Raw genomic sequence first — 141,249 nt, forward strand, 5'->3', positions numbered from 1 at the left:
TCTTCGGTGGATGTTTATTTATTCCTAAGGCATATTTCAGCAAATCTGGTTGAACGACGGTTCCTATGGCAACTAGGTCAATACCGGCATGTGGACAAGTCATTTTTAAGAAAAAATGCTGGTTTTCCCAACGAATTTGTTTGGCAAAAATACGTCAAGAAAGCAGTAAGGTTAATGTTTGACGATCACTTATCTTGGAACTCAAGCATAAATAGAATTTTATTTTAACACAGTTCAAACAATTCTTACTTGTTGGTAAAATCTAAGGTGGTTATCATTTTAATCGAATGCACCAATCACTTCAGGGGTATGAACTAGCTTGCAAAGCCATGGGATGTAAATCAACAGACTCTTACCTGTAGAGGGCACCAAGAACCTGGTTTTCGTAAGTCCCGACAGACCCCTCCCCTGTCGCCATTACCCGCGCAGCACTGGTCTTCAGCACAGTCACCGTCACTCCTACAGAAGTCCTTTATAGGTTTGCAAAATCCTTTGGCGCAATGGTTGCCAATCTTGCAGTCATAGTTATTGGAGCATTCTTTCTTCGTGCATTTTTCTACCAAAATAACAAAATGGAGAGTTTTGAGTACCAGCCGTGGTGGGATGAGGGGGTTATTATCGGAGTTCCAGTACGCCAAATTTTTTTGTCGAAAAGGGTGATTGCTATGTAGTGTCGCAAAACCAAAACTAAATCACAATGGCAGGTGTCACCTGCTACAAATTGCGCAGGCAGTCCTATGAGCCAATCAGAGAGCAAAGCATCTACATGCAGCCAGTGCCAGACTCGGCAAAATCATACAAGTTTACAAAAGGCTTTTATTAGTCTTATTTCTAATTGAACAAGTACACGTAGCTTTTGCCAAGAGCGCAAAAATATCTCAAAGGAGGACACCATCAGTTTAAATCTTACGCCTGTGATAAGAACCCGGACCATATCAGTGGGCTGCCAGTGCAACTGCGACGTCACACCCTTGCGCCGCAAATAAAAAGTAAAATTAGCCGCTTGAACAAAAAATACACCTACTGTTGAGGCAAGCATATCCGTATTTGCAGTAGTTGTTGTATCCCTCATAACAGTAACTCTCGTACTTCGTACAGATTCCCGATTCGCAAGAGTCGTTACCAGGGCAATCTTTGTGCATACGGCACTCCCGCTTTGAACACACCCCACCCTTGCAGACGTTTGCTGCCCCGCACTGTTGTTGGTGATAGCACCTTCGTACTCCCTTCCTACAGACTTGCAGGTAGGTATCGCAGAACTGATCTTTAAGGCAGTGTACGTGATGGGTGCAAGGCCGTCTTGGATAACAGGCGCCATTGTAGCAGTAGAAACCATCGTGACAGTAACGATTACCACATTTAATCTGAAGAAGTATATATTAAATTTTTTTTAAACCTTGGAATAAAGAATTTTAGTAACGAAAAAAACGCATTCAGCTCTTACCAACCTTTTCTTTTTCGAATGGCTTTCGATCTTTCCGCCAATTGGAAATGGCTAAAAATGAGAATTCATGCAATATTTTGCATATTTTCCTGTTAATTGGATGTAATTAAGCTTCTTTTTTTACACATATGCATAAATTTCGGATTTGATTTCGATCCTTTTTTCTTGCTCTCTTTTATTTTTGCTAGCTAGTTATAAATTTTTCGTTTACAGGAAATGAATTTCTTCGAGAACTTTATTAAACAACAACAACAGCAAAACTAACAATATTGCCCTGGGACTGGGCTCACTGTGGGCTGTGTACGTGACACCGCAGCCCCATTAATGAAGAGACATTTCTTACAGTGACATTATAAATCATCGCAACTAATACAATGATCAAACTTGAGATCTACAGCATCAAAACATAAAAGATCATAAAATAATTCTAACAATGAACTTTTCAATGAACTTTATGAATACTTACATATTCTCCGTAGACAGCAACGGACAAAGTTATAAGCACTGCAGCACCGACAAGAAACTGCATGTTGGGCAGCGTACTGGAGACCGCTACAGCAATTGTTTAGCTTCCTCTGTGCTGTAAAATAGTCAGCCACGCTCTTATATGGCAAAAACACAACACTTTCCTGTGTTTCCACGTGGAAACATTTATGCCCATTGTTAGCTTGCGACAGGTTGTACTCTGAACAAATATACGCAGGTTTAAGTTGTGAACTTGAATTTATAGTTTGAGCATTCTCTGTCAAAGGATCGCGTTAAGTTTACCTAGGTGCTAAAGGCTTTGAGTGCGGTACTTTTAAGAAAAAGAAGCACTGAATTTTTGGTTAAATAATTAGGTGAGAATGTTTTATCAGCTAGTTAGAGTCTTTGTGAGTTGAATTGACTTTTACTCATAAAGACGAAGAAGAGAATAGAATGGGCAAATGAAACGTTAGTAAAGGTCGAGTAAACTTCAAGAGCTGACCAAAAATTAAGACAGAGATGCAAACAAATTTCTAACTATGGTTAGCCAGTCTTTTGGCGGTGGTATGATCACTTTCTGTTCATTGCGCACCGGACCATGTCTGCAGGGTGCTACTGGTGACCGCTCGTTTCGCTAACGTCGCGTTCGCTAACGTCTTATGTCGCTTCCGCTAAGAAGTGAAACGAGCGCTGCGCATGTATAAGCTTCGCAGTTCTCTCAGCCATGATACAAAAAAGTGCGATAGGCATGTATATACTTCGTTCTTTCATTTACTGATCAGGCGAAAGCAGCTTGGGAACTGACCCAACACGTGACCGAAACGACAGGACGTTGGCGCCGAAACAACTCGTAGACGAAACGGCCGTGAACCGTCTGGAGTTTCCTGGGTACTGTACAACCAAAAATACTCTGCCTATCGTTTTCTGGAAGCATATGTAAATTATGTTTACTATTCGATTTTCCATTTTGTCAGACTTAAGACGCAAAAACGTTTTCTACAAGTTTAACAGTAAACTTTCGCAAAGCAAGTCGTATTTATAGATTATTGCTTTAAATGTTTGCTTTCATGATCGAAAGACTGAGCTAATGAAACATGAATCAGTGGTCAGGGGGCAGAGACAGGAGGTATTGAGAAATTGACTTGAATTATCATTTATTAAAAAAAATTACCGTTTCTGATTAGCATATGTCCCAGGCTAAAGTTGCTACCGTTGACCAAATTTGGAACATGTTTGCAGATATCAGTATAACTGACGTCAATTGAACTTATATTTGTTTGAGAAAAGGACAGGGGAAGGGGTGGCAGCTTAGTTGTTCTGGCGGAGAATAGACTACGATTTCACAAGTTCACGAAAAAAGAAAAACCCGAACTATCGACTAAAATGGCATAGAAAACATAGCAAAAATACCACTCATCAGATGGCAAATGCTACAACCTACTACCAAGAAACAGGCCATGAAGACCGGAACTTAACGACGCAGATCTAGGCGCACATGTTTTGTTGAAGGTGGAAATAATTTTATTACCTAATAACTGAAAAACTATTTCATTTGTTTGGCTTTCGTGTGATGTGAAGAATTATAAGAAGATCTCACAGGGTCACTTTTATCCTCCAAGGCCAGAACACCCTCCTCGATCTATTTAATTCTTCATTTCATACTCCGCCTCATCTCATAACTGTAATTTACCATGGGCAGAAGAAGCATCACATCACTCTTTTAACTATGATGAGTACGTCTGTTTGTTTTAATGTTTCTGAATCAAAATTATAACACCCATAGAATAACAAGCATCTGTAATTGTGATTGATTGATTTTTTATTTTAATTATTTATCTTCACAAGAGCAAAACTTCAAAAAACTCTGCCATTTTTTGGTAAAACACTTGTTGTTTTCAAGCCATGGAATAATTGTTTCCTTGCTGAAGACGTCACTCAGAAATCGTCAGATCCTGACCCGGACCCAGATCCCCCGTCCACGGCCTGGCATTTACCCCATACAACATTATTTGTAACGTTGCATACATAGCCGGAGACGCAAGGACAGGCTTGTAAATTTTGCTGGTGAAGAAACAAAAATATAATTTAGGCACATTAGTCGTAGTAAACATAATATTTGGCTTATCAAGTGAGATGATTACGTCAATTAGTCACGCTGAAAAGTTTCAAAAGACGTTTCAACCCTGTTCCCTCTCGAACTTTTGAATCTTTTTTTGCTGCGATCGTATTCGGCATTTATAGAAATGAGAAAATGTATTACACATACATAACTGCATATTGCACAATAAGCAATAATCATTATTATTTTAGTGAAGTGGTTTCAAGCTTAATTGAGGGAAAATCAAAAATTCAACCTCGTGTACATCTGAAGTGTCAGTAAACAATGCGACAAAATATTTCACTTATGGCATGGAAATCGTGAAAAATCCTCGCGTTTCATCTATCGAACAAGTGCACCCAAGAAGGTATACATCATATTTTGGATTAGTAAATGTTTGAGATGGTAGAACAAGCAGAGAATATTGTTAACAGTATTGTCTTGTGTCAGGGATTAAAAAAAGCAGGGAATTCCTTACCTTAAGTGGGCACCAGTCTCCCGGTTTGCGCAGACTCTTACAAACTCCTCCCCTCTCGCCGTTTCCTTTAATAACACAGCATTGATCCTTGGAACAGTCACCATCAGTCTTACAGAAGTCTTTCTGTGGTTTGCAAAACCCACCGACGCAATGATCGCCAATCTTGCACCCAAAATCACTACCGCATTCCATCTTTACGCATTTTCCTACGAGATCAACGTAACATGTATACAATTAACTCTTTTGTCTTTGGCGCTGTAAACTACACTGTATATAGGCCAAAATATCTGTTTCAGCTACGAATTAGGTCAGATGCTGTTTGTACGATTCACCGCCTCAATTTGAAGCTAGAGAGACTGGGCCTAGTTTACTTGCGCAAAGATTTGTGGGACTGTTTTAGTACTTCTGCAAAGCTGATCATAACAACGTGTATTCCTTTGTTATAACAACATCTGTAAACCTGAAGAAGGCTGGTATGGCCAGCCGAAATATTGTCATGAGAAAGCAATACACGTTGTTGTGATCAGCTTTGCAATAGTCTTTGAAATTCTCGTGTTTTGGTTCCTAATATTTTAGCTGATTAGATCTCTTTTCTAGACATCCAACGTTGACAACCAGTAGGATCCTCGTCCACGGTTATTGCAGTTAATTTCTTTATCACTTTCACTAGAGACAGACAAAAAAAATGGCCGATAGCTGACCGGTGTATCCCCAGTAACAATCCCAGTAACAACTGCGGGACGCATTCTGGTACCTGTCGGCTCTTCTCGTTTCTAAAGCGGCGAATAATAAAGTATGTCGATACCGCATCATGCACTATTAGATACATTTATACTACTACATGAGAAATTTCTGCAATTTGATTGGCTTAGAGAAGTGGTATTTCAGCTTAATTTGAAATACCTACATGTGAAAATTACCACCTTTTGCGGGTATGTGATATTTGGCATAAATACCACTCGTGATATTTCAAAATTGTCTCAAATTTCACTCGCCTAACGGCTCGTGAAATTACGTATAACAATTTTGAAATATCACGAGTGGTATTTATGCCAAATATCACTACTAATCATGCTATTACCTATACTAATAGCCTAATAAAGCAGAAGACAAAATTTTACGTACTGTTGACACAAACATATCCTCTCTTGCAGTAGTTGTATCCCTCATGACAGTAAGCTGTGTACGCCAGACAGATCCCTGGGGGGTAGTGACAGGCATCACTGTCAGGGCAGTCTCTGTGCCCGAAACACTCTCGCTCCTTACACTTCCCACCCTTGCAAATTTGTCTATATCCACACTGGTTATGGTACGAACACCTTCGGACACCCTTCCTACAGACTTGTTGATACTTGTCACAGTACTGATCCTTTAGACAGTGGCCGTGGTGGCCACAGCGTCTCTTTGGGTAGCAGTTTCCGTGCAGACAATAGAATCCATCTGTGCAGTAATGACCACCGCATTGAAACTAAAAAATCAAAGGATGTTAAAATTCTATCGATTTTTTTTCTCCGGAAACATAACGTTTATGTTCGTTTTTTGGGGTTGGGAGCATGAACCCACCGCGTGATTAGTCACGTGATTTATGGTGGTCACGTGACCTATCAGTAAAATTTTATCGAATAATAATGTTTTTCAAGAAAGTGTTTGTTTTCAGGGATGGGAGCCTGGACTTAATTATCGGAGGTTAAAATGGTCACGTGATTTCCGATCGTCACGTGACCGATAGTTGAATCGAGGATTCGACTGATGAAGATTCACTGATTCTGACAACGTCGAAATATCTCAGTCAAAGTGTTTTTGCTCTGAAAGAAAGTTGTCTTGACAAAATAATAAAATATTAGTCAACCTCTCTACTTAGATACTGCAAATTTCACGGGACGAGAAATTGGTTGGCAGCCTTAGGAGAGTCGTGCCTAATGAAAATGGCTTTTAAGCGGCAGTACAACGCTAGATGTACCTCTTGTTAGAGAGTAGATTACCCTTTTTTAAAGAGAGTCGGAAAATGAACACAAAATATTTTAAAATCTTAAACAAAAATCACTGTACCATAGTACCATGAAAACTGCAAACAGAACAGTTGATACTTGAATGTGTAGATTTGTGAAAGATATGTACACGAAACAATACCAACGACTTTAAAAAAAAACTTGAGAAAGGGTTTAATGAAACGTTGATATAGTTAGATTAGTTTATAGAATCAAGTTTCTTTGATTTAGATTTGGGAGTCTCAACTCCTTTAAAACAGAATAAAGTAAATAGTAATTCATAATAGAAACCAGTAAAAATTTCATCAGACTTTTTTTTCTCAAACTAAGTCGGAATACTTACATAGTCTCTTTGGGCCTGACCGTCACTCTCTCCTTGCTCCCCCCGAACAGCAACTGCTAAAGTGATAAGCGCTAAAGTAGCTACAAAAAACTGCATCCTTATGGCAAACGTTATAGCTCTACCGAAGCAAGTCTTTTTGCACTGAATAAAGACTGACATAGCTTCCAACTTGTACTCTTTGTCGATTATTTGCTGTCACACCTGTCGTGTATTACTCGCGCAATGTAAACTTACGATATCTCTAAGTTTTTAACATCTTTGTAGGTAGGTGTCTGGTTGGCAAATTTTGTCTCTAGTGGAGTTACGCTGACGTTTGCCTTGATGCTCAAGGCTTTGAAAGCGGTACTTTTCATCAACAAAAGCGTTTCATTTAGTGCTTGTATGGTTTTAGTAACCAAAGCTGAGTAAAGAAATCTTTAGAACATGAATGCGATAAATGTTTTGACAGCTTTTCAACTATGCTTTGCGGGTTTGTTCGTTCCCAAAGAGGACTATATCTGGTGTAACTTTTTTTCTTTACGTTAAAGTAATCTTACTATATTTTTCTGAATTATTTCTGGAAAGCAAAAGTTTTAAAAATTCCATAACTATGGAATGCTTATTACATACTGAAATTGAAAAGAAATCTTTGACAGTCTGTAAGAATGAAACTCTTGTTTGGTAGGCGAGGTATATATTCTTATTAGACTGATTATTGCCACATATCCACTGCAACTAATGTAATTTCAACAAAACTGAATGCAAGGCTGGCAATACGGCAAATGGCTGATTTACTTTAATTTTAGACTGATCCAGCAAGAAAGAACCTGTTAATGTTATTTCGTTGCTTATACCGCAATTCACACAGCACGCTTAAGTAAGGCTCAAGGGTGTTAAGGTGATTTAAATTGATTCAAACTGACAGCCAAACATTAATAACTTTGCTCGCTAACGATGAACTAGCACAGTTTGAATAATGTTTCGTCTGACATGAGCTAATTCCACTTGTACATAGACGTCGTCTGATCCCGAACGTTATTTTATAATAAGCTCTGATTGAAAAGCACTCTCTCAAGCGATTCTCTCCCCTTGAGAATATCGGGGGATCCTCGGCTAGTGCTGCTTTAATTTCCAAGGCCCGAGGGGGTATAAATACCCAACATTCTTTGGACATCATAGGGAGCTTAGGCAACAACAATGGCGACGGCTACATGAGCGTCACTTAAAAAGAGAATTTGCGCTGCTACAAGCTTTCTCGGGTTTATTCCATCTCGTTCAATTCGACAAATAATGCCAACAAACAGATTTCTCTTAAAATCCATTTCAAATTCGCATATTTCTCTTTCTTATTGATCTGGAATTGAAACGGCAAATACGTTAATACACCTTCGTAGTTCCCTATAACGGTGCAAAAACCATACCCTTTGGGGTGGCACATACCTATATGTCTTATATAAGGGAGTACCTCTTCTCCCGGGGAGTTGGACCCTTCATTTTATGCTAGACGTCCCAAGCAAGTTTGACGGATGACGTCACTTTCAAAATCCCCCAGAAGGACTGGGATCCAACAACACAGTACACACTGGTTGAATCGAAAGCAAAGCATCAAAATAAGATCGACTTGATCATCCCTAATTAACTCGTTTTATTTGAATCCCCCATCTCTAAGTCTGAATGAATATACATGATGTATCACGAATTTTATTTGTTCGTGTATCGCTGGCTCAATCATGCGGTTATTCTACTTCACCAAATCCCGAGCCAGGCTCCTCAGTCGGGGGTACAACCTTTGTACATTTCCCCCAATAGTTGCCAACATTAGCTGCGGTGCACTGGTATCCCTGGATACAACCACAGTGATAGATATCAGCCTGCGAAAAAAATTAACACACACAATTTTTTATCTCTGATCCAGTAGAAATCTAGCGGAAAAGGTTTTGCAGTTACTTCTCTAGTTAGTTGTATTGGTCCTAACCTTGCAAAAACAATAATAATGATTAAAAAAAAATACAGTTTCCTCTTTCCTCGCATAAAGACTGTTTCTGTGAATCCCTCGTTGTTCAAACGTTGGATAGCACTATCCACCGAATTCTGTCCAGTGGATAACGCAATTGTTTCCAGTAATACTTGTCCGCTGAATAGTGATTTTATCCGGTGGATAATAATAATAATAATGGAATTTATATAGCGCTTATACATCGCTTTTCTAAGCGCTATCCAATGTCTATCGCGGCCAGGGCGCGGTAGATCTTTTCGGGAATCACTCTAGCTCAGTAGCTTAAAATGGAATAGCCCATTTGCACGGTAACGTCATGTTACTACCACCAGAATCCTTGTATTTTTTTTATTTATTATTTATTTTTTTCTGCTTTCTTGTGCAAATTTAAGCTTTTGTTTTTATAATCCTGCCGCGATTACCAAATTAAAATATCAAAAAAAAAACGAACAAGAGTATTTCAGTCGTAGTAGTAAAGTTGACGTCATTGTGCAAATGGCCTACATTTTTTCACTGAGTTCTGTTTTGATCAAGACAAAAGTATTTCGATAAACTATAAGTTTTTACCCCTTTAAGAGGACAGTATTCTCCAGCCTTCCTCCGCGGCTTACACAAGCCACCCGAGCAACAATGTGTTTTGGCACAGCTTGAATCACCAGAACAAGCACATTTTCCCCAATAACGGTTTCCCCGGTATCTCCTGCATTCAAAACCACTTGTACAACCACAATGATACTTATCGGCCTGTAAAAAAATATAAATAAATAAATAAATTTAATGGCGATTTAATGTCATTGATCGGTTTTAGAAAGTCGAGAAGTTACCTGAGTGGCAGTAACATTGGCCTGACCATTAATAATAAGAGAAAAGTTTCAAAGACATTTTCGCCAGTACATAGTATAAGACAATTTTAAAAAGAAGGGATATAAATTGACAAATTTACGTCTTTGGTGATGTTCTTAAATTCAGTCGACTCTCTCTTAGCGGACACGTACATAAAATGGACACCTCTGTAAAACGGACACCTAGAGTTGGTCACTGCCTTTCGTTACTCCTTTTATTTGACTCTTTAAGACGGACATCTCTCTAAGAAGCCACTCAGTGCCAGCCCCAGAGTTAACTGCAATCATAGCTTGCGTAACAGGCGGATTTTCTCGTCAACCGCAATTCGTAAAGTAAAAGATATGACCGTGAAATAAGTTTCTTCCTTGCCTCTCTCCCTTTTCCCTTCCCCCTTGTTTTCTTGTTTAACCTTGGAGGCTACAAACGAATCCCCAAAAAGACACCAAAAAACGGCCCGCTACGCATGCTAACATAATCAGTAAGTTACTGATTTGTTCATGCGTTGTTTCTCGGTCTTTTCGTTTTTGGAACTTATTTGAAAGTTATTACAAACAAAAAAGCAAAACAAAATACATAGTTAGTACACGCATAGGAACATTTTTACCCCATTGGCAGGACAGTATTGGCCAGCCCTCTTTTTCAGTTTACACTGGCCACCGGAACAGCAGTGAGTTTTGTAACAGTTTGAATCGCTGGAGCACTGTGGCTTTACACACTTTCCCCAGTAATAGTTTCCCAAGTATCGTTGGCATTGGTAGCCACTTGTACAACCACAGTGATATCCGTCAGGCTAAAGAACAATATAATGGATAATCAATAGGTTAGAGGGTTATACATTATGTATATGTGAGCAATATACCGTAAGTCCTCTAATAAGCCCCCCGGGAGGCTTATTTATTTCAAACACCGGAGGTGGGGAAGGGGAGGGGCGGGGCTGCTTAATAGAGACGGTGGCTTATGTGAGAGCGGGCTTATTTGTTTTAGCAGAGACGATGGTTTCCATTCCCCAAAAAGAACCAAAGTAGACAGTGGAAAAGCTCAAGTACAAGAAGTTGGAGGTCATGTAGCCGAAGACTGATCAAAAGCAAATCATGCCGAACTTGTAGTTGTGAATAAACCATCCCGGATCAGTCCACATGAAGTTTTACAGTCGTGATTGATCAGTAATGCAGTCTATCATTTATTATTGAAGATTAATAAGGGGAAGGGGAAGGGGCTTAAAAGAGAGGGTGGCTTAGTATTTATTTTCTTCCCCCGAAAACGGGTGGCCCACTGGAGAGAGGGGGCTGAGAGGGGTGCTAAATAAAGGATTAAAAGTAAGTTAATAAATATTACTACTGATTATATTATTATTTAAGGGGAAGCAGCGAATTTGAATTCATGCGACCCTTGAATAGCCCAGAATAAGAAAAGAGCATTGTCTGCGTGCATTTATCTGACGCTATGCTCACACTATATATACTGAGCAGCTTTTGCGCCGGCACAAAAATGGTATAGGGCTTCCTTTGACAAAGTCATAAGAACGGTGATTTCAGCACGATTTCTGTAACGTAACGAAGCGGCGCCGCGCCGATTGGGAAAGTGGAGCGTCACGTATTGCCTAGGTTCTGTGTCACACTTTGGTACAGTGTAAACAGGTAATCAAGACCGTTAGTACCAGAAGTGAACAAATAGGCGTGAGGAATGCAATCCATACGTTTTTGGGAAACTGCCCACCTACCCCTCCCCTAAGCCAACATTTGCACTAAATGAGAAGTAAGTGTTCACGTTGGCTTAGGAGAGGGCTAGGTAAATATTTAGGAGTGAGGACTGGGATTTAGTTCATCAAACCCTTTTGATCCGTCGCTCCGGCCGGCGATGTTCGATACGTGTGTGGACGACTTGTTCCAGTTTGTGCCATTGCTGTTCATAATATGCCGGGTAGCTTTTCGTGTCGGCAAGAAAAACTATCCGGTATCTGAGTTTGAACATAGCCTGGAAGTGATATAATGATCCGCATCTAGTTTGTACCAAAGTTAAATTGGGAAAAAAGGAATGAAATGCTGAATGTTATTATCGACTAAGAATACCTTTAAAGGGCAAAACTCTCCCGGTTTCTTGAGATTCCTGCAGATGCCGTAAGCCTGCTGCGAGTTATGTTTTGAACAGCACTGATATGATTTACAGCCGCTCTGCGATCTGCAGTAGCCAGATGGGTAACTATACTGGCAGCACCGCCCGTAGTAACAGAATTGGCCTCTTTGACAGTGGCTGCTGTAGTAGCATCGTCTCTGTATGTTTCAAGAGCAAAGTAACATTTAAATAAGTTCTGAACTACTTGTAGGTTTAACCCTATTCAGACCCGGCTCTTTTGCTTCCTGCCACAGGGACAGAATCCAAGTACACTTAAGCAAAAATATACTTAAAGGGTAAGGCTGTTTCATAAAATCAAGAAGCTGGCTAACAATAAATAAGTTTTAACAATATCTGAAGTAATGTCATCATGACGTCATTTTATTACTAAAAAGGAACTGGAAGCATCCGCCATCTTGTGTGTTCCATTTTACTTAAAACCCGTATAAATCGAGGAATTTTTAAAGAAAACTTGATCTGAGAATAAAAGGATGCTTAGGAGGCAAAAAATCTGAGAAATATGCAGTTACGGGAGAAATGAACACTGTTAAAAATTAAAAAAGCGTCTGCTATTTGGTGATATTAACTCATTTCTTAAGCTAGTCACTAAAAAGCCTGGATTTCATCAACAGTGTCAATAACTTTGATAAAATAGCGCTAATTTAAGTGTTATATAAGTATTACAATAATTACATTCGTAAAAATAAAATTAAAACCTATTTTAGTGAGAAAAATGCAAATTTTGAGAAACGTGGTTGCCAAAACTCGGTTGCCATGGTAACGTCAATGTTGACGCACACGACACGACGACTTTAAAATTTTCTCAGATAATTGTTAGGAAAAGTCGCCAAGGCCCGGTTCAGACGCCGAACTTTTCATGAGCCGAACCTAATTCGAATTAAGGCCGAGCCAAACTTATTTATTTATTTAACTGGCTTTGCAAAATTATATAGATGATACAGATCCAGAATTAATAAGACAAAGGCAAATTTCAAAGTCGTCGTTTTAAAATTGTGCTTGTGTTTTTACTGTATTCTCAACTTTTCTCCTGATTTTTGACAACCGTCTGAGAAGTCTGCAGTATACAAACAATAATCTTTTTCTTGGCGTCTCTGATGTCTTAAACTTTCATCTGTCAAGTAGCAAAATAACATCCGTTTACAAAAACATGTAGCAAGAGACTCAATCATAGGTTTATTGTAAATATTTACCTAGTTTTGTAATATTTTCACTAAAAGTAAATACAGAGTTTTGTGGTTCCCATGATCAAAAAAATCATTGTTAGTTTTTTTTTATTTGGCATTTACTCGCAGCTCTTTGGATGACAGATTTTCCCATGCGAACTACTAAAAGGTTTTTTTCAGTGTCTTTTTGTGTGTAGTAAGAAGCTAAGCACATTTTGCAGAATTGGCCTATCCATACCTTATCTTTTGAATGAAGTTGAAGTCGATCTTTTATTCGCCTGATAACTCATTCGTTTTCTAGTTGTAAGCTACTAATGAAAGAAGCCAAAAAGGTCCGTCCTTTATACATCTTTTGCGAAAAGCACATTTACAGTATTATTCCACGATTTTACATTAAGGATCGGAAGGTTACTGTGTGAAAAAAACAAAACAAAACAAAACAAAAACAAAAACTGAAGACAGATGAAAGCCCTAGGTGTGGTCGCTTTCGGATTGACCGTAATAACACTTAGAAAATCTCTCAATTTGATCATCCCCTTCAAAGAATCCCTTCTTTTTTCATGTAGCTTTTTTCACGTAGCTGATCGTACTACATGAAAATCAACTTTGCAAGACATCAACACGACACTGAAAGAACACAAAACAGAGCGGGGTCGTAACGGCGTAGACAGCTGTTTCGCCATTCTTGTGGCTCATCAGTAAGCTACGGCGCAACAAACAGAGAAGCTCTGCTAAAAATTACCCGCTCACTCTGTTTTAGAGCCCTGACATTTAACTCCAACACTAATTAACCGAACCACGCCACATCACGTGTCTCCATGGGCAAAACCATGCAAAAATGAACAGCATATCGGATCTATAAAAGACCTACGGCCCCAAAATAAGCAATAAATTGACATTTAAACAGCAAAGGACCGCAAACGAATATGCCACAGAACGTAGGATCTGTAGAAAACCCGATCAGCTTTCATAATACATTGAATTCTGCAAAACTGATCGTGATCGAAAAAACTGTTTCGATTGTCCACTTGGTATCAGTAAGATAATCGAATGTAACCCTAGATCCGTTTGATGTGATTTAGATTCAGAATTAGGTTAAGAACATGTCCTTATCCACCAACACAGCAGAGCTGTATACTCCTGCTGATTCAAGTCAGTGATGCCCGGTGAGAGAGGAACTAGGGCACCGCAAGATTGTAATACGGTTTACTGGTTCTTTTAAAGCTTACCGTGTAACAATGATACCCGTGTCTCGCGTTCGAGTCATCAGACGTCTCCTCCATTAACGAATCTTGAAACCCAATGGTTGGCTTTAACTGATACCCGTGTCTCGCGTTCGCTTCATCAGAAGTTTCCTCTATTAACGAATCTTGAAACCCATCGGTTGGCTTTGACTGAAATTCGCTTGCAACGAAAGCGAGCCCCACAACAACTAAAACCAACGGGAACAGCTCCATTGCGAAACTGGGGAATATTCAGGCAACGTGAATTGCACAGTTTCTGTACAGATGCGAACGTTATAAATGTAAACGATGTTTACGTAATACTATTTAGAAAATGTCAAAGGGATAAAACACTTAACAACCATGTCAAATGTCTTTAGCTTGGCATTTTTGTGCTGTGTAAATTCATTAGAACTTCTAAAGTAAACTAGACCTTCAAACTAAAGTACAGAAACAGAACTTGTTCATACAATACGTCAGCTGATGACGCTAGTTCGGGTAGAAACTCAACAGATGGTAGTTCTTAGGCCGTTTTGGATCATCCCTGAACATAAATTCTTATGAAGCGATAGGGGGCTTGCATTGTTTAATTATCCCGACCTCACAAACGACTGACTAGCATGGGGCATTGCAATAAAGCAGCTTGAAAGAGAACTTTCTAGCTTAGATTAGCTAGCTTTTGCGTTCCTCTATCTCATTTTATTATTTACCTTTTTTTTTTCGCTTGTTTTCTTTCTTTTATTTCAAACGTGACAATAGATTGATGTTTACCTGCCAACGTTATTGTGAGGCTGTACATTCACGTGTATCAAACCGGCCACGGGCAGTTGTATACTCGCAGTTTCTCTAGGTGTAACCCTCTGCCAAGGAAAACTGATTTCCAAAGAGAGAAGATTGAAAAAATCAAATTGAAAATTTTGCCATAGTAATTATAAGTGGTTAATCTCGAGCAAAGAAGGCGTTCGACAACTTTATAATAAATGAAATAAAATCCTTATTTTTGGGGACATGTCATAATTAATTCTTTGCATTACTCCTTCGAGGAAAGCAAGTACAAATATTTTTATCGGCCACAGTTCAGATAGCCATTTCGTGTTTAAGGGAAAACATACTTCGTACTTCGCATGGAATAACTGTCTTATAGGAACATTGTAGTAAATATTCAGTAGCCTTAACAGAGAATCCGAAAGAGGAGTGTAACGTCAACTAGACTGTTCTAGAAAGTATCGCTGGGAAAGATTCCAACTTTTTCAAAAGTTCAGCAGCGCTGGGCAGGTTGCCATGTTCTTCATTATTTACTCCGAAGCATAAACGTAACAACTCCTTAGTTTCGTTTGATGCTGACAAAGGGATGTGATCTTCAGGCCTACATGAAGTCTGCCTTTGAGGGTGAACACTGCCTCCTTCCTAAAAAATAACAATAACTCACTTTTAATTTCACTGTAAAATTTTTTAATACATGTATGTACAAACACAGAACACTTGTCAATCAGCAATTAACATTCAAGACTTCCTCCTTATTCCTCAGCACAGAAAACTTCAAATTCTAACGTCTTTTGGAAGGTTATTAAAAAGAAACATTATTTAAAGAGTTAGTTCTTGGAGCAACCTGTTAGCTAGTATACAGCTATTTCGAGAAAGGTTGTCGGAAAAAGTGCACGCGACAATCCCGAAAGGTATTGTGGGTGGCTTTGAGGGCACTTTTCTTTAAAGAAATTTGAAAGAATAGTACGGGAGGCCACGGACATATGTTTGCGAGTAGTAAAGGAAAGAAACAAAAGTAGGTTCGACAGCTTGAACAGTGTATCCCATATTACCTTTCGGGATTATCGCGTGCGCATTTCTTCCGACAATCTTTCTCGAAACAGCTGTATACCATTCTTCTACCGAAGTGGAAGATTCGCGGTGTACCGTATACTCAAAATCATTAGTTGCTTCAGGTGAAAGATTTTTGTTTGTCTGAGTTTTGCTTTGCTTGTTTTTTCTCGAGAAAAAGTTGAATGGCTGGCTCCGTTGTTGTGGTTTCTTTTTTCAATTTGTTTAATAAACCTAGACCTTTGCCGATATCCAACCGCACTATCTTGGCGTCACATGTACACGTACAATGAGCTGCCTCACGTTTAGTTATGCGCATATATACCGATTGGCCTAAAACCTTGAAGCTGGCTGACCTCCTTTAAAGTTCTCTTAGTAGTAGCTAACCTTGTAAGCAGAACAGGGAAGTACGAATCACTTAAAGATAGTTATTGCCACTTACAGTAAGAGCCAAAAGACTGGAAGGTCTTTCTCCATTCCACATTTCCAGGAAAAAACAGCCAGTCTTCCAAATGTCAATAAAGGTACCCATATTCTTAAGGAAAAACGGGAGAAATTAACTAAAAGGTAAAAATTAATTTGGTAATTGTTTATTTCAGAAACCAGCAAAGTGAATGAAGATGAGCATTGGCCTGCGACAGAACTCATAATAGATCTCTTGCCTGCGACTACAACGGCCTTTAATCGCTTCTCGACGCACGCGCAGGGAAAACGAGGGAGTAGTTTCTCTCAAAACGTACTGAGTGACTAGGAGCGAGGCGAGGCGTACGTATTTCTAGGCTAAGGAAGCATTTGTTCGGCAACAGAGAAAGTAAAAACCTTGAAAAGAAGTAGACACAGTTAACTAAAGCCCATAAGTTGAGCAGTTTTACAAACCACAAACGAGTGTTGCTCTGCAAATATCTAATTGTCGTAACCAATCAATGGTATTTTACTGAGATGGTGATAGTTCAGTGATCTAAAACCGTCGTCAAAAGGTTATAAATGTGATCATGATGTGTTGCTTCACGCTTTATGATGAACCAGGCATTAGCTCATTGTCTTGTTTTCATATTTGCGCCCCATGTAAGCTAATCCAGATCCCAGATTCCAGAATCCGGGAACCCGTGTGATTGGGGAACCCGGAAGCTGGGGAATTTTTTCAGGTAGAATACGGATATCTTGGGCTTTGGAATCCGGAATCCCACTAACGATTGGAATCCGGAAACTAAGTTCCACTGACAAAGACTGAAACCCAGTACCTGAGATCCGGAATCCGCCACGGCGTGGAATCCAAAATCCAAGGCTGTGTTGGATTACCTTACATGGGGCGATGGTTGGCTATTTCATGAACGACTTTTTTACGTACTTTGCGATTTTCAGCTGATCCAAAGTCTGCTAGTTTGGCATTGCGGCGATCTTCGGGTAACAGTACATTTAACCCTAGATTAAACAATAACATTAAACAAGAACAGGTCATGATAACAATAAGCGTTGCCTTCCACAAAGCTTTGGCAACTTTTCCGGTTACGTAATGAGAGGTAAAAAACTGAGTAAAAAATTTGGTTGTTTATGCGGCCAAGAAATTTTGGGCAAAATCGTCCGTACGTACGTAACGTCCGCCCCCTAACATTCGTGGGTGTGAAATGCCTTCTTACTTAGTTTCTTTTTCAGTAAGTGCTCAATCTCTGTTTAACTTGATAGCGGATATCCAGAAAAACTTACGGTCAAATGACAGCTGTCAAAAAGGGTATCCGCTGACCAGTGTCACATGGCTGTATCGCAGGCTCAAGTGTACAAATCATTGAGGTGACGTGTTTTTTAAAGTTATCCCTAACCAGTTATCGGTTTAATTGATCACAGGCTTAGGTCTATTTTTTTAAGAAGAAATCCAATTTGCTTCTTACTTACGGCCAAATTTGAACCAGTTAAAAAGGACATTTCTTCAAAGATCCCAAGAGAACTTCTCTTTTTGCTTTGGCTAGCTAAATCTATATATTTTTCTTTATATATAGGGGGACAGACTTATTGGGATTAGGATAAAGGTAATCTCAAAGCTACTGCATAATAATACAAGTCTAATTGAAAAAACAACAAACAAAACAAAACCAACAATAAACGTAACAAAAAACATGAAATGACAGTAAGGTGATTCAAGTTTTACCCTCAAAGTATTTAACCTTGTTCACTGTTAAGAAGAGTTAGTCTCTGAACTTTCCAAAGGGTTTCAAATGACCTAACATTTAGGGGAGGGGTAGGTGGGCAGTTTTCCAAAAACGTATAATGATTGACTGCCTCCGTGCACTCGAGCCCAACTCTCTATAACTGATTGTTACCTTTGACATCCCTATGAACGATCCCTTTCTTGTGTAAGAAAACTAACGCCCTCAGAACATTTTCTAAGTACCAAAGACAGTATATCTCTGAAATTACTGGCGGCGAAGAAACAACACCAACAGCCTTGGCGCAGTTTTTCTTTTCGTCTTCGAAAAGCTCAGCTATGGTTCCACCTAAAAAAGGATTTCATGTTAGCGTACAGCGGAGACTATTGGAATCTTCGTAGAAAAATAATCCGGCAAAATCAAGTAAAAGAGAACGCGAAAAACTGTGCCAGAAACTAGGAAAACCTCTCCAGAAAACGTTTACGTATGGTTTTAAACCTGAGCCTTACTGGCTATGTATATATACCAGTTGATGCATATGCACGCCTATCGGCAGAGTGCTCAGTAGAAGGACTAGAGCGTAGTATAATCAAGGTTGTCTGCTATATATATATATATATATATATATATATATATATGTTTGTCAATTAAACATAAGGTTAACTTATAGCAGCTTATACTTCCAAATACTTCTCTCCTTCTATGAACTACTGAAAATGGAAGACTTTTATGATACTGTTATACAGAGACTATTAACTACTATTTACTTTGAATTTTAACTTTGAAACAGTTGTTAAAAAGTCTCTCACCTTTCATAAACTCCATAAAAATAGAAGCACTTTTGCCTTTTAATTTCGCACCATAAAACTGCACAATTTCTGCCACACTTTCCTTTCTTGCCAGTGTTAATACCAGTAACTCATTTATATCCTTCAGTTGGCACTTTTTTCAGACGAAGAACATCAGAAATATTTAATATAGAATCAACAAACCGTAAGTTATGCAAGTATTTCAATAACCTTTTTTTTTACCCACTGTGACTATAATTTGAGTGCACATTCATATTGGACGGGAGAAGAATTATTAATTGGCGCCGCAGGAGATAACGCCACTTTCAGTTTGAAACATTTAGATATCATCACATTTCCTCAACTTTGCTTACTCAAAACCCTCCCACTTGTACCCAGGGGGCAGCAACGCCCCTCGATCATTCCCCCTCTCTGTAATTTCACCTGCCATTATACCGGGGAATGTGGCCGAATATGACGCCGTTCACCATGTCCGGTTAGTTGACTACGGCATTTTTGGGAGTTACTGTACATCTCTGGATGTAAAACAAATCTTTTCCTTCCTCCCCTTCCCGTTCGCAACCGTTCTATACGGTTATCCGAAAAACAACGTCGAAGTGGAGTCAACTGATTAGGTCAAATTTACCTCCAGTTATAATTTGGAGGACTCAGTCCATAGCCTGTGAATATGCCAAATTATCTAAAGATAAACTAGAAATACGTTTTTGCAAAAATCTCGCGAAGCTAACAGGGTCAGCATTGAGAATAAACAGTAAAAAAGCCACAGCGAGCTATTTTCCCTCAAATGTATCTTTGAATTCATGATAAACACAACTCCGATCCATAAGGTTCAAACAGTGTGAATGGCAGAGAAAGATACTTCAAGAATTTTAATTTTCATTGTAGATGGTGTTGTGGTCGCGTGGCCGAGTGGTTAGAAGCCGCAATCTTTCCGCTGGACACAATAAGCGCTGAGTGCGAAACCAACAAAACCATACCTTTTTCACGCAGAACTCCCTCTCCTTATCATATGGAAGCTCGACAGCCATGAAGCATTCTCCGAAAGCACCCTCTCCTACACGCGTTATCAATACGTAGTCTTTACCTTCTTCGAATCCATTATGATCAGGGAATTCCTCCTGCATTAATGCAACCGAAAAAAACAAAAATAACTGTAGTAACAAAGTTCAGAGAATTAATTCATATATGTTCTCGCAGTTTCTAGAACATAGAATATTACGGAGAGTAAGCAACGACGACCAAGAGGGCCTGGCAAAGTAAATGGTGAGAAAGCAACAGGTTTAGATTGGCAAAACAACAAGGCACGTATCTTGCATTATGCATTCTTGTACATTTCTTTGCCGTCGCTACACGGCCACGACGTGAAACGTCCCTATTTGCCGTTTTGTGGAGGACGTGGACACCAGACAACAATTTTTTTGCTTTCCCTGAACTTCGATACGGTCCTTTGGAATTCATCTCCAGAAAAATTCGCTATTATTTGTCGAATTGAACGAGATGGATGCGATAAAGTTTAAAGCAGCGCGAATTCTCTTTTCAAGTGACGTTTTTGTAGCCGTCGCCGTCATTGCTGCCTAAGCTCCCTAATATACAGACTCAACCAGGGCTAAAAGCGAGGCTCTCGTTAATATACTTACAATTCACTGAAACATAGAAATAAAATCGTGTAATACCAAACGGCGACGGCAACGAGAACGGCAAAAAATCAAGAGGTCTAACTCAGCCCAAAAAAACAACAAAAACTTGGCACGTGAAGCACACTCTTTTTGTGCATTTCTTTTACGTTGTTTTGCACGTCTACTACGTGAACCTTCCTAATTACACATGCTTTTTCTTCTTATCTAACGCTTTAGCTCTTTCTCTGTTATCCAGGTCAGTAGAGACTTTCCTATTTGGTCGGATTTGACTTGCCTTCAGTTCCTTTACGGCGTTTTCCCAGTCCCTCTCGGTCAATTCACTTCAATGACGTATCCTAGGCGAACCGGCGGGAAACATTTTTACATTTTCGCTTGGACCACGTGACCCGAAACGCTTTGGCCGCGCGGAATAATGATGCCTAGGGACTAAGCAAGGACTTGTCTTAGTTGTTGTTTCTTCTCTCTAAAAAGGCCAGTTGGCCATGCGATTTCCCGCCAAGAAACCACGTGTTGCATTTGGGTTAACATACCTGTTGATTAAGTTATTTTACTGGTAACCAAATTTTCTTACCCACTGTATTTCGCGCGCGAGAGAGTTTCACAAGCAGCTTGTATTATTTTGAAGATATCGTGGCTTGACGCATCGAGGATTTATTTTAAAACGCATATTTTCTAACATAATCGAGGCACTCTTAACGGCAGTCTCGTGCGCGCAAGCCTGCCGATCTGGTTCGATCGACCTGATAAACAATCTTTCTTGGAAGTACCATATCGCTCACATCGCTTCAAAAACAAGTAAAACAATTAGCATCATTGCCAGCCTTAGACACTTTGTACCCCTGAATACTTTACGCCACATATACATATCTCTTATTCAGCCCTACTTATTGTATGGCATAGTCGCTAGGGGCCAAGCTGCTAAAACTTACAAAAACAAAATTCTTATTCTTCAAAAACGCGCCCTCCGCCTCATGTTCTTTGGTGACTACAATTCTCATGCAGTACCTTATTTTGTCTCCTCTAGCTTTCTTCCCTTAGATCTACTGTACTTTAAATCCGTTGCTATTCTAATGCATGATAGCTTAATGCATGACAGCCTAACACCTACTAACATATCTAACTTATTTGCTTCCCAATCTAATATTCATTCATATAGTACAAGATCATCTTCAAGAGGTGACTATTATGTTAAACACTCAAGGTTTGACAAACAAACTAAGTCTTTTTCAAGATATGGTGTAAAAATCTGGAATAGTTTACCGTGTGAAATGCGTCAAATGTCCAAAAATAACTTTAAAATCAATGTCCACGACACTTTACTCCGAATACTTTCAGAAGAAAATGATTATATTGATTTACCCGACTTAATAACAAAAATTTCCTGAAAACTCGGCTTCTTATATTTGCAATGTCCATGATTGTAAACTTAATTATATTGAATTTATTTTGTATTTATTTGTTTATTTATTTAACTACTCTTTTTCTCTAGTCTTTCTTGTGATCTATCTGTATATGTATTACATACGTGTAACCACTGCTCGCCTCGACTAGCTAACCTGCTAACTGCGGGCAGTGGATATTGCCAGCTGTATTGCTTTGTGTAAAATTTGTGATAATTAATAAACAGTTAAACGGTTAAACAGTTAAACAAGAAACTTGAGGATTTTGGAAAGGTTGGTGTGCTCTTCCTCTCTTGTGTTGATAATCCCATGAAAAACTATTTTAAAAAAACTATTCGTTGTGGCCACTTGCAGCTTCGACTGCATTAAAACACAATAATCGTTGTTTTTCTGTAAAATCACTCAACCCTGACGTCTGGCTCGATTGCAACCATTCAACTGAATTATCAAAATGAACATCACATTTATAAGCATTATGCTGTACGTATCATGTATTTAAAAAAGGCAAAATGAACTTGAATTACACGATTGCTAGTATATGTAATAAATGTCTCAATTCAATTTGAATTTCAAAAGCCTGTTTTTCAGAACAATCAAAAAAGCTAAGATTTCTAATTAGGAAACATACCTCCGCAGGCCAGAGAAGTCTTTCTACTCCGTCATTAAGAGCAAGCATTGAAGGTAGGTCTACGCTCCCTAAACTCCACATATAACTATCTCTCTCAGACAGGCTCGATGAGGCCGTATTAATATTTTCAGTAGTGCGATTAGTTTGATCGTCCGGTAAAGGTCCGTAACACGGACCCAGTGATCCGGCGGGTTGTTTAAAAATATTCGCTCGAAGCTGATCCTTAGACAATTCATTTCGAATTCTCGGCCTTTCCAAGACATCAGTTTGTTCTTGTCCATCATTTCCAGAATTCGAAGTTGATGGTGGGTGAGGCAGTCGACCATCTAGTTTATCGTGGGTAGATTTTGCCTGATCCGGACACTTGAATCGGTCGAGTCCGTTGTTCGTCGGGTTAGAATCTTTACTTGGTTCTGGAGACTCTGTCGGTGGAGAGGGCAATATGAAGTCGAGTTCGTCATCAGATTGCTCATGTTTATTATCGTCCGCTAAATCATTGTTTGAATTTCTATCGTCATTTGTTGCGCTATTCACAATATTCAAATATTCGTGTTCGAGTTCATCTCGCAGTGTTCCCACTTCACCGCAGCTTTGGGAAAACGCCGCATCTCGAGCAATTATGTGATCCTCTTCTGTTGTTGCTCTCTCGGTTAATTTTTGTTGGGCATTTCCAGTTTCCATTATCCAATATCAGAATGGAAAAAATGTCTCCCGACAAACCAAAGCACTCCTTTCTACCGCGAATTCGCTTCCCTTGTCTATGCCCGCGATCTGTCAAACCCGGAAATGTCATGGTTTTCACATTTGTTGTGATTCCATTCACGTAGGGTTTCTCGCCTCAAAATAAAAGCCAGAAGGCATGAAAATGTTTTCAGTAGCAACAAGTCTTCCACTACTGATCATAAATCGAACTATACCGTTTGTATTTAGATGCCGGGGTCACGTTTGTATGATTCTAGAATACGGCTGATTTCTTTCGAAAGGAATTGTGGGTGAAGGACACCTGTTCAAGGCGTTCGGAGCGAAATAGAGAGCCGAGAGAAAAAAAGGTAGAACCTCGCCAATTGCTGAAACAGGCTACTGATCGAGGCCCCGACCACACTGATGCATGCTCCGTTTTCATCAGACGCAGTGTTTTGGGGCTCATCATTGTGCACAGGGTCCGTCGTTTCTTTTAGTCACGTGATCGTGACGCTGTACTAGTAAAAATAAATCCGAGTAGCTCTGGGTCGAGCCCCTTAAAGAAAGCCGATATGGCGCCTGATATATAAATGCTTACTTATTCAGCATGACGTACTAATGTCTAGCACGTTACTGAGCTTGAGCTGAATATGCTTGCGTTGAGACAGGAGCTGGTTGTGATTAGTAAGTCAGCCTCGAACTTATCCATGCAGCTCCCAGCGGAGCGATGATAGCCGGGCCATGTAGCAGGACCTCTCGCAGGTTGGTTGTATCTGAGTAACCAAGGGTTTTACTTCAAAGTCAGACTAACGTACCCTATCTTTGCTTATTGCGTGATAAGATCTCTCCTACTAGCGCGCGCGCATGTCATTCTCGCGCAGCGCTAACATAACGTGCGCTCTTGTTTTCTGCAGACTCTGGTCTTCTATTCGAAGTTTTAATAGTCAAAACATTTTTGACACAGGAACACTCCTTTATTACCATGTGTACAGCATTTATTTATTGTTTGCATCCATAAGATCGTCTACTTACATTATGTACATGTTTTTTCGGTGGATAAGAGGCTTCTATCCTGGCTTTCTAATCCCTTTCACAGGAGCACCCAACGACTGCTTTCTGTAAAATATCTGTTCGGAGAAGCAGATTTGGTCTATAATTTTCTACCACTTGAGGATGGCTAAAAATTTCTAAATAACCGTTCCATTCATTTACAATTTTCGAAGCTTATCTGATAAACGTCCTACGATTTTCTTAAGTCTATTTTTTCAGACTTCACTCCACAGGTTAGGCTATTTTTCGTAGCAAAGGGAACGTAATATTTTCGCATTTAAAAATGTGATTGAGAGAGGAATGAGAAAAATTCTCACTTTCGTAAAATGGTAAATTGCATCTAAACTTTTCGGGATAAAAAACTGAAGCCCTTGCAATTTCGAAAAGACTCAAGTTCCCCTAGGATGACCGAGCAGATACAAATTTTATAGCGCCACATGCATTTCTAGAGATCTGTAAGTACTCTGGATAGCCTAAAAAGTGTTTCAATGTATTAAGGAGGAAACCGTCGTTGCATGCCCCTGCTTTCAGATCCACATGACCTTATAGGTCTGAGTCGATGACGGTAAACAGCCAGTCAAAGCTGCCAACGCCTCGGGTACGTGAAAACGATTCGACTTTCAACAACCCCAATATAATAATAATAATTTATTATTTGAAATCAGCCGAAGAAGGCCACTTGAGACCGGTAAATTATATCTATAATTATACTCTCTAAGTGGCCAAGATAAGAACAGATTAAAACAAAACCCCCCTTTTAACTGAGGACTTGAGTTTTTACCTGAGCATCAGGTCGTAGTTTTAAGAACGAGGGTTTCCTATGATTACACTGGCGTAATTGCTCATACGCCACTTGCACATTTCCCATAATGCATCTTATTTGCCCCCCACAATGTTGCATAAGCATTGTTTTCAATTTCTCTTGGGACCACTGTAATACCCAGGAGAAATGAAAAACAAAGGTTATGCAAAATTTTGTGAACATATAAGGTGCATTATGGGAGATGTGCAAGTGCTGAATTTTAAAATCTCAGTTCAATTTAGCACAAAGCACACAGCTAATATTCATAGTCACGTGGTACTAAGAGGTACGATTGTTTCTGATACAGTAAAACTCTTCGAACTGGGTACAGTCTGTGAGCGAAGAGCAGCCGGGGCTGTATTTGCAAAAGGGGTCGCGGAAGCGTAGCTTGGTCCTTGTTCCCGAATCGGCTGTCTGAGACCAACTCCAGGCTTTCCATGTAGCGCGTCATCTGGCTCATTCCAAGCAAGTAACGGAGCTGTTCGTCGCTGCGACGGAGGGGCCGAAGCCGCCCGAAGATGCCTTCGTCTAAGTTCGAGATTTGACCTCACATGAATCGGCTCACTTTCGTTGTAGCCACGCGACGACGTTCTAGAACTAGAAGGGAAATCCGAGCGATAAGTTGACGATGGATTGGGACATTCGTTACCTCGCCAAGTTATAATGTCTTGGGTGCCTCTGGTATGTTGAGTTTGTCCTGGTTGGAGGTATTTTCGCTTCCCCATTCCCTGAAATGCAATATTTTAGAGAGTGGGATTGAAAACGGTAAACTTTTAAATTAGCCTGAGAAAACACCCGTCATTTCGCGACACCACCACTGCGGTCTCTCATGACATCTGAGGAAGGAGCGCAGAAATTCCACACTGATGATGCCTCACTACCCATGTCTAGGTAGTGCTTGGTTTGATTGAACGAGGCAAGTTTTTACCGAATCGAAGTACTTCCCAAATCTGGGCAGTGACAAGTCATCAGTATGGAATTTCTTCGCTTGTTTCTCAGGGATGTTACTATTAAAGACGTAGCCAATCATGGCACGTACTCAAATCCTGGTAGACAAGTGTGGGCCCAGAACGAGGACAGGGTTTGTACAGGTCATGGAAAACCTGGAAAGTCATGGAATTTAATTGTCGGTCCTTGAAAGTCATGGAAAATGAAAGTTCTGTTAGGTAGAATAGATACTACAGATGACAAAGCATGCCAAGGACAACTTAAGATCAAGAGAAGTAGTTAAAGAGCGCGAACGGGACGTATTTTGGTGGACACCAGAGTTTGTGTCTTTTGAACTGTTTAAGGTCAAAAAATATGCTAAAACAAGAAAAATTTGAAAATTTTCGAAAGTGACAGCTAAACCGAAGGTTATGGAAAACTTTAAAAGGTCATGCCGGAAAGAGTCATGGAAAGTCATGGAATTTAAAGATCTGAAAAGCTAGAGTATAACCCTGAAGGATTTTGGTGCTGTTTCGTAGACATACTTAACCAGAAGTTAATTTCTATCTGTGGCAAAAGCTACTATAGCAGGGAATGGGGAGTGGGGAATGAGCACCGGGAATGGAAAATTGAAAAATGGGAACAAAAGCAGAGAAGTGGAAATAAAGTTACTGAGAGTTCTAGGGTTCAAGTTAGGTTTTGTTCCATTTTTCATTTTCCCGGTCCCTGTGCTCATTCCCCATTTTAGTAGCAGCTATTTCTATGAGTTTATTTTGCCTAGAAACCTGAGTTGTGGCGTTGCGAAATGTAAGCTGTTTTCTCAGAAACAAAAAACAAAACGAACAAAGAAACACCTCACATTTTCCTTATTGAGGTCAACCTAAGGCAGCAAATATGACAGGTGACTTACCATTCCAAAATATGTTTCAAGATCTCCCATATCACTGTGTGCATGTCTGTTGTCGTGTCTTGAGAAGAGATGCCTGTTAGACCTCTCCTGTTTAAACATGTTTAATTAAGTTAACTTTAAGGCTTAAATTGCTCACTGATCTCTAGTAGAATTTCAAAGATTGCATGGACAATTTGCTCAGGGGCAGATCCAGGATATTTTTTAGGAGGGGGGAAATGTTCTCTTGCTCTACTTCAACACCAATAAACCACATAGTTTTCTTTTTTTTTGCAGAATACCAGTTGTATTAGAAAACTGCAGGTCATCTCCGGGGGGGGGGGGGGGGGGGTGTGCACCCCCTGCACCCTCCCCCTAGATCCGTCCCTGTTACTCATATGCTGTAATTCGTATTGGTGAAGAAATCCTCATTAAGGAAGCTGAGTACCTTTTTCAAGGAGACTGGGTTTGACTCAATGTAAGCAAGCTGCTTTCTTTGAAATTAGGAGGCTGGCATAAGTAACTAACATGTTGTTGAACGTTTTGTTATGTCTATAAAAATAGTCAGTGTTTGTTTTCTAGCTGTTTTATAAGAAGTACTTCTTTGGGGTGAAAGTGAATATGCCCCAAAAAATGATACACTGGCACATGTACCCTGAAGGGAAAATTTCAGACAAGTCCAACAGTCATTTTCACAGGAGAATCACAAAGGTAGAGAGGTAAAGCATTCTTATTTTATAGAGTGTTTTTTACTCATGTGGCCAGCATCTACGCAAATTTATTGGAACAAAAGAAAGCCCTTGCGTAAGAAAAGAGTTCAACTCCCAGAGGATTGGTTTGGGACACCAACATGGCCACCCTTTCATTGTTTTGGGACACCAATATGGCCACTGTGATGTCATGTGAAAACACTCTATTTCCCATGTAGCTTGAAAAAGTCATCACCTTACTAAGAAACCTGAAGCTGATAGTATGCACATTTTACCCCTCTCTTTCCACCAATTTTACATGTTTTAAGCTACAAGGAAATGAAGTCAATAAAACAAGGACTTAAGGTCACGCATAGGAATCAGAATCAGGACCTCTTGCACAAAAAGCCGTGCACTAAGCAACTGTACTAATCCTTGCTTCTGTAACTAACAGACCAGGGAGAGGGTAAATAAAAAAAAATCTTGAATGGACTGAAGAGACTTTCTTAACTGGTGGGTAGCATTCATCAGAAACGTCATATCAAAAAAATATTGTTTCCCGGACGAGTATGCTCTGCTTTTCAGCAGACCTTTCTTAATACTAGTATTCTAACCAGGAGTTGCAATGGACCATCTGGGGGAGAAACTAGAGAAAAAGATGACTTTCTTCTGAATTTTTATTAATTAGGATAGTGGCTTATCATTGTAGATGTCAACCAGTCACAATAATATTTTAACATGTAGATTGATACATTCAAATGGTCGTTAATTATTTATCGCGTCCGTTCTTGGGCAAGATGAAGACAACTTCAATATTGTGATCAGTTCTTTACAAATTGATTGAATTTCAAAAGCTGTCAAAACTTGGTTTTTGCCTTTAGTAGTAAGTTTTCGCTTCCGTTTTAGAAAAGCAATCTATACCAGATCGTTGAGATTGATCAGAGCATATATTAATAGCCCCGTCTAGCTAAACAGCTGAGCTATACCATCAGCCGTGACAGCCATAGGCAGAACATATTTTGATAGTTGTGAAATGTAATAGAAACAAAAATATGTCTTCTTGAAAGAAAGTTTAAATATACGTAGCGCGCGTGGGGGAACGATAGGGACCTTCACTTCAAAGACGAAATACTCGCTGATCATGACAGATCAGAAGGTATTCCATCTTAAGTTGTACTTCATGGTGTCGCTTAAACTTTGTTTACCCTTCTTCATTACAGCTGTGATTACCAGCTGACATAAATCGCCATTATACACTTACCGTCGCGTAATTAAGAAATTTTCTTGGCGGACAAGGCTTCGCTCTTTGCCGATAAGGAATTGTAAACTCTGAACGTGATTTGCTGCGAAAGTGTCCGTGAAAACCTGTAGGAAACTAGATAATTCGAGATGTGATAGACAATTTTCAGTCGGCGGTCGGGCAATCAAGCTTTTGAAATAACAAAACACAGCCATTGAGGCCAATACTTACCCATGTTCCTCGAATATCATCCATATTTGTCATATTCGACCCATCTGATGTTTTAACAGCGTTAAACCTCTAATTTTTAAGTCTCAATTTTAAGAATCTCTCTACGCTTAGATGTAACACTGAACTTGTTGTGTTCGGTTACCACGGAACCCATTCAGCGTGACACAGCGCCTTTAATTAGTGATTAATTGACAGTCCCACGAGTAATCAACCAATTGAATTTGGTTTCGCTTCAGCGCGTCAGATGTCAATTTTAATGAAAACATCAATGTTTGCAGCAGTGAATTTTAGCAGCTTCCCCCTAAAAAATCCGCGAACCTAAAGGTAATATAAAAATGTTTTTAAAATTAGATTTCTTTGCTTTATTTTGTTTTTGTTTCTAAATATTCTCAACTCCGTAGACATAGTTTTCACTCGCGTGCGCGCGTGTCAAAGCGATTAAAAAACATAGGGAGCTCATGAGCTCCTGAAAAAATGCATATTGATCATGAAATACCGATATACGACTTACAGTCATTCCGTTTACAAACTTGTGGTAGAGGAGGCATATTTGCGCGTTCTTAGACTTGCCACAATACAAGTCGGCCTTTTCACTACACAAGCACTGTCTCTCCTCTCCCTTCCCTCCCACAGTACTGAACACGGGTGGAAAAAAAGGGCGGGAAACTTGGCGCGGCTGCCATCTTCATTGTTTCCTACGGGGATTTTGAAGGTTTTATTTTCAACAAACAATACCTATGGTTTAAGCTTAAGTTTGTCATTATTATTAATATTACTGAATATTTTGACAGTACTCAAAGTCTTCCAAGGAATTTCTTTTCATCAGAGGCGCTAGGGGAATCTGATCACCAAAGAAGCCAGGGAAGATGCAAAACGTTTTTCCTGCCCGTGAACTGTACAATTCAAATCCTTGGTAAGTAGAGCAAGCTTGTTAACGAGTTCATTAATCTCAGGGAACATCCGACACTTTCTAATATTCCTAAACTACGAATGTCAACTTAAGTTTAAAAACTGTAAAGTTAGGGCTTAGGGCTCATTGTCGGTGTTATAAGAACCAAAGAAAACAAAGAGGACACAACAGAGCCTAGAAAAACAAAAGTTGCAAACAGGTTCTTTTACTGGGATAATTAGAACGAACCCAAAGTAAGGCACTTTCAAGTAAATGATCTACAATTATTCAACACATTAAAAGTCTTTTGTGTAGCATTTTATTTTTTATTAAAGAATGCAAAATTAGCTTTCATCTTTGAAGCAATGACGATTAGTGTTTAGTATTGAGACGAGCTGAGTACTAAAATCCTTTTGTTGCCTTAATTTTAAGCTTATATACTTGCTATACATGCTACATATGCACAAACGTTGCTTTGAGATGCATGTACCTCGACTCGTGAAAAAGGGCTTTTTTTTCTGGCTGGGTGGAGAAAGCAAATCAATGTTTGTGCAACGAGTGTTGTTCCAAAAAAATAGAGGAAAAGGACAGGCTTCTAATTATTCAGTTTCCATTTTACCTTTTTACAGTCGAGATTTGTGGGACAGCGAACAGCTGAGTCAAATAGCCGGTTCTCAAGGCTCGCAAAACAGTTCTTCGGATATGTTTTCACAATCCAGAATGAGCCAGCTAAAGGGTCTTAGCTCCTTTGACGTTTGGTCGCAACCGTCGAATTCACAGCAATTAGTAGAGGTATTGTTTAGCTTGTTTGATGGGGTTTGATCATGAGGAAGTGATTTCAAATAGACTATCATACAGTTGGAGTCTTAGAACACTAGCTTCGTGCCACCCGATTTTGTAGTTTTTGTAATTTGGCACTGAGGGTCTTACCACAATTACCCCAAACCACACTGCAGTAGTCAAAACGAGGTTGAGTCAGTGAATTGTAGATGAACTGCAAGTTACCGGGAGGGGCATAAAATATAGCCTTAACCATGAAAGGTGTTATGTATAGAAAATCTTCTTGAACCTTGCTTTCACTTAAAGCTATTAATTGTGCTATTAAAAAGTTGTCTATCTCTCTCTCTTTTCATCATTTGTTCAGTGGCTCTGCCTTACTGGGGTTGAGTGAAAATGTAGTGGTAACTGGGTGTTAAAAAAATGCACTTTTTATTTGAGTGTCAATGTATTTAGCACGAAAGTGCTAACTGGGGACACTATTTTTACGTCTCCTAATAAAGACGGGACCGCCATTTTACGTGGTCATCCGAGCCACGCGAAGGTCTCGCCGCCTGCAGTGCAAAGGAAGTACCTTCATTTCTCAGTCATTTTAAGACCCTGAGTAATGGTCCGGCCCCGGGAATCGAACCCGTGACCTCCCGCTCTGCAGTCAAACGCTCTACCGACTGAGCTAATCCTGCCACGGCTATTAGCGGCTATTCTACAGGGATCACATGAGCGATTAAAGGTCTAGTATTTTTAGGCCCTTGGAAAGGCTCATGCTAAGTAGGAAAGAAATAAAAAAGCAAATGTGGGCTTTTAAGAAAAGCATCAAATGTCCATGTCCGCGACATAATGTGAACAGTACCTTGCATTTAGGACGAACCAGTGAAGTATTACATGAAGTACATGACAAAGCCACCGCTATTTCCTGAATCTGAACGCCAATCCCAGAAGATGCAGAAACCTCCGCAGACAGTAGCAGGTTATAAAGAAATGATAGAAATTCAGAAAAAAAAGACTGCAGAGAGAGATGACAGGTAAGCAAACATACATTTTGCGGGCGAAGTGATAGGTAAATTAATACTGTGAGGTCTGCATTAAACTTTAAATACACTTTTGTTTTAAGTTTTCTTTTTTAATTTCGCTACAGGGATGTTCTTGATAGTTTCATATCACTGCTTAAAGACTATACAAAAGAGGTAAGTTCCGGAAAGGGAGAATTAAAGCTTATTTCCTTACAAGTATAAACCCCTTATAAACCGACAAGTCGGTTGGCAAGAGTCGGGGGGCATCAGTGAACGCGTCGTGCCAGATGCTCCCTGCCGATCGCACTTAGCTTTCGTATCCAACGCAATTAAAAACAAATTCTAGGGAAACCATTCACCTCTGTTTCAGAGCTTTAACGATTCTTACTGACATGATATATATAGAGGGCATGCAAGAATTTCTGGATGTTGCTTTTCCCTCTACACTGTAAGCAGATTTTTTAAATTGTGGCTGAAGTTAAGAGAAACATAATGAGATATCTAAAAAAGAATACGTTTGTTTTCCATGCGTGAGACAATGCTGCGTAATCTTTCCCCATACCAGGGCGTTGTTATTGCTTAAAGGACCTGTCTTAAACCTGACTGATTGAACTCCAAAATGTTGAATAAATTTCAGGTGAAAACTACTATGGATTCTTTCAAGGACAGCATCGATTCTACACTGGCCTCCAAGGCAGAGCAAGTAGCTACAGCTGCAAGCCAGTCAGCTGATCTTATAAAAAAATGTAAGCAAATCTACAACTATTCATACTGCTGTTTTCTCGTTTTCTGCCTAATAATCTTAGTAGGAAATTGATAATGATATTGCGGGTTACTGAATTAATCTTAGTGAAAGATGACTTGCTGGAGAGTTTTGGATGTCTCAGGAAGGATCTTAAGGAAAACGAAGATCTGAAGGAAATTATAACCAAGGTAACGATCGATGGTAGTTAATAAGTACCAATATATATACGAATAAAAGAAGGAAAAAGTAACAGCATGAATGCCAGTCTTTGCGTGTACTTAATGGTGGGCTTGATTGAGCGTTGACAACCCTACCATAGATTCAGGTTAAATAAGACGATCTAGAATTCCAAACCCATTGTGAAATCTACACCCATTTTCAAAGTTAAAATCTAAGTTGAGAGACATTTACTGTCAGATTAGACGAAGGTGTAGGCTGAAAAACTAGAAGAAATTGCAGGTGAACGGACAGATTCAGTCGATTGCAGATGGTCGTAAAGTATTATCGTCGACAGCCCTGTTTTTTTTGCTAGTAATTCTGCCGGTTTATTCTCTCACTCAGCAAAATGAAAAGATCGCAGAACAAGATTCGCAAATCAAGATGCTTCAATCTCAGCTGAAAGATTGCCTCACAAGAGAAGAGAAATTAACCGAAAAACACGAGAAACACATGGAAAAAGAAGACAAGGTGCTGCAGAAACTAGAGGAGATCAGCAATAGACAAGCGTCCACGGAAAAAGGACTTCTTCTTCAACGATCTTCCACTGTGGGAAATACCATCCTTAATCAATCAAATAAGTGTGTAAAAGATGACATCATAGAGTATGTTTCTCAAAACCCGCCGAACAGAGCTTTTGGAAATCAGTTTGCCTGGAACAGTACTGAGGTAATGAACCATTGTTGAACCTACGCATTGAGCTAATGTTGTTAATACCAATATTGAACCTAGCTACCCTACTCCATTAGGAAGCACTTGAATAGCCTGCGTGAATTCCCTTCCCCTTCTCTCGCGCGAACGCTAGGGACCTTACGAAACCACGACGGCGACGGCAACGGGAATGCCAAAAAGGAGTAGGATAAAGAGGCAAAACAACAACTCTGCACGTGCATCACGCTTTTGTGTACATTTCTTAGCCGTCCCTGCACAACAACGATGAGAAATGACCAAAATTTAAACGTTTACCTGGGAACGGGAATGGTAAGGCGATAAATTCTACCGCGATCCCTTCTCTTTAGCTGCAACCCAAAATCCCTTCTTTTAATTAACTGGGCCCTTAGGGATAATCGCGAAAAAAAAGTGAAAAGATGCGAAGTCTATTTTTCAGTGACGTTTTCATGGACGTCGTCGTTGTCGGTTCGTAAGGTCCCTGCTTGCCCGCACAGGACGGCGCCCGTAAGTGCGTATTTAGACTTTTTATGAACTTAATCTCATTCCCCCTATATCCATGTATAAAGGTAATCCAACCGTCTTGGATTCTGAATTCCATGCTGTGGATTCCGGATTCCGGGTACTGGGATGGGTACCGGCTTTCTTGCCCGTGGAACTTGAAATATTGGATTTCGGATTCCAATCGTTAGCGGGATTCCGGATTCGTTGAGCTTTACGGATTCCACGCGCAATAATTCCCAGGATTCCGGAATTCGGATTTCCTTACATGGAGCGAAGCGCCTGTCCAGTTGGAATGAAAAAGAAAAAACGAGTTCGCAAACAAATCAAAAGAACTGCAATATAGTTAGGTTTTAGGGCCGAAAACTTCTACTTGATCTGATTATACAAATTGACAGGTACCCAACGTGAGATTGCATCACATGGCCCCAGAGACTCAACCAGTGCCTCAGCCATCAATCCAGAATATCGCAGCATCAATACCTTTCAATTATCAACTACAAGGCTCTAACAACAGACAAGTAATGCAGTCCCTACACTGTCAGTATCACCCACAACCATCACTACGTCATGCGTCTGAAGCGGACGCAGTTGTTCCTTGCGTGAACATCCAGTACCAAACAGGTATACCTTCAGGCACTCAACATCAGCCGAATGTTCACCCCACTGCGGCGATTGCTCCTATGCGTCCTGTTTCACACGATAATCAGCAGTCTTCTCATCTGCATCAGAGCACTAACATGGCGGAGGGTCACGCCTTGCAACAAGGTATGCGGAATGAAATTGGAGGGCCATAGGTTTGTCAGTATTCTACTGTGAAGCGCTACCCTCATTAAATGGAAAGGCATAAAGAGTATGAAATCAACTGTCGGAGTACGGTAAACATTGTAAAAGGCTTTAGGAGGGCTTATAAACAGGTGGGCTTGTCCGGGGGTCTGGGTGGGCTTATAACCGAGGTATTTTCTTCTTTAGGGTAGATGGATCTATAACTGGAGGGGGGCTTATAGGCGGAAGTTTATGGTATTACGGATTTATATTCAGGTGATCAGGCGGCGTTACCATCAGAGTTGGAAGCTGTCCCTGTGTCTGCGAAATACCCCGAGGAGACTGTAATCAGACCCTTCACCTCTCCAGGTGTTCGTGTACCTACCTTGACAAACGCTGCCTGGCCAAAGCAATCCCCCATAGCTGCTGTTCACCCCCAGATTCGCGTCAAGAGGGAACTTGAAACAGAAAAAATGAAAGGTACCAGCTCTTAGGGCTACGTTCACATGTCACATGATGAAAAATTTTCGACCTATTACAAGTTCGTGCGTTTGCGTTGACACGGAACCACCTTAACCGAAAGAAACTTTAGACGCCTAGCCACTCAAAATTCCGTGTAAACAGATCGAAAACATTCAGTAAACGGTCTCGTGTAAACAAAGTGTCCGGTTAAATTTTCGGGCGGTCGAGAATTCGTCCTGTACACTGAGTGTGAACGCAGGTTTTATTTTCTTCTTATTATACTTATGGCTTTATGACTCTACAGTCTCAAGTGATGTTCTCGGCTTACAAAACTAAAAACATTTACTGACAGTGGACTAGTTGTCAGAGATCATGATGATTCATGACTTATTGCAATGTGTCCTTGGAAGGACCCATTCAGTTTCACACTACTTTCTTTAATTGTTTTAAAGTGGTAGGGTACATCTATCATAACTAATATTTTTTTTCCTTACAGCAAGCAGACCTTACGCTAAGGGCCCTCGAAAGGAAGATCCTTTTGACATATTCCTCTTTGACTTAACCTCGTCTCCGGAGGATGAAATTTGTGAGATCCAGAAGTCCAAACCAGTATCCCTAAAGACAGCCTCTCAAAGCGTAGCAAACACTCACAGAACGAGGTCAAAGACCATCAAGTCCTTGAAGAATGCAATTGAAGACAAAACGACCGTGAGCATTGCAGATTCGAATGACGTTAAAAACCAAAAACGGAGCAAATCTAAAATCAATAGCTACTTACCTTCAGTCAAGAAACGTTCTTCCAGTCTGCATGGAAAGATAAGCCCCGCGTCAAAACATTACAAGGGGGCAAAGGATAACACTGATGGCTACAGTCTTGTCCCCACCACACCAAACCGTCCAGTCATAGCTGCAATAGAAAATGGCATCCCAAGATCTAAAATTGCAAAGAGTGTTTTCCAGGTAACCATTTGGTTGTATTTTTGATAATTCGCTATCCTCTTTTGTCGCAAATTTATACTTCGGTCTCCATGCAGTAGCCTCCGTTATTAGGCAATTCAATTTTCAGGGGAGGAGTAGGGACACGGAAGAAGAACGAGTAGTAGGGGCCAAATTAGTGGGCCCCATTCTCATCTCTACTGGGCGAAAATATGCCGAGACTTAAATTGCAATGTAATTTTCATGTCTGATATCTCAGGAACTAATGGTTATATGTGAAAAATAGATAGATGAATGAATAAAGTGAACAAGAAATCTACGTATATAGGTTAATGAATTAAAAAGAAAATAAATTTATTGAAATTTTAATAGAGAACGGGCTGAAGACTGTCAACAATACTGCAATGATAAGACTATCAGAGAGCAAAACAAAACCGTTTTCCAACCCCTTCTGAAAGAGATATTTTAACCAAAACTATAGAACACTTTTTTAACCTGGCGGATTTTTGTGCGTTTTTTAGGGTTCCAAGACTTCTTTCAAGCGGAACCGGCTGGCAGCAAAAAGAAAACTATCTTTTGATGCGTCCGAGCTCTTTGAAGGTGAGCGATGGGGAGAGAAGTGTGCATTAATTCTTTACTGACTTTTTTGGTTCGATTTTGAGTTAGTTCTTTCTTGAGGCCCAGTGAGAAGTCATATATAGATTTGGCCCGGGCCAAAAGCGAAGCTCTGGTTAATAATACTTATAAACAAAAAAAATTAAATCGTGTAATGCTATCCAGGGACGACAGTGAAAATGGCTTCAAGACTAATGGATCTAATTAGCAAAAACCAAATTGCACGTGCAGCACAATTTTTCTTCTAATTAGCGACAAACAAATTTGCACGTGCAGCACGCTTTTTTGTCTTTCCCTTGCCGTTGTTTTGCACGACTACAACGCTGTTTTGTACGACTAAAACGTCAAACTACCTAGTTACACATTATTTTTAGGGAAGAATTGTCGTATGAACTTACCCAATATTTTGTTTCCTGTGTTCATGTTCCCTCTTATTTTTCACTGCCGCTCATTTTCACCTTGCTGGCCGCTCCTTACTGGCGCTAGCATTTCTCATTTTCTCACCGCCGCTTTGAATTTCCATGTTTTTCTTCCAACGAAATTCGTCTCCTTTATTTTCAATGACTCGTTCTGGCTCTTTCTCTGTTAAAAAATAACGCCTAAAACGACACGACTTTGTTGTTGTTTTTTCTTTCTAAAAGTCCGGGCGCCCATGTGATTTCCTTCCAAATAAAACCTTGAGTTGCATTTGGGTTGCCGTACCTGTTGATTGAGTTACCGTAAAATTCCGAAAATAAGCCCCGGGGCTTATATTTTTCAAAGGCCCTTTTTGAGGGGCTTATTTTTGGAGGGGCTTATATTCGGAGGGGCTTATCTACGGAGGGAAATTTGCGTTTCAAAATCGAATGGGCTAGCCTTATATTTGGAAGTAAATTTACCGTTTTTGCTTTGTTTTACTTTGCATTTGAGTGTAATTTTCCAAGTACAAGCCGCCGGGGGTCTTATATTTGGAGGGGCGACTTAACGGAGGGTTTTTTGCGTTACCGGTTTGGGGGGCTTATATTTGGAGGGGCTTGTACATGGAGGGGCTTATTTTCGGAATTTTACGGTATTTTACATTGGCATGCCTGTGGTGCGTATACACGGTTGCTCGCTCGCTCGGTGTACGGTCACGTGATTACCAAATTTTCTAGTTCCGCTATAAAGTAAGCTGGCCGGTCAAAGGCTCACGATACCAGACACAGATTGGAATAAATCGTAAGCAAACTTTTTGTTTTGTTTTATTTTTTATTTTGTATTTCATTTGCCTTTTAGGTCTCGAAGATGATACAAATATACAGCAGATTACTGAGAGCATTCGCAAGCATTCGCAAAGAAAAAGGGTTGTCAAAGTACTATAATCACCGATATCATCTTTATTTAGACACTGAGCCGCACGATTTATAGCTCGTATTGTCTCTTTGAAAGATTGCCGCATACTGACTAGAAAATGGGAATAATGAAACCATGTGTTGGACACCTTGATTGAGCCTTAAAATCATTTTTGCACATTAAAAAGTTATTCAATTTTCCCATTATTTTATAATATAAATCTAAAACAGCTTGTAGCCTGTCATAAGAGCAAATTCGTTCCACAACTGTCTGCAGGAAATTAATGGAGGAGAGAAAACCCTTCTTATTTTCGAATGAATCAAGGAAACGCTAATGGGAGAGATTGAAGTACAAGCCTTCAACGTCTTTGTTACAGAATAAATTTTTGAACTGAAAAAATTTTTATTTCAATAAAGGAACTTAACACTTTTACAGTATCAAATATAGCTTTTGCATCTACCGGATAAATCACGTGAACAACTGGGGCGAGAACCGCAAACGACATTTAGAGACTGGGATCTAATTATCGAACGAGCCAATTAACGCACGCAATCAGGTGTTTTTGACTACGTCGAATAAATAAGTGAGTTGCTCACTGGCACTTGATACAAAAAATAAACAGCTGAAATAAATACTCATCTTGGAGATCGGAGAGCGATCACTGGATTTTTTGCTCCTGAAGAAAGCTTAAATTGATGCTGTCCTTAACTAGCCTTGGGCTTAAACTGAAAGCCAAAGATTCACTGCCAGTGAAAGCGGAAAGTGATGTTGTATGCGAAGCGTTGATGATGGAGCTTGAATCGCAAATCAAGGATGTTGAGAGGATCAATCGTGATGTTGAACGGGAAAAAAGGAGATTGTCAAACATAGCGGACTACTCTTGGCTCATTAGTACACCTTCAAAATCCTTTGAAATTCCACAAATCGAACGCCTTGCTTTAGAACAGTTAGCTTCGAAAGTACGACCCGAAGACAGCGGGAGCATAATTTCAGAGTTTCGGAACGCTGTGGAAGGAATACCGCGTGACACAAGCGAACTGCCGCAAGTAATGCGATGTATAATTGAGAAAAACCTTCTAGAACGCCCGAATAAAAGCGAAGAAACGGAATCAACCCTCCGATGGATGACAAGGAGTCTATCGCAGCTCAGAGCGATATCAAATCACACATCAGGAAGGGTTTATCCTGTTGAAGATATCGAACTTCAAAGTGTGCCCGAGCCAAGGCGAGTGAAAAGTATGTCTGACTTTCCGCGTTCAAGAAATTTTATGCCCGTATAGTTTTTATAGTTAAGAGCTAAAATATTAGATGCTTAGCTTGTAGATATTTTAATCCTTATTTTTACAACTTCAGTTTCTTCCCCACGCCCATACGACCATGTACCAATGCATGCATCGCCACGTTTTGATGTCGTTCTGTTAATTTTTCTTGTATCTCTTAAGAGGAAGTCTGCCGTAAACTAAAAATTATTGTTACATCAAGCTTAAAGAATGTTTTATTGACTGTTGCAGTCACATAATCGCCCTACCTGAATAACCTAGCCGCAAATGCGCGAAAACATTTCAAGTGATAGTTTATATTCTTATAGTATAAGCAACAAAACTAGGAGTAAACAGAGTAAAGACTTCAGTTCTATTTCAAGGCTGGTTTCTTCTATAATTGCTATGGTAGCTCAAACTACTGGAGTTGTTTCTGCACTTAAGTCATGGCGATCATATTTATTTGGGCCTCTTCACATGAGCACGGTTGAATGGGCTGGCCCGGTTACCAGGACCAATTTCGCCTTGGGTTCATATGAGAAATTTCAGCCCGGTTTCTGAGACGAAAAAATGCCAAAGATCCTGGGGATGAGTTGTAGTGCGAAATTTGAGAAACAAAGCAAACATGACAAAACACAAAGATTATAACTTTTGAGCCTAACATAGCTTAGGCAACCCGTAAAGCTGTATTGCTGCAGTTAAATGGGATGCTTATGATGTGGAAAACACATACAGCAAGCAATGCAAGACGATGCCATCCGGGCCACCAGAATTCATCCCGCTTTCATCCCAGTAACCAGGCTGAAGTGTTCATATGGCAAAATCTTCAGCCCGTTCACCAAGATTCCGGTCTGAAAACTGAGATCTCGGGAAACGAGCCGCCCCACCATCTCATATGAACACATTGAAAATTTAACAAAGGATTTAGAGGAAAGTCGCGATCTCTAAAACCAAGCCAGCCTGGTCAACCAGTCTCATGTGAAGAGGCCCTTTGAAACCAACCTTTAATTTAATAAAACATCCACACAGGAAAAGATAGTACTTAACTCTAGAAAGGCAAGTTGATAAAACTGTCAGCAATAATGTTATTTTTTAATGAGCTTTATTATTTTTACGTCTAGTTTTGCAACTTATTTTTGCCGATAATGTTTTGCTTGGTGATTTGAACTCCTTTCAAACTGTGCAAAAGTCTCAGAATTGATAAAATCAAGATTATGGTAAAGTAGGGGAAAGGTCAATGGTTTTCTTTTTTAAACGAAGAAGGCGATAAGAGCCAATAACTTTCATAACTATATTTAATATTCTCAGTCATCATTTGAAGTAGCCTGTGAAAGCAGATGCCTTTTTCAGCCTTTGCTTTGACGTGCAAATTTAAAGTCAAAAGAGGTGTCTTTTCTTGTGGGCTAACTTTAAGCAAATTTGAGCAGGAAAGTGCTGATATTCCAAGAGTATGGTAAGATTTCATAGACAAAATTTAGGTTATTATTATTTATTTATTTTTATTAAATACAGCTAATTCATAAATTATAATGTAAATATTAATTACTGTCATTAATTTTTATAGCATCAATGTTATTGGATATTATTAATAATATTATTAATTTATCAATATTATCGGAACCCAAGAGCACAGTGATAGGTGACACAGGAATAAAATATTATTACAGGTACTTTAGGCTGAATATATATGGTGGTGCAAAACATACTTGTTGTATACATATCTGCTTAAACTATATATTATTTATTGGGATCAGTATTTTAACACAGACAACAAAATAATAATATTTACGCACTGTACACTCCAGTGGCAAGTGAAATAAGTATTTAAGCGAGACAGATTAAAATACTAATCTTTGGTCACACTTTCTTACTGTGCTGTCCAGACTGCCAGACCTAAGTTTGAAAGTCAACCCTTTAAATAATTTCCCATAAATTTTAATGCATTAATATTCTCCTTTTAGACTATTACATGGTTTAATTAGCCTGTTTAGTTATTTAAGAACCCTGCGAGTGAGGGTTTCTCCCACTCCCAACAGAAAAAAGAACATTCACACCTCAATAATGGCCTGTACTGGGCGAGTAGCACCACTTCAGTTGTACCACTTGTGACATCACCAATGGGCGTAGACTACTTTGATGTCTAATGGTGTCTAACTAGTTAAATAGGAAGGGGGGAGGAGAGCTCTCCCAACCCTTGCCTTAACCCTAATAAATCAGCTAAACAAGCGATAGGAAAATGCAAAAAAAACATTTACCTATGATTATCTTGTTCCACTACCTATGAAAACTTCTTCGAAATATAACACATCAGGAGGCTGAAAAAGCCAGAGGGCTGAGCTACAGTGTCACTGTTTTGTCCAAACAGTCATTCCCATCGCGAAGCCTTGTTCCGAACTCAAAAAGCTTTTGGATTAATAATTGGCACCAGGAACAAAAAGTATGCAGCATCAATCTAATCTTGTCCCCAGGCGTTTCCCAGGGAATCTGGTAGGGAACCCCCTAGTTTTTAAGGGAGATGCTAGCGTAGATTATGATTTTACGGTAATTGGGAAGTTTTGCTTCTTTTTGGCGTGATACCGAACAGAAAACGGCTCTACCAGTTTCGAAGAGCGTTTCTTTGGCAAAATATCCAGGGGCGAATGAGTTAAGATACCGGGGGGCAGCAAAAAGGAAAATGAAAAAAACAAAACAAAACAAAAAACACGCGTCATGCTGAGCATGAAAAACTGGCACGGGAATTGGTTAGAGAGCGTACTTGACGTCCTCGACATGCTTCTTTTTGTATTATGACCCTCTGTGGTATACTTTTCTCTTTGCGTGCCACGAAATTTCACTCTCCGCTAGGTTGATACTTTCATATTCAAACATACGTGCTTCTTTGACAACGCTTTTGAAAAGGAGCAGTGAAGGGGAACGAACCATGCAATACGCCATTTTACCCTTTATCACGGAAAATCAGTGCAACTGAGATTGCTTTTCATTGAAACGAAGTCTATATAGATTGATTTACCAATCTAGTGTTATTAAATTGTCAAGTTTCAAACTCTTGGATATACTGGAGCCCGAAATTTCCAGATGAGAAAAATTGTATGCCAGATGGCTTACCCTCCCCCCCACTGCCTTCCTCGCATAAGTATACATTTCTTTGAAAACTAGTGAACCCTCATAAATCATAGATTTCACTGGCCTAGTTTTTCAAAACTTTGAAGTTCTATTAAAAGGCAATTTTGCATCAGTCTATCTGTGACAGTAAAAATTTCCATTGTATATTAAAACACGACTGGGGTAAAGGCTTGTTCTGTGTTTTCATTTCAGCAACCTTCAAGACGAAGACAGGATGGAAACTTTGATGGGAGTTAAATCTCTCAAATATATTCTCAAGGAACATGGCCACTCAAAGGGAAATGACCTATATGTAAATCAAATACATTTATCATATCGTGTACGGCTGAAATGTAGTAGAATATGTGCTATGGCTTTGGAGAAATTTCCGTCATAGGACGCAACGGAAACACTTGAAAACACCTTCATCACCTGTTTTAATTGATAAGTGTTTAGAGAAACATGACAAAGTATTTTCTGTTTGCCCACATAATGCAAAGTTTGCATGATGGCGTGACTTTCTTCTGAGATAACATCGAATGTTCGCGTGATCGCGTGACTTTAAAGAAGTGGCCAAGTGATAATCGTCATTAAGACAAAACATGACAGAGCATATTTTTCACGATGATCGGTTTTTTTTTTTGCGGAAGCCAGAGAAGAGACAAAAAAGATTGAAATTAAAACACCCTAAGTCAGAGTAAAATAAAGGTTTATTAATTCACATCATGTGGTTACGACGGCTGGAGTTTCAAAATTTTTTACGCTGTTCGCGCGCTCGCCGCAATGTGTTTGCGTGACTTGAATATTAAGTGAACTTGTACATGACGCAGCAAGACGTCATGACACAGCAGTTTCGTGATTGGTCACGTCGCATTAAGCACTTGAGAGCGGACAAACGTATAAAAACGCCTTCACTCGCAGTATCCTTATTAAAACTGAAAAACTTAAACCTTCAGTGCCCAAAATTCGTTGAAGATGGCAGGAAAAACGGAGTTCGTGAACCTTCAAGTGAGTGGAAACAAAGTGTGCGTGTTCTCCAAGTCCTACTGCCCTTATTGCAAGAAGGCTAAGGAGGCGCTTGCCGACGCTGGCTTGAAAGAATACGTTCTGTTGGAGTTAGATCAACGAGATGATGGCGATGCGATTCAAGATGCCTTGTTGAAGATTACAGGAGGCAGATCGGTATGAACCACGTTAGGGCTTCCGTTAAAATTTTTATTATTTTTATTTTCGAATTTAGACTATGATGTTCCAAATACTTTCTTTCTATAATTGCTTTTTTCCGAGTTAAAGCACGTGCGTTTTTAATATAATTATAACGATGGGCGATGAGAAGGCTTTAAGATTATCCGTTTCATTCGACGATCTCATGTTCAGGGGATCGGAAAGCCAAAAAGTGTCCTAAGTTTCAAAAAGATAAAATGAGTTGACTCTCTCTTAGTTTTCGGGGGAGGAGGGGTAGACTTCCTAATCAGTAATAGATCACACCACTGATACCCTCTTTTCACATCCGCTGCTTCGCCGCCAAAGAGTATTAAAATTACGTCGTTCATTGTCGCCCGTGGAATGCACCATACTGTCACGCGATGGTATGTGACTCTTTTCCCGCGATCGGCTTACACCCAGCTCTACTACCCACTGGACTGGTGAACAGGTGTTACTTAGCTTATGTATGTTATATTTGATTTCAAGGTTCCAAGGGTGTTCATTGGAGGCAAGTTTGTTGGAGGAGGAGATGATGTCAAGAAACTGCAAGACACTGGAAAGCTTAAACCATTGTTGCAGTCTGCGGGAGCTTTGTAAATCATGGACAAATATCTTAAACCTCAAGAAAATTTAATGACTTTATTTACTCATGTATCGCTATTTAGCCTTGTAAAATGATCAGTTAATACAGTGTTGTTTTCACGAGCTCTGTGTTGTGTACCTAATTCGTCATAGGAGGTAAGGGGCATTGCGTTTTGACGCGATATAACTAGGGAAAAGAAACGAACGAATCCGTGAGTGTTCGGGGAGCCCTATGCCCTTAAGATAGTGGGGAAGTGGCGCGATAACCGCGTGAGGATTGCCCCCTTTTTTCGCTCGTCTGCAGTGACCGAGAGCCTGGCACAGGCTACAGACATCCCCATTTTGTGGTAATGTTGACAGTAGCGGTTCATTCGTTTTTCTGTGTCTCCTTGCAGTGTCAGCCAGAAAATTGATAGGAAGAATGCGCCTTCAGTAAATAGGGTCTGGAAACAAAAAGAATTCACCATAAGCTTTGTATTTAGCTTGGCGCTGACTTCCTTCTTTCCCATTTATTTCTTCCTGTTTACTTCTTTCATTCTTTCATTATTTTATAATGGGGCCGCAGGCCGGTGAAACGCGGGCTCGTACACTAAAGACGTCTGTCGAGACGATCAAGACGGAGACTCGTAACCGGCAAAATGTCCAAAGTCAACGAAATCAACGTTAAAATCAAGGATAACAAGGTAGTAGTCTACTCTAAAACCTACTGTCCCTTTTGCACGATGGCCAAGGGTGCTCTGGATGATGCAGGATTGAAAGATTATCTTGTAATAGAGTTGGATGAGATCGAAAACGGAGATGCATATCAGGACGCCCTCAAAGAAATTACTGGGGGTAGAACGGTAGGCTGAAGTTTTTTTAACAGCTAGAGATAATGCGGTTCGCTTTTCGGTATTTATGTATTAACACTGTTTCTTGTACTCAAATAAGTAACCTTGCTTAATTTCGGTTTATTTTAACTGGTGCCTCTAAGCATTTTGGTGCATTTTGGTGCATTTGAAAATCTCTGTAATTAATAGACGTGTTCCACGTGCATACTATAAAATGTGTCCAGGGCTTTTTATTATTTTCGAGCTATTGTTTTCGAAGTATTTCCTGAAGCAAATGAAGCTTTTTTTATATAAATTACAAGCTCTATCACAATAATCACGCATATTTCTTTGGATATCGAAAATTAACTTTTTTGTGAAAGTGCCAGTGCAACCACGTGATAAGGAGGCTTGCGCAGTAAGGTAAAAATTCCAGCTATATAGTAAGGAAGATATTTTTTTTTTATCATGGAAACCCTAGCCTTCAGAAACATCCGTTTCTCCTCAATCTTCGCCGCTGGGGACGTTTCGCGCGTAGGAACGTCTGTGACTCAGCGGCATAAATTCCATACTGATGACGTAAAATCTGTCCGGAATCTGCTCAGGAGTGCTGATTGGTCGACGGAGTAGTTACATTGATTTAACTATAGTTTATGAATGACAGACAAAAGACAAAAGGCCTCAAAGGTCAAATGTATACGCGAAGAATCTCTAACAAAACAGTCAATATTCCTGGAATATAGTATTCTCTATAAGAAGCATTTGAGTTTTGCTGGAGCTCGTTGTCAGATGAACACAACACTTTACCAAAATAGACCAGGAGAAACGTAAAATTGAACAAATTCACATTAATTTTGGAACCCCATGACTACCGGATTTATTATGTAGACATTGATTTACGTCATCAGTATGGAATTTCTGCTGCTGAGATGCAGATGTTCCTCCGTGCGAAACGCCCCCAGCGGCAAAGAGCGAGGAGAAACAGATGTTTTCGCATGCTAGGAAACCCAGACGTTATATAAGTTTAACCTATGAAATCCCTGATTTAGTTCATAGTAAGTTTTGATGAATAATCAAAAAGGAAAATAAAATATAAATTGTAATAAAGGTAATAGGGCAAGGGTGGCGCAGTGGTGAGAGCATTCGCCTCCCACCAATATGGCCGGCTTCAAATCCTGGTGTTGATGCCACATGTGGGTTGAGTGTGTTGCTGGTTCTCTCCTTTGCTCTGAGAGTTTTTTCCCCGGGTACTCCTGTTTTCTCCTCTCCTCAAATAAAAACCAAACTTTCTCAAATTCCAATTTGACCATCACTCAGGTAAACAAAGAACCACTAAGTGGATTTATTATTTCTTTTATTTTTATGAACCATTTGTTGTAAGAAGTATCATGCCAAAGGCGAATGTAGCCTGCGAGTAAGCTCTCCATTTGGGAATATCGTAAAAAGTAGACGCGCAAGGGGCTCCTCTCACTCGTGCATTCTCGCACGGCTTGCTTCGCTCGCCCAAATAGGAGAGCGTGCTTGCAAGCTAACATGACTGATGACACTACATTTCTCAGGTTCCAAGGGTGTTCATCGGTGGCAAGTTTGTTGGAGGGGGAGATGCTGTCAAAGGTCTGCAAGACAGTGGAAAGCTTAAGCCAATGTTACAGGAGGCTGGAGCCTTGTAATTCATGGATTATGAAGTGGATTTTGGAAGCCTAGCACAACACACATTGAGTTACTCTATATAAGCATGAGTTTTGTCCTGAATGCACAACTAAAGAAAAATGGAAGATTATGGCTGTGAATTGCACCGATGTTGTCAATAAAAATTATTCACCATCTTTGGAGAATTGTGTTCTTGTTATTTTTTAATCCATCTGTGAGAAAACAAAACCCTCAGAAACTCCACATCTGATAAACTTGCTGTATCTTACTTTTGCCGATTGGGCTGTGTTCTTCTTACAGAGGTGTCTGTCAAGAAAGAATTGACCACACAGTGACCTAATGATAATTATTGGTAACCAGGAGACATTTATTGGATTTGAACTTCTTGTTTTTTTTTTTAGTACTTTGGCATCTCAAAGAAGTCTTAAAAATTCCCTTTCTTAGCTTTTCTCATGGTTTTTCTGTTGTCCAAGAAAGATCTTGAGAAGCTAACTTACTGACAATTTTTAACACAAGGAAATATTATGTTCAGTTATGTCTAAAATAATAATGATGTTATTTACAACACTTCCTCAAAGGAGTTCGAGTTCTAAAGGGTAAAATTATAAAAAAAATCCCTTGGGCCCAGTTGTTCAAAGGCCGATTAGCACTAACCTGGGGTTAAATCTTAATGCAGGTTTCTTTTACTTTCGTTCAAAAGCATTTTCTCACGAAATTTTCTCATTCTTTTTCGAGCACCCAATCATCAATTTTTTAGGACTAAAAGAATTAAACTGAATTTGCCTTCTTAAGATTTCAAATCTGAATTAAAATTTTGCACTAACCCAGGGTTTATATCTTAACACAGCTTTGAACAACTTGGCCCTGAAGGAAAGCAAATTCACAGTGGAACCCCTCTTTACACACGCTGCACACATCTCTATTACAGACATTTACTGTGGTCCCAAACACAACAAACTTTATGTAATCACTCACAATACCTCCTTGTTATGGGCACCTCTCTATACAGACAGTTTCCATGGAAACAAAGATGCCCACAAGCAACATACAATCAGCCTTTTTTTTACGACATGGACCCCTTGCTATTAATGGTAATGGGGATACTTTGGTCTCATCCTGTGTCTGAATCAAAGAAGTTTGAGCCCTGTTTGTCAGAGTTAGTGGGGGTTTGAATAACTGAGGGTCGAGTAACTGCCGCTGTAGAAGGAAATGCAGGGGAAATCAACAAGAAAGGTCAGCACAAGCTTTAAGTTCAGTACTGAAGTTTGAGTCACAGGGAGTTAACTAGAGGTGGTTCATGCTTAATACTGGAGCTCAGAAAAGTGGCCCACAGAGAAACTGCCCTGTCCAAAAAAGAGGCAAAAGATATAGCAACACCTTCACATTGAGATTTGTGTACTTTAATGACTATGAGTCACAAGTAAAAGCTTGGATTGATATGTACATGTATAACTGTTACGTTATTTTTTTTTGTTAAAAATGGAATTATAATTTTGGCAAAAAGTTTAGTTGAAAAATACAATAAATATTACTACTGACAAAGAATTTAGTTTATTTTATTTCCCTATTTCTACTATTTTTTGTATTCTTTTGCTTGTTTGGAATAGATGAAAGCTGATAGAAAGTAAATATTATGTATTAAAAACAGGTGCATTGTTATCAGAGTCTAAAATAGTCACCATTTAGGCTCAATTGGTTCAGACTCATCAGCATCAACTTCAATGTCACCCCACTCTAAATTGTGATCAACTTTTAAAAAGTCCGGGGTAGGAGGAATGTCACCAATATTTAATGATGGTGAATCCTCTGCATTGGTTTCTTTGAAATTTTCATTTTCTTCTGAGTCAAATGTCACTTTCTTTTCAACCTTAGTGTTAATTTTTGGCAGATGAGCCTTTTCAGCACCAGATTTGTGAGTTATAGTTCCATCAACTTTATCAGTTTTTTCTTTTTCTGTGGGAAGAACATTTGGTATAATTGTAGTACCATGATTTTTATCATCAAGCACGCTTCTTGGTACACTATCTCTGTTTTCAGCATCTACAGGATTTTTCTCTCCATTTCCTTCCCTGTCTTGGTGACTTAATTTCATTTCTGTGATTTCACTTGTTGAAGAAATTTCATCCCGATCACCGTGTTTAACATCAGCATGCTCATGTGTGACTGTGACTACCTCACTACGATCTTTTTTATCAAATAACATTCTGTCTTGTGTAAATTCTTTAACTGGACCAAGTTCTTTACTGTCTTTAACCTGATCACTGCCATCTGAATCAAGTGGTCTTCTTCTTTGTTTAACAAATTCTCGTTGTGGCTTAGGATCAACACCATGATGGGTGAGTCCCTTCATGGGTTTGTTAGATATTTCTTTACTTTCAGTTGTGCATAATTCCTCCCTCTGTTTCTCACCAAGACTTGGATTGCTGATTGTGGGTGATTCATGAGAGCTCATGACAGCTTCTTCTTCAGTTGTAGATCCAAGCGCCTTTGGTTCAGCCAGTGCCTCTTTAGTTATTTTATCACATTTTTCTTCTGTCAGCTGAATCCTCCCAGAATCTGTGTGCTTTATAACTTTATTTTCCTTTATTTGCCCGCATTCTTCTGTCACTGGCATTCCATTTGCCGGAGCTGTATGGTTAATGTTCTTTGTATTTTCAGTTGAGTCGTCACCCCAGTTTTCTTCAAAGGCCATCATTCCGCCAGAATTTGACTTTTCAACACTTTTATTTTCACCTGTATCACCCCAATCTTCTTCTTTCTCTGGCTTGCCTCCACTACTATCTATGTGAGCAACAACTTTCTTTTCACTTGTTTCACCCCACACCTGGCGATCATCATGCTGTGCAAATCTAGAATTACTCCTGGGACCTCTTCTTTCCCATTCTTGTCGTCCATAATCTCTCCTTCTGTTCCTGTTATCACTGCCCCAGTCATCAGCATCATCACTATCTCGCCGTCTTGTATTTCTAAAACTATCATCATTGTCGTTCTCATTCACCCACATTTTCTTTCTTGAGTCCCATGATTTGGTTTGATCCCAAGCACGACTCCAATTTCCTGTCTTTTTCTGACGTGCTTTCCTCTCCTCATCAATTCTTGACCTTTCCTCTTTCCACTGAGAATATTCTCGTCTCTCTTTACCTGACATAGTCAGCTCTATGTTACCTTTATTACGACCTGGCCGAAAGCCTTCCTTTTCTCTTTGCACTCGATTAATGACTTGATTAAAACTGGCTCCACCCCATGACCGCTCATTTCTTCCTGATGTCTTGGACATATCAACTCGATCGTTATCTACAAGAAACCTGGAGGTCGGACTAGAAGACTCTGCTTTCTTTTTCCTTTCTTCTTCTTCCTTCTGGATATTTTCCCTTCTTTTAGCCTCCCACTGTTTGGCTTTTAGAGTCTCCTTTCTCATTTCTCTCAACATTAACCCTCTTCCTCTACCTCTGCCCAATCCAGTGCCTGCAACTTCCTTGTTAACTCCTGAAGGAAAATTAGCTGGATTTTTCTTAACTGCCATTTCACTATACATGTCAGCATTTTTGCGATCTTCTTCAATCTCCTTTTGTCTTCTCATGAGTTCTTCATTTTTCTTCCTAATCATCCTCATTCTGGCCTCTACCAGTTCTTCTTTCTTTGCTTTTTCTTCATCGCCAGGAGCATGATCAGTTTCCGAATTGTTTTCCTTTTGGTTAGGTTTAGATGTCATCGTGGCTATTGACACTTTGATGCCTACAAGGAATAATTAAGTCTAAAACTTAAGGAAGATATTTATTCTCCACATTCTATCATTAAATAAAAGACTAGTTTGGTAAACAATTTACAGTAGTACAAGACGCCGCTCAGCTGATGCGCGTGACTTCTATGCTACGATCACGTGCCATTAAATCACGACACTAAAAAGATGATTCCTTAAAACAAATGTTACAAGACGCGATAAAAAGCTAAAACACCCAGCTGTTCGTTGTCGATTACAGTGAAAAAGCCTTTTTACCTTAAAGTCCCAGTGTTCGAAACAAAAGATAATCTAATTAAAGAAGTCAACATGAACTTTTTCACAGGTGGTAAGTAGCTGATAGTTAAACATTACTTTACAAGTAAAGGGCACTGAAATTCACCTTTGATCCTTTATGAGATGATGAGGAAAATCAACAAAAATGAAGTAAGTCTGAAGTAAGTTGTTCACATCTGTTTGCAACGACGCGGTTACGGATGGAACGAAATGGACGCCATTTACATTCTCAGCTCATTGTCAGCGGACTTTCGCGCATGCGTAAAACGCGAATTAAAGAAGTGAGGAAAAAAGCGGGAAACTTGGATTTAGATGCGTCTCTGTAAATCTGCAGAAATTCTTGTTAGTTGCTTTCTAAAAGCAGGAAATCTACTTGCACTGAGATGGGTTTGAAATGAGAGGTTAGGATATCATTCAAGTGGAGTTAATAATGGTGCGATCAAAGCGCAAAACTTCAAAACCCAACACTACCGAGCCTTCAGGTAAAGTTGACTCGAAAATATAAGATTTATAAAAGCTTATCATCTCTCTCAATATTGATTTATTTATTTAATTTAAGTACTTAAGCTATGCTAGTCACGTGTTGCATCTTGATTTCGGTTAAGCTGCAGAATACCAGGCTACATTTTCTTTTGCAAACCCTTGTCTTGTAAAGCGGTCCGACATGCATGTAAACATCCTGGAATATCATGTAAACGAGGTTGTATGGAGTGGCCAGCTGGTATAAATTGAACTGAGCCACTCCTTGATCTCATGTAGTGCAGCTCATCAGCTGTACGTGCATGTTTGTTTTAAGGACCTAAAGAAAGCAACTTTTTCTGGCCTGTGGACAGCCTTCCAAAATGTGAAATATCAACAGGTCCACAGCGACAAACCGTTGAGTATGGTGGTGCAGGATCCCCCAGTCAAGAAAATTTATTAATTTAAACAAATTTGCCCAGTATTTCAGTTTGAAAGACAAAACTTCTTTAGGGGCTAAAAGAAAAAAAAAATGGGGGGTGGGAAGGAGGGGGGGGGGGGGGGGTGGTGCTGGAGGTAGTTACAGATGTTAAATGCAATAGTACATTTTCCCATTTTCCCATTTTCCCATTTTTGCATACAAGTAACCTGGATATTGAATCAGACACTTCTGTAAATTTGATAACCAAGGAGAAGGTATTGTTTACAACTTGATATTTCTGATCTTTTATCAAAATAGCCAAACGCTCAAAACATGTACATGATAATCAGAAAAGAAATGGAGTACCTGAAGAGGAAGTTACTTTGTTTAGTAAGATGGTCCAGGAAGCAGGGCTTCATCTCAATGAAGGCCAGGCACCTGATGAATTAGGTAAGAATAATCCTGCCAATAAATACAGCCCTCTCTCCTCACTCTGTGCCGCAAGGGATGTTTTACTTGAGAGATGTCTGTGCCTAAACAGCAGAAATTCTATACTGATTAGTGATGGCATAAGATCTGCCTGAAATCTGGTCAGGAGCACTGAAAAAAATAAAAAATAAATACATATAAAAAATTAATGACAAGTAGCAACCAGTGACCCTTGGCGCCTTACTTTTACTCTCTGGAAACCAGGAAAATCATATTTCAAGCACCCAGATTTCGCAGACTCAGAGCACTTCCCTTTTGTTTTTCTTAGAGCCAAGCTTCAACAATTTATTTGTAGTGAAGTAGAAGTTGATAACAATTTGGATTGGCTTTTAGACACAGTATTTGTACCATGTATAGGCAGAACAGTTGTTTGTGAATGGTTTTCAACCTACTATTATTTTTATTTCTTTAGTTTGTAACAATAGGCAGGAGACAGCAATTCAGTCATCTGATTCTGGTTTTTTATATTTTTTTTTCAGAGGTTGATCGTTCACTATTCCAGAAGAAACTTAAAAGTTTGCTGAAAAGTCATCACAGTTATCCTGAGGTAATTAAAATGTCAGCTATATACCTAAACATATTAAGCTATAAATGGTTTTAAACAGTTGTTACACGTGGTTATTATCTTGGTATGCAGGTTATATATGACTTCCTTGAAGGACTACAGCAAAGGATAGAGAATTCTGAAAGGTAGAGAAACAATAATAAACAAAATTGAGAGGAACCCAGGTCATATTCTGGGAATTATATTTGATAGAAATTTTCCTATTGTTTTCAGGCCAAAATTGTTGGGACACTTTACTGTCTTCTGGCCCTCCCAATGTTGATGGACAAGATTTGGTGATATAACTGCAACAAAAAACATTGGGAGGGAGAGAAGAAAGGAAAGAAGGAAAGAAATAGAATTCAGTGGAAGTATCCCAACTACTTTTCTCTGAGACTGTAGATTTTTCTTTCTGTTGGTCTTGCCCATTACACGTATTATTGACAGAACAATGTAAGTTATACATTTTTTTCTTCTTTAAACTTCAACAGATTCCGTTTAAGTTTACTTCCAGTGTCCATGTCGGAAGACCATGAGGGGTGGGTATATTAAAAATTTTATTTCTTGTTATGGAAATCATCTCTTGTGTTCATCCATTTTACTAACACTTACTTTGTAAATAACATTTTAAAAAACGTACAAATGTATGTTATTCTCTTCCAAGATATGGAGGAATTCAGGAAAGTTTAATCAGAATACTTTTGGGCATTGATATTCTCCAGGTAAGCTATCTTGCTGCATGTTTTTTTTTTTCAGTCACTCCAACGTCTTGGAAAAAACTAAAATACAATAAATTATTTTTGGTAATTTTACTTTAAATTTAAAGAAAAAGATAATCTACAGTATCCAATGATAATGGAGATTAACACTGTGTAACTTCTAAACCCTTTGTTTCCAAGGCTGTGTTCTAGATAAAATTATGGGCTTTACTTTTGTGCAAAAACTAAAATTTGCCTGTTGACAGTTGCCTAAAGGCAAAATCAGTTAATATATTTATACATTTTATTAGGGCATGTTTTGCAGGTGTATAGATTAGCGCAGCTTTTCTCTGTTGCCGTAATAATTCATCTTTAATTATTAATGAGCATTTCTCCTATTGTCACCTTATGATAGCCTAAGATTGCAAACATGCTGCTGGAAAAACTCCCTGAGTTTATGGGTGATGAAGAAAGGTGTGTGAAAAATTTAAGAATTCTTTGGTATTGTTTTTGGAATGCATCGCACATTGTGTTTCATAAGTCCTCCCATTCAAATAAGCACCTGAGCCCAAATATTGAAATGCCCTGTACTTCCATGACCAAACTTACTACAAAGCAACCATCTTCTTAAATAAGGGCCTGTCTTGCTCCTCCCCTCTCCTTGCCCTCGTTAAGTGATTGATGATAAATGTATCAAAGGAAATCTTTATTTCTTCAAATTATGATTTTTACAACAACTGTACAGCTACATGTAGCATTACAATGATGGTGATATTATTTTGATTGATGTTTTCATTAGTGGTGCTGATGACTTCAATGTTCCTCGCTTGGTACTTAATCAGTTCCGATGGCTTGATTGTATTATACAGAGTAAGGTAATAAAGATTGTCGTCTTTAAAATCTTTAGAAGGAGACATGTACATGTATGTAATAAATTACTGGAAAATAGATAGAGGTAAAAACCATACACATACCCTCTTTATGATCAATAATTTATTTATCCAATTGACATTTACACATAATTTTTAAGTCTAGTAATAAAACAATGAAGAAAAAACCTTGGAAAAACAATCAGACAATCTACACTGTGCAAAAAACTTTTATTATTGTTGTTGTTGTTGTTGTTGTTATTATTATCATTATTTGGTGTTTAGGATTTGACAGAAAAGATGTTGGAAATGGTCAGCATAACATCACTGGAAGTGCAACGTGAAATCATCACATGTATTCCAGAAGTGCTAGATGATTCAGAACACACCGGAGTCGCTAGAGAACTGAGGTACAAGGAACATTATTCACTCTCTAATTCACAATAGTGCCAAACTAGGTTAAAATCATTTAAACAACCACAAGAGATGGACTACCACAAAAATGGAGTTTCATAAAACAGTCACACTATATATAGGATTTTGTCTACAGTGCCTTGAATTTGATTAGCGGGCTCAATAACTTTGGAAGTACATGCATGCAGCAATATCCATCAAAGTAGATGTATCATAATAAAAATTTACTGAAAAATCAGGATAGAGCAGGTTTTTTGTTTTGCTGTCAAGTTTGAATAGCTACAGACTAGTATTCAGAAGACATTGTTATAGGTCATTCCTTATTTTATTAAAAATACTTACAGATTTTTGTTTTTTCAGTGATCTTCTTTCCCAGAACTCTGGGCTTACTGTTGCTATTCTTGATGCTCTCTCTAATCTTTGCTTGCGACCAGATCTTTTGGCAGAGGTAAGACTAATTTACATCGTATTTTAGACACTGTATGATTAGGCATCAAAACAAAGTAGACAATGGAACTTGAGAATTGATTTTTATGTTGTTAATTGAAACTCTTATTTTTACATTTTAATTGTAATAGGTCCGAGTATCGGTCATAAAAATGCTGCCTTCTGCTGAAATGGATGACTTGCCTGTGGTTGTAAAATTTATTCTTCAATCCATTGGTGATAGTGATGCATTTGAGGTAAGAGTAAACATTGTCCTTAACCTTGCTGCATGGTTACTGCAATAAGAGTACCAAAATGACAAGTAAAATCTCAAAATGTATTTTATTATTTAATTAATTACTGCTAAAACCAATTAGTTCCATCAGGTGAAGAAGTTTCATTTGAAAGATCACGCGATTTCATTCAAAGATTCAAAAGCCAAGAGTTTGTATACAACTAAACTAAGCGTTCTAGCTTCGAGACGCGAGGATCGAGTCTCGAGTTTCGAGCTTTGAGTGTCAACTTACTTTTGAGCGGTACTGTAAATGGTCACTGTGTGGTTATAATGATCCAAAATTGCCAAAAAGCCATTTCCAGGTGACAGGACCAATTCGCGGACTTCTGTTCTTGATGCAAAATACAGGTACTAGCTTCAGAGGTTTAGACATGTGCAGAAAGCAAAATGTCTGTCAGTTTTTGCTGTTGATTTTCAGGTGGTAAGTGAACTGAGAACAAATCTGGACTTTGCTTCATCCACTCTACCTCCTGCAGCTTGCTCAACTCCAGCAGAACAAAGGCACTCTAATGAAGGGTATCTCATCTTAGTTTTTCCTGTTTCATGTCCATGTTAGACTATCATTTTTGTTATTTATTTTTTTTTGCTTGCATTGTAGTTTTTTGTCTTAGTTGAAGAGATGAGTTAAATAAGGCCCTGGGTGACTGTTGATGCATTGTTAAATTCTCCTTTTATTTCAATTCAGAAAGTGATTATCTTGATCAGTTGATTGAAGTTGATCAGAGTAGAAGACTTTTTCCATGCACTCTTGAAAAGTAATAATGAACAAACTTCAGCAATTACCAGGATGTTGAGAAATGTTCTCAAGTAACTTGAACAACAACAACAATAACAACAACATTAACAGCTCAGGAAGGAAAATTCTAAGAACCCCTAAAGGGAGTCCGATACGTGGATGCCGAACCACTAACATAGAGAGGGTCGTTTATTGAGTTTAGCTTCCAGTCCACATGTAGATAAGTGTATGACATATAACAAAATAGCATTGACAGATCAAGAAAAATTTTAGCCGAAAGAGAGATTAAAAATACTAACTTTGGTTATGTACCAAGTCAAGCCTCTTGTTGATATAAGAAAGGCCCTAGCTTTTAGAGCTTCTGGGTGTGCTTAAATTTTTTTATTAATTTTTCTCTGAAGGTCTGTTTTGAGCAAAACCAAGGATGGAGAGTTGTTGACACTGGACGCTATCCGTTCTGGAATACGTTTCCAAAGATCTGTAGCAGAAGGATGGATCAAGGTAAGTAAAGAACTAGTGTGCATACCAGCTCTATTATTAATTCTACATGACGTTATCATATATGATGTGGATGACCATTGCTATGGAAAAAAGTTAGTCAGACATTGTTCCATGACTAGCCTGTTTCAGGCTCTAAGATGGTACATGTAATGCGCAGAGATGTTGAAAACCGATGCAAAAAACGGACCTTGTTTGTGCAGCATCCCATATCACTGACTTATGGTATTTGCAGTTTTGCAAATAATAGTCAATAACAACAGCTAATATGGTTTGAATTCCTAGATACTGGAACCCTTAAGTTTACATCATATCAATCATGTTTGCTGTTTTTAAAGAACTCACAGTTTGATGGTTGTCTATTCAGGCAATTGAGTCTGTGAACGCTGCAGCAAAGCACAAAGTTGTGGACCTGTTTGTCTTGCTCATTCTTCACTCTACTGCAAATCGAAAGAAATCTGTCGAGACCCTGATCAGAAATAAAATAAAAAATGGCCACTTTACAGAAGAAATGTTGACTGCTGCTTTTAATTCACATTCACAGGTGAGAGAGTTCTTGAATGTTTTGTATAAATGGTCTTTATGGAAAGCGCTACTATCTGTAAAGGACATTTTTAATACCTGGAACTCCTTTTGATTGGACAAAATATTAATTTGTCAGTCGTGTCTGTAAACTCTGTACAAACTTTGTTAGGACAAGGTTTGTGAACAATACTTCAATAATATTGAATAACAATAATCTGTATCAGGGCTCTAGTCTGGGACGAGAACATTTTTATTGTTGCTGGGAAGCTTTTTTTACTTGCACAGTAGGCAAGAGTCCAGGCAGGTCATCTTCTAAGAAAATCTTTAACTAAGATGAGCAAGAAGTCGCCCTGGGCAATCATAGTGTGAGAGCTGCTTGCGCAAAGGACAAACTGGAATTCAACTTTTTTTTGAGCTCTACATACATTGTATTGCAAGACTAATTCTTAGGTATAAGAAGAGAGTATTACGTATATGGCAAACGGCAAATGTCAGATTCAATTTGAGAATTCTCAAAATAGAAAATGAGCAAATAAAAGCAGCTCAAAACAATTCTTCTGGATAAGAGATTGCACGAAACTAAGTTATTTATTTGTAGAAATAATGAAGGGTAAATGACAAGTAAATGGGAAACTTGGTCACTTGGTACAAATTTGCGTTTGCCGTTCGACGTAAATGTGATACTTAACCTCTCTAGTGTCTCTGATTAGTGGGTCTTTTTGATTTGCATAAAAAAAAAATTCTAGTCGCCCAAGAGCAAAAGCAAGAAGCCTGGGGCCACCAGGTGCTGTGAGAACACAGTTCCTGTAAAGGAATGAAGTTCAATGGCTTAACTATGATTCTGTTTGCAGATCCTGAGAGACTATTTCTCAGATTTGTTGTCATTGGCTGAGATTCTTCTCAGATCTCCAGATCCTTCCATCTGTTTCTATGCATGTGCGATGTACAAGTTATCATTTGTATCATTTGATCTCTACTGTCAGCAGGTAATGTTATGTATGCAGTAGTTGAGAAAGGATGTCACTTTGTTGTCACTTTGTAGTTTAGCCTAAGAAGACTGATGTGAAAGATCTGGCTGGCCAATAAATGCACCAGGTGGCTGTAAAATGAATTGAACATTCAAGTACTGTTCAAGCCATTGCATAGCCTAGTACATAATGTAAAATTTAAATTTGCCCTACAACCCACAAGTCAATTTATTTGCTGGTTAAGACAACTAAAACTCCAGCTATTCAATGCAGAGTTGTCAAAAAGATTTCAAGTAGCAGGAGAATAAGGGAAAGTAGCCTGCATGGGAGTTCCCCCTCCCAGGTGAGGGGTCAAGAGGCAGCACACCACTAGGGGTATGTGATCCCCTACCCTGGAACACATATTTCTAGTGATGTGTGTTCCCCAACCTGGAAAACACGTCATATCCAAAGTGAAATGTGTTTCCCCTAGTCAGGAACACATATCCCTAGTGACAAGTGTTCCCCTACCAGGAAACACATAATGCTAGTCATCTGTGTTCCCCTACCTGGGAAACCCATATCCTCAGTGATATGTGTTCCCCTACCAGGAAACACATAATGCTAGTCATATGTGTTCCCCTACCTAGGAAACACATATCCCTAGTGATATGTGTTCCCCTGCCTGGGAAACCCATGTCACTAGCAATATGTGTTCCTTTACCAGGAACACCCATATCGCTAGTGATATGTGTTCCCCTACCTGAGAGACACATATCCCTAGTGATATGTGTTCCCCTACCTGGGAAACCCAAATCACCAGTGATATGTGTTCTCCCACCTGGGAAACACATATCCCTAGTGATTTCTGTTCCCCTACCTGGGAAACCCATATCACTAGTGATATGTGTTCCCCCACCTGGTAAAACACATATCCCTAGTGATATGTGTTCCCCTACCTGGGAAACCCATATCACAAGTGATATGTGTTCCCCCACCTGGGAAACCCATATCAGTAGTGATATGTGTTCCCCTACCTGGGAGACACATATCCCTAGTGATATTTGTTCCCCTTCCTGGGAAACACATTTCCCTAGTGATATGTGTTCCCCTACCTGGGAAACCCATGTCACTAGTGATATGTGTTCCCCCACCTGGGACACCCATGTCACTAGTGATATGTGTTCCCCTACCTGGGAAACACATATCCCTAGTGATTTCTGTTCCCCTACCTGGGAAACCCATATCACTAGTGATATATGTTTCCCCACCTGGAAAACACATATCCCTAGTGATATATGTTCCCCTACATGGGAAACCCATATCACTAGTAATATGTGTTCCCCTACCTGGAAAACCCATATCACTAGTGATATGTGTTCCCCCACCTGGGAAACACATATCCCTAGTGATATGAGTTCCATTACCTGGGAAACCAATGTCACAAGTGATATATGTTCCCCTACCTGGGAAACCCATATCACTAGTGATATGTGTTCCCCCACCTGGGAAACCCATATCACTAGTGATTTGTGTTCCCCTACCTGGGAAACAAATATCCCTAGTGATATGTGTTCCCCTACCTGGGAAACACATATCCCTAGTAATATCTGTTCCCCTACCTAAGAAACCCATATCACAAGTGATATGTGTTCCCGCACCTGGGAAACCCATATCACTAGTGAGATGTGTTCCCCCACCTAGGAAACACATATCCCTAGTGATATGTGTTTCTCTACCTGGGAAACCCCTTTTACTATTGATATGTGTTCCCCCAGCTGGGAAACAGATATCCCTAGTGATATGTGTTCCCCTACCTCGGAAACCCATGTCACAAGTGATATGTGTTCCCCTACCTAGGAAACCCATATCACTAGTGATATGTGTTCCCCCACCTGGGAAACCAATATCACTATTGACATGTCTTCCCCTACCTGGGAAACCCATATTACTAGTGATATGTGTTCCCCCAGCTGGGAAACAAATATCCCTAGTGATATGTGTTCCCCTACCTCGGAAACCCATGTCACAAGTGATATGTTTTCCCCTACCTAGGAAACCCATGTCACTAGTAATATGTGTTACCCCACCTGGGAACATATCCCTAGTGATATTTGTTGGCCCAACTGGAAAACACATATCCCTAGTGATATGTGTTCCCCTACCTCCGAAACCCATATCACTAGTGATATGTGTTGCCCTACCTGGGAAACCCATGTCACTAGTGATATGTGTTCCCCCACCTGGGAAACACATATCCCTAGTGATATGTGTTCCCCTACCTGGGACACCCATATCACTAGTCATATGTGTTCCCCTATCTGGGAAACACATATCCCTAGTGATATTTGTTCCCCTTCCTGGGAAACACATTTCCCTAGTGATATGTGCTCCCCTACCTGGGAAACCCATGTCACTAGTGATATGTGTTCCCCAACCTGGGAAACCCATATCACTAGTGATATTTTTTCCCCCCACCTGTGAAACCCACATCACTAGTGATATGTGTTCCCCTACCTACATATCTCTAGTGATATTTGTTCCCCTACCTAGGAAACCCATATTCCTAGTGATCTGTGTTCCCCCACCTGGGAAACATATCCCTAGTGATACGTGTTCCCCCACCTGGGAAACACATATCCCTAGTGATATATGTTCCCCTACCCTGGAAACCCATATCACTAGTGATATGTGTTCCCCCACTTGGGAAACCCATATCACTAGTGATATGTGTTCCCCCACCTGGGAAACATATCCCTAGTTATATGTGTTTCCCCACCTGGAAAACACATATTCCTAGTGATATATGTTCCCCTACCTGGGAAACCCATATCACTAGTGATATGTGTTCCCTCACCTGGGAAACACATATCCTTAGTGATATGTGTTCCCCTATCTGGGAAACCCATATCACTAGTGATATGCGTTCCCCCACCTGGGAAACCCATATCACTAGTGAGATGTGTTCCCCCACCTAGGAAACACATATCCCTAGTGATATGTGTTTCCCTACCTGGGAAACCCATATTAGTAGTGATATCTGTTTCCCCAGCTGGGAAACAGATATCCCTAGTGATATGTGTTCCCCTACCTCGGAAACCCATGTCACAAGTGATATGTGTTCCCCTACCTAGGAAACCCATATCACTAGTGATATGTGTTCCCCCACCTGGGAAACCCATATCACTATTGACATGTCTTCCTCTACCTGGAAACCCATATTACTAGTGATATGTGTTCCCCCAGCTGGGAAACAGATATCCCTAGTGATATGTGTTCCCCTACCTAGGAAACCCATGTCACTAGTGATATGTGTTACCCCACCTGGGAAACATATCCCTAGTGATATGTGTTTCCCCAACTGGAAAATACATATCCCTAGTGATATGTGTTCCCCTACCTGGGAAACCCATATCACTAGTGATATGTGTTCCCCCACCTGGGAAACACATATCCCTAGTGATATGTGTTCCCCTACCTGGGAAACCCATATTACTAGTGATATGTGTTCCCCCTCCTGGGACACCCATATCACTAGTGATATGTGTTCCCCTACCTGGGAAACACATATCCCTAGTGATATTTGTTCCCCTTCCTGGGAAAGACATTTCCCTAGTGATATGTGTTCCCCTACCTGGGAAACCCATGTCACTAGTGATATGTGTTCCCCTACCTGGGAAACCCATATCACTAGTGATATGTGTTCCCCCACCTGGGAAACCCATATCACTAGTGATATGTGTTTCCCTACCTGGGAAACACATATCCCTAGTTTTATGTGTTCCCCTACCTGGGAAACAGATATCTCTAGTGATATGTGTTCCCCTACCTAGGAAACCCATATTCCTAGTGATTTGTGTTCCCCCACCTGGGAAACATATCCCTAGTGATATTTGTTCCCCCACCTGGGAAACACATATCCCTAGTGATATAAATTCCCCTACCCTGGAAACCCATATCACTAGTGATATGACTGTGTTCCCCCACCTGGGAAACCCATATCACTAGTGATATGTGTTCCCCCACCTGGGAAACACATATCCCTAGTGATATGTGTTCCCCTACCTGGGAAACCCATATCACTAGTGATATGTGTTCCCCCACCTGGGAAACACATATCCCTAGTGATATGTGTTCCCCTACCTGGGAAACCCATGTCACTAGTGATTTGTGTTTTCCCACCTGGGAAACATATCCCTTGTGATATGTATTTCCCTACCTGGGAAACCCATGTCAGTAGTGTCGATAGTGCGGGTTGCTGGCATATTTTTGACAAGCCTGCAACGTGTTTTAAAATTTGACTTGCCATATATTAAGTGGTTTGAATGACATTGTTATCTAGATGTTTATGTGCATGTTTTGGTGCATGCACTGTGTGTGGGATTTAAATGGTGTGGCATATGCTCAGTATTTGCTTGGAAACGTAGTCTTAATATTAATTTGCTAATTGGACACAGAGACGAATCATTCCTCCCACTTGATTTGACTGCAGGAGATAGTAGGTACCCTGGTGACTCACATAGGAAGTGGATATGCCGCGGAGACCGATTCTTCATTAGATGTGTTGTCTGATCTTGTTGAATCACACCCAGATGTCATGGCACCTTTTGCCATATTTATCAAAGTAGGTAAAACAACAGGAGATATTAGTGAAAGGAAACTGTAGTAAAGGTGGCTCAATAGGGGTTCTCAGTGTCAATACCTCCCAAGTTTGAGCATTAAGTTTGTTGTCATTTGCAAAGATTTGGAAAAATGACCATCATGGCTATATCAGATAAAGATAAAAATGTGCTATGATCAGGGTTACAATAACATCAGAGTTGTCACAGCAATGAAATGATGTCATCACCTATTTCCTTTACAGACATATTTCTTGGCTTTTGGAGCTTTTTTCGAAAATCGTTAATGGGAGGTTTTTTGCTCCAATAACTGCCACGATGTTTGTGAAGTTTGAGCGAAATCTATGAGAACATTACAGAGATATTTTGGGATGAATTTTTTTTGGTTGGAAATTCAGTGTAAAAGTGGACAATGTTAACGTTCGACCGTTATCTTTAGAAAACTAAGTGTTTTTGAAATACACTTTTGGAAACGTGTTTGAAGAGATCGTGGGGATAGCTGAAGCTAATTGCAAAAAAGAGGGATTTGATCAGTGTACATTGCGGTGCACTTGTTGGTGTTTTGTAAATATTTTGGTAACCTAACCCTAACAAAAGAGCAAATAATTTTGAAACCGCTAGATGAATGTTTTTGACGAGTTGAGATTCTTGAGATTGACTGTCGTTTTCTGTGACCTTTGAGTTTCAAGACCACTCTTTGCACAACATTAATCAGCATTCCTATCATTATGATCCCATTGTCCAATGAAAATGTCACATTAATTTATTTATTCACAATTTGTGAACAAAAAACAAAAGATTATGCACTGTCAGGGAGCTTCCAACTTAAACTGCATCACCGTTGGCTTATGTTAGATGTTAGCCGCTTTTCACGACCAGTTTCCTCTACTAACTATCCTCATCAAACTAAGGCTTGAGATGGAAATTAAAAAGTGCAAATTTTGCATACAGAAATTTTGGCATGCAGAATATTGAAATGTTAAGATTTGGAATGCAGAATATAGAAATTTTAATGTCTAGAAAGCTTTTCCTGTTGCCTTTGTTAATCAGAAATCTTTTCTTCTCGCAGGGCATTCTGGATTATTTAGACAACCTTACTGTAACACAAATTAGGAAGCTTTTCAGCATGCTTAGCACACTGGCTTTTACCAATCAACAAGATGGAGGACTTATCCAGGTAATTTATAATATGGTGCAAGAGGTTTAATGTATTTTATCCCGGGGGTGGGGGGGGGGGGATACTCACCGAAGTTTTATACAGGGAGGCTCTTCCCCGAGGTCCAACCCCTTACCCTTTTATATACGATCTTTGACAGAGAGGTTGCCCTTTCATAATTTATACCTTCTACTGACAGATAGTACTCCTTTCACAGACCTGGTTTAGAACAGTACTACATCGCTTTTTCTACTGGATGTTTACTCTGGCGCAAAATAGTGATAAAGAGAGCTGTATTATTATTTTGGTGAATAAACAAGCTATTCAAGTGATTTCTACCTTTCAGCAATCTTCCATATGAGCGTGCCAGTACTACTCAGGGGTTTCAATAAAAATTGAAGTAGCCAGCAGATTTGAATAGAGTAACCGACGATGTAACCGACTGTATCAACAGTCCACGTTTTTAAAGGGTGTCTGGGGGCATGCTCCCTCAGAAAATTTTAAAATTGCAAAGCGCTAATAAGCGATTTCCAGCGTTTAGGGGACTAAACTGAGTATAAAATAGGAAGGTTTCCATTCAAGGAGATTTGGGTGTTAGTCAACTTTTGGTTTATTAACCACACAATTAATTCCTGCAAGCAATGAACAAATGATAACTATACTAAGTTACATACATTTCCGCGTGATATTTGTTACATACATTTCCGCGTATATTTTTGTCCATGACATTATTCAAACTAGTTGCTTCTTCTTCGGAGGTACGTAGCCGACGCGTTTCGTCGGTCGTCGGTGCTTATTGAAACCCGTGACTACTATTCTTGCAAAGTAGTTGTCATTTTCTTTTTAGGATGATATGCATATCGTGATCAGGAAACAGCTTTCAAGCAACTCTGCCAAGTAAGCGACCATACAGTAAATAATGCACTAAACTGTCCTTGTCCAGATGCAAAGATTGTGTACTATGAGACTAGTATTCTCTTCACCTTTCTGCTTCGTGTAAGGCAACCCTTAAGGCGCCAACACCTGCTCTCTAATTTTGTCAGACACTACTTTGGTCACTCCTTCATTATTTATAAAATAACTGAGATACTATGCGCGCTCTGATTGGCCGAGAGGCGTGTTTGCCTGAGAGTGTGTAAACATGGTTGTGACGTCAAGATGTTTTACTTTTCGCGCGGTAATCACGCAAGCACGAATTTATTTACCCATTCCCTCGTCGGCTGAAACTTTACAAACAAATGCGAATTTAAATTTTGATATCATGGTTTAAAGGCTTAAGGGTGGTCCTTAATGTTGTCTTTGGCCTCCCGCAAGGTTCTTAATTATAATCACGTAGCAGCCACTCTCCAGTTCTCTCCTCCAGATGTTTCCAATAAATTGCTACCTTCCCTAGCCTGCTAGCAAGCTTTCCATTTATGGCGTGAGAAGCTAGTCGCTAGGGAACGCGCGAGCGAGCGGCGCACTCGCACCTCCTTTCGCGTGCTGCTTTCGCGTGATTTCTCGCGACTCCCCCAAATGGACAGCTTCCTCGCAGGCTACACCTTCTCCCACAGACAATACAGCTGTGTTTCACCAACCCCGCCTTTTGCAAGACTCTTTAATCCGTCCTCCTATTGCCAATAATTAAACTGAACGATTTACCTTCATACATTTCTTTGAGAGCTCTCAACGTTTATCCATTTTCCGCGCGTGCTCATTGATCTATACCTTTTCCAATGAGTATACAACACAATTTTATTTCGACGCAAGAGTAGAGGACTTCGACGTCGTAAAGAAAAAATTGTTGTATAAGAGATATATTTTATTAACTCATATCACAGGTACAAAAGAATTGGTATAATTGGAGCAATTATGGTAGTACGCAGCATGGCCAAGAAAAGGTTTGCTACACACGAATTTGCTTCACTTTTCTTTTGCATCTCACTAGAGTTCACCAAGACTGACAAGTTTCACAAGTTTCGGGGATAATTACGCTTCAAAGTTTTAAAACTACAACATAGTATTCATCTTCCCCAAAACAGGCTTTTCCCGTTGAGGCTGTATTAGAATGGACTTTACCAAAAAAAACGAGGTGAAAACTGTTAAGCTCGAAAATCACACTTGTCTGCGCACCTAACTCTCCACCTACCCCACCCCGAACCCAACCTTTCTTCTCAAGGGAAAGTTAAATGTTAATGTTGGGTTTATTGGGGAGGGGTAGGGAGGCAGTGTCCCAGTCTCTTACAGAGCGTTTTTACATGACGTCTCGTCCGCCATATCAGGCCGATTTAGCAACAGGACGGGAACGTCAGTTGACGACGGGAAAGCGCGCGGAAAGGACTAAACACGGCTTCCGGTGCTCAATTTACCGCTCTGTCATTGGTCAAGCCAGTTGTTTGATTTGCGCGCGCCGTCGTCAACTGACGTTCCCGTTCTGTTGCTAAATCAGCTTATTGAATCTCAAAACAATCGAAGGACGGCGATTTTAGTGTCCCAAACCGATCCTGCGGGATTTGAACCTGACTTTCTTTTGTTCCAATAAATTTGTAGCCTGTGAAAACAGCCAACATTTCCGCCTACGCCACCAGTGATTCTGAGAAACAAGGGCAAAAATTCCATACTGATGACGTGTCGTTTGCCAGATCTGGTGCTTCTGATTGGTTGTGCCGCGTGGGAAATTTGCTTCCACCAATCAGAAGCACTATCCAGATCTGGCTAGTGTGGAATTTCTGCGCTTGTTCCACAGAGGTCATTTCTTGCTGAAACCACTGGTGGTATCGCGAAATGGCTGTTTTCTCAGGCATAGCTGCTGGCCACGTGAAAGAAAACGCCCTATATGGATCCGTTATTGTAATTTGAATGTTTTAGTGTTTTTTTTTCTCATTTTCCTTGTTGTTAAGAACTGACGATGAAGGCTCTGAAGAAACAATGGATACAGAATCACAACAGAAATCCACTCTTTCAAATGATGTATACAAACAGGCAAGTCTTGACTTTTTTAAGTTTGGTTGTTTTTTTCCCATTCTACTTACAGAAAGCCTAGAGAGGATGCAATTGCAAATCATGTTATTTGATTAAAAAGTAAAACTTGCATATTTATGGCCTGCGTCACGTCGCTTGCCTTTCGGGTAAGCTGTAGCTAGCATGTTCTAGCCCAGAAGTCATTTCATCTAGCCCGAAAACGAACAGGAATTGATTACCGTAACTCTGTTCTTCTATAATTTGAATTCCCGTAAAAAAACTTTCTTTGCCCGTCTGGAAAGTTAACAAAATTCACTATCCCGATAGCTAAATCCACTAGCTCCAGGCTTTCGGACAGTACGTTCTTTGCATTGGCATGCTGCTAATACATTGCCCTGAGTTAAAATTAAACTATTTCTTTAAATTTCTTCTTTTTTTTTTTTTGCCTTTGTCAGATTGTCAGCATGTTGGATATGATAAGAAACAGCATCAAGGACACACCTGAAGCAGCTGCTCTGTTTTATGATGAGCTGGCACGAATTGTTCAGCTTGGAGGAATTGATCCTAAAATTGAGGTACACTCAAATTTTCTATGACAGAGTGTCCCATCAAACAATGGAAGTTGTAGCCTGAGAAACAGGCGACAATTCGCGACGCTATCACTGGTTTCCCCGCGAAATGACGTTTGAGAAACGAGCGCACAAATTTCATACTGATGACGCGTCACTACCCAGATCCGAATAGTACTTCTGATTGGTTGAAGCAAAATTTCAGCCAATCAGAAGCACTACCCAGACCCCGGTAGTGTCGCGTCATTTATAAAATTTCTGCGCTCGTTTCTCAGACGTCATTGCGTAGGGAAATCACCTTGGTGGCGTCGCAAAATGTGAGCTGTTTTCCCAGACTATTGAAATTTCTATTTGTCGTACAAACTGAATAAAGTTCAAAAGAAATAAGCGCACCAGCCTTACTCGAGCCGTACTTCACGCGTGTGATTTATCGACACTTTGTTCTGGGCCCAGTTGTTCGAAGGCCGATTAGCGCTTAACCCGGGGTTAAATTTAACCCGGGTTTCTTTTTCTGGTGTTCTAAAGCATTTTCTCGGATAATTTTCTCTGTTATTTTTAGAGCTTCCAATAATCAACTTGTACACAAAAAGAATTAAAACTGAAATGCTTTTGAAACTTTCAAATCTGAATTCAAATCTCGCACTAACCCTGGGTTATCTTAACCCAGCTTTGAACAACTCGGCCCAGGAGTTTAACTTTCACCCTTAGTAAAACGTCTCCTTAGTTGTAGAGGATTTGAATAGTGACGAGCAGTAGTAAAAGTGTAAAATATAGCCGAGCTGCCGTATTCGTTCTTAACGTGACTGTTGTATTTTTCAGTCGTGGATCAGTGAGACAGTTGTAGCTGATTTTCAGGATGACTTTTTGGTTGATAGAGAGGCGCCATTAACAAGGTACTGACGGAGTTGTTAACAACTCCTAAGTGTTCCGTTGGTAAACAAATTATACAATTAAGTAATGATCCAGGTAAGAAGGGAAGCAATTTGTTTTGTTGTGGCGCAATACGCTTTCCCCACATAGAAGTGTTTTCATTTTTACGCAGAGAATGCATAAATCTACAAAAAGGCAGTTTTATGAAAGAAAATGTATTTGAACTCCCCCTTTAAAGGGTGTATTTTTGTGTTAAAACATTTCGACCAATCACAAGAGTTGCAAACAATGGCCAAGAAATGTTCACAATTTTACACGATCCGCACATACGATTTCTATGTTACTTAGACTCAGACGAGATTTTGTTATAAGGAAGTTGGATAGAAAAAAGGGATTGATATACATGCTGCTTTGCGAAGATTTCGTAAAATTTGATGTTTAAACCAATCAGAATCATAGTAGAGACAATAGTAAAGTTAGCACCTTTTTGCATACCGACGTGTTCACTGCGTTTTGGTCCTTTCCTTCTTATCTGGACCATTACTTAATTAAACAGTAACCTACATGTAGTTTACACGTTCAGAGTTTTTCACGTAAGCAAAGTCAAGTGCCTTTTCTTTCCAGTGATACTGTCCCAGTGGAGTTGTCATATGCCTTGGATGAAGCTGAGGAAGGAAGTATTGCTGTTAATATCCTTCCATTGCTGCTAGCTTCAAGAAACAATGAAGTTAACAAAGAAAAATGTGATAAGTGAGTAACAGTATAGCATGTAAAATTGGAGATTATTCTTCCGAAAGGACGTGTCTTCAGTACTGTTTGATAGAGCGATTCTCGTCTGACCTTGAAAAATGGTCTCAGTAAGTGTTCGCTATCTGTTTTATCAGGCAATGGATGAAAAGATCAAAACTTGGACTCTTCGTTTTCCCGGCAAAGAAAACCCTAATATGGAGAAGGCATTGTTCGATTGGCCAATCGTGTTGCAGTATGACGTCAAAAGCGTAGTATCGATTGATTTCTAGAAAGTTCTCAGGCATGAAGTTTTTTCACCCAAGCGTCCGCTTAACCAACCAAAAGCCAAGCGCGTTTGTATCCGTTCGATAAACCAATCAAATCACTTTATTTCCGTTCGTCTGTTGTTTCTGTTTTGTTCGCGCGATTTCATTTCAAGGTGATACGAAAATCTCTCTAAACGATCAAAGCTTACTGTTATACAGGACTTGAACAAAGTCTCGTCCGGTAGCCTTGACAAGTAGAATTTCTTGCTGGGCAAGCTAAACCTTTTGAAGTTTACTTGCCCAATGGAAAAGGCTCCAAACAAGTCACCCTTTTATAAAAGCATTTAGCAAGAAGTGGTCCTGTGATCGTCTTTGTAGTCATACGAGATATGAGATATTATATGTTGTTGTTTTTTCAGTGTACCAGCGCCTTTAATATGCCTTGCACCTCACTTCCGCTTGTTACGAGTCTGCGAAGAAAGTCAGCACAAAGGAGACCTTGAAGGAATTGATGCTCTCTTGGGTAAATATCTTTTTGGTCGTTATAATCTTTCCAGTTTCGATTAAATGTACAAATTACGTACATATGAGGTGTGTTTAAAAGGTTGGAGCTGAAGAAGGTGTCGTGATTTTCCCGTATCTAGTTCTCTGTGTCTTGAAAAGTTACAGAAAAACTTCGTAATAAAGTAAGTGAAATTCAAGTCTTTTGAAAACAAAAAAGACCACTTATGAGCCTTCAAGGTTTTATTCACTTGTGGGTTCCTTGGTTTACCTAGCGAGACGTTTGCTGATTTAGAAGTTTCGTGCCTAATCTCGATGAGAAATCGCGTTTACGCGTTAGAGATAACACAGAGGAAAAGGGTATAGAGTCAGGGGGGTCCCGTAATCTTAGCTTTCTAAATATATGGCATTGTTTTAGGGTGCCCATTGGTTAGCTTTAAACAAGAAATGATCGAAGAGATTGACACGTTAGATCAAGCAGATCGAGAAGTTGTCTGCGGAACGCTGTTTCACACTGTGAATTGGTTCAGAGAGGTACGTTTTTTATTGACCGTTGTTTGCGTTGTACTTGTTATCCGACCCTACATTCCCAATGTCAAAGTGAATTTGACGCAGTTCTTAGGTCGCTGGACAAACTGTGAAACATTAGAGAGATTCAGAGTCACTCGTATGGCAAACGGTAAATGTCAGATACAAGTTGAATTTTTTTTTAAATAGCACTGGAAATAAGCAGATAAAAACACTCCAGAAAAGTTCTCATGGATTAAACTGGCGTGAAACCATAATTTTTTTTGGTAAAAGTAATTTTTTTATGCAATGGTGGGCACATAATGATTTTAGCTATTGCGCGCGCTCCTGCATCACGTGTCAGTGGCTGTAGCTGCTTTGCAAGGTATGAACACTCTCAATGAAAACCTGAAAATACTGATACTAATCCACTATAAATCATGACGAATATCTTGAATCGCTCACCATTCTCCTGCAACTGAACTTCTTTTAGTATCATATTTAATATGCTTGTAAAGAATGTGACTGAACTTAATTCACCCTTTTTCGTGTGCAATTAATTGTGCTCCATTGTCGTACTTAATTAAACTTCGTTTTTCCTCTTACAATTTTTTTTCTTTACATTTTATTTTACGAATCTATTTAATTATTTTAACACAACCCGCCTCGAATAGCCTTTTCTACTTGCGGGTTGTGTATGAATTTTTTTTTGGAACAAAGAGTTTGAAATAAAGTTGTTGTTGTTGTTGTTGTTGTTGTTGTTTCTTAAATCTACTTATACGGATCCAGATCCCTATATCGAACGTTTGATGAGCTTTTTTAATCGTGACGGCAGTGTGACCAAGTGTTAGAGCACTAGACTCACAATTCGGAGGCCCAGAGTTCAAGTCCCGCTCTGACCGCTAGCTGGATTAGTTCGCGGTAGTCCCGAGTTTAAATCCTCGGCCACGCTTGTAAATAGCCAGCTGGTTTGCTTCCAGCCGAGTTGGGATTCTTAACCCTGTTAAGTTCAATTTAAATTATTTGTTCCAGGCATTTGCTCAGCCCCACTAGCATAAGTGCTATAAATACTGCCGAGGGTAAATAAAGGAATTATTTACTTATTTATTTTTTGTTTGGCAGGTTTTGAATGCGTTTGCACCTCAAGAGGATCCTGAAATGAGGGGAAAAAGTATCACCAGACTACAGACAATCACAAACCTGTACAAAGTTCTAGAGAAATGTCTAGCAGGTTAGCTGATATTTACACAGTTTCAAGCGATAATTCTTCTAAGTTGTTGCCGCCCATTACCCTGCTAGCAGGGTGGCTTCGATCTTACCTAGGAGACTCTGTTCGCAGGGTAGAAAGTGTCTTATCTATTTATCTGTTTTTTTCTCAGTGACCCCATCATTCAAGCCTCCTTTAGCTACATTTGACTTTGAAGAATCCTTCGGCGCAACAGTTGGACCTATTGGGAATACAGCAAAGGCCAAGAAAGGAAAGAAAACGAAGAAAGGGTACGTTTTCTAAGGTAGAACGGTGAGTTAAAAGTGCTCTTGAGGACAATTCATTCTTTTTTGCCTATGCTGATTAATCTCGACGTTACGATGGTGTCCGATACTGCCGAGGCGGGTGCAAAGGATTCCATTAAGCGAAGCGACAGCTCCACACCAAGCTTGTGCCAGTGAAGTCTCGGCAATGTATATGGGTTTGCGCAAAAGGCACCTGAACACGGCTTTATGGCTGAAAATGGGCCTGATGGCTATGTCATGCTGATGAGCCCTAACAAGAGCAGCTGTTTAATGCTGTCACTGCCTCGGGTATATTGTTGTGTTCATGCGTCAGGTACTGGCACGCATTGCTGGGTTGTGTGGTTCGTTTTACTTTATCCGTCGTTGTCGACGGTGATGAAGAACACGACGAGTGGAGCGATTTAGTGCAGTGTGACCGGCTGTGGCTGATCAGTCCAATACAGACGTGGAAGGCGCTGCCGCATTCAGGACACTGGTGAATTTCCTGGTGAGGTGGCAAGAAGTTTACCTAAGACTTTGCACAGCTTGCGTTTCCTCTCAGTGAGCTTGACTTATTCTATTCTGCTCGAAGAGGACACTGCCTTTGTTGATTTTGTTCCACTAAAGGTTTGTGAGAGAAAGGAAATATTCACAAGATATAAAATGCGTTTATTGTCATCAAATTTACCATAATAAGGTTTTATTTCGGGTGGAAACCTTGGGCATCAATTGGGCCGAACGATACTTCCAGACCTTTTAAAGAAGAAAACATTATGACTCGTGTCTTTTCCCAGCTGGGCTTAAAACAACTTCACTTTACCTTTCTCTCCATTTTCAGGGGTGATAATGAAAAACCTGATGATTCATTAGAGAAGGTAACAACGAATTGTCTTCAGTTTTATGATATTATTTGTCGTAATGATCGTACACTATGATCTGAAAAGTTGCTCTGTTTTTTATTTAACTTGCTCTCTTCGCAGATAAAAGATATAGAAAAAGAACATGTAAATGATAACGAAAGTGATACTCAAAAAGACAAGACGAAAGAAGTGAAAGACAAAGAAAAAGACAAAGCAGCTTCGGTGTCCATGTCACAGTATCGAGCATGTCTCAGGTGAAATATCGAAAGACAAATAGTACCAATCCATGACACAGAAATTAGATTTTTTAATATGGTCACACCATAGGATTTCGTCCACCGACTCAAAAGCTAGAACTACATACTAAATAAATAGTAACCATGTGAAAGTACTGCTGAAGAGGTTTCATATTAATGGTTATGCCATAGGATTTCTCCCACAGGCTCAAAAGTTAGAACCACGTACTAAATAATTATATGGTACTATGTGAAAGTACTGCTGATGAGGTTTCATTTGAATGGTAACACCATAGGATTTCATCCACAGACTCAAACGTTAGAACTACATACTAAATAAATAGTACCATGTGAAAGTACCGCTGAAGAGGATTCATTTGAATGGTAACACCATAGGATTTCATCCACAGACTCAAACGTTAGAGCTACATACTAAATAAATAGTACCATGTGAAAGTACTGCTGAAGAGGATTCATTTGAATGGTAACACCATAGGATTTCACCCACAGACTCAAAAAGTTAGAACTACATACTAAATAAATAGTACCATGTGAAAGTACCGCTGAAGAGGTTTCATTTGAATGGTAACACCATAGGATTTCATCCACAGACTCAAACGTTAGAGCTACATACTAAATAAATAGTACCATGTGAAAGTACTGCTGAAGAGGATTCATTTGAATGGTCACACCATAGGATTTCATCCACAGACTCAAACGTTATAACTACACACTAAATAAATAGTAACCATGTGAAAGTACTGCTGAAGAGGTTTCATATTAATGGTTATGCCATAGGATTTCTCCCACAGGCTCAAAAGTTAGAACCACATACTAAATAATTATATGGTACTATGTGAAAGTACCGCTGAAGAGGTTTCATTTGAATGGTCACACCATAGGATTTCATCCACAGACTCAAAAGTTAGAACTACATACTAAATTAGTAGTATCATGTGAAAGTACTGTTAGGGAGGTTTCATTTAAATGGTAACACCATAGGATTTCTTCCACAGACTCAAAAGTTAGAACTGCATACTAAATAAATAGTACCATGTGAAAGTACTGCTGAAGAGGCGTTATTTGGACAGTAGCACCATAGGATTTCGTCCACCGACTCAAAGGTTAGAACTGTTCTAGGTAAACACGTCACTGATTTTGCAATGTTGTTCGCTCAGTGATCCCGGCAAATAATTTCACCCACATTGGAGTGATTAATAGGACATTTTTAACAAAGTGATTCTGAAGGAAAAATTAAGAGACATTAGGCAGGAGTCGTTATGTGACATCCATGCACGTGGCACTGCACGAGATTCGTCGCCTGTCGCTTTTAAACTATATTTACTGATGAGTTCCTGAACTTTTTTTCAGAGAGTTGGATTTAAAGGCATTTGGTATCTTAAAATGTGAGTTGGTGTCTCGCGCTGTTCTGGATTCTGAAATGAATACAGAGGTTTGTACTGAAATTTTGTTATCCGGGCCTTTGTCTATCGGCAGTTGCACAATCTGATCGGTTCGACCCCACAGTCTTAATTTGGCTTTTCCTTTCTTTTCTTACTTTGCACAGGAAACGACAATTCTTCAACTTCAAGCCCCTCAGCTTGAATTCCTCTTGGACGATCTCTCCAGGAAGCTGCAATACTCGCTGTCTGCTTCTGCATCATCGAGAAGGAGCTTCCTCAAAGTTAGTATTTCCATACTTAGTACAAGAGACTTGTGATGAAAGTCGGCAAACACTAACTTAAAATGCACTTAAATGCAATTTAAAGGAGTTAACAACTAAGAGCGCCTTAGTACCTGGGGTCAGCGGTCTTTGGCATGCGCATGCCCAGTAGCTGATTACATCGATCATGTGATTCATTGGCGCGTTCAGTTTTCCTTCGTTCTGGGTTCTGTCAGCCATATTCTCCCCCCTCCTCCCCCTAGGCTTTGTTATTTTTTTCTCCACTGATGTTTTCAGTGTGACGGGTGCCTGTTCCTTTCCCTTCGTGTGGGGGCTCATGGCTGGGTTGCGCTGTTGTGCCAGTCATGGGGGCATTATTTCAATCTAGGGGCTGGCTGCCAATAGTGGAAGCTACTGGATACTCCAGGCACCTCCATTTTAGCGTTGCAGTTGTTAAAGGGCGGATAGCGAGACTAGATTTTCCTCGGAATTTTCAAGTCTGGTCGCTTTGCAAATGCTGACATTCTGTAACTGTGAGTCATTTTTCGCCAATCTTTCTCATATTTACGTGGTTTAAGAGTTTTCTTTCAGCTGCACAAGTTTAGCATAAAAGTTCTCTTTTGAAGTAACTCTTCATGATGTCACAAGCAGTGTATAAATCGTTGTCCTACACAAACAGGCTAGGGCGTTTAAAATGGCACAGAGAATCAGGAACAATTTTTGTCGTTTGCAAGCGTAGAAATGCAGTGCCTAGACGGTCAAGAACGTATGTTCGTTATTTAACCAGCATCCTGGCTAGGCCTGGGCAGAAAACTGTATCTCAGCCACAAGCAACACATGCTCAATAATGAAGTTACTCGATTCTTGTAGAGTGTTACTCTAGTGCGCGAAAATCGAGTAAGTAAAAGAATGGCTCTGCATTGAAGGGCACCGTTCTATAAACAATTTGCAAGACAAGGCTAATAAAATGAGAATTTCTTTCAAAAGCGCTCTAATAATACATGTTGTTATTATTTGGTGGTAATTTGCAGGTTCGTCAGGATAAACTGGTGGGCTTCTCTAACTTATCAAGATACTCGTCAAAGGAAGTAGCTAAGTATGTGGTGGAACTGCTACCATCCCTCTGTGAACATTTGGAGGCTACGAGTGCTTTCTTTCAGGTACTACTGTAACGATCTGTAGTCAGCTCCTTATAATCCTGAACACCGGAACGTATGAAATCGAATCAACTTCGCTTTAGCAAGCTTAGTTTTCTACCTTGGCTTGGCTAACCAATTCCGTATCCTATGTCTCAAGCCATCGGGTTTGTGTTACTGGGATATGTAGTAGGAACGTGGACGGGTCAAAGAGTACAATCCTGTTTATTGGTGTACACATTTATGTTTTGATTTGCAGGCTTTAATGGCTGAAAACGATGGAGTGATAGATGGTCCCGGTCATAATACATTGGAAGCAAAGACCATGGCTTCATGTTTTCACCTGCTCTTCAACTGTCTCCAGACCCTTTTCGCTTGGTTTGTGTCATTTAGTTTCCCTACAACGCAATGTCTTTTCGGAGTTCAAAGTTGTGTTTAGCAAGTCCTTAAACTAATTAATGAAATAAATTGTTCCGTGAAGGGTTGAAAACGTTCCGTTTGAGTGTTCTAACCACAAGAATTCGTTCACAGACTTTTTAAAAGTTAGAGCTACGTACTAAATGAATAGTACCATGTGAAAGTACGGCTGAACAGGTTTCATTTGAATGGTCACACCGTAGGATTTAACCCACAGACTCAAAAGTTAGAACTAATTATTAAATGAATATTGCTTTGTGAGAGCACTGCTGAAGAGGTTTCATTTGAATGGTAATACCGACACTTCACCATAATTGCCCTTAGCAGCAATCGCAAACTGTAGTGAAAACAATTTCTAGCGTGAAATCATCTTTAATACATTTTCCTTTTAAGGAATGGTTTTGTTATTACTGAACATCAAGCACTTCTGAAGAAAGCATTATTTGTGTTGTCTTCCCGAATAAAATTGTCTAGCAAGTCCCAGCCAGGATTCCAAGAATTACTCAAGTAAGTATGATAAGAATTCCTCGCATATTTGTCCATAATAGTTTTTGCGATAACAAGACGTCTGACAAACGTGAGAAACTTCTTGTTGTAATAAGACACTATGGCCTAGCATACATATTTTAAGATGAAGGGCTGATTGAGTACGTGGCTCCTTTTTCACCTGGGATGGGTTTGCGGGGAGGAATTTGCGGGTAACATTGCTCTTTTATCAACTACGTCATCGATTTTTGCAATGATGTCAGCTCAGCGACTTTAGCGGGGACCATTTTTATTGATGTCATGTGACCCTGTTGGGGATTGATTTCCAGCTATGTCACAACAACAGATGTGTAACTGTGTATCACAGTCACTGTCACTGGCTGAAGAGAAGAGTACGCCTGACGATTGCACTGTGAATATGAAACACGTGCACTTGAGCTGGGCGGTCACGTCTGAAACAGCTCCGCGAAGTTTTGAATATTGTTATGATTTTGTAGCCCGTGAAGCAACGACTGAAGAGAAAACAAAGCAATTAAAAAAAGAACACCAATCTTTAATAAACAAAATTAGTGAACTAAATACTAAACTAAAAACTAACGGAGAAACTTGAAATTTTCCTTTTTCATTTAATATCGAAACATATTACTTATACGTTTCTCTCCTTTGCAAAACTGTTACTTTGTTAATCTCTTTTTCAAACTCTTTTCAAATACTGTAATGAGAACTTGTGAGACTGACCTGACTCTATTACCTTAGTTAACTGCGAGTCAGTAAACAGATTGTAATATATCAAAAAAAACTTTGAAGTATGTTGCTCGCGTGTGTAGTTTTCATAACAGGGATTGCAGTTGTGTTCTTTGGTTGTTCTCGCAGGCAGAGCTTTCATTATCTTGAGCAGTTCTCTAGCAGTATACCCAACATAACAACTGCAGTCAGTCTCACCAAGCTGCTGGCAGTGTTAAGTGAGAGACAACAGGGCGACAACAACAGCATGAGTACTGCACTGGGTAAGATAATTTACAATTGTTAACAATAGAAGTTCTTTTGTCATGGACCAGTCGTCGAAAAAAAAACGACATGGCAAGCACATGCTGAAAATTTAGCAAAGCCGTGGAGGGTCTTCCAACTTCTGACCTCCGACTAGTTGAAAGCTGGAAGTCGGAAATCGGAAGTTGAAAGTTGCAAGTCGGAAGTCGGAAGATCCTCCTCGGCTTTCGTGAAATGAGTAAGCAAGCCGAGTTGAGAATGATAAGTCAGAAACGAGGAAAGAAAAAATTTCCGCAAGCAAAAACAACTGTGTGTGCTGGCCCTTCCAGCATAGAAACGTCTGTTAAGTTTTAGTTGCGTCTTAGAGAAGGCGGATCCTTCGCTAGTTATTGTCTGCAGCTGTGGTTACAAAATTCCTAGGCAAGAAAGATTTATCCTAAGTAAAGACTAGCCCGCTTTCGAGCAGCGAGGACCTGACACAGAGTGATACGTTTATTTTTTTTTTTTCACAGCTGAGCTAACAGGGACGTTCCTAAAACGGGAGTGGCTGAGGTCAGATGGTGAAAGAGAAAGTGGAGCCAAACACAACGAATCGCTACAGTTCTTACTAAGGTATCGAAAGATGAGTTTCTCTGGCTACCTTTTTTTTTTGCCTGCTTGGCTTAGTGTATAGCATCTTGGACCAACAGCCCAAGCACGCTTTTTGTGCGGAAAGGACCATCTTTAATTGACTTTAGTCTTAAGTTCGACGAATAATCACCTTGCCAAACAGTTTGTGAGGGTCGACTAATTAGTAAAGGCGATATGTGCCCCTTCTGATGCTTACTTAGTACTAAAGTGTGGTGAGATTTTGTAAAGAAAACAAAAACGTCTATCTTCATAGTATTGACTGTCAGTTAAGGCAAAAACGAGGGTTTTCAATTTGTTGAGTTAATTTCATTATTTTTGTCTTGTAAAGGTTTCATTTGACCTTTGCTGAAGACACTTTAGCTACGATAGAAGAAATCGCAGGTGGAGCAGTCACAGAACTCATCGAAGATGAAGACAAAAATGCTAGCTCCACAACCTACCCAACTCTTACAAGGTATATGCGTACGTAGTAAGAGCCTTGGAATCAAAACGCGTTTAGTAGTGCAGTCGACTCTCTCTTAACGGACACCTCTATAAGACGGACACCTCTGTAAAACGGACACCTAGAGTTGGTCCCTGCCTTTCTTTACTCCCTTTATTTGAGTATCTAGAGGACAGACATCTGTCTTAGACGGACACTTAGTACCGGCCCCAAAGGTGTCCGACTTAGAAAGAGTTGACTGTATGTCCTGAAATTGTTAATCTGTCTCTGGCTTTCGAAGGGATGGTTTGCCATCAACTGAAGCATCATCAAAGGCAGAGACATGAATTCGCCACTATAGATACAACAAGGAGACTGGAGCCGAAATGCGGTCCGCAATTGTTTCTGGGATTGTAACTGACGAGGCGCCTGTCAGCTATTGGTCAGTTTTTTTTCCTTGTCCGTAGTAACAATCCCAGAAGTGTTTGCGAAAGTTAACCCGTCCCAGTTTCCTCTTTTCTACAGTGGCAAATACCTTACCATTACTCTCGGTAAGGAAGATTTGTTTTACACCAACTGTCAACGTTTCTCATGATGGTGATCCTGAGCACTCCTTACGTGCTTCTTTCCCAACAAACGTCTTCTTAACTAAGCCATCATGAGTTCGTTATTGTATATTACGTCATTAATTCTCTGAAGTTTTCTGATTGAGATGATGCTTGCGGTACCACGAGATAGCATATTACTCACAACGTTGTATATAATCAATATCCTCTAAAAAGGTGTCTTTCCTTTGCAATAAGAGATTTTAACAGCGTTCCTTTATTTTGATGAATTTTATTGGAAATGGAGGCATTCTCCTCAAGATGAAGATCGACACCGGCCGGGGCTTCGGTTGATTTTTATTTCACACGTATGACATGATAAGCATTTCATCTTTCTCATTTCATCATCGTCCCTTATAAACTATGTTTGTCCTTACACTGCCTAGATCATCCCTGGCGTGTTATTATCGAGCAATGATGGAAGAGTTGATCGCAAACGTCAAGCAAACACATTCTGAGCTACTCAAAAGGACCGACTCTCCAGAGGTAATGCTTGAACACTGTGTTACTTCATAAGAGTAGTGTAACTCCTTCGACCTATCAGTGCACCTGCATGTATGTACCTCCTCTCCTGGTGGCCATAGACTGCATCCTGCTTTATCTCCAGCCGTCTCACTTATGTCCTGCCGCTAGGCCTCTCTCATGACATGATACGGAGGCTGGCGACACTGCGCAACTCTCCCTCAAATTAATCCAATGTACGCGTAAGTAAAGACATCAACCGGTCGCGAGGTTTTAATGTATTAATAATTTTAAGCCTTTTATATCTTTTAGAGCCACAAAGAAAGGCTTGTCAGATTGAACATTTCTGTCAGAATCTTTCACATTATGATCAATTTGGTGAAGGTAGGCTAACAAGAGCTATTGTTTACATTTAAGGAAGTCTATCACTTGTAAGCATTTGACTTGGTGTGGTGCATTTTAAAGAGGGGCTATTGTTGACAAATGTTGACGTTCCTATCGATCATTTTGAGGTGATGGGAAGGTACATTTGACTGTTAGAATTTCCACAGCCCACCATTTTATGAATTTTATTCGATTAACAAGGGAAGTGGGCGTGCCTGTCAATTCGGAGCGCGAGGGGTTGGGTAGCTGACTTTTGCCCCCTCCCCTTCGTACTTCACGCACCCTCTCTTTTCTTACTCTTTACGGTCGAAGATTGCTCCCGGTAGTTAACACTTGAAAGACATCCTTTCCAGTTTTCGGCCTTTTTTTTTTCGGTTCTATTTTGAAATCGAATGTAGAAACCGTCTCCGAGCCAATGCGCATCCTTCAAAACGACCAAAAAAACACACAGACAAGAGTTAATCTTTTCTTTTTATTTTATTACTATCAGAAACCTATAAAGCTCATAAGTAGTTCTAAGGCCCTCTGGCTCTCTTTGTTATAGTTTCCGTCTCTGTAATGTTTGGACTCCTCTCCTTTCTGTGTAGCTTTAAATAGCTTTAAATACCCTCAAAATGGAGCATTGATTGAGAGAGAGAAGGGTAGAATGAGCGTACGGTATCTCAAGTCGAGATATCGACGTGAAATATAGTTGCTTTGCCTTTTTTTTTCATCTGGACCAGAAAGTCGATCTGAAAAGTTTGAAAAGTTGCTAACACATTTTTTTTCTTTCACAGGCATTTGATCAGAGGTCTATCATTGGAGCCTCGTTAAAGGTATACTAATTTCTTATACTAGGCCTTGTTATGTCTTTAACTGTCTTTAAAGTGTGTACGGAAACAACATTCACGACTGCTGAGAATCAAAACCTACTATCATAATATACCGTAAAATTCCGAAAATAAGCCCCGGGGAATATATTTTTCAAAGGCCCTATTTGAGGGGCTTATTTTTGGAGGTGCTTATATTCTGATGGTCTTATCTACGGACGCGGAGAGACGGAGAGCGTTACCGGTTTGAGGGGCTTATATTTGGAGGGGTTTATTTTCGGAATTTTACGGTAGGAGTGCTGCGGATCATTAGCATGATTACACCACAGGATTCCAGTTCACATACTAAAAATTGGACCTGCGAGTTTTGAGAAGTGACAGGTTGATTTTTGCGGCGTTTTGTGGAGTCAGACAGTGCTTACATTAAAGTACTTATTTATTATTATTATTATTGTTATTTATTTATTTTCATTTTATCCCGTATGGAGGTTTACATGTAACTGCTTTTTTACACAGTATGGACGTTTATATGTGGAGACATTCTTAAGGCTGGGAATGCCAGTACTAGATGTGATGTTGAGGACTCACAAGGTGAGTTTTCGTATCCATAGGTGTACCTTTCTCATCATTATCATCATCATCATCATCATCATCATCATCAACATCGTCCTCACCTTCATCATCAACATCGTCATCATCATCATCATCATCGTTATCGTTTTTGTCGTCATCATCCATCATCATCACCATTATCATCAGTATCATCATCATTATTCTTATCATCATCATCCTCATAATCATCATCGTCATCGTCATCGTCATCGTCATCGTTAACACCACCACCACCACCACCATTATAATCATCATCGTCAACACCACCACCACCACCACCATTATAATCATCATCGTCAACACCATCACCACCACCACCATTATAATCATCATCGTCAACACCACCACCACCACCACCATTATAATCATCATCGTCAACACCACCACCACCACCACCATTATAATCATCATCGTCAACACCATCACCACCACCACCATCATCATCGTCATCATCATCACCATCATCCTTATTATCATCAACGTCATCATCATCACTATCGTCGTCATCGTCATCAATCTCATTAGCGTCAACATCGTCATTAATGTAATAAAATTTGATGTCTCGTTGCCCTAATTACTCTCACTATCAACACCATGATCATGATCGTCATAACCTTTATTATCATTGCTGTTGCAATTATGGTGATTAATAAATTCTTTCCTCTTTCCATAAAAGGATGACGTTCATGGGTTACTAAAAAACCTGCAGCAGAGTACAAGATCCCTTCAACATTTTTGTGGTCACAGTAAGGTTGGTAGTTCATAATTAATCGCTTTTGGTTAAAATCCACCTCACTTCTATATTTTTTTCTTGATTTCTAGGTGACCAAAGATTTATCTTTAACTAACCATGTGCCTGCTGTCAAGAAATGTCTGGAGACTTTTGTCTTTAGAGTGAAGGTATGCAAAGTCACACGTGTATAGTTAACCCTTAAAACCCTTACCCTAAACGTAACTTAAAAGGCAAAGTTTATAGCAACTTTGGTGTTGACATTCTATGTTGCACACCACATGCCTTTTACTTTTACTGCAGCCCGCCCTCCTCAGTTACTCACTCGATAGCCTGCGAACGCAGGTTTATTTTCGGTCGTCGCTTCTCTCTAAGGACCGGAAATACGTCTGCATTCGCAGGTTACTCACTCGAAGGCTAGAAATGTTTTCCCAGAGTGCTGTAGAGCCACAAAATTTAATTGCAGAGCTGAGTAAGGCTTGGTGTGTCTTTCAGGCAATGCTTACGCTCAACAAGTGTCATGAAGCGTTTTGGCTTGGAAATCTGAAAAACAGGGATTTACATGGGCAGGAAATATCCTCACAGCAGGCAGCAGCAGAAGAACCTGCAGAAGAAGGGGATGAAGATGAAGAAGAGCAAGAAATGGAGGAGGATGACGAGGATGAGGAGGAGGTATAAAGAATTTTTCATTAAGGTTATGTTCACTCTTAGTGATAGAACACTAGTGCCTAAGTTGCGGCACAAAACGGTGTTGTGTTCACACACTTGGGAGACAATACGGACCTTAAGCAAGGACGACGACGACAGCAGTGAAAACGTCGGTAACAAAATGAATTAGCGTTCTTTCAAACTTAATCGCTTCTATTTGGACCCCCTCAATATGTCAAATGCAGGCGACTTTTCCTGGAGTTGAATTCTTAAGGAAAATTGGTCGTCGTATGTGCACGTCCTCCATGAAACGGCAAATTAGGAGGTTTCACGTCGTAGTCGTGCAGTGGACGTCAAAGAAATGTACTAAAAAGCGTGATGCACGGGCAGAGCTTTTGTTTTGATCATTAAACCTATTTTTTTTTTTTGAAGTCGTCGTTTTCGACGTCGTCGTAGTTGCTTAAGCTCCCTAATATGTACTTGTATACGCATAAACTCGTTATCTTTCCGTCTGACGCCATTTTGAAAGGTCAGCATATCAGGGAGTTTGGCTATGGGAAGTAGTGGATTGTAAGGACAATGATTTTGAACGGAAAATTGAGGATGCAGAAACGAGGTGTTTTTTATTTTATAATATTATTTAATTATTTACATATTTATTTGCTTATTTATTTATTCATTTGTTTATTTTATTAGATTTCCAAATAGGTCTTGGTGTATGTTTTTGGTTTTTTGCTTGTTTTTGTTTTTAAATTCTTAAAGAGGTTAAGAATCACTGTCCTCACTTTTGCCAATATTTCCGGGGTTTTACATTTTCCAGTATATTCCAGTCTTCATTTAGTTATCATAAACAGGTATTTATACTAAATGTACAAATTAATTATAAAAGCCAAGTCTACTACAATCAGATCCTTTGCATGAAAAGTTGATTCTAGGCTTAAGATAGCGTTTAAATCATAAAGTCAGGGAAGTGTTGAGGCTTTTTACACTTCAGCCTTTATTTTGGTCAAATCCATTGACTGCCAACCTGCAACGGTGTTTTCTTCCTAGGGAGACGAGAATGGAAACCATGATGGGGAACCTAAACGAGACGATGCCGAGTCATACAGCGAGAGTTTTTAACTTTTAATTCGGTGAAGATCAAAGAGCATGTCTTAAATTAGTTATTAAAGATAACTTGTGATGCACCGAAAAGATATCTTCCAGTGACCAGTTTGTTTTCAGCCAGTTAGTGCTGCAAACAAGTGAACATTAACCTTCACGCCAGAGGATGTTTCCGACCGACTGCCAGAAGCTTGCACCAACTTTAGAGAGGTGTTTTTTCAACTTTCAAGGATTCGTTTAAAGTAGCGTAGACGTTGCGATTAAAGACAAAATGTTAGAATGTTGAAAAATGTTAAGAGCGGCATGTAACGAGGACAGACATCGTTATACTCACTCTTCATCAAGGCAAATTAAAATATTATATGAATAAAAATGTTATTCAAAATTGGAAACCGTTTTGATGTAATAAAGATCTATAACTCCTGCCTCTAGCGTAATGTTTAAGCATGATAAGGATGTTCCGGTTCATTTTAAAGCTGTTATCTCACACGCCCGTTAAAGACTCTATGAATGTTCTTTATAACCGCTTACGCAATACGGGAATGAAAATAAAAAATACTGGATTTAGTCCAGGCGGCTAAGGCTTCGACTGCATGTATACTATTCTTTCTAGTGAAATACATTCCTAGTCTGAATATCAGACGTCCCCTCGGTATGCGACGCGAGGGGACGCCTGAAATTCAGGCTAACGCATTACCCGCTTACTTCAAACTCAGTTGTCCTATTGGACAGGTTGTCTGTTTGAATCTGCAGCTCAACGAAAACCTGTGGATTTACCCTTAAACTTTCCATGGCTACAACGATTTTCCAAAGCGGCAGCACTAAAACATAGAATCCGGAAACGGAATCACGGGATCAAATATCAATGATAGAAAATTAAAGAATTTCACATCGCATAATTTAGTACAATCTAGAGAGAATTTATCTTAGTTTGTCTTTACAGTTCCCTTAAATACATTCTTGTTAATATGTGTTAATACAAGGCCGATAAAAGTAATTTTATAATTTTACCACACCACGTGATTGTCCCCCCTACGTGATCGACTCGTGACGTGACCGCAGTTCAGGCGTTTTAACAATAAGTTGTACTCTTTCGCCAAGCTGAATGCTTATGGAATACTGGTGTAATTGAGTTTGCGTTGACGTCCGTATTTTACGTTGAAGAGGCTTATTAAACATGACACATTATTTTGATGTAATCAGTTGCGGACTCAAGCAAATGCATGCACAATTCTCTTTTTTCTTTGGACTCCACAATGCCATAGTTTTCTTGAGTAAGTTGTTTTGGATAAATAAAATTAAAGATTTTGAAGACAACCTACCCTGTTCCAGGCGTTCAGATAGTAGAGCGCGGAGGTAAGTAGGGAGCGAGTTAAGTTGTACACCGGGAAAACAGGGGGGGGGGGACGGAACGCCGTTCTCTCCCCCTTTCCCCCTCTAGTCTCCCCTCGTTTTTTTTTTCTTCGTGAATTTTTCTCCCGCGCTCTACTATCTGAACGCCCGGAACAGGCTAAAATCCAGAAAAGACACTCAGGAAAAACTTGACGGCGAAGCCTTTTCTTCATCAAGTCTCTCCGTAAAACTTACCTCCTTCTAAAGGAACTAGTTGTCAGTGACGTCTTCTCAGCTTAAGTTTGCATATATTGAATAAGCATTCATTGCCGAAGTGGTATGAAGAGTCTTTTCACCGGAATCGACTCCTCTTGTCACACAGTAGTCGCCTCTGCCCATGCATGCCAAGTAATTTATTGATTTATATATTTATTTTATCTGTTTATTTATTTTATTGTCATTGCTATTTTTTTTCAAATCGATCGTTAGAAACCTTTCACAGATTCCGTTTCCGTTTCCGTTTTCGTTTCCCTTTTCATTTCCGTTTTCGTGATTCCGTTTCCGGATTCCGGATTCCTGCTTGGAATAGACACCCTGTGTTCTCTTAAATGAATAGTTATATTGCCGCTGTCAATGAGCATTACGGGCGCAACTAAAACAAAATGGCGAACGAAGAAGCTTTTGAAAGCCCCGACAAAGTAACTTTTAAATGCTCTTCTTGTGGTTTTGAATGCTATTATGAATATTTTGGAAAGAGGCCTCCTTTTTCTAAGTCTGTGATGTATGATCTTTTGTTTTGTGTCAATATGTAATTTTTAGGGACTGACAAGAAAGACCATGAACTCATAGCAATGAATTTTTCTCATAGACTTTTGGAAGATGCGTATGTTATCCGTGACCCCTTCTCGGCAACCACAGGGCACTTGACTCTTGGTGGACAGTGTTGCTTGTGCTCAAAAGACATTTGTGTGGCCCCGGTAAGGCTTAACTACAGAATATCGGGACTGCAAGAGATAGATTCTTCAAATTTTTAATCTCCAGAGGTTGGCATTTCTGTAACTGACCCTGATGGACAAAGGGCACAACTATTAGGCCTGGGTTCAAAATGGTCTCCTACCAACATGCTGTACATGTTCCAAAAAGATCTTATGCGATTCCTGCAGAGTCTTTCCGAAGTATGCCAAAATCAAGCAAGTGAAAGGAAGGCTCTTTTGGCTGAGTGGGATTTGGTTTATACCCACGGGGGGTACTCCTGGGAATTCTTGCTGGGGGTGTGCTGCCCGGTTCTTCAAATCCTGACCCGATATCAGACCAAAAAATGTAATTTTTCAACCCGTTTTCAGGCCAGACCTTAAAATCCATACCGCGTTTTTCAGACCTGGCCTTTAGGCAGAAATTATGTTATCATTACTTAGATTAGAGTGCAAACAAAAAAATTATTCCAATCTATATGGAATTTGTATATTTCTCTTTCTTTCTTACTCATTTGGAAGTGAAACAATAAATGCGTTCATACACTCCATAGTTACCGCAAAAGCCATACCCAATTCCAGACCAAAATGGGCCTAGTGTATACCGGTTTTTAGACCATACCAGCGCAAAACCCCTACCCGATGGGGCGGCATTTACCTATATGGCTTATATAAGGGAATACCACCCCCACGGGTTTATAGTAATGTTCATTTCCCCACTGAAAATTACCCCTGTACTGGTGATTTATGTTGCAGTGATACTTCAGAGAGAGACTAACCATTTTACTAATGTGCTTAGTTGAAAATTTTAAATTAGTTCTTCTTCTCTACTTTTAGACATGCAGTATTTTCTACACAAAGAGATTTTGTGTTTCTTGCATTGAAAATAACCTGATGGAATTCCCTGAAGAAATCCAGAAGGTACTTTGAAATAAGTGTAGTCTCCACAAGACTGGTATATTATAAAGTGGAAGTTTCCAACTTTCAGATTAAATGGAGTGCTGATTTTGTTTGATATGTTAGACAGTTAAACTCTATCACTTCTGTTTTTATGAAAGTATGAAAAAGGATTTTCTGGTTATCCTGTGGTTGCGGTTGAGGGGCAATTTTTTTTCAAAGTGTTCTCTGGTGTTTTAGACAGAATATGGTGTCAGTGGGAATCATTGGCTACAGAGCTTTTTCTGCCGGACTACATATCCCAAACGATTGTAACATCATGGTTTCTCTTTAACTGATTTAATAAATAATGGGAACATATCCTCAGTAATATTATGTCATAAGTTGACCTGTAATGTTGGTCATCATCATGGTCATCATCATCATCATCAACATCATCATTATTAACACCTCTAAAGACTAATACCAATACCACTACCACCACCACTATCATCATCATTACGGACCTTAAGCAAGGACGACTACGATGGCAGTGAAACCGTCGGTAAAAAAATGAATTTGCGTTCTTTCAAACTTAATCACGTCTATTTGGACCTCCTCAATATGTCAAATGCGGGCAACTTTTCCTGGAGTTGAATTCTTAAAGGATTTTATCCAGGTTCAAAAAGAAGAAGGAAAATTCATCATCGGATGTCCACATCCTCTATGAAACGTCAAATTAGGAAGCTTCACGTCGTAGTCATGCAGTGGACGTCAAAGAAATGTACTAAAAAGCGTTATGCAGGTGCAGAGCGTTTGTTTTGATCATCAAACCTATTGTTTTTTTGAAGTCGTTGTTGTGGTCGTTGTTGTAGTTGCTTAAGCTCCCTATTAACACCTCCACAACCACCACCACTATAATCATCATCATCATTCTCATCACCATCATCATCATCATTATCAGCATCAACATTAAAAGTTCTATTATTGCAAGAAGATCCTGTTCCCTTTAGGCTTCTTTCCTCTTTAGGAGACTTTAAATTTGAAAAAGAGAAGGACATTATAAATATATTAACTTTTAGATAAAATTAACAACTTACTATTTATGGTCACTTCTGATATCATTATTGTATTGTATGGTTATTCTTTTCTTATTATTGCATTGTTATTCTTTCCTTACAGGACATTCAGAGGAAAGGTGTCCATGATGCTGATTAAAATATGTGTTCCATCTGGAAAAAGTTGCTGTTGTGCTTTGTATATTGTACACAATGGAGAGGTTCTATTCTGAGACCTGCACATTCACAGAGTTTTGGAAAGAAATGCCACTGTGTCTGCTGTAGATAAATTCTTGGAAAGACATAAAATTGGTGGCTCATGACCCACATTTCATCATCATAAACTCCCAAAAATCTGGAGAGGACTTCTACCTCCAGTTCCACAAAATGCTTGGCCATAGATTGTACTACTTATGGTTGCTAAGGAAAGGTTGGCATTAAGAGGCATTGACGAACACTTTTGAGGAAAACTTGAAATATTACCTTTCTAAGTATAACAGAAAGAAAACAATTATTATCTTTTTTTGGATTATTTTAGTTATTTTTCTTTCTTTCTTTATTCTCTCTTTATTTTGTTTTTTCGTTTTTTCAATAAACTGTAAATGACATGTTAAATACCTCTATTTTTGTTGAGCCTCGTAATCAAGCTAACGAAGCAAACGTTTTCTAAGGAACTATTTTCCTTTGATTTCGCAAACCTTGCTACAACAGCTTTTTCCAAAAATACTCTTTGTTCTTTCGTCTCATACGAACTTAAACTGCGAAGCGGGGAACAAGATAGAGAACCTCAACCGGGTCTGGGGCATCGCCCTGCGTGAAGTGCTATCCATTTGTCATGATTAAAACAACTTCCTTTTTTGTTTGCGCTGTTAATGACCAAAACTAGTGGCAAATACTCCCAGATCTAATTACACTTCTTAGATGCGGCGAAACAACAACTACTCTTCTACACTCGCAGTCACAAACTTTTGAAAGTATTTCACAAAGGAAAGAAAAGTGAAAGAGAGGAATTTTGTAGTCAAGTTCTGGAGGCCTGTTGAATTCCCAAACTTTGCAACTGACTTTGCTGGAAACGTTAATAAAAATTTCGTCAAATTCAGATTGGCAATTGTGGCCTGTTTAATTTCCGCTGATACGTATTATTGTCTTGTTACAGTTATGAAAAGAAATCATGGGATTCGATTTACAGCACCTTTAAGCAAAAGCCACAATCAAGAACACCGGGATTATTCATTTCGCCTATGCATCTCTTGTCGACCGATAAACAGTGCTTCTAAGGTAGTTTCTTTCAGTAGCCTTGCACCTCCTTAAAACTTTTTATTTTATTGGAACCCTTTTTGTCGCAGCTCTTTCGTTTTGAGGAAAGGTTCCATGGCTAACTTCGCTGATTGTTTTCCTAACTAATCTCGTGAGCCCTTGTCATGGCCGCCTGCTAATTTCGCTAATAAAACCGACCCAAAATAAAGACCCATCAAAGACACTTGTAGACTTATTAAAAGTCGACCTCACGGGCTTCTTAGCGAGCGGAGGGAGAGTTTTAGGTTGCAAAGCTGCCGAGCTTCGTCCCTCGCCATAATAAATCGGACGAAAGAATTTTTTGTAAGTCTAATTCTTCTAAGGCACTTGCTACATAAAAACGTGGAAACTGGACCGTTGAAAGCGCGTGGGTCAAATTAGCTGCATTTGCTTTATTTTTTCTTGTTTTAAGTAGCCTTTTAAGTTAAAAAAGCGCAGCTTTTCTATATATCTATAGCTTATGATGCCATGCCATGCTGAGAATGATTGTTGCCGCTGTTTCCTGAGACGTCCGTTATAAGAATCCTAGGGATTCGCGTGATGTTTGAAATCGCGTGACTTAGTAGCCGTATCCGTTTTAACTTCCGCCGCACGGCCGCTGCCTCGAACGACCAAGGCTCAAACTGTATACTATAAACAACTACGAAGCTTAGCCAAAGCGTGAAATTTTAAAAGTAGAACGTGCATGTAGTTGTTACGCGTGCTAAAAGCTATCTCTTTTGGATTTAAGAATTGAGAAATGTAGTGTAAAAAACGAATGTCTAACATTGAAACCATGTACTGTGTAGAGGATTATTATTTCGCGTCTTTTCCGAAGTTTTTCGCGATAGTGGAAAATGCCTTTAGTGTTAAATGATGTATTTAGACTGATTGATTCGGGAAAAATTACGAAAATTTGCTTGTTTTGCAACTTGCGTAGCATGCATATTACTTAGTTACTTGATTTTTTTTCTCTTTCATTTGGACTGTAACTTGTATGACGTTTTGTTGTTGAGGCGAATGAACGTTTATTGTATTGCTATATTCACTCTTTCCGAGAAAAAGCGGAAGACGAAAATTCTAGGAATTCGTCACGCTCAAATGCGCCGGCCCAACTGTTGAACAACAAACTTTGAACAGTTTATGGTTTCTTGAGCGCCTCAAAGGAACTTTGGGATTTCCAAGCCTCTGGCTCGGACCAAATTGAACGCAATTACTGGGTAGTCGTCAGAAAGAGTCAACATCGTTCCATATGCTATAGGACACGTTTTAGTCTGCTTATAAAGTGAAATTTATTCTAAAGTGAAATTTTCAGCGGCAGTCATTGAATGTTCACAAGGTGAAAAGTTGCAATACTATAAACTGTAAAATGGCTGTCTGAACATTTATTTCAATTCAGTTGTACAAGTACGGTGCATCAGTGCGAGTGCCGATACAAATTGTAACAAGGCGTCAACAGAACCGAATGTACTATAAGTACACTGCGCCTGAAGGCAACAGCAAGTCTATATAATCTGCCTTAATCCACGGTTTAAAAAAGTTTACTGTTGCATATATTTCTAAATTGTTTTCGAGTTCCAAAGTTTACTCACTGCTGTTAGCCATGAAGGTTACAACTTACGACGAAAAAAAATTCTAAAAGAAATTAGTTAAGACGAAAGGCTGAAGACAGAGCGTTAACTCGATCACTGAAGTCAACTACAACAACAGGATGTCACGCTAAAGCCGCTCATTGGCAGCAGGAAATTTCAAATATCGCTTAACAATAGATATAAGTCATTCCGTAGAGGACATATCAAACAAACGGGAAAAAGTAGATCTTCTAGAGACAACTAGAAGCATATGGACCTGTGGTGTGCTCGGCAGAGCTGCGATGTCGATTTCTGCAAGAGGTTTTGAACAACGAATCTTGCAGGTACAAAAATCAACGGCCTTCGGCGAGAGCAAGCATGGTTCTTTCATCACGAAAACTTGCGGAGTTGATGACGCCCGTTTGAAGACGTCAGTCTCAACCCCTAGCACAGAAGGTTAGTAAGCTCATAATTCTACATAAAGCTTCCACGCTTGTAAGTGCATCGAGACAGCAATGAGTACATCACAGACAGACAACAGCTCTTTGGAGTAAACTCGATAGGTTTGTTTTGGTTCCACTTCCGCGTTTGAAACTCAGCGACTTCTTCGGATTAAGGCCTTTTGGCAGACCGCTATATTTCTTGTTGATCAAAGGCTGAAAAATTGCCTCCTTTTTAAAAATCATACTAAATGATTACTGTTATAGCAAAGGGTCCCACTCTTTTCAAGCATAAACTTCCGAAACTGTCCATCGTTAAAATCCCACGCGTTCATTTAGAGTCATAACCAGCTCACCCGATCGATATCAATCACATTATTGTGTCCATCTAATACAACTCGTTCATTAACTTTAACTACCTCGTGGTTATAGTTAGGAAATAATTTATCAGGTAACGACTTTCCGCAAATAGTGGTTGACTTTGGTAACATTTATTCGCTTTCTTGCTGTAGTGCTTAAACTCTACTCGTACGATAGGCGGTATGGACATCAACTCCCTCCTTCGTCGTGAGTCTAAAGTTCACCACTGAGACTTCAGTGATGATATTAAATATACTGGCTGGACAGTGTAAATTCTTTTGTACAGGAGAGGACGTTTAAATTTTGTAAACACACTTACAAAACATGGAAAAGATCACTTTAACTTTGGGTAATTCAAACTTCTAGTTTGAACAACATTGCAACATCATCATGATTTTCGTTAAATTACGACGGGTGAATAACAATGGAGTGTATTTAACTGCACTGAACGGTGATTTTGGTCTTACTAGCAGCAAACAAATACACATTGCCGGCAAAAGGAAAAATTGAAATCAGAAAGTTAATAGAAGTCAATTTTTTTTTATAACTGTCTTAAGGTTGCCCTTAACCAGACATCCTGGCATCTGCACAACTCGTCTTTGAGGCAAATTGAAGCGATCACATTAGTGGACTAGCTCTAGCAGAAGCCGTTTCATCGAGGAACTTGTGTCGAGACGGTTATTTCTAAAGTTATGACGAATATTCTAACTATCTGACAATATAAGGAGCGTTTTATGGGAATTCAGTAAGGTTTTTTAGCCCCTTAAACGGCCATGTGTCCTGTATAAAAACAGAGGATAATGAAACGCTACTGTTGCAAAAGGGGAAAAGGTAAATACGGAGTATAAATTATACATCACGTCCATCGCTAAAACCCGTTTCATCTGTGGTCGATTTTCCGCTCTAGTTTCTTCGTACAGAGACCAGTTTATTGACCTAAAGGTTTAGTGACGTTAACGTTAAAGCACTGAGATATCCTAACCGTAGTAGAGCAGCGTCCAAGTAGAGTAAATGGTCACTGTGAGTTTATAACCGGAGCAGACGTGCCGGCCTAAACTATACTAACCGATCTATCGGCCGTGAAACTTCTTGAGGCTGTAAAACCTATTCTAGCAGGTTCGTTTTTTTATATATAGTTAATGTATTTATCTTTTATCTGATTAAAAACTTGAGTGGAAATTATTTTGTCCTTCAGGTCAAAATATCGTTTGTTCAAGTGCATGCAGTTAGTCTTAAGACGTGTCACTCGTGTTTTGTGTATTCGATGTAGAACTCGTGGTGTCTAAGTTGGGTGATATAATCGATCCTATATCGGAAGAGATAAGATGGCAAATGGCTGCAGCTGGATTTTTTCCTGTGTAGCGAACTATGTTTTTAAGTTAACGGTTTTTCACGGCAAACTAACTGCATGATGTAGACCAGCTAAGGGCAAATAAAGAGATTGTTTTGAAATGATTGAATTCATACTGAAGTTCGACCTATCTGCATCCTTGACGTTTCGAATAAAAGGACGTGAGTCGTATAATATGTAGTGTTATCAAATCATTCTCAAAAGCGTTGTTTCTTCGAAATTCTGTAGAACGAATCCTTAACTTTTCTGTAGAATTCAGCATGTGAGGCGTGGTCATATTACTACGTGCGGCTTCGATCTCAGCGTTCAAGTTTGTTGTTATGTGTAATCAAATGACTTAGTCCCCACTCAAACTTCACTTACTTTTTACTTTTTCATCAAAAAATTGAACAAGTTAAAAGTAAACCGCATTTTATTTCCAGGTCTTTTAGTATTCAGGTCTGTTTGCTCAAATATAATGAATGGCCTTTCTTGATGATGATGGACAACTCAAACGAGGAACTTTTAACCACTAGACAATTACTCACGACTTTGCCAATGAAATCATGACTAAAGTTAGTTATAAGGATGATTTATTAATCATAACAAATTACGTGTCTTACTTCATCACGTTTTTGAGGAAATGTTTATCAACATCCGGCCTTACTCCATTGAAGTGCCAAGCGTTAGATAAATCAGTCATTTGCTGCGAGATTGTGACAAAGAACCAGGCAATTTTATTAGCCAATTTAGCACTATAACTTTCCCTTCTGATCAAAAATATTGCAAATTTCATTTTCTAAAATAACTGTAAGAAAGAGAAGAACCTGACAGTTTTGCCAAATGAGGTTTCATCTGCATGGTCATATCACATAATTGATCACAGAATTTCAAAACTAACTTAGAGATACATACTAAATAAATAGTACCATGTGAAGGTATACTGCTGAGGAGGTTTCATTTGCATGGTCATAGGATTTCATCCACAGACTCTAAATTTAGAGCCACGTACTAAATAATCATATAGCACTATGTGAAGGTACTGCTGAGGGTGTTTTATTTCAATGGCAACACCATAAGATTTCATCCACAGACTCAAAAGTTAGAACTGCAAACTAAATAACGTTATAGCACCATGTGAACAAAAAAAAAGTTCAGCTGAAGAGGTTCCACTAATGTAGGATTTTGTCCAAGATTAAGAGTTTAAAACTCGTTTTATAGAATAAAATGCTCTTCAGTGGATGTCTTGCACAACTTACTCCTTGCCTGAAGCCCTATATAAGCCACGATGTGAGCATCAGGTAGTAATTCTACCATTTCAGCCTGGCTTAATTACTAAAAAGGTTTCAATTGAAAGCCGTGTAAATTAAGTGAGAGAAAATTTTGCAAAAATTATTTTATACAAATTTTTTTTGCATTCAGGGATGCAAACAAATGCTCTAACTATAATACTGAAAAAATAGCTAAGGTCGGAAAATAGCCTTGATTTGAAGACTTTGTACACGATTTCAGAATCAGCTTTAAGAATTTCAGCTGCACTGTGTGATGGCGTACCATTATACCAGCTACAATTCAAGTGCGTAAATGCCCAGTTAGTAGAGAAACAAATCATCTGTTTAAACTGAACATTACCTTAGTAGTCAGAGTATTAGGAGAGCGATTTAGTAAGATTTGTGCGTTTCCATAAAGTTCTTACTTTTTGTTTTTAATTCCCTTGAGTCTTATTTTTCAGGTTTGGCCCCTTAAAATAGGGTCACTGTAAATCAGAAAGATCTGTTTTAGCCCTAAAATGGGGCCGTTTCGGTTAGTAAAATAGTCCTATTTTTTAAGGCTAACTTGGCTCCCTTAGGGCAAATACAGGCCAATTACCTAGGGCTGATTTGGACCCAAGGGCTGAAATGGGCCCCAGCGTGGTCTAGAATAGCCTTTTGATTGGGCTGTTTTGACCTAAATTGTGTTCAAATGGCTCCAGGAGCGGCTGAATCAGACTTTGGCCAGCGGGGCTGAATTGACACTTTGGGGCTGAAACAGATCTTTTTAATTTTCAGTGTATCTTTTCGTTTATCTCATCCTTAAATACTGCCAGGGTTTAGGATATACCTATTAGAAATTTTTGGGAGTACCTCCCAGAACTTAATGAAAGTTATATGTAGAGACCATCCTCAACAGCAAAATGAAACCAGTAAAAGAAAAGTACTTTTTATAAACATTGCATCTATAGTGTTATATGTACACAATTCAGTCCTGCACTGACTTTTGGTTTTTCAGTCATCACAAATCTTGTTTTTTTTTTTGTTATTTGTTTTGTTTCAACTTCCTGTTCCGATCTGGCAAGTGTTTCCAGTTAGTTTGGGACACTCTAAATAACTTTTGTTACCTCGTCCCCATCTTGTCTTTTAAGTAGATTCTCCCAGCTTTAATTTTGTTTTCAAGTTTTTTCTTTAAATTTAACTTTCTTACAAGCACTACAATTATAGCATAATAGGCCTACATATCTCGCCTTGAGTTAGTCACATGTAGTGGAGAGACATGAAACGCTCATAAAACCATAAAAAAATTGTGACATGTTACTGTTTTGACTGGGAGTTTACCCGCTTATTTGTCAGTTCTTTGTCACATGTTACTGTTTTGACTGGAACTTAGCCTCTTCATATGTGCATGTCGTTCAGTCAAAATCCACCATGAGCTTTTTTTTTTTTTACTCCCAAGTTCAGGGGCATTCAACGACTGTTTTCTGTAAATTATCTGTTCTGAGAAGCGAATATTGCCTACACAATTTTCTATTGCTTGAGGACGGCTAAAAAATTCTAGATGACCGTTCCATTCAGATACCATTTTCGAAGCTTATCTTAATAAATTCCCTACGAATTTCTGAAGTTAAATTTCTCACATTTTACTCCCTAGGTTGGGCTAATTTGTGTAGTAAAATGAAACCTAAAATATTCGGGTTAAATAAATGTGATGGGTATTACCCGAACGTTTTAGATGCAATTTAACGTCTTACGAAAGTGAAATTTTTCTTATTCTTCTTTCCATCAAGTAATACTGAAACCCTTGTAATTTCGAAAAGACTCAAATTCCCCCAGTATCGAACAGATATCAATTTTATAGCTCCGGTTAAAATGCATTTCTAGAGATCTAAAAGTGCTCTGGATAGCCTAAAAAGAGTTTTCAATGTATTTGGGAGGAGACTGTCGTTGGGTGCCCCTTCAAGGTGTCAAACTAAGAAAAATAACTCAGTCACATTAATGAATTTGTTCCCCAAAAGTGAAGTCTTCTATATCTTTTTCTCTATTCATTCTTTACAAGTCAAAGCGAAGTTTTTGATCAGCTTTTTTCTTATATCTATGTTGCTAAATCCATTCAAGTAACAAATGAAACCACGTTTCACTACCACCGTATGAGATATGAAGCCATGTACTTGGGGGAGCTCGGTTTAACTTTTTAGCCTTCCGTGTAACTATTAAATCATTGGAAAGATATCCAGCAGTTCATTCTCGTGCTGTTAGTATTTTTGTGCAAAATTTTAAGTAAGTGGATGAAATCTTATGGTGTGATCATTCAAGGAAAGTCTTCAGTACTACTTTCACATTAAGATTCAGACATAATCCTCTGTATTGCGTGACCTTGCATTCAAATGAAGCCTCTTTAGTACTTTCACATGGCACTAGTTGCATTATTGTTCTTCAACGTTAAGGAAAAGCGAAAGTTCGAATTTTTCTTTAATAATTTCAATGTCATCTTGTAATCTTAGTGCAAGTGCTTGGGAGAGAAGGGTTAAGCGAGGGCATTTAAAGTTCCTGAATGTTCACATCTCATTTTATTGGGCGTGAACTTTGACTATTTTATGGTAGGTAAAACGATTTTCATCGTGGTATCTAAACTTAAAGTTTTACATTGATCGAAAAAGGGAAGTATTTTTAAAACTGGATTCAGTTGTACATTTACAGTCCAGTCCCTTAGAGCAACAAGCTTATAAGTATTAGCGTATTATCCTTTTGACGAAGATCCTGTGGCAATTTTATGATGTTGACAATCAAATTGTCATTGTCTATTTATGATTCTCAGCTAAAATATTTCAGCTGAATTGCTCGTGTTTGCAAACGAATGGCAGTTGATATTTCTCACCTAGAACGCAAAGGTGGATATAAATTAAAAAACAATAGATCTTTCTTCAGTTCTCAAGGTATCTGTTAAAGTAAACGTCTATTGATGTGATTGGTGTCCTTATGGTTGGCAGTGCGTTGAGGGTTAATACAATAACGGCACGCAGAAATTGTTACTCGACTTATAGACTTCCCGAAACTAGTATTTTCACGTGAACACCGGTCGTGTCATTCAGCTAATAATCTATCACTAATAGTTGTACTATGGGCTAGCATGCTTTCTTCACTCAGCCTTTTCAGCACAAAATCACATGCTTTTATAGTTCCGCATTGAAGTTCGTAAGGTCAACTTTAAAACTATCTCAGTTTCAATCAGCCGTTCGTCACGTTTCGCTGTTGGATGCATTCTTGAGAAATGACAATCGTTTTACGCCTTTCCCTCCAATCTTCGAATAAAGCGTGAGTCATGTGTCTTTGTTGTGATACCAAATTCCCTTTTGTTAAGTTTCTGTAATCAAACATTGCTTGTCCATTCAAATAAACTCATTGCGCAGTAATGATAGTCTACTCGTATGGAGCTGCTTTTTTTCACAACTTCGGAAAGAACGTATAGCAAAGTTGCTAAAGTTTGTTGCTATCTACAATGTGGCACGGTAAGTCGATAGAAGGTTTTTCTTCTTCATCGTTGAACCTATAAGGTTAAAAATTTTCCTAATTGTAAGAAGCTTTACTGTTTATCAACACTCAAAATATTAGACCTACAAAAGCCTGAAATATTCTCTGATCTTTAGCCTTGAGCACGGTAAAGCCACATTGAAAAAAAAAATGCCTTAAACCATCATTGTCGAAACTATTGTATGCACAATTTCTTTATAACTTTTATACTGAACAAAAATATGCCAACGACACTATGACAAAGAACAGCTGCCTCTTAGCTTACGTGGTCGAATGATGGTCACGTTTTATATAGACACAAACCACCCTGGAAGAGATTGAAATAATGAACGCACAAATTGCAGAAAATACTGCTCTACACGGTAATTTTCATTTTTGAGTGTTCATACACGGATCTGAAAATAATAATAACAAATACAATTATTATTGATATGAATTAATATAGTACCTCATTTATAATTCACGAACGTACAACTGCCGCAGAACCCCTATGTAGCTTTAATAGGTAACTCGCAAGAATTCAAGTACAGACTCAATTAGAAGTTGTAAATGAGTACCTTAGCAAAAAATACAGCCGGGTGTAGTGCTCAGTTCAATTTATTTGAATGCTTACACTAGACCTTATGCACCAATCGTATTGAAAAGTATTGATCCACTTGTAGCAGATCCTTGTACAGCAGAAAAAACCTCCCACAGGACAGTACTGCTCTGTAGCTTTCACTGGTTTGTGCCAAGGTCAGGCTAAGGCATAATAGAATGAGAAAAAGTCTTCTTCTGTAGCTTTCATTTGTACGGGGATACCCTAGAATTTCATTACAGTAAAAGTAAAAGACACAGTCAACTTGTATAGGTGATAATAGCAAGCTGACACTCTCAAAGAGTTCTTCTCAGTGGGTTTTGCCTATAAAATAGGTACACATCAGCATTTTCGAAGTCAAAACTACTTCACAATCAGTTTTATACCAAAAAATGCCAAGTATCATTGGAAAACGTTCAACAACATATTTAACTTACTCGAAATTCCCTAAGTCAAGCATAAAATAATGAAGAAAACTATTTGGAAATACTTCCCAAAAGTTTAAACAAAAAATATATTGTATACCATTTTAGAAGCTTTTGTTCAATAACCGATCATACAAAATAAAACGCAACCTGATAGATAGAAAAAGGTGCGGCGCATAACATAAAAATTTGATATTAAAAAATGTTTATGTGGAATAAGTACTGTATTATTCCTGAAATTTGCTCCTGATCGATGATCTAAAAACTGGCTTCGGCAGCCAAATGCACTGCGACTATTAAGTTTGATTTTACTGTCCTCAAAAATGAGATAAAAATTTCTTTATTTTCAGTTGTAGCGCTTCCACTTTCATTTTAAGGAATGTCCGGATTTTGAATTTTCCTGTATATGAATGTGGGTGGAGACAAATTTAACTCCAGGAGAAACTGCTTGTAGGAATTAATATTGTATCTACCAATCCGCCCAGCTCAAAATACTAAAGAAACCTAGTTTATACTAAATAACGTTTCCTCTTCTTGATTTTTCCGGTCAGCATTTAAATATCGAATAGACAGCGTTTTCCAACGCATGATCATCACACCGCATTTTTTCAAAACATGCAGTTACTGTGCTGATCGAGTAAATTCCGCTTTCGGTCATCCTGATCCCCTAACGATATAATCACCTCTTTGGTCTACAGCTCAATTTTAATTGCTCACAGTTTTCGAATATATTTCGTCAATACTAAAGAGCATATAATGAAAAGCTGTAACTATGAAATGATATCACAATACAGAATGTTGAAAGACAAACACTGTTTACATTAAAAAGTGGCCCACAAAGTCAGTTTAATTGCCTAACCAAGATGTATTAGGCATTAGAACTGCCCTTTTTTATACAAACTGTAGTAGTCCGATCAGCCTTGCATTTTGGTTGTAGTTTTACTCGACTCATCTGCATCAAGGCCCGGCCTCCTGTTGCTTCTTTTTGTCTATGGACTGTCCTTGAATTAATTTGGAGTAAATTAAGTTAACTATTTGAATGTTGATGGATACATGCCTTAATCCGGCAACAAACTCCAAACACAACTTGCAAAAGTTTAGTTTAATTTAATTTACTGTCTTTCGAGGGACAGTTACACTACAAATCATGTTAATACTTTCAACAAACAGATAAAACGACAGAATGTACGTGAAGGCACTCAAAATGTTACTTCGACCTGAAACTAACCTTACACACTTGAATAAACAGTCCTTAAATAACTTCCTTTTTATTGCTATGACGACAAACCGGGAAAAAGTAACGCCTTTAATTTGCAAAAAAGTTGTAAACTGATTTTCTGAGCAACTTCAAAGCGTTATTTGGACTTGCTCGTTAACAATTTTGTTTACAAATACCTCTATACGTCCTGCTTCCAGGTGCATTATAACTTTGGACCCAAAGACTACAGCCAACGCATGCTCTTCGCGCGTGCCGGCCGTGCATTGACGTCAACGTCTGTGTTTTGTTCTTTCGAAGGTTCGATAACAATTCACGTGTAACATTGGTATAGTTTGTTGTTGCTCTAGAGAGTTCTAAGTACATACTATTTGTTGCTTGCCGCAGGTTTTAATATATTTATAACGAACTGACAAATTTGGATTTTTACTTAGACGGTAGAGGGGGATACCAAGTTATTGCTAAACAACGTAATCAGTTGCCAATGCAGGACAAGACCAATAAACATCAAATACTTGACTGACGATCATAATGATTGTGTTAAAAATTGATGTATTTCCACTAAAAAGAAAATGGTCCCATTCTCGTGCTCTGATTGGCTTGACCAACACCGGATATCCTTATAGTAGTTCACTCTCGTTATACATAAAGACGCCGGCATAACATGATTTTGCGCACGTGTGCTTATTGCGGGACTTTAGTAGTTGTTACACTTTTAGTCTACACTGTTAAAATGGTTCAGCAGCTTACAAGATTACTGGTCGGGAGGTTTGATTTCCGGCAGTCAAACAAATACTCTAGGTCTCCTGTAAATGACAACATAAATTTTAAAAAAATTGCTTCACTGTTCCCTGGCCATCCTTCGAAAACAACTAATTTTCCTCGTTGACATATGCAAAAATATTGCAAAAATTGGAGATCTTCTTATTAACATGACAGTATAAATGTAACCATCAGAGACTAAGCCGAACGAAGAAGAATAACAAGGCTAACAGCTGTTCAGCAGTATTACTGTTAAAGGTTTCTCTGTGTTTCAGCCAACATTTTTCGTGGAGAGACGCTTGAATACATGGTATGCAAGGTGAATGCACAATATCAGTGTTTTCGAATTTACTGAGCTCTATCTCCGCTGTTAGGCAAGGAGCTTTACGTTAGTAGCATCAGCTGATTTAAAGCATACAACTAGGATGGGGGTGGGGTCGGAGGGGTGGACTTTTAGGAGATATAGAATATTTCGTCGGCATATTAAAGATACATAAGCTCTTTCTCCCGGCAAACAGTAATTTAATCTTTATAGAGTACCGAAGTGATGACGTCATAAAAATGAAATTTGTGAAATTATGGGATTTGTTAAGATATTCTGAAAGAACAACGTCCAAGACACCTACTCGCCAAAAATTAGCAATTTGGGGCAAATTGTCTCTGAGATATTAGCCCAGTTATGCTGTGACGACTCCATACAAATCCTTCTAAATTTGGCTTGGTTCATAAGATTAGGAACCAGGTAAGATTTAGAAGGATTTGTATGGAGTCATCGGAGCATAACTGGGTTAATATCTCGGAGACAATCTGCCCCAAATTGCTAATTTTTGGCGAGTAGGCGTCTTGGACGTTGTTCTTTCAAAACATCTTAACAAATCCCATAATTTCACAAATTTCATTTTTATGACGTCATCACTTCGGTACTCTATTGCGCTTCACTTGTCGGAGAAAAAGCTCTCATTACGAGCGGCAAGCAAAGTAACCAAGCGAGGATACACCTTTAGGGTGGAGCGTGTTTAACAAGTGCAACATGATGGGCACCATGTCTAAGAAATTACTGCTTTTTGGCGAAAATTTGTACTTTCAACTCTAACATAGCCAAATATTAGATATAGTTTTCAGGTTCAGGTTCACAGATTCGATCTCTTCTTCCCCATATCCCCCACACCTCCACCCACCCCACCCACCCAACTAATAACATCACCATCGATATCAACATTATCTGCATGGTATCACTTTCTGATGGAATGTGGCGTAAATGTTATGAGTTCCAAAAAAAAAAATAGCGAAAGCGGCTAAATATCGACTCCGATTCCTGCAGTAGTCGTTTTGCTTGTTATAAACCTAAGACGTTCAGCGAGGTTTTGAGTAACTGGAGGTATAAAAAGGTACTTGAAAATTGGAATTCGATCAATGAAGAAGGGAAGCAATTACTAAACAAATATTCAACAGCATTTTCATTGGTGTATAGTCAATCACGTCTGTTCATGTTGGTTCGAGGAAGTAACTTTTCTGCATGATCATGCTCACGATAACCGACCGGTAATTTACTTAAGCTATATTCGCTCTTGCCAAGGCCGGAAGGAACATAGCCATGTTATCAGTTACCCTTATGATTTGTTAAGAATAACACGTTCAATCCAAGGCACGGGTTTCGCTCGACAAAGCCTAATCTGGTGGCTACATTTTCTAAGAATTTATGGACTATTAAATCAAAAGCTCAAGTCACACCCCTAGCCTTCTATAGTGCTCAGTACACTGGGGCATACTTTATATTTCATGTACAACTCATTCGACATGTAACACGGTAATATAAGCAATAACGCGTAGCCACTCTTAAAGAAACCCTCATTAATGATACACGTCAAATATTTCCAGCTACCAAGAGTGCACACAGGAAAACTTAATCTACGTCTCGTTGACTGAACCCCGAAGTTGAATTTTTAGTATTTCCTACCAACACTAGCAGCATGTAACATGCTAAGATGACTGGCCATCTTTGGCTTCTTTTGAAGACATTTAAGAGAACCGTTAATCGAAAGCGGCCGAGATTACAGGAAGATGAAGACTGATTTGCAAAGGGTGAGTTCGCCTAAAATGTCTTAATAAGTAGAGTCAAATCCAGGGATCACATTTTACGAAATTTAGGCTAGCGCTCTAATATAATTAGAAATCGAGATTACATGTACAGTATCCGTGTAGATGATCTACTCTAATCGCACAGAGGCAGAGATCTGGGATCCGTATAGGGTGAAACTTTGATAACTTGAAAATGCTTGTGCACTCTCTGCCGCTAACCTTATCACGATATGGCTCGAAGATATTCTCGAATTAATTGAATAATAAAGCTAAGAATGAGGCTGAAACTATAGCTGAAATACCTCGTTTTGCTAAATGATTATAATGCAATCACCCTTATGGTCTGTTGCTGATGCTGCTTAAAATTACCCTTGCCAGTGTATCAGCAAGGAAATTGCACAGTATAAAAGCAATTTATTCCATAAAGCAGTACAAATTTAATAATGAAAGCTAAAATAACAAATACAACATCCAAAATGAAAACTCTGTCTGATTCTCACGACATCGAAATAGTTTCGTCTTGCTTAAATGGCTGAAAGAATAGCATTAGATAATGCAACAGACAAATGTATCTTTTATCTCTTGCCTCTTGTTATCTAGTTATCCAAACTTACATCACCCACTTTACTCAGAAAAGCTTTTTTATTTCGTGTTTTCTAAACTTAGCACTAAAGGGCGTAGTCGAAACAGGCGTGGCTACATTTCTGTCAACAGTGTTACAAGTTAAAAAAACTACTGACATTGATTCAAGTGTTAACGTCGCAGTATTGGTTCATTTCTGCCTTGATGAAAAACAACAATTTGAATCATAACCGCTTATTTTACAATTCTCCGAACACTGTAGAAAAAGCTGTTTCCCCCCAGAATCACAAGCGTACTTCAAGTTAGTCATCATGTAATGTAAAGAGATGACGTAATTCACTTTCCGAGAATCTTGATTTTCTTGGAAATCTTTTGTCTCTTCCGCTATTAACTTAATGCCCAGTGGGCATTAGCGTCTACACTCTTTTGAGGATGGATGGTTGTTTTCTCACTCTTGGCGATACATTGAGTCCAGCTCATAAAGACTCAGCATTACGGCCTGATAGTAAGTATATCTGATATGCCCTAGAGAAATTGAATACATAAGCAGTAACAACAGTGTTCTGTATTTTTTCTACTACCCATTATATTACATTTTGGAAAGAGTGCAAATCAGTACAAATCGGCCAAATGGAAAGTAAATTTTAACCGAATTTCTTCATCTCAGGATCTCATTCCCAGTGGTAGAATTAAAAGTTAAGGCAGTATTTAGTGATTTTACTGAAACGCTTTGCTGCTTCTTATAATTGAAAGCGCCCTGGCACAGCGACTTCTTTGGACCATATTTCGTCTCCGTGGCATTCCAATGCAAATGTTCCTGTGATGGGGATAAGCGTGCGTCGAAAGCGCAATTACAGCTCTTTTATTTTCAGTTTATAACTCAGTACAGCTTGCGGCAAGAAAGGGGAAATTGTGAGATTGATTAACTTGCGTTTTCTTCGCAAGCGAAACACAAACAGTTTTGGGGCAGTTCCGAGCAAACCGTTCGGACAATTCAAGAAGAGCTCTTGCATACAACAAATTACCAATTAGGTGATAAGTTAAAAGTTAAGGTTGTATTATTTTGCTTGAACCAAACGAGAGCTGTGAAAGTGCTCAAGGTGTATGATCTTCAACGAAAGGGGAAGTACCGGCAAACAGTATGCACCAAGCCACACATTTGCCAAATCATTTCTTTCTGACTGTTTACCGTTGAGTTTTCTGTTAAAAGTTTTCGTTAAAACACAGGCCAATTTGTTCTTCTTCTTCGACACCCCAAGTCAAAAGAAGCCGAAAATCGTAAAGCAAACTGATGCATTTGGTTTTATCTTGTGCTCAGGGGTCGCTGGATTTCGTTCCGTAACATTCTCAGTCAGTCAGTCAGTCAGGATTTTAAACTGTTTTAAGAGACTCTAACGATGTATTGAAAAACTTAAACTTTTAACCGTTTAGGAAATTTTTCGCAGAATATTAGTCATTATTTCAGGACAAAAATGTTATGAACAATTCCCCTTAAATTGCTAGGTTGCTTTTTCCCTCCTTTCTTTAGTTACTTGGAATATTTAGGTGAAAAAATAGTTAAGTCTTTTGATGTCATGTTCAAGGCACCTCAATCATTTTTACTAAAAAATAATTTTCATCAAATTAGCGACTTATGTTCAAGGTGAATACAGCCTTCTGGGCAGATCTTCAATCTATCTTTTTCTAGTAGCTTGTAAACAATTCATAGAAGTAAGGCTTCCGGGAATCGCCGCGATTAAAAGCTGAATTTCCGTTTTTTCTCTAACTGAATGAACGAAGTGAAACAACGATAAAAAACGAAACAACTGTAGTTCTTTAACCTTAAAGTTACGTTTATAGACTTTTCTGATACAGTAAATTTCTAAGAAGAAACTCTAATGAGAAGGGAAGGTGCGAGTGGGGCTTTCGGTTTAAAAACGTGACTAGTCACGTGATCAAAAGATTGAGGTGTTTACGCGTCCATTCAAACTGCGAAGACTTTTCGTTTTCGATGTGATGCTTCCAAGCTAGTTATAATTGGTATGGTAAAGGTTTCGAACCGCCTGCCCGAAAAAAGGAAAACGGTGTTTAGGTAAGGTTACGGTACGTTCGATGTATTTTAGTAAAACATTTGGTTTCGATTAGTTTGGAAATTAGCCTCATGATTCTAGTAACTGCGTACTTCTTAACTTCCGCTTTCGACTTGTCTGTGCTATTAATGGGCGATCAATTATGATCTGTATCTCTCTCGATTAGATCCGTACCGATCGAAACTTAGTTGGACGTTCTGATAAAATTCTTTTCGGATCCGAAGAACTCAGAACAGAGACCAAGACTCAAGTCTTGGCATGTCAGTATTGAGCTACTTGTTCTTAGTCACTTCCCTTTTCGAGCTTTCTGTAACAACTGGTAACAAGAGTAATAAATTTAGATATATGACAAGTTATCCTTCACTCAAGTCAGAGATTTTAGTTCGTGGCTCGCCAGTTCTTGAATGTAAAATTTATTATTAGACGCAAGGCTGAGATAGCAGACAGAGCGTATCTTAGCATGCATGCACGCATAAATTATTGCGATTCATTACTACTTTTGTTGTTTCTGCAAAGATCGAGCTGATATGTTTTATTGTCAGGGAAAACTGTAACTTTAATCCAAACATGTTTCCTGTCTTAATCATCATTCTCAACTACATCTGTGGTCAATTATTTTGCACAATTCAACCGAAGCTCAGAACCCCGAATCGAATTGTCCTGATCGATCAAGCAATTATAATAACCTTTCTTCCAAATGACTTTCAGTCGCTTTCTTATACCAGCTTTTGCGGTTTATAATTTGCAAGTTTTAGCCATCGTGAACTTCCTTGGATTTTCTTACTGCTTTTTTGCACCGGTATTGATGCTGACAAGAAAATACATGCTACATTTTTATTTTAATTTCCTACATTAAATTTTTCAGCACCGTACGTAATGCCTGAATCCTTCCGATATGACTCCAATCCTTCTCCTAAGAATGGATACCACTTTGCCACGTTGATGCATGGTTACAGCAATGGCTTTAACTCTGGTGCCTCTTTGAACGGCTACCGTGCAGAGTACAACCTGAATACAACCTGCAATGGGTTTTACAGCACATTAAAAAGCGACACAAGACCCGAGAAGACAGTGGGACATGGCAGACCGAAGATTCCCTCGCAATCCTCTAGGATACGTTCGTTTAGTGATTCATCTTCTTCAAACCATTACCGGGCGATCTATAGCAGAAAGGTAGGTTGTTGTTTTGTCGGTTTGAGGCTTTAAGCATTTAGGATTTCTCTCATTTGAGCGATTTAAAACCAAATTCTAATTAAAACTACGGTCATTGAGGTTGCTTTCGAATAACAATCTGCATGTGGAGCGTTTTCACATGACTTCACAGCGGCCATATTGGTGTTTCAAGACAACGAAACAGCGGCCATGTTGGCGTTCCAAACCACCCTTGTGGGAGTTGAACTCTTTTCTTATGTGAACACTTGCTTTTGTTGTAATAAATTTGAATAGATGCTGGCTATGTAAGTGAAAACGGTCTATTACATAGGCTTTCCTTAGGTTAGCACTGTGTGGGGAGTACGGACTTTAAACGCGGGGTGCTGGAGACGAGAGAGTCGAGTAGCGTGGCGAGCGGGGATGATGGGAACGAACGCAGATCACGCGCAGTCTTTTTTTGCTTTATTACTTCCCCAAAATAAGCGATCGCGAGCAACAGGATCAGGAATATATCATATGAATCGCCTGTAAATCATATTAATATGGATTTTCTTTTCTGTAGGGGTGACATTTAGTCCTTTAATTTAGACAAACGATGAAATTCGTTCAAAGAAAAGTTATTATTGTCAGGGATTTACTTCAGAGTATAACTTTAGCGACTTTACATATAAAAGAGAGAGAGAGATTTAACTTAAGATTTAGTTTATAGGGATATGTATCCTAACCTTAACTTGTTAACGTTCACGTTTAGGCACCAGAACATAAGAAGACACCTGTGCTGCCCCTGCATTCTGAAGCCTCAGTGAACACAAGCGATTCTTCATTTACCCAGGAGGAAATGGTAAACGGTGTAATTTGGATGAGATCATCGTCTAGGGCTATGTTTGATGACAGAGACTTACTTTGTCAAAGCTCAGTCAGTCCACCAGCATCTATTTCTCATATCTCTTCAGTTGGAACAGTTGATCAGTACCAGAGAAATGGCCGAAGCAGGTCCTTTCCTGAATCGAAACAGGGCACGGAACACTATTTTCGGGAAAGAGTACCAAGACCGAGGACCAATCCCGAAAATTGTGTCCGACACTTCGAGGTAGCGGGTGAGAGTAAACACGAATCTAAATTCTGTTTCAATGGATGGAATCACAACTTTTTTAGTCCATCAGAAACATCTTTGAATGATGAGCCTAGTTTGGACGACATGAAAATTATTTGGCTTACCCTGCAAAATAATGGACCCATGACAAGTTCTGAAATTATGGCATCCGTCGGGCCTGAAACAAAAGGCCAAGTAAACAATTGTCTCTATCAACTAAACAGAAAAGGGATTGTACACATCAGTAATGGAAACCCACCTCTTTGGAATATCTGTCAGCGGTTTCCTCATCAGAGCAATGGCGGACCGGGTGTGATTGGCGCAGAAAGAAAACAAGATAAATTGTTCAGGCTTAGAGGCAACTACGAAGACATACCTGAACGTCCTCGAAGGCATTCATTTAATGCGTCCGAAAACAGACCACGCAAAGAAACGCAGGCTGTAGATAATTTGAGGCCATGGGTAAAAACCAATGGCAGCTTCTCCAGTCCTGGTGAAAGAAATGCATCGCACTATTGTAAATTGTGTCGAATTCCAATCATATCCGAGGCTCAGTTCGAAGAGCATCTAAGAAGCACGAAACATCAAAACAAAATTGCTAAGATCAATGCAGTTCCCTACAAGAAGTTTTGTGAATATTGCAAGGTGCATCTTAATTCTGAATCACAGGCCAAGGAACATTTCAGCAGTGGTAGACATGAACAGACAGTGGCAAAGTCCCAAAAAGCACCGCCTAAGCCGCATTTGCCATTAATCACCACCTCAGACGAAGAAACCTTGCAAAGCGAAACAAAATCAAAGCCTTACATGTATCAGTTTGAGTTGTACAGCAAGGCAATGAGGACCAACGCGGTTTTCTTCCTTCCCAGCGGAAGTGGAAACGCACTAGTAGCGGCGCTGGTCATTGAGCGCATGCTCATGTTGAATCCATCTCGCCAGGTTATTTTCCTTGTTGATCGAGTTCTTCTCGTGCTACAGCAAAGTGATTACCTAAGAAGGGAGTTGGCGCATGTTCGAATGCCAGACGAGGACAGTTCTAACTCTTTTAACGGTACTCGGCCTATTCGCATTGGTGCCGTTTGCGGCGAGATGAGAAAACTGGAAGGAAATGCAAGAGTCTATGAGCAAGATGTACTTATCATTACAGCCGATTGTTACAGAAATCATCTAAACAACGGAACCCTTCGATTTGAGGATGTCTCGCTGATAGTTCTCGATGAAGCTCATCATTGTAACAAAGACCATCCTTACAACGTCATCATACGGGACTTCTATTTTCGAGAGGACGATTTACTGGGGCACCGACCTAAAGTCCTGGGAATGACTGCCTCGCCAGCCGGGGAGATTTCCCTGGATAAAACAACAAAGAAATTACAACGACTTCTGGGAAACTTGGGCGACGCCAAGCTTTTGACAGTGACAGAATGGGTAGAGGAACTGGAGGAAAAAACAAGCAAGGCCTCACCTGAATGCATCTCAACTTCATACACGCATTCCGAGAAAAAGCTGATGGAGATTTTAATGGAGTACATTACTAAGGCTTTCAATTTAGCTGTACGACTGAGTGAGATGAAGGATTACAAAGATATCTTCCAGCCTTCATCTGGTGGCCTCTTCAGCATCGATGATATCCACCCTGTTCTACGTGTCATAGACAATATTGTTTGTTCGCGCCCAGAATCGAATGCCTTAAGCTCACTGCTCCATTTTCAACTCGTATGCGAGACGGTTTGCGCGCTCCTTGAGTGTGGAGAGAAAATAGCGTTGAATCACTTACAGGAACTAACAGTCGAAGGGTGTCCCCACGGATTCCACTGGGCAGAAAAGATGGGGCTGGATTGCAGCAAAATCTGGATGCATTTGGAAGCTATTATGACCCAGAGTAAGTTTCCTTCTTCTAATCATTTTCGGGTTTACATGTAAGGACTAATATTGTTACATAGGTAATAGTGCAATTCAGTAAGTAAGAAGAATTAAAAGATTAAGCTACTAGCCTGGAAGAGAGGCTACTAGCCTAATTTTTGAAGGGAGGGACAATTGAATATCTTGCGAATTGGTCATCTGTTGGTGGGAATCTCAGTTTCATGGTAGAGAAACCCCTTCTAAGACCAATATTAGTTAAGGGGCTGTGTTATACAATGGCAATTAATGGCTAATAATAACAGCGCAATTGCTGCAATAGCAATCAAAAAGGAGGACAATTCGTCATCGTTAGTTAACTTTAGGAACTAATCCGTGAAGCGTTTCTGCTACGTAAATATGAATGAACGTAAAAATGCTAAGATACTATTTCATTTTAACAAGGTGCATCATGGGATTCAGAATTTGATGACTTTGCTTCCGGTGTAGAGCAACTTATCAAGCTTTTGTTAAAGAGTAACTGGTCCGGGCCATGTAGCTGGATCAACGGTTGTGTTTTGGTTCTGGTCAATCGCCGTCGTACTGCTCGGTACCTGGCACAATGCTTGTCGAACTGTCGAGAGCTCTTAATGAACAATGTTCACACCACGTGTCTTGTTGGCTATGGTCACGAACCACATGAAGAAGGTAAGGCTGCTCGGTTTGATGGCTTTGTGATTACGCCAAAAGATTTTTTTTTTTCATGTAATGAGGAAGGGTAGGGCCGGTAGGAGGGCAGGGGTTTGGGAATCAGGGAGAATAGGGGGCGGGAGGGGTACTGGAGACGAGAGCGGAAAGGGTGGGAGATGATAGTTCTAAAAGGGTAGGAAGAGGGAGAAACAGAGGGAAATTATGTAACAATGTCTAATATTTCGCAATCGAAAAAGGGATGAAGGGAGGATACCAAGAAAAAAGGGGCGGGAGTTGGGAATGCATGGCACATTAGGCGGGAGGTTTGGAACCCCCTGTTCCCACACTCCATTCCCCATTAGGGCTGGGGATGCTGAATGAAAACAAACACTAGAAGTTTTGAAAACAGTGACTCATTTCTCCTGCTCATTTCACGCATTTAAAAGTCAGGTCTTTCTCGACCTAACAAGATACGCTATCCTACAGAGGCGAGAACACTTTACCATCGTCAGACTTTAAGAGAGATCACTAGATTTACCCTCCCTAACTTTAGCACGTTGTATTAAGTGCAAAAACAATCGTCAGGAACAATGCGGCAAAGTTATCTTGTAAGGTCTGTAAATAATCGCTTCGCGTGGCTTTGATTCTGCGATGGAGTGGTGAAGGGTTATAAAATGTTATTAATGTAAAAGTTTCCATTTAATTTTCTTTTCGTCTTTTTTTTTAGTTTCGGAACTGGCAATCCTTAAGCAGAGGGAATTAATATCTCAAATTGGTGACGGATATTGCCAAGTTGTCGTAGCCACAAATGTGTCTGAGGAGGGCCTGGATCTACCAGGATGTCAGCTGGTAGTTGTTATGAATCCCTCAGGCTCAACCCAGGCTCTCGAGCATATGCGCAGCCGATCGCGACTCAAGGATGCCAGGTTTGTGTCCATCTGTAGAAACGATGACCAAGCCAAGAAAATTGAAGATTTACTGAAACGCGAAGAGAATATGAAGCGTGCTGCGCGAATGATCAATGGAATGTAATCCCATGAGACTCTGAAAAATACCCAATTGGCAGGCTCTAAGTTCTGAGAATCCTCACTTTCAAAACCAGGCTTGCAGCGACTTGGAAATGGCCTGTTGGGGTTTTACATTCCACTTGACCGATACTTTGAGGAAATGAGTCAAATTTCAGCTAAAATGTAAGCATTCTTTTGACAAAATTTCTCGTTAATTTAGTAATTGAAAGTGAATAGGATATAGATGGAGATGGTTAGTCATGGTTTAGGAAGAATTAATAATAACAATAATAATAATAATAATAATAATAATCCCCAACATTTCTTAGGATACTATAATGAGGAAAATTTGGTCGTTTCATTTATTATCATGATTCAGCGTTTGATTTAGCGGTGATACTTTACGAAATTAAATAATTTGATGCTGGTCACTGCAACGACATACAACTGCAAGTTGTATTTAAGGATAAAATATGTTAAGGATATAAAATGGGTGCCGTTATATTGTAAAATTTTGTTGTATTCTACTAATAGAAGACTTCACATAGAATGTAGAACCAGTAAATACGACGAAAAAATGTAATGAACACGCACCATGAATTTATCTATGTTTACGCTAATTTAAATTGTGGTCAGGAGGATATATCAAGCTCGAGAGAGTTGTAAATGATTTTATCAAAGTCAGCCGTCAAATGGCCGGCTCAAAATTCGAAATGCTGGAATTCCCGAATAACACATTTTTGGGTTTTGATGTGCCTTTGAAAGCTGAAAGGTAATTAGCTGGACAAAAAAAAATTGTCAGGAGGAGATCAAGGAGACAGAGTGTTGTTTTCATACTTGCCCTAGCCTTGTAACGGCCCCTGTTTATCTTTCGATCAATCTCATAATGTCATCGTACATTTATTGATATATTTTGGTACCCTAGCTAACATCTTCTGTTTGAATATTGTCTATCCTTCTCAAGATTAGTTGTGTATATTAGTAGAGCTCTTTCTTTTCCTTGAATATTCCTGAATAGTAGGACTTTTTATTTTCACAATTCTTGTGAATAGCTATATGTACAAGCAAATTGTTTTTCTTGTTTTGATGTTTGCGTAATAAGATCTCCAGTTTTAGTATGTTTGAACCGATTTTCATAAGTTAATCGTCATCTCGCAAAATTTAAAACAGCGTATAAATAGCCAAAAAGTGGTATCATCACCAGTAAAGCAACTTTAGATAACTTTATTCAAACAGAACATGAGACGTCCGTGATGATACAAGAAGAAAGGGTACAAAATTTTGGCGCGGCCGTAATGATTATTGGGATCGTCTGAGTAGCTAAGCTATTTAGCGTGATCACCCATGTGGTCAGCAGTTATGTGAATTTATCGGAACAAACGAAAGTTTTTACATAAGAAAAGTTCAACTCCTACAGAACTGGTTTGTGACCCCAACATGGCCGCCGTTTCATTGTTTTGGAACACCAATATGGCCGCCGTGACGTCACCCTATATGGCGGACATGACGTGAAAACGCTCTATATATGGTTCATAGTTATGATTGGTCGATGGTATTCGGAGGTAGCCATTAACCAATCATTGCTCATAAGGTCTACCCAAACAATCCCAGAAATCTTTGGGTGGAGAGCTGGCACTCATTCTCCTTATGGTCTCTGGAGTGCCGAAATTTGAGAATTGCCTGAAAAAAAAGAAAAGAAAAGAAACAGGGCTTGTATGGAACAATAGCGCTCTATTTTCTTGATCCTCTATTTCCGCTCTCTGCGGATAATATGTATCCGGGCAGATGTGAAATTTTAGTCAGTAACAAAACTTTAAGTTCTTATAGGAACTTAATTTTTGCGTTTTGCAATTATTTTGTTTATTTAATTTCCACAATTTTAAGCTAAAAGTTTGAATGAACAAAAAGTCTCCAGATTTGACAACTGTTGAATGCTGAATGGGTTTAATCCGTGTCAAATCAAGCGAGATTTTTTTTTACCATAAGCACTGTTCAATTGGTAACGTGGTCAAGTTCTCGTAGAAAAATAGTAAAATCCATAAAGCATTGATTCGAAAATTAGAATATCTTAAACCACTATATATAGAACAATTGAAGAATATTCTTACAAAAAGATATTTCATCAATTCGATCAAAGCTCAATTACGGTAGGGAATCTTTTGTGACCAACAAGAATATTATTAAACTGTTTTCCCGAAGCCGTCGAGGTTCTCGAGGGGGTAGAAAGGGACTTGGCGGGGTCCAAAAATAATAATAGCTGTGTTAATTTGAGATCGATCACTGAATATATCTTCGAATTTTTGTTTTAACATTAATTGACAATCATAATTAGTTTTGGCAATCTTTTTAATTTCTTATTCATAAAGTATTGAGACATTTCAAACCAGGATAATTTTTAGAAATAATATTGTCTTGCATTTTAGTAGTAGAAGCGTTAGTTGAGACCATCTATGGGAAAACCATAAACATACTTAAGTAACTGGAACCCAAAAATGAGACTCACTTCTGATGCAAAAAAAGTGCATGACCAAAATAGACAAGAACAGCTTTGTGATTTTGATCAAGATCCCCTGTTCTAAAAAAAGTCCTGTTGATGCTCTTCCTATTTTGTTTGGATAAGTAAAAGAAGTTACTTTCTCAATTTATTTCAGTAAACTCAATTCAATATTTTAAGCCATACAAACAAATGAGTTTACGGCCTCCGGTTACACGTGGAGGGACAATCGTTAACGTGCAAACGGTGTGAATAACCTACAATATGTAATTAGCCTGTGTACAGCTTGCACCTCCCCTGTGAACGGAGAAGGGATTTGATCTCGGTTGCAGTTTAGCACTGATTTTCTTTGAGCTTTCTTTCAGCATAAAGCTTTTAATATACGACTAAAAACCTTTCAATAAAGATTTTAGTTTCTTTGGTTTTCTCCGAAGTGCCTGGATCTGAATAGCTACATGAGTGTAGTTTTCTACGAGATCTACGAGTAACAGCCAATCAAATCATTTTCCACACATTACGAGAAAAATCACTTGGTCTCAGTTTACGGTTAGCAACGAGCAACGATAAATCACAGACGTCCCTTCTCCGATTTATTCTGAGGGGAGGGGGTGGCTGTACACAGGCTATATGGAATACGATCACAAAAGGATGAATATTTGTCTTGGGGTGGACAGGTGCAAACTATAGGTTTGTATAGGTTCACAAACATTACTAGACTTAAATGTATATGGACATAACCTTCACGAGGGACTGGAGCCACGTAGCTGTCCAATGTAAACACAATCATATATGGTGTGAAAGAAGTTGTAAAAGCTAACTCGAAGGTGAAAAGCTTTTTTCTGTTAGAGGTGTAAGAAGCAGCCTGTGTAGCAGGGGTCGTTTTTTTCGTGTAGGGTGAGTAGAGAAACTTGGAATACACGCACGCGCGAGGACGCTCCCTAAGGTTGATAAATAAGGGCGATGAAGATGAAGCTAGTTGTTATATTTCTTACAGTTGATGTGTCGTACTTTAGTTTTCATTTTAATTTGTGTGTACAGATATTTACATTATTAGATTTTTTCAATCATTGTTATCATTATTCGTGTGTGACTCTGCGGTTAACTTTGGTAATAATTAAAGGTAAATCTGACACATGTAGAATTTCATTTACTAAGTGTGTTTATTACTAAGTGTGTTTACCGTATATTTGGATGTTTGCCAGGGAGTATTCATTGAATAAAAAACGATTGTGGTAAATTTGTTTGCTTTTTTGTATCATTTTTTAAGATTTCAGTTGATTGGTGAATCTATAAGTGTTTTAAAGCCTTCCTTGTCGAAGCAGTCACTGTAACCAATAGACCATTTTCAATGTATTAAAATTTATGCTTGGCTCCGAGGCTTGGGGGAATAAAACTTCTTTTGTTTATTCGCCAAGCCTCGCAGCCAAGTATAAATTTTAATATATCGGAATTGGTCTATAACGATACACACGCTGACGTCACCTATTGATATTAATGTGCCAACCAGAAGCGCATTGGATAACTCGTTACGTATTTGAATAACAAAAACAATGTCCTATAATAGAGACCATTAGTTTCGAGAACGACGAGGACAAGAGTTAACTTAAATTTTTTCGCGTATTCAAAATACATAGATTTATATACGCCCCAGAAAGCACCATTTCACTTTATTTAACGAAAAACGTTGGGCGATCCCGCACCTATTTGACAGATTGTTTTTGATTAGCTGGGAAAACAACAGCGATCGTCTCATAGAGTGGTTTTCGTTTGAGTGTCGTAAAACCAAAACCAAAGTAATTACTCTGGCCAATCACATAGGACACAGACAATACATTGAACCAATCAAAACTCGAAGTAATTACATGTGGCTGACGCAAAGCGCGGGAAAATGCATGCGAGCGCGTCACAATTGGCTTTGGTTTTACTTCTGATTGGATGAAAAGGTGGCGCGAATCTTTTAAGCCAATCGCATCGTGTAGAAAGTGCAAAACCAATTACTTTTCGACACTCAAATGAAAACCGCTCTAACAATGCCCCTATCCCTGAAAACGATGGAAGTGTAGATTAAAGGGGAGCAGTGACATAAGAGGCTTAGAACGGTGCAGGTCTAGTGGAAACGTTAGCCCGTTTTTTTTTATTATTATTATTATTATTATTATTGAAGGAAGTTAAGCCCTTTCCTCCCGATCACAAAATGATAAAACTTCTACCATTTGTCGACTTGGTTCTGCCACTACGACATTCTTGCTAAAACCCGGCGTAGTAGAATGACGACGGCTACAACGTTTTAGGGAGCTAAAGCAAAGGCGTTTTTGAGAGACGCACAACTCAACCGGAAGTGATGACAAGCATTAACTGTCACTTCTCGCTTAGAGCAAAATGATGGCTTAGGGGAGGGGTAGGTGGGCAGTTTCCCAGATACCTAAATTGATTCTTAATATGCTTTGACGCTGTACAATTTTTATTGCTTAGTTTCTTTACACTCGAGAGATGATTTAACTGAAAATTTGGGCAAAACCACTGCTTAGAAAAGTAAAAAGTCCACTTCCGGTTGAGATGCGTCGCTCAAAAACGCCTTTGCTTAAGTTCCCTAATGACGCTGGTTCACGTGCGCTCACTACTTAGGGCCTGTTTACATGGAGGTGAGGGACCCCAGGTAGGTGAGATAACTCGCGGCGGGTTACCCCACCTATCATGTAAACGTGATCAAATTAAAATGAGAGATTATATGGACAGGCAGGTTACCCCACCGAAGCGGGTTACCTCACCTACCTGGGGTCCCCCACCTCCATGTAAACAGGCCCTTAGTCATGATTAGGGACTTTAAGATCCAACGACGCGGACGGGAATGAGAATGTAAAAAAAAACAATAGGTTTTATAAGCAAAACAACAACATGACGCTTTTTGTACATTTCTTTGCCCATTTTTGCACCACTATGACGTGAAAATGCCTAGTTTCGCGTTTTATGGAGTAGGTAAAGAAGCAACGACGAAATTTTATGTCTTTTTCTGAACTTGGATATGGTCCCTAGGAATTCAGCTTCAGGAGGGCTCGCCTACTTTTGACGAAGTAAGTGGGTAGGAATAATCGCGATAAAGACTGAAAGAACCCAAATTCACTTTTTAGCGACGCTCTCGTTGCTGTCGCGTTGTTGGATCTTAAAGTCCTTATAGATAAAATCTTTCTCGTTGTCGTTCCCGTCTTTGGAGTCTAAAGGTACGTCTCTAATGCAAATGATAGCTTCTCAAAAGTAGACGTGACATGTGCAGTTTAAAACATTCACGATCAGAAGTTTGTTACGAACTGAGGTTAACAGTCACGTGTTTTGTCACGGACAAGTGAGTACCCTGGTTCCACACGAAAAGACAGGCGTAATCCCGGGATAAATGCAATCACATATTTTTGAAACAATCATTGAAAAAGTTTTCTGCAAGAGAGAACTCTCTTGGTTTTTGGGATCCGGAATAAAGAAGGGCAAGATAAGTGTTAACAGCCGAGAATGAAAACACTAATACCGAGACCTTAATTATCTTGGATATGACAAAAAACCGAATCTAATAATTGTTTTCAATTTTAGAAGATCCTTATAATCACAATTTTTTCCTCTTATCGGTATTTGACTCTGATCCATAGCCCAAACGCTGCAAACATAAGAAAGCTATTTCCCGCGACCCTAAAAAAGCCGTCGGGATTTTCAAGAAAAGAATCCTAGCAGAAACCCATTCCCCTATATCAGTTACTAAGACAGTCATAATCGACGAATCAATCAAGCAACCTATTGTAGTTTATTAAAACTGGTACGCAACCAAAGGGAGAAAAAACATTTTATTTTTACAAAGTACGTAATATACAAACTCATGTCAATATGGCCAAGTCCTGAAGTTTTATTATATTACAATGCTATAAAAAAATATAGTTTACAGGCGTTCAAACCGTGTGTACTATAATCAAAATTCCACCAACTTCAAAGCCAATTATTTTTCACCCAATGATGATTTTGTTTTTCGAAAGGCCCGGAACCTCTGAAATACTAATAATTAGTCATTTAATAGTTACAGTTGGTTATGTTAAGCGTTAGGCTTTAAGATTAGCGTGCATATAAAGCATTCAGAAGTTCCAGATCAAATCGTCGCAATCGGCCGGTCGATCTGTGTTGCAAACTGAACTTAAAGTCGAACTCCACCTCCTAGTTACAAATCAAACTATTGTGTAGAAAGCTGACAGTTCACCGATTGTTTTCCCTATTAATATATTGCGTGTAAATTTTGGTACTCGGATCTTTTTTTCAAGTACACACGTGTGGCTTTCACACTTTTTTGATCGTTCATGTAACTGTTTATAGTTTCTCCTTTTATTCGGCCAATTCAGTAGTTACAAATCATAACAGCCTTAGAAAATTCTGCGTTGAAGAGTCGTGATCACTTGTCAGGATGTCCAAACCATTCTTCATCACACACGCGCTCTGGATTGTACTTCGGCTGTCCTGATCCAGGCCACAGCTGCAACAAAAACAGATTTAAACTGATATTAAAACTATTTATTGACTTTTAAAAAACTAAGCCTTCGAATATGATCTTACGTCTGTGGTATTAAACATACAAAAAGTATTTAGCCCCGCGCGAGCTTCTTCTGAAAACGTACAGTTGAATAAAATTTGCAACGGACAATTACGCTCTTGAAACCATGTGAATTAACGAAGCTTTAGTGCCGACAGAGGATTCAATAATCACTTAATTTCACCTTCTTGCATAACCCCGCCTCTCCATGTAACATCACAAGACTTTCGGAATTCGTTGTTGTATATTTTTACTACTCAAAAACACTGCTTATCCAAAACCAGGTTAAGTAGTAAATCAGCCAGTCTGATGAACAGAAACACAATGAAGCCATAGCAGGAGTTGATGTTGTACTTAGAAAACAAGTTTGCGTCAGATGAGCTGAGTTTTAATGGCAGCGTACCTATCAGTGGAGTTCTTAAAAGCGACACCTTCTAGTATTAATAGAAGCACATGCATATTAAAAAATAACGTTTTCCCCCTTCTCTTTTCTTTTCTTTTTATCTGTGCATTTGTTCTTCAGTTATCTTGCTGACCTGTAATTTATTTCTATTTAATGCTGATGTCAAGATGCTCCCTGGCTCCACAAGCCCCTGTGGTCATTCCAGGCAGCCAGTACTCTAGTTCTACTTGTAATATTTTCATTTCTAGCAAGAGTGAGTACAAATAAACACTGTTGTTGTTGTTTTTGTTAAGCGTTGAGGCGTTGGATCCCTATGTCTGCGTTATGATGTTTACAGTCACTTACCATGATTACATGATATTGGTTGCAGTCTCATTCACATTGAGTTCACTCAGTAAGCTTCCACAGGAACAGACCGTCTCTGAACCGCAGAACGTCCAAGCCTAAAGTATAAAGAGTTTTAGAAGAAAGCAATGATAAGAAACAATAATACAAGCAAGAGCTTACCCATGTTGTTTAAGAATAAGTAGCAGGTATTAACTTGATTCGGGAATCCCACCCTTCTGGGAAATAATAGTAAAGTAAATCCTAGCAGTGATCAGAGTTTAATTTCTCGTAATAATATCACTGTTCAATCAAGCATAGAAGGATTCGAGAATAAAGGGAATGATCGACGAAATTAAAATAACTTGATTTTAAAACAAATTCTCCCTAGTAGTACCAAAAAAGGAGAAACGACGAGCGGACAAATATTATTTTTGCTGATCGCCAGCTGAAAGCGCCTGGGAATTAATTAAGTAAGGGTCGCACCAGGATTCACATCAGACCCCAAACCCCAAGATTTGATTGGCCTGACTTTTGTCTCTCGATCGTCTAACGTTGAATTTGTCTTTGTTTGTTTGTTTGATATATTGATTTGCAACTTGTTGAGAAATAGGGTACAAACGCCACTTGATCTATTGGAAGTAACTTTTGTCGAGTAGTACAGTCTTTTTGGACCTCAGTTCCTAATGAAGCTCCGGATTATTCAACAATAAAACATTAGAAGCAGGATGTCAATGACATACCTTTGCTTATCAACTTCGTCTGATCTGTGATGTCACCGAAGAAGGGTCTTGTGAGAGACTATGAAGTCTGGATTTCTTTGACCTGAAAAATAGCTCTAGAGAAAATGGATTAAAGGATGAAAACAAAAATTCCCATAAAGGTTTTAACAAATCTCGATTTATTATAAAACCTCCACCTCCTTTCAGCATTGTTGCATTGTGACTTCCGACGTTCTGTACCAAGAGTTTAATTAGTAATCTAATTGTTCTATCAATTCATTCTCTCAAAAATTTATTTTTTCTTGATGGAAATTTCGACTGAATTTTCAGAGGATATTGATTTTCTGTTACGATACTTTCCTCTGTCCTTTTGCATTCTACGATGATGTTGAAGACCTACTGAATGCTAGAAATATATGGAACTGTTCGACCCACCCAATTGGAATGTTTAATTCTGGAAACAAGAATTGAGACTAAATCCAACAGGGTCATTTCGATTAAGAATCGCTTAGAAAATTCCTTGAACTGATTCACCATATTTGTCACATTCTAGTGGCACGTGCATGCATGGTTTTGAACTAAGGGGAGGCAAACACAACCCCACCCTGCCCCCATGCCTTTTGGAGTTTGACTGATTGAGTGGCCCGCTTATTCAAAAAAATTTCATCACTTTTTTCTTTTAACTTTTTGACAAAGCGATCGAAATGAGTAAAATTGAAAAACTCCACAATTAACCCAAATGACATGCCCTTGAGTCTTAAAAGAGGATATCAACCTTTTAACTTTCCTACTGATTATCGATACCTTTCTACGCTCAAAACAGTACTTAACATCTGTGCTCAAGCAAACGTACTTGGATTATTATCATATTATTTGATCAAGGATGCATGGTGGTATTAGCCAGTTACTGACAATGAAGCCCAAGAAACACAGTTTTACAAGGAGACGCCTTCGAGATTGTGCGCTAAGCAGTTGAAGAGGAAAAGTGCAGGAAAGTCCTGAAATTAAGTAGCTTAGATATATGATCTCATGGCCAATATGAATTGAATTAAGGACTTTTCTGCACCCGAACTTTCAACGTTATTGTCAAGAAAAGCTCTTATTTCATTCTCTATTTGAAAAAATCAAAACTTAATAAAACAAAAAGAGCCTTTTTGGGGAGAGGGGGTTGGCATCCCCCTCCCCCTCCCCCTCCCAACCCATGGGTGCTTCAGCACTGTACTCGAGCGCCGAGTAAAAACTGCGTCTCTTCGTGTCACCTCTGGGTACTTCAGGTGTTCAACTGTTAGAGCTTGGACATGAATATTGACTACTTTTCAAACTCACCAATTATTCATGAAGAAAAAAGCAAAGGAATTATCATCGTCATCCTGATGGATGTTTGAACTGATCGGATAATAATCACAAATAAAATCAAATTTTTATTGAACTTAAGCTTCGAATTTCTTCAAGAATAATTGTTCATTTGAGAAGCAACATAAAACGCTTCACTCAACTTTTAATGGAAGGTCTTTTAAAATCCCTTGCAGCGCCTCGTTTTATTTCAATCTATTTGCCGCGGAATGGATATCGGATGAAACACTACCTGTCGTGCGTGATCAGTGATACATGAACGTGGGAACTCTTCAGAAAGGGAAATGTATATGAATATATGACCTCTAGGGTGTGCGACATTTACTTGAGCACCAAGATAAATCAGTACAGCTTCGAGTCGATTGCAAAGGAAAAAGTCTTTGCTTAACTTTTGCCAATGCAATTTATTTAAAAGTAGCTCGTCAAGTCTACGTAAAAACTCAAATTGAACTTGAGGTCTGGGCTAATTGTTCTGGAAATAAGAAATAAGAATTATAGATGCATTTTTCTGCAGTTCAGATAAGTATATTCTGGATTTCATGCCCACTTAAACTCAGAGTTTGAAAATAGCACTGCTGGCTTTAGTAACACTTCTTGCGTTTGTGCAAGAAAATTTGTAAAAAAAATACAAAAAGGTCTAACTTGTTTCATAAGGAATGGCTTGGCCTCAAACCACCAGTGACTTCATGTCTGGTATAAGTTACGGTAACCGTTTCTCACCAGTTTTTGAAACAAACAGGACGGGAAAAAAACTGTTTTATTGATCGAGGGGGTCAACTACCCTCCTCCAACCCAACCCCTCTACTTTACATGTTTTTAAACATGTAAAAGATTGCCACTTTTTGTAGACTCCCCGTCGGGTACGGCGCCATGCTTAGAGCTGCGTAAAGGCCACATGTACAAGTGTAAACTCCAAGTAGTCTCGCCTTTTTGGGTCTTTTCCTCGCAGGTTTTAAGTTCCATCTTAGGTGAATAGCTGTTATTTTAAATTCTAGCCCAGTAAGTCTTACCTCTACTTGGCCCGTTCATTTGATTCCTGTCATATAAGATACCACGGATTCGTGATGGCGGCAGCTACGACATCAGTAACTCCCTGATAAACTGGAACATTCTCAAGAACACTGAATTTAGAATGCAAGCAAGAATTTTCCAATAACGAAAATGAAAATCAACTAACAAGTACGTTGTTTTCTCTCTTTGACTCAGTATTGCAAAAACCTTGTACGTACTCGGATAAAAAATGAAGCTATTAGTAGAGGTTGTTGCGTGAATGTCTTTTCTAACTGAAGCGTTAGATTCCTTTTCGGCTACCGATTTGCGCTATATTTCCTTTCACAGTCTTCATCACTGGTACTTACCTCTGCTGGTCAGTCAAAGGCAAATTGATTCTACTGAGGAATAAGTTTCAAGATATCTTTAATTCAATTCCATCACCTAAAGACAATGCTGGGAACGTGAAGAATATCAAATGCAGGCACAAGCTTACGTTTTCCAGTATGCAGTTGACTTTTCTTCTACCAATAAGAGTCAATGGTAATAAATCCCACTAATTAATTTGACTTCCTGAAACACCGTCTTTGGTTCTTTGCAATCGTTAAAACCAGTAATGTAACTTCAACTTTCAAAATTGTGAGAAAAGGCCACAAAAACTAAACCTCATTACGCAGTCTAGCTTGTTTTGTTTTCATTTTCTAATTTTTTCCTGTTTATGTTTTGACAAAACCTGCTTACCGTAAAAAGAACAGAGATCGTCACGCATACTTGCACCTGTTAGTCCACGTATAGAGATTTAATTCCCCTGGTAATGTCATCTGGGATTTCCTGGCCTAACTGCAATACTTCCAGGAAAAGTTAGTTTATAAAACAGAAAATGTGAAATCCAACAACTGTCACGATGAATAACCGATTAGAAGCTGCTCCTCCTCTTCCTCCTCCCTTCTTCACATTACAGAGGGGTGTTCATGCATTTTAGCTCTTAAAATATAAGTCAACTTAACAGACTTGAGCAAAGGCCCATCGAATTCGATCCGTCGGGTAAGGCTCCCCCACAATCAGTCACACATCAGCAGAGTTATCTGGAGTAATCTCACTGTTAAAAGAGATAATAGCTTAAAAAGATAATTAGTATGAACTGAAACGAGTTCTAGTTTTGCAACTGCCAATAATATAAATGTCAGGAATATCTGTCTCATACTTTTGCTCACTATCGACTGTGCAATTAACGTTCGTCAGCTCCTTATTGGATCGTTTGCAAAATACTTAACTGCGAGTTGCTGTTTAGGTCCTTCATAAAAAACATTGTGACGTTGAACTAGACTCGTTCTTTCCTTCGTTTTTCAAATGCATTTTTTTTCTATTTACATTGCATATGGTATACTCAGTTTATTTGTCTCTAACAGTCTTTGTGAGTGAACTGAAGGGTATACTTCACTGACCTTCTGAGGCGTAACCTGAAAACTGCCAGAATAACTTAAACGTTAGAACATCTTCAACTAGCTACATCTGCCTCTTACCTTTTGCATGTGAGCTCTTTCATCAGCCCGAATCTGTTCTCAAGCGTTTCTTGAAGGTGCACACCCACAAAGTATAAAAAAGAAGCTTCTTGATAGAACCTCATTCTCTCTTGGGTAGAACACACCAAAAATGTGTTGTCTTCTTGACGGAACCCGCTCATTAAAAAAAGTATCTACCATTTATTGTCCATAATTGATCGTTCTTGGGAAAAAAGGTCCCGTTCGAAGTTCCTGAAATAGGACGCTTTGGTGTTTAATTGTGTTAGTAGAAAAACAACACGTTGTATTTCGTTGTGATTGTAGCTTTGTTCATCTTTGAAGAGCACAATATTAATTACAATTACGCACTTACTGTAGAAGTACAAAAATACCACTGATTCCTGAAATAAAGTATTAAGCTTTTTACATAACTGTATCAGAAGGACAAAATGCGGTGACAACCGCTCAGTGTTGTAAAACTTTATTGATCATCAAAGTGCAACTAAGTACAAGTTACAATTTACTAAAATTATCTGGTTATCCTTCAGGACGCGGAGTCCTGGATCTGTCGAAAAAATTGTGGTGTAGTGTCGGAGAGCGTTTCTTCAGGAACGCAGCCAAAGAAATGGGAAAAAAATCGCATCTCGTGGAAAATCATCAAGAAAATGGTGTTGCACGAGATCTTGACAGGATGCGCCGCAGAAGGAAAACGATAGCAGAGTACGCGAAAGACAGAAAAAGCGACGAAAAAAGTTCGACGTACGTTGTATGCTGAAATGAAATGGCATTAGTAAATTGCTTAGTTTCCTACATGTATAATAAACACAACACTGACCACTCTGTGTTTCGTTGTTTTTCTTTATTGACCTTATTATCATTTTTATTAAACAGTTCTATTAACTAGTGTTACTAATTACGTTTAACTACATGATATATAGTGAAATCTAATTAAAGTAAATAGACCAAAAGCGCAACGTTTGCAAGTATCTTTATTGAGTTTCATTTAATAGATACAATGCTTTGATACGTGAAATCTTGGATCTGTCGAAAAAACTGTGTTGTGGTGTCGGCGAGCGTTTCTTCAGGAACGCAGCCAAAGAAATGGGAAAAAAATCGCATCTCGTGGAAAGTCATCAAGAAAATGGTATTGCACGAGATCTTGACAGGACGAGTTCCCGTCGGAAAACGATAGCAGAATACGCGAAAGACAGAAAAAGCGACGTAAAAAAGTTCGACGTTGAATGCTGAAATGAAATGGCATTAGTAAATTGCTTAGTTACATATATGTATAGTAAACACCACACTGACCACTTTGTGTGTTGTTGTTTTTCTTTATTGATGTTATTATCATTTTTATTAAACAGTTCTATTAGCGATTGTTACATGACATAGTTAAATCTAATTAAAGTAAATAGACCAACAGGGCAAAAGTTTGCAAGTATCTTTATTGAGTTTCATTTAATAGTTACAATGCTTTGATTAATTAATTAAATAAAGGGAAGCGCTCCTACAAAATTTGGGTCCAGAAAAACCGAGGAATGTCCATGTGTCCATAAAACCATTGACACTTCGAATGAGACACCCCAGGGCTCCCCGGACAGTACGCATGGATCAGTTGTGGCTTGTTATCGAAACTTTGTCGATACCAGGCCTTTTCAACTTTTGAAGTGAACGCGGATAAGCCGAATCGAAAGACGAATCGAAAACGGAACCGAATTTCGACCATCGCTTTTAGATTTATTATACAAGAAAAAAAATTCACTAACCTGGTGCCACGTTTCATTGTTAGCCTTGGTCTGATTAATATGGTGCAACGTTTGTTTTAACCGTTTACGTACCGCACGAGACGGCTAACAAAAACCGATCTTATGGAAATCTGCTGTGTACGCTGTACTAGAAACCACGATGTATTTGACGACAGCTTTAAACAAACGCTGCACCGCATGAATCAGCCCTACCTTGTATGGGCTGCTGTGTTCAGCTGGTTTCTTCCTGGCCACACTCTTACTCCAAGCGGGAACTGGGTTCCAAATTGTTGTTGCTATGCGTGGTCGCTTGTCCTATCCAGGTGATGAGGCTCACGAGGATGAAGTCCAGCCGGCCTGTTATATTAATTAATTTAAGTAGCTGCCTCAACAAACATTGAAGTCTAGCTAAGCGATCGGAACATAAAGGAATCCGCAAAAGGGACGACGTATAAATTAGAGTTCTGATCTATCTTGAAAAGAAGACTTCCGCACTATTTATATCGCTTCACTAGTTTTTGTGGACATCAACATTTGTTGAAACAGCTTAAAAATTTTTTAAATCCTTTCTACTCTAGCTAACCTCCTACCTAATCAGTCGGTCATTGATGCCCCATGGCTTAGTTTAGAACATCCGAGAATTTTTTTCGAAATGCAAGTAATCATCATAAACGTCCTCTTCACCATCGTCCGCGTTATCATTGGATTTGTGCTGTTTTACTCGTCGCCTTGTTTCGTCGCCGCAATGGCAGCTAACTTATCTGCGTAACTAACTGCATTAACTTTCTATGGCGTTCGACGAACTTTGTTCTTCTTTCTTCGGCCGGCTTCCTCTTTTGTAGAGAGAGACGCGCGAAAAGATCCAGGTATTGAACTGAATTCCAGATGGCGAAGTGACCTTTGCCAGTTGACTTTCGATGAGAAGACTACCTACGCCTACGATTTGTAGACGATCAGTGCCTGCGTAGTGCAATACAGGGCTTCCTAAAAGGAGAAATCTCTCGCAAGGCAAGATTAACAAGAAGAGAAACGCCTTTTTCTAAGTGTCAATAATGTCATAACGAGAGAAACCTCCCTTGTAACCTTTTAGTCTATCTATAACCCAAGAGATATACACAAGAGTGACATTGAGCGCAAATTCAGAAACCCGCAAAGGAAGATCTTATGAATCTCCGACATATACGTGTTCCCGAAATATGATTGCAGCCAATGATATTCATGTGTCTAACCCACAGGCTTCTATCTTCACTAATAGTGGTCTTCAGCTCGATGTTGGTCCTCCTCCAGCGATGAAACTGCGTCGTAGATAGATCTCGAAGATTGCCTACGCTTACAATTTGTAAACGGTCTAGCCTAGGGTGTGTGTGTTGTCCCATCTTTCCCTTGATAACCTACGACAAAGAGTTATCTCTTCTCGGGAAGGAACGCCTGGTCGCAGGTTTGTGAGACTAAACTATACAATGCACTGCGCTCACAAATTTGGTCGTTAAATAAACATCTGAAACGTTAACTTAAATTCACCGGTCTTTTTATCTATGCCTCTAATATACTGTAGTTCAAATGGTTCGCAAACCTAATTTTTTAGACATTTCAAGGCTAAAGCAGACCCAAATTTGCGAGGCTAAACTAATTAACTCCCTGAACCAGAGAAACCACTCAACTCTTACGGTGAGACCAAATGGGATCCCAGCACAGCAGTTGAATGGTCTGTAATCTCTAGTTGCCTAGATTCTGACTTCAAGTACACATTATCTGGTTGAACCTTGCGAGTAAAGCCTCACTTGCCCAGAGCGTCAACTGCCAAGTGAAGTGTAATCAATAATTCAAATTGGCGCCACTAAGCGGGAGAATACAGCGAGGACCACGACGATGACGACGAAGACGACGTAACGGTGAAATGCATCCGTCGGAAAGAAGAAGAGAAACCGAATAGAAGCCAAATCGAAGCCGAAATTTTTGCAAAAACCTAACTCCTAACGTTGACCGAAAACCTGCAAAGCAACCCACTATTGAAAAGGGAAGGGGAGGCCCTTACCAGACCAGGGAACCCGCTAGCTAATCTAACTACGATTAATTAAAGCCGAAAGTAGAAGTACAGGGACTTCAAGCCGAACGTGTGTGGAAAGTATGCTTTGCAAGGTTCATCCAGAGCTCTTTAAATTAACCTCCCTTGACCCAACCCATAAGGAATGGACCTGACCTGTATCAAAAGTAGCTCATTAGCATTCTGTCTGTAGGCTGGGCGTGCTGTGAAGACATCAAGGTAGTTGGTGGACTGCGGGAAGGTGGTCTGCTCTGGTGGTCTGACTGACTTCAGTTGGTCTGGTTTGAAGGCCTGAATCGGAAGAGAATGGTCTGGAATAAGGTCCGGAATGATCTGGTTCGGTCCGGTCTCTAAGTGTGTTCGTGATAAACGATCTCGTCGGGCAGTGCCTCAGAAAATTGGTCTGGACTGCGCATGTGTATCTGAAAAATGCCAGGAGTTAAACAACTTCAGTTGAAGCAGCCCGTCAGGAAAGGTTAGGAAATATAAAAAAAGAGAAATTTAATAATGATAATAATATAATGACAATTATAATGATAAGAAATTAAACGCGATTTACATTCTAAAAAGGTTGAGAGGCTATGCCAGGAATCCTGTTTTCAACAAACATATTGTCGTTACTGATCCCTTGTGGTATTATAATAATCAGAAGGGATTGGTTGATAAATAAAGACGTTGTTTCTTAGGATGATAATTTGTTTTTCTCTTTGAATAACCACTGAGTGTCAGGAAATATAAGTGCTAGTCTCTTTGGGCTGCAAAAGGGCTCTTCTCGGAAGATTTAGGTTTTGTTTTTGAGAAGGTCAACTGGTTGTTGTCGTTACAAGAAATAGAGTAATAAATGACAGGAGGTGAACCAGTCTTTCTAACAGAAACATTAAAATCAAATGCTTTCAGAAGGTCACGCGTCTGAGAAACATGAAAAAGGATTCGCGTAGGACTCAAGTATTTTATTATGCATTTAGCCCGACTCAGACTCCAATATGCATATGAGAGCACCAATGCATGTGAATGTTCACGGCATTAAGGGCCATACATAAACCTAACAATAAAACTATAAATTACTGGCCACAAAGTTGAATGATCTCTTGCTATTTAAAACTTTACTAGAAACATTAGAATATAAATATTAGAAAATTTTCAAAAAATTTATTTAATATTTGATGTTTCAATACCAAAATAAACGACTGAAAGCAAATACTTGTTTCGAGTTCCAAAAATAGGAAAGGGCAAGTCACTGATTCAAACAGATCGAATGTTATAATACTTCAATAAAGTGCAGTAAATGAAACAAACGTATTCCCTCGCTTGTTGCTAAAAATTGAATTACGACAACTTATTTGAAAGACAGATAAGTGTCGTACCTCATGAAGGTTGAGTTGTTGTATTCCATGCCGGCCACGTGGTGATTCTTGTGAAGCAATAACCAGGGTGATTTAGTCGGTAGTTCTAATTACACTCATTATTTCTGCAATGACCAAACATTAATTCTTGATGAGCAAGATTATCAGAATTGACAAACATCGAAGTTAAACTGCAAAACAACACATTTTATGGCGCACTCTGCATGAAGGGCGCACTTCGCAACTGAACTGAACGTACATTATACTCTCAAAGGCAACCTCTACATACCTTTCTGGTTCAAATTCAGCCAGTCGGGTAATCCCATCATGTTATTGCTTTTAGAATTCTTGAAAAAAGATAAATGAAAACTACTGCGAGATAACTGAGGTTGTAAAGGACAACTTTGTCTTTTTAGAGCTCACAGAATCGTTCATTGGCAACATTTGGTGGTAAATTTGCATGTTCCTGCGCCAACATACCTTTAAATTTAAATTTTGGCGCCGCCAGGTACCTCGTGACTAGGATAGCGTTTCCTGATTGGCTTTTACCATTACACGTGCAAATCCAGCAGAAACAAAGGTTAATTTTACGGGAGAAAACATGCTTCAGTGGTTAAGTCAGAAATCTTTAATTTGTTATTTGCTCTTCATTTTCTTTCTTTACGGCGATAGGTTTCTGTTTATCGCTTAAGAAGTCTTTTATCCAGTTGGGTTTTCCTACTGTTTATCCCAATGCTTATAAACACGAATCAACAAAAAAAGCAATTCTTGAGGCAAAAGCAATAATGCACAGTAAAAAGCTTTCGCTTCGAAAAGACACATCTTCACTTTTGCTGTTTACAAATAATCGCGCACTGCACGCGCAGAATCGTCCAGTATCCAGTTATTCAAAAGCTGGATACGCGCTATCCACCTCGCTATACAGTGGATAAATACTAGGAAAAGCAGTTGCGTTATTCACTGGATAGTCGATGATTTATCCGATAGATAGCTATATCCACCGTTTGAATAACAGGGTCTAGAGAAAGGGTCTCAATCATTTCACCGTGAAACGTTTTTCAGGAAAAAAATATCGCCAAGAAAATCATGCACAATAAAGTCCCCGTCATTTGTCCAGTTTCTTTTTTTTTGAAATTCTGAACATGTGGCTTGTCATTTTAGTTAATATACGTTATAGGGTACAAGCAGACCTCAAGAGTTTCATTTGCGGGTAAAATTTGATAAATATCTCCATCTAGGTATTCGATCGAGTGAAAGATAGTGCCAATCGAGCATATAAATATTCATGCAGTTCTCTGAAAATACATTTTAGCCAGACCTCAAACCAATTGGTCACGACTAAATTTCTTCAATCAGGCAGCTAAGAGCTCAGTTTCTTTCTAATCTGTCGCACCATTAGCTCCCGTCTTGTACAAATTAACTTGCTGATGAAAAGACGAGTTCTATACATTATTTCCACAATGTCATTTACTTGTTTTTTCCCTGTCTTTCAGAAAGTAAATTATTGACAACTTTTCACAAAAGAGTTTTGTAGAAAAGCATAATTAAAGTAGCAGCTGGCTGTCAGGTACTGTGTACAGTCGCTGTGAAATGTGGGGTGAAGAATTTCATCTTCAACTGATAAACCAGGCTATTGTTATACAAATCGCTTTAAGGGAGAACATAAAATCCAGTGACAAAGGAAGTTAGTTATCTCGGTACTTTATTCACAGCAGTCAAAGAAAACATTTTCAAACAAAAAAAATGGCAGTTACTATAATATGCAAGCAAAAAGTCTTATGCTAGCAAGAAACTTAAAATAATTGAAAATTTTCAAATATGATAACGAAAAACGTCGAAGATGTTATATACCAAAAATTAACGTAAACACATTTTTTAAAATTTGAGTTTATTGATGGGTTGTTAACAAGGGCACACAAAGCTGCGCTTTTAGATTTTATCTGTCTTATAGCTTCTTATTATTCCACTACCAATTTGCTAGATTTTTTGTAAGTAAAAGGTGTTGGTGGATTCTAGTAATTGAAAAGCGAAATAGGGGGCAGCGACGGCTATGATTAACGAAGAGCTTTTTCACACAAGTGTTTTTTCTTCGTTCCACAGCCTGATTGGCAGGCGCTGCGATATGGACTGACGTAGCAGCTCAGTCGTTTAGATAGATTATCTGATCTACGTAATGAAGGAGACAAAAAGAACTTTGAGATAGCCATAGGAGCAACCTGATTCGAAAAATATACTGAATATGAACAACTCAACGCCTCCAGGTTCTGAAGAACACGCGTGTTTTAAAGTGGATATATTCCCGTTGTTCATCTTTGCGTTTTTGGTGAACATCTTTGCACTGCTTGCTGTTCTAAAGGCGCCGCCGCGATCAACAACTACAAACGCTGCGAGACAAATTCATCTGCTGATATGTTGCCTATCTGCTTCGGATACTGTATCTGTTGGTTTACAATGTTTAATGCCCATTGCTTCGTTCATAAATTGTGGCTGGTGGGGAGGACAGACAACTTGTTCTCTCTTTGGCTACCTCAACGCAATTTTAATTATCTGGTCTGCGTGGATCGTGGCACTTCTAAGTTTTCAGAGATTTCTTTGTACTGTTTCCCCTTTTAAACACCAATGCAAGTTTACAACAAAGCGAATCAAGAAGGCGCTATTGTTGTTATTTCTTTTCACGTCTGCGTTTTTTACTCCTCCTTTACTTGGAATTGGCGAGTTTGTTTATTACAAAACTGGTCAGTTTTGTAGCTTGAGTTTAACTCCTACTGGATTACCAGATTCAATATTTCTTTCGCTTGTTGTTGCCCATGGATTTGTATGCGTTTTCTTAATCTTGTTCTTCAGTCTTCACGTCATTTTCTCTCTAAAAGCAAGACGAAGGGTTTTCCAAGGAAGAATACCTCGCGCTGTGGAAGATTCAACCTCGACATTTGTTGCCTTAACGAAAGCGATTGCATTTGTCTTTTGCATTTGCAACTTTCCTCTCTTGGTATGTTATACCGTGACAGGAGTGTAGTTTTCTTTTGGATGAAAATTATTCGACGGCACAGATTTAAAATGAGATTGGTGTAGTAATAAAGATTGTTCCGGCTGAAAAAAAAATTACTCGATCGATTAAATCTTCTTCTGAAATATCAAATTATTGTAGGCCTGCAAGGATCAAGGGCGTTAACAACATAACCTTAGCCTGTTCCAGGCCCTAAAATAGTAATGTGCAGAGATTCAGATGACGAGCGTCTTTTTCTCGCTTGGCTTGCTTTTCGCGACGCCCCTTCGTTCCTTATAAGCCCTTATAATCCCTTCCTCATAAGCCCGGTGGCTTCCCTTGGCTTTCCTTGCCATTAGCCTTTTAAATATTTAGATTTTCTTGTTTTTTTGTACACGCGCGGTTATGGCAAAATAATCGACAATAAACTGCCAGGCACAGGCTACAAAAACAAGGCGAATTGCCAACAAACCCAATAACAGCAACAAATGAAATGGAAACGAAAGTGTTTTTATTGTTTTTCCACATCTTTAAAAGTCCCATACTTAGCCCGTGCAACGACGTTTTCACAGATCATTTTTGTAGCCTAATTTTGGAGTATATTTTCACGCGAAATTGGAAGCACCGTTTCGTATGTGTGGGCATCCCTACTACGGTAATGAGAAAAGGGCTTGAAAAAGTTAATACTGGCCTTAGAACAGTACAGTACTATTTTCTTGTCTCCGATTTTTGCTCTCTGATTTGTATAGACTCATTCTACAGTCAAAATTCGCTGGAAAATTGATCTAAAAATACATTAGTCTGAGAAAAAAAAACGGCGTTGCATGGGCACAAGGAAAACGGCGCTCGCTTCGGGTTGTAGGATCCTGCTGAGACATAACAGCCGCCAGCGCTTAAATTTTAATGTGCTTGGATAATCTCCCTTCAGAGCAGCTTCTTCCTATGAGGTTCAATCTTCACCTTTCTTTTTTTTCTATTGTCGTTTTGTTTTACAGATCCGTATGGCAGTGGACTTAGGAAAACAGACTTCACGCGATGAACTTGGACTGGAGCATACCATCACAATGGCGCTACTGTTTGCCAATCCCTTGACCAATCCCTTCATATACGTGGCTTGCAGAAGACGTTATAGAAACAGTCTTAAATTGCTTTTTTGTAGACAATGCAATGGTGTGGCTCCTGCAGATAATTTAGCGTTTGTTATTGTCTATGCAGCAAGAAGTTTCAAAAGAGGTCGAAGTGCTAAACAAGCCACATCTTATCTGTGAATGATTCCTTTAAGAAGTATAGCCTTTTTTGTCTGTAAATAAAATTAAAAATTTATAATTTGTTTTTATTTGACGGCTCTGCACTCGAAAAGCGCTCGTTGGTTCAATTATAATGTTTGTAACTAGAAAGAAAAGTTTTAACTCTCTTAAGGATACTATAGTCATGGGCTCCTGCTCTCTTAAGATATTAAATTAAAATTTCTTTGTCATGCATAAAGTTTTCAAAATAAGAAATAAATTTTGTTGTTGTTGTTTCTTATCTTTTTCTTTTTTAATTAAACTTTTCTTCACAAACAGTACCACATTGCAACCACGGACGAGCCACGAGAAAGCGTCAAACGGTTACGCAATATGATGTAACCCCCTAGACTCAATAAAATAAAAATATTTTTACAGAACAAAAGAAAGGGAGGAAAATCGTGCAAAAATTAGTCAGTGTACATGCACTTTTTGATAAGTTCTTATTATCGGTAAACAGTGAGATTTATACATGTAATGTGCCAAGGTTCCATGACAATGACGTAACATTACAATGTCACTTTTTTCAACAAAATATTATATTATTCTACATTATTCAAACTTTTATAACAACTCACTTTTTGTAAAAGCAATCATTTGGAATGATTTTTTTATTCTTTAAGTTCATGTGGGAATTTTTTTCCGACCGTAAAATAAGCTTTAAAGGCTGTTAAACTTCTCCAGTGTACTTCACATTCACAAGGCTGTCACCAGGAAAAATTTGGAAAGAGTTGGGAAGCTTGACGAGAACATTTGATATCTACGGTAAGAATAACTGTGTTTTAATGCATTTGTTTTATTAACGAAGAATTTTGAGATGCTTTTAATATACACAAAGTGAAATTATGGCTAGTTACGACGTTAGATTCTGTTCGCCAGAGCATAAGATCTAGAGTAACCCGCGGTACATCCCAAAACGGATTTTTTACTATGATGTCGACTTAATGACCTCGTTGAAGTGACTGATGCATGTCTAAAGGCTTTCTACATTTGACTAAATTGACAAGAGCTGCTGGAAATGTTTGTTCTTGATTTGAAACGTAATCAGAAATAAACGTTGATGGGTTGAAGTTCATTGCCACCCGCCGTCTTGCTCCGTTATAAAGAGTTTGACTGGGATGAACGTCGAGCTGTTCAGTGAATTATGTCCGACAGAATTAATAACATTAAATAACCAAGGTTTGATTATCATTATTTACTGCTTCAGATACATTTACGAAGATGCTGTACTTCATTGCTATCGTTTTTTTCTTGGCCTTCATCACCTCGTTCCAGAAATCATCTCGTTTCCCAGAAACGTACGATGATCCGAATTTTTAGTCCCATATTACTTGATTTTTGTCTGACCTGTTGATCGAATGATTCTTGCATATATTCGATAAAGATCGAGCGCAACAATTAAAGTACTTTCACATGGTACTATTTATTTAGTATGTAGTTCTAACTTTTTTAGTTTGTGGTCAAATCCTATGGGGTGACCATTCAAACGAAACCTGTTCAACAGGACTTTCACATAATACTATTTATCAAGCCACGTAGTTTAGAGTCTGTTTTGAGTCTAGACAACCTTTGTTTCCGTTTTTATCAAAGTCATTACTCTCGTTCAATCTTACTGGTACCCATTTATACACCTCGGCAAAGAGAGTCAGAGTGGAGTAACGTTCCTTGTCTAAGGAAACAACGCGATGGGCGAGGCTTGAACCTCCAAACCCGGAGTTCGAGGTGTTAACCGCTTGGTCACAGACGCTGGCCACACGTTCAGATACGGCTGTAGGCAAATAAAATTGATTAGTGAAAGTTTTTCTGTAAATTTTTTTCAGATCCCTGATTGGTTCGTTAACAAAAATGGTGCGTTTCACTACCTTGGCTTTCCTGGCATTGGTCATCTCGCTTCAGGCGCTCTCTGGATGTGACGCCATATTACGAGTTCGAAGAAGGAGGTCGGGGGTCATAGTGAACAACAACAACAACAATAACAACAACAACAACAATAACAATAACAACAACAACAACAATAACAATAACAATAACAATAACAACAACAACAACAACAATAATAACAACAATAACAATAACAACAACAATAACAATAACAATCTGTGGTGGAATAATATTCCTCCATTGCAAAACGAAGTAGCTTACGTCGTTGCTATCCACGCTGGATCTACCGGCAGCAACATGTTCATCTACAAAATCAGCCTTAATAGGAACGTAAAAGTGGTCACCGTGTCAGGCATTGATCTGTTGCAAAACGCACTTGGTGAAGTTAAACCGCCGCTGTCTTCGCTGACAACTAAGAAATGCGAAGTTTCCTCCTACCTCGAGAAGTTTGTTGAGGAAGCGAAAAAGATTGTTCCGGAATCTAGTTGGCTGTCAACACCCATTTTACTTCTGGCGAACAAAGGAACAGATAAAGCTGTAATGGACAAAGTAAGTAATTCACCTGCATTTCTTATTCCTCATGAGCTTGCTACGCCAGTGTAGGAAAGGAGAAGAAATTAATTCGAATTGTGAGCTATAATTTCTTTTTGTGAAGAGACTGCAATTAAGGCCAAGCACTGCGCTTATATAATTTGATTGTTACTTGATATGGAGCCATTTGTAATTGGAAAATTAACAGTAAGAAATCAAATTAGACAAACACTAAAGTACCAAAAAACAGCTCCACAGGTATTTTTGCTAACACCCAAAATCAACTGAGCAGATTAAATTGGTGTGCAAGTAGACCGTGTAGTATCTTCTCCTTCTTCTAAAAGGCAGGCAGATGGCAAAAGTATTTATTTATGCACGGAAGAACTTTCGTCATAGATATTTCTTTCATTGTTAGGAACCTTCACAATGAAATTCATTAATAAATGTTCAAAACCTTTAAATTGACACTAACAACTGTAACTGTTTGTCATAACCACAGGTGAAAGACGTGCTGCGGGATAAATACGTTTCACCATTCCTGTTCAAAGATGACAATGTGGTGACCATTTCCAAAACGAATGAGGCATTTTTTAGTTGGATCTTCAACGCCCTTCAAATTCCAGTTGTTGTGCTCGTTACGCCATTTGCTTAGCCACCAACAATACCGTTCCCAAGGAAGCTTTCGTGGATTAGAGCAGGCCGGAATCTGCGTTGAATTTTTTCCTCATGACCATGTTTGTTATTGCAGTCTTCGTATTGCACAAAACTCTTCATGGTGTGTTACTCAAACATTTCAAGTGATTTCCAACTTCGTTTGCTATCAATTAAGATGTTAAGACCAGGATAAAGACTGGCAATAGTGCTTTAACGCCCTAAAAATGAACTGTCGCCTGTTATTGCAAACAAATTTCAAAAAGATTATTTTCGTCACGTCCTTATTTGGGTATGATAATATCAAGGCTGTGTTTTGATTGGTAGACTCATTTGACAAAGTAAAGAGACTTCCTCAGATTATTGCAAAAAGGCGTTCTGAGCACACAATATCAATTCAAAGACTGAAATCAAACCCGTCAAAAGTGATTAATAAAGTTAATTGTGTAAGTGATGTTTCTCCTTGGCTTATGTTAAAATAAAGTCAGCTGTCTATCAATGAACGTGTAAATCGGTCCTTTCGTTTTTCTTTCAGCTTATGGTTTTTTTACACTTAAGGGAGGTGGAGCGGGGGAGTGGGATCAACATTCTGCGATTAGATCAATCAGATTCTTGTTTCGTGAACTGGTAGTGATCAAAGCCAACAGGCTCTCGCCCCAAGGCTCTCGCGTCTGGTCCATTTCCCTTTACGTCGCCTCTCCCGGGTGGGCTAAGGGGGATTTTTTGCTAGCTCCAAAAGCTACATGAGCATTGAAAGGCCACTTTAAAATTCAGTCCAAAATGCCACAGTTACTGATCAGATGACTAAGCGTTACGACCCGATGGTGTTTATTAGTCCAATACGTTTCCGGGGCTTTTCCCTTCTCGTTCTGTGAGAGAATATCTGCAGACTAGCGGGGGAAGCTACTTCCCCCGGAACTTTTTAAATACCAAAGCCGCGTGGGCGACCCCATCAAACGTTACGTTTGAAAGGGAAGTGGGATTTTCCCTTTTAATATGTCCCCAACACTACAAAATTCGCAGTGTTAACTGAGTTTGTCTTAAATTAACTACAATAAAGACGATTTGCCTGAAAATTTTGGGCCAAACCACTGCCCAAAAGTCCACTTCCGGTTGAAATGCGTTCAGTCTCGTGGGAAGACCTTCCAATCTTCCTTGGTTGCCGTATTGATATTAATGAGCTAACCAGAAGCGCATTGGTTATTGGAACAACTAGGCTGGATTCATTTATTTAACTCTTTACAAATTTGAATAATGAAAGCAATGTTTGTAACCTGAGTGATGTCTCCCATAATTATTGTTTAGTGACAAGTTCTACTTTGAAAGTTTTTTTCTTAACTTTCTAAGAGGAAGGAAGCCATTGATAAAGGACCGGAAATGAATTAAAGAGTTCCTTTCTCTGTTCTTTTTCTAACACTGTTGCTTTGTTTTCAATTTTATCATTTAAGAATACCTTAAATTATTTCTACTCTTTTATTTAATAATAATAATAATAATAATAATAATCATAATAATAATAATAACGGTTTAATATCAGTACATCCATGGTATGGCTGTTCGCCTGATATAAAAGTAAAATGAGGAAATTAATATAAATCTGAATTATGAATTTGTAAAAAGCTAGGTAATAAACAGTAAAATGTAATTATACAATATATACATACATTATTTAAAACTAGGCAAGAAATCATTTGCCCTATTCCGGCAGAGCTCCCTTAAAATACATAATGTTTGCTTGCTGAAGGATTTACAACATTTAACGTTGGATGCCAGAGAATTGAAGAGGGCTGCCGCGCTATACTGAAAAGTGTCCGAGGCGTGGGGAATAACTAGATTTATGGTACTTGATGACCGTAAATTTCTAACATGTCTTACTTGCTCAAGCTGAAGGTTTCTGGGCCAGTCATGAGAGTATATAGCTTTGTGCGCGGCCTTTAGAACGTGCCATTCTCTACGTTCTTTCGTAGGCAACCAGCCTAACTTAAGAATAGAGTCAATATTGTTAACATAGCGTCCAAAAACAAAACTGGCTGCCGCAAACTGGATGCGCTGTAACTTTTTTAAAAGGCAATTTCCCGTTGTATTGACGGAGTCATGATCAAGTTATATTTTTAAGCGGGTTATATTTAAAAAAAGTATCTGCTTCCGAAAGAGGCTTTTTTGGCGGATTATCCAGCTAAACTAGGCGAATTCCGGCTAGGGTATCATAATCAGAGACCTGTCAAAAACTGATTAGGGAATCACTTTCTGAAAGCCTTTTGAACCGTAAGAGGAAGGAAAGCTCCTCCACTGAAAATTCTTTCCCCGAAAAATATCAAAATCGGCGTTTGTTGTTTATTTATACCTTGGTTTCCGTCAAAGTTTTGCGGCCAGTACAGACAGTAAAGAGTTCTAAAGTGAGGTCTCAGGTGCTTCAGTTTTTGTTATGATTTTCTCTTGATCTTTCAAAAAAGAATTATATTCACCTTCTTTTTCAGTAAAAGAATAAGAATTTACCCGCGTATTTTCGAATTTCCGCCAATTCGGGAGACTCACACGGTACTAAAGGTCAGCGGCTTACAGTATGCAAATCATGTGATCAAATTCTCCGCGGAGGAAGTGAGATGTATTTCCTGGCGATGAATTGGAGGTTTTATACGAAAAGATGTATTATTAGCGTTTCAGACAAAGCATGTGAAAGTCGCACATGTTAGCTAGTATGCTTTTTATCTTCTACATCGAAAGAGATGAATGTAAAGGAGAAGGCCAAAGCTTTTGAAGGTAAAAAACACATAGCACTTGTCCAATTCGTGACCTAACTTGGGGAGTAGCACAAATGTTTGGGGGGTGTTTCTTTTGACTCGAGCTTAGATCAGTTTTAGTACCACTGATGTAAATTTGGTTTACAGGCCAAACCGTTTATCTTAACGCAGAATACGTTCTTAGATGTGTCTTTACATGTCTGAGACATATTTAAAGACAGGAATACATTTGGGCTTTGTGTATTTCCTCCTCGCTTATCAACACGTCGGATGGAAGCCTTGATCAATATCACGTTTCAAATCGTTTACTTTTTGGCTTGTATTTTGATGCCTTTATTTTGTGTATGTTACTTTGCCTGATTTGCAGTGAGGCAGTCGGTGGTTGGAGAAAGCCCTCCGCCGAAGAAAAAAAGTCGCGAAGAACTCATCGGTGAGGCATATGTAATTGCAACTTTATGAATTAACTTCAAGTGTCAAAGCGTCATGTCATAACTCTCACGATCCTAACTGTAGTCTTATTCAAGTACTTCTTTTTCCTTTTTTTTCCCCCTTCATCTCAACGTTTTCTACCCTGATTTTAAGCGTGGTTTCTTACATTTCCCGTGGACAAAAGTATTTCGGAAATTATTTGTTATTAATAAATGCTATAATCTTGTCACCTTCAAATAAGAGGTCTAGAGTATCAAATTCAATTGTCTACGGAGTCATCGGCTTCGAAATAACCATCGTAAATTTTATTTAATCGTTCGTCAAACTTAAAGTACATTCATGTTCCTCTTACGGCAATTTTGGTTTCATTGAAGAATTGATTTATAGGCCTTATAAAGTTTATAGTGTACTCAGTATTACTTGTTAATTTGTGCGGCAGACATGTTTAATCTTGTGAGAGTACTTCAAAAGGATGATGAGGACTTAACTGTTTAAATTTTTGGGGGAAATAAAAACTGTTTTGCCCTGTACTAGTCTGCAGTGTGCAGATTTCCCTGCTGATCATTAAATAACTAAGAAAGGTAAAGGTTTATGTATCGATTTTGCTTCCCAAAAAGTGTCTCTGATATTCATGTGGTTAAGATTACTCTCAGATTTAAGATTTAGGCTTCCACAGCAATGCCTAAGCCAGGCATAAATGTTAGGAGATATTTATTAAAATAGCCTGAGATCAGCCAATATCATTCTTTAGCAGCTCTCTCGCATTTCTCTTACGTGGCCACAGAAAATTTTCTTTTCATTTCATTCAAGTAATACAGAAATGTAGTCTGATCTCTGGTTATTTATATTTAAGAAAAATAGACCTGCTTCAAGTATTTAAGAAAGACTTTGTTTTGTAGGAAACAAATGCGATGACAATAATACCGTTACAAAGTAAGTTGCCTGGCATTTACACATTTTATTAATTACAAGATGATTCTAGATGATAAAGAGCTACTGTCTTGTTAGCTGTGGGCCTCAAAGGCTGTTGACTTGGAGAGAGGAAAATCCTAGCACCAGGAGGATCCTAGAAGGTGGATCATCCTTGCGCCGTATGTTTTCTGTATTCGGTTTACATGCAAAGGGTTGTACTTGTCCCTAGCACTAGGAACTTGCTAGGAAGTACTAGAATCTTCCCTGCTGAGAGGTAGGAAGTTCCTAGCACGAGGAAGATCCTAGTACCATGTTAACTGCTTTTGTTAAGAAGATTCTAGTTTTAGGGACAAACCGGGCAAAACTGGCGGCAGGTCCTTCAATATAGGTAATCACAGCAATAAAGGCCAACAATTCTGTTTCCTGTTACTAAGTTGTAAAGCAGTGACAGTTGCTGCTGAAAGGTTGTTATTAACCAGGGCAGAAGGACCCAAATTGCATGTTAACTACTGTCACCCACCATCTTTCATAATGCCATCTCTTTTTGGTAACCACACAAACCAAAATTTCTGTAAGTAAACTCAACTAAAAATTTGTTCTGCCATCTAGGATCTTCCTGTTGCTAGGATCTTAATCCCTCCATGTAAACAGCCCTGTAGACGAATTTCACAGTGCCTGGTAATCAGAAGCTATAAAAAGATGCCATTTGTTTCCAGAAAACAATATGCATCTGATAACTTACTTTTGACAAGGCTGTGCTCTAAGGAAAATTGAAGGGAGCCCAGTACTGTGAACCTGTAAAATCTAGGGTGCCCGGCATATGATGTATATGAAGAAAGTAAGATTTTCCAGTTGCTCAAAAGCAAAAGTTTATAGGCACCAGGAGCCACCGGGCTCTGCTAGAGTACAGCCCTGTTTGAGTAGATCTATGTGAATTGTTTGTTGTGATTCTCTTGCTGCCATCTTGCCTTCTTCAAAAGAAAGTGGAATTTGAGCTCTAGTCAGGCCATGTGTGTTGTATTGTGTGATCTGTGCATGAATGATAAAATGTACTTTGAACGTGCACATGCAAAAAGCCAAATTTTGTGTATCAGCAAAATTA

At 39.1% G+C, this 141,249-nt stretch overlaps 13 protein-coding genes across 16 annotated transcripts; 8 read left to right on the forward strand and 5 right to left on the reverse strand.

The window, feature by feature from the left end:
• Nucleotides 1-3,718: 3,718 nt before the first annotated feature.
• LOC140923572 (uncharacterized) lies at nt 3,719-6,912 on the reverse strand. Its single transcript, XM_073373647.1, has 4 exons — nt 6,817-6,912; nt 5,611-5,953; nt 4,486-4,691; nt 3,719-3,970 (listed from the first exon to the last, which is right to left on the reverse strand). The coding sequence occupies exons 1-4, from the start codon at nt 6,910-6,912 to the stop codon at nt 3,845-3,847; spliced, it is 771 nt and encodes a 256-aa protein (XP_073229748.1). The 3' UTR covers nt 3,719-3,844.
• A 1,508-nt stretch (nt 6,913-8,420) lies between these two features.
• On the reverse strand, nt 8,421-14,440 carry LOC140923122 (cell-cell adhesion glycoprotein 64-like). Of its 2 annotated transcripts, XM_073373193.1 has the most exons (6): nt 14,248-14,440; nt 14,160-14,169; nt 11,704-11,904; nt 10,239-10,424; nt 9,359-9,535; nt 8,421-8,666 (listed from the first exon to the last, which is right to left on the reverse strand). In XM_073373193.1, exons 1-6 carry the CDS (start codon nt 14,385-14,387, stop codon nt 8,532-8,534), a joined length of 849 nt encoding a protein of 282 aa, XP_073229294.1. In that variant the 5' UTR covers nt 14,388-14,440; the 3' UTR covers nt 8,421-8,531. The 2 variants fall into 2 exon arrangements, with proteins under 2 accessions (XP_073229294.1, XP_073229293.1); XM_073373192.1 differs by having other exon boundaries at nt 14,160-14,440.
• A 154-nt stretch (nt 14,441-14,594) lies between these two features.
• LOC140923121 (uncharacterized) lies at nt 14,595-23,551 on the reverse strand. Its single transcript, XM_073373191.1, has 7 exons — nt 22,584-23,551; nt 19,896-20,036; nt 18,919-19,051; nt 18,284-18,457; nt 17,317-17,390; nt 16,411-16,503; nt 14,595-15,560 (listed from the first exon to the last, which is right to left on the reverse strand). The coding sequence occupies exons 1-7, from the start codon at nt 23,262-23,264 to the stop codon at nt 15,360-15,362; spliced, it is 1,497 nt and encodes a 498-aa protein (XP_073229292.1). The 5' UTR covers nt 23,265-23,551; the 3' UTR covers nt 14,595-15,359.
• Nucleotides 23,552-25,285: 1,734 nt separating this feature from the next.
• On the reverse strand, nt 25,286-29,250 carry LOC140923359 (uncharacterized). Its single transcript, XM_073373452.1, has 4 exons — nt 29,090-29,250; nt 28,880-28,993; nt 26,954-27,040; nt 25,286-25,844 (listed from the first exon to the last, which is right to left on the reverse strand). The coding sequence occupies exons 1-4, from the start codon at nt 29,120-29,122 to the stop codon at nt 25,386-25,388; spliced, it is 693 nt and encodes a 230-aa protein (XP_073229553.1). The 5' UTR covers nt 29,123-29,250; the 3' UTR covers nt 25,286-25,385.
• A 621-nt stretch (nt 29,251-29,871) lies between these two features.
• Nucleotides 29,872-38,306, forward strand: LOC140923573 (uncharacterized). The gene is made up of 12 exons (XM_073373648.1): nt 29,872-30,002; nt 30,608-30,770; nt 31,617-31,777; nt 31,891-31,939; nt 32,403-32,511; nt 32,616-32,698; nt 33,072-33,395; nt 34,295-34,664; nt 34,938-35,141; nt 35,620-36,083; nt 36,581-36,659; nt 37,929-38,306. Exons 1-12 carry the CDS (start codon nt 29,956-29,958, stop codon nt 38,012-38,014), a joined length of 2,139 nt encoding a protein of 712 aa, XP_073229749.1. The 5' UTR covers nt 29,872-29,955; the 3' UTR covers nt 38,015-38,306.
• Nucleotides 38,307-38,568: 262 nt separating this feature from the next.
• On the forward strand, nt 38,569-41,140 carry LOC140922637 (protein RD3-like). The gene has a single exon (XM_073372622.1). It carries the CDS (start codon nt 38,681-38,683, stop codon nt 39,263-39,265), a length of 585 nt encoding a protein of 194 aa, XP_073228723.1. The 5' UTR covers nt 38,569-38,680; the 3' UTR covers nt 39,266-41,140.
• Nucleotides 41,141-43,229: 2,089 nt separating this feature from the next.
• Nucleotides 43,230-44,257, forward strand: LOC140922638 (uncharacterized). Its single transcript, XM_073372623.1, has 2 exons — nt 43,230-43,528; nt 44,039-44,257. Exons 1-2 carry the CDS (start codon nt 43,322-43,324, stop codon nt 44,147-44,149), a joined length of 318 nt encoding a protein of 105 aa, XP_073228724.1. The 5' UTR covers nt 43,230-43,321; the 3' UTR covers nt 44,150-44,257.
• A 476-nt stretch (nt 44,258-44,733) lies between these two features.
• LOC140922639 (uncharacterized) lies at nt 44,734-46,778 on the forward strand. The gene is made up of 2 exons (XM_073372624.1): nt 44,734-44,976; nt 46,503-46,778. Exons 1-2 carry the CDS (start codon nt 44,773-44,775, stop codon nt 46,611-46,613), a joined length of 315 nt encoding a protein of 104 aa, XP_073228725.1. The 5' UTR covers nt 44,734-44,772; the 3' UTR covers nt 46,614-46,778.
• Nucleotides 46,779-47,772: 994 nt separating this feature from the next.
• Nucleotides 47,773-50,847, reverse strand: LOC140923231 (uncharacterized). Its single transcript, XM_073373317.1, has 2 exons — nt 50,715-50,847; nt 47,773-50,328 (listed from the first exon to the last, which is right to left on the reverse strand). Exon 2 carries the CDS (start codon nt 50,303-50,305, stop codon nt 48,269-48,271), a length of 2,037 nt encoding a protein of 678 aa, XP_073229418.1. The 5' UTR covers nt 50,306-50,328; nt 50,715-50,847; the 3' UTR covers nt 47,773-48,268.
• Nucleotides 50,848-50,900: 53 nt separating this feature from the next.
• LOC140923317 (Fanconi anemia group D2 protein-like) lies at nt 50,901-84,120 on the forward strand. Its single transcript, XM_073373411.1, has 45 exons — nt 50,901-51,090; nt 51,807-51,938; nt 52,457-52,524; nt 52,615-52,667; nt 53,013-53,060; nt 53,186-53,243; nt 53,635-53,693; nt 54,019-54,094; nt 54,374-54,498; nt 54,863-54,950; nt 55,081-55,185; nt 55,642-55,752; nt 56,383-56,460; nt 56,825-57,001; nt 57,834-57,968; nt 62,422-62,553; nt 63,618-63,725; nt 64,552-64,601; nt 65,525-65,584; nt 66,584-66,665; nt 67,100-67,219; nt 68,033-68,106; nt 68,708-68,833; nt 69,498-69,601; nt 69,998-70,113; nt 71,209-71,317; nt 71,466-71,583; nt 72,416-72,452; nt 72,558-72,691; nt 74,045-74,126; nt 74,241-74,357; nt 75,368-75,496; nt 75,732-75,850; nt 76,283-76,396; nt 77,249-77,382; nt 77,875-77,974; nt 78,321-78,446; nt 79,405-79,504; nt 79,793-79,864; nt 80,641-80,679; nt 81,190-81,264; nt 81,962-82,036; nt 82,108-82,185; nt 82,511-82,687; nt 83,714-84,120. Exons 1-45 carry the CDS (start codon nt 51,039-51,041, stop codon nt 83,783-83,785), a joined length of 4,344 nt encoding a protein of 1,447 aa, XP_073229512.1. The 5' UTR covers nt 50,901-51,038; the 3' UTR covers nt 83,786-84,120.
• Nucleotides 84,121-85,743: 1,623 nt separating this feature from the next.
• Nucleotides 85,744-88,916, forward strand: LOC140923316 (cysteine-rich DPF motif domain-containing protein 1-like). Its single transcript, XM_073373410.1, has 4 exons — nt 85,744-85,880; nt 85,968-86,076; nt 86,908-86,991; nt 88,129-88,916. Exons 1-4 carry the CDS (start codon nt 85,762-85,764, stop codon nt 88,162-88,164), a joined length of 348 nt encoding a protein of 115 aa, XP_073229511.1. The 5' UTR covers nt 85,744-85,761; the 3' UTR covers nt 88,165-88,916.
• Nucleotides 88,917-90,430: 1,514 nt separating this feature from the next.
• LOC140923724 (uncharacterized) lies at nt 90,431-114,983 on the forward strand. 3 transcript variants are annotated; one of them, XM_073373796.1, is made up of 5 exons: nt 90,431-91,306; nt 106,337-106,644; nt 107,375-109,598; nt 110,021-110,263; nt 110,973-114,983. In XM_073373796.1, the coding sequence occupies exons 1-5, from the start codon at nt 91,153-91,155 to the stop codon at nt 111,275-111,277; spliced, it is 3,234 nt and encodes a 1,077-aa protein (XP_073229897.1). In that variant the 5' UTR covers nt 90,431-91,152; the 3' UTR covers nt 111,278-114,983. The 3 variants fall into 3 exon arrangements, with proteins under 3 accessions (XP_073229897.1, XP_073229898.1, XP_073229899.1); XM_073373797.1 differs by lacking the exon at nt 90,431-91,306 and adding an exon at nt 97,481-97,739; XM_073373798.1 differs by lacking the exon at nt 90,431-91,306 and adding an exon at nt 105,377-105,473.
• Nucleotides 114,984-130,848: 15,865 nt separating this feature from the next.
• Nucleotides 130,849-133,083, forward strand: LOC140922197 (cysteinyl leukotriene receptor 2-like). The gene is made up of 2 exons (XM_073372173.1): nt 130,849-131,719; nt 132,712-133,083. The coding sequence occupies exons 1-2, from the start codon at nt 130,970-130,972 to the stop codon at nt 132,982-132,984; spliced, it is 1,023 nt and encodes a 340-aa protein (XP_073228274.1). The 5' UTR covers nt 130,849-130,969; the 3' UTR covers nt 132,985-133,083.
• Nucleotides 133,084-141,249: the final 8,166 nt, after the last annotated feature.

Source organism: Porites lutea, chromosome 13 (assembly GCF_958299795.1).
Source record: "Porites lutea chromosome 13, jaPorLute2.1, whole genome shotgun sequence".
In the NCBI taxonomy this organism is placed as follows: Eukaryota; Metazoa; Cnidaria; class Anthozoa; order Scleractinia; family Poritidae; genus Porites; species Porites lutea.

Coding starts and splice junctions, on each gene's coding strand:
- LOC140923572 (XM_073373647.1), bottom strand. CDS start 6,912: ATGCAGTTTTTTGTAGCTACTTTAGCGCTTATCACTTTAGCAGTTGCT. Junction 5,954..6,816: donor GTCAGGCCCAAAGAGACTAT/GTAAGTATTCCG, acceptor TTGATTTTTTAG/TTTCAATGCGGTGGTCATTA. Junction 3,971..4,485: donor GAGACTGGTGCCCACTTAAG/GTAAGGAATTCC, acceptor TTTCTTCACCAG/CAAAATTTACAAGCCTGTCC.
- LOC140923122 (XM_073373192.1), bottom strand. CDS start 14,387: ATGGAGCTGTTCCCGTTGGTTTTAGTTGTTGTGGGGCTCGCTTTCGTT. Junction 10,425..11,703: donor GAGAGTTTTGCCCTTTAAAG/GTATTCTTAGTC, acceptor ATTGTTCTTTAG/CCTGACGGATATCACTGTGG. Junction 9,536..10,238: donor AATACTGTCCTGCCAATGGG/GTAAAAATGTTC, acceptor ATTTTTTTACAG/GCCGATAAGTATCATTGTGG.
- LOC140923121 (XM_073373191.1), bottom strand. CDS start 23,264: ATGGAAACTGGAAATGCCCAACAAAAATTAACCGAGAGAGCAACAACA. Junction 18,458..18,918: donor TTTTATGGAGTTTATGAAAG/GTGAGAGACTTT, acceptor ATCCTTTTTTAG/GTGGAACCATAGCTGAGCTT. Junction 15,561..16,410: donor CCAGTCTTTTGGCTCTTACT/GTAAGTGGCAAT, acceptor GTTATTTTTTAG/GAAGGAGGCAGTGTTCACCC.
- LOC140923359 (XM_073373452.1), bottom strand. CDS start 29,122: ATGACAAATATGGATGATATTCGAGGAACATGG. Junction 27,041..28,879: donor AATTTCTTAATTACGCGACG/GTAAGTGTATAA, acceptor ATGTTTAAACAG/GAGAGGTCTAACAGGCATCT. Junction 25,845..26,953: donor TTGAAACATATTTTGGAATG/GTAAGTCACCTG, acceptor ATTGCATTTCAG/GGAATGGGGAAGCGAAAATA.
- LOC140923573 (XM_073373648.1), top strand. CDS start 29,956: ATGCAAAACGTTTTTCCTGCCCGTGAACTGTACAATTCAAATCCTTG. Junction 30,771..31,616: donor ATTCACAGCAATTAGTAGAG/GTATTGTTTAGC, acceptor CCTTGCATTTAG/GACGAACCAGTGAAGTATTA. Junction 36,660..37,928: donor TGCGTCCGAGCTCTTTGAAG/GTGAGCGATGGG, acceptor TTTGCCTTTTAG/GTCTCGAAGATGATACAAAT.
- LOC140922637 (XM_073372622.1), top strand. CDS start 38,681: ATGCTGTCCTTAACTAGCCTTGGGCTTAAACTGAAAGCCAAAGATTCA.
- LOC140922638 (XM_073372623.1), top strand. CDS start 43,322: ATGGCAGGAAAAACGGAGTTCGTGAACCTTCAAGTGAGTGGAAACAAA. Junction 43,529..44,038: donor AGATTACAGGAGGCAGATCG/GTATGAACCACG, acceptor TTTGATTTCAAG/GTTCCAAGGGTGTTCATTGG.
- LOC140922639 (XM_073372624.1), top strand. CDS start 44,773: ATGTCCAAAGTCAACGAAATCAACGTTAAAATCAAGGATAACAAGGTA. Junction 44,977..46,502: donor AAATTACTGGGGGTAGAACG/GTAGGCTGAAGT, acceptor TACATTTCTCAG/GTTCCAAGGGTGTTCATCGG.
- LOC140923231 (XM_073373317.1), bottom strand. CDS start 50,305: ATGACATCTAAACCTAACCAAAAGGAAAACAATTCGGAAACTGATCAT.
- LOC140923317 (XM_073373411.1), top strand. CDS start 51,039: ATGGTGCGATCAAAGCGCAAAACTTCAAAACCCAACACTACCGAGCCT. Junction 71,584..72,415: donor GGAAAGAAAACGAAGAAAGG/GTACGTTTTCTA, acceptor CTCCATTTTCAG/GGGTGATAATGAAAAACCTG. Junction 77,383..77,874: donor CAGCATGAGTACTGCACTGG/GTAAGATAATTT, acceptor TTTTTTTCACAG/CTGAGCTAACAGGGACGTTC.
- LOC140923316 (XM_073373410.1), top strand. CDS start 85,762: ATGGCGAACGAAGAAGCTTTTGAAAGCCCCGACAAAGTAACTTTTAAA. Junction 86,077..86,907: donor AAGACATTTGTGTGGCCCCG/GTAAGGCTTAAC, acceptor CTCTACTTTTAG/ACATGCAGTATTTTCTACAC. Junction 86,992..88,128: donor TCCCTGAAGAAATCCAGAAG/GTACTTTGAAAT, acceptor CTTTCCTTACAG/GACATTCAGAGGAAAGGTGT.
- LOC140923724 (XM_073373796.1), top strand. CDS start 91,153: ATGTCGATTTCTGCAAGAGGTTTTGAACAACGAATCTTGCAGGTACAA. Junction 106,645..107,374: donor GGGCGATCTATAGCAGAAAG/GTAGGTTGTTGT, acceptor GTTCACGTTTAG/GCACCAGAACATAAGAAGAC. Junction 110,264..110,972: donor TCACGAACCACATGAAGAAG/GTAAGGCTGCTC, acceptor CTTTTTTTTTAG/TTTCGGAACTGGCAATCCTT.
- LOC140922197 (XM_073372173.1), top strand. CDS start 130,970: ATGAACAACTCAACGCCTCCAGGTTCTGAAGAACACGCGTGTTTTAAA. Junction 131,720..132,711: donor TTTGCAACTTTCCTCTCTTG/GTATGTTATACC, acceptor TTTGTTTTACAG/ATCCGTATGGCAGTGGACTT.